At 44.3% G+C, this 109,692-nt stretch overlaps 5 protein-coding genes across 10 annotated transcripts; 2 read left to right on the top strand and 3 right to left on the bottom strand.

The window, feature by feature from the left end:
• Positions 1-10,336: 10,336 nt before the first annotated feature.
• SBNO1 (strawberry notch homolog 1) lies at positions 10,337-43,403 on the bottom strand. Of its 3 annotated transcripts, none has more exons than XM_054996352.1 (33): positions 43,312-43,403; positions 38,684-38,805; positions 37,807-37,911; positions 36,378-36,687; positions 35,448-35,492; positions 35,026-35,126; positions 34,498-34,594; positions 33,655-33,815; positions 33,366-33,499; positions 33,184-33,274; positions 32,158-32,319; positions 31,604-31,739; positions 31,415-31,520; positions 30,810-30,963; positions 29,461-29,643; positions 29,222-29,319; positions 26,901-27,052; positions 25,807-26,004; positions 25,440-25,607; positions 25,163-25,329; positions 24,315-24,446; positions 23,571-23,706; positions 19,902-20,014; positions 19,745-19,816; positions 19,338-19,437; positions 18,522-18,596; positions 16,708-16,854; positions 16,262-16,356; positions 16,077-16,169; positions 14,898-15,035; positions 13,493-13,569; positions 12,648-12,841; positions 10,337-11,842 (listed from the first exon to the last, which is right to left on the bottom strand). In XM_054996352.1, the coding sequence occupies exons 2-33, from the start codon at positions 38,801-38,803 to the stop codon at positions 11,700-11,702; spliced, it is 4,203 nt and encodes a 1,400-aa protein (XP_054852327.1). In that variant the 5' UTR covers positions 38,804-38,805; positions 43,312-43,403; the 3' UTR covers positions 10,337-11,699. The 3 variants fall into 3 exon arrangements, with proteins under 3 accessions (XP_054852327.1, XP_054852326.1, XP_054852328.1); XM_054996351.1 differs by lacking the exon at positions 43,312-43,403 and adding an exon at positions 42,870-42,988; XM_054996353.1 differs by lacking the exons at positions 35,448-35,492; positions 43,312-43,403 and adding an exon at positions 42,870-42,988.
• Positions 43,404-46,458: 3,055 nt separating this feature from the next.
• Positions 46,459-61,470, top strand: KMT5A (lysine methyltransferase 5A). 3 transcript variants are annotated; one of them, XM_054996838.1, is made up of 8 exons: positions 46,459-46,531; positions 51,023-51,135; positions 53,246-53,402; positions 55,528-55,741; positions 56,960-57,047; positions 58,805-58,864; positions 59,563-59,753; positions 60,455-61,470. In XM_054996838.1, the coding sequence occupies exons 1-8, from the start codon at positions 46,522-46,524 to the stop codon at positions 60,663-60,665; spliced, it is 1,044 nt and encodes a 347-aa protein (XP_054852813.1). In that variant the 5' UTR covers positions 46,459-46,521; the 3' UTR covers positions 60,666-61,470. The 3 variants fall into 3 exon arrangements, with proteins under 3 accessions (XP_054852813.1, XP_054852812.1, XP_054852815.1); XM_054996837.1 differs by having other exon boundaries at positions 55,525-55,741; XM_054996840.1 differs by lacking the exon at positions 46,459-46,531 and having other exon boundaries at positions 50,844-51,135; positions 55,525-55,741.
• A 2,475-nt stretch (positions 61,471-63,945) lies between these two features.
• Positions 63,946-71,789, bottom strand: RILPL2 (Rab interacting lysosomal protein like 2). The gene is made up of 4 exons (XM_054996689.1): positions 71,294-71,789; positions 67,840-67,991; positions 66,112-66,225; positions 63,946-64,982 (listed from the first exon to the last, which is right to left on the bottom strand). The coding sequence occupies exons 1-4, from the start codon at positions 71,777-71,779 to the stop codon at positions 64,958-64,960; spliced, it is 777 nt and encodes a 258-aa protein (XP_054852664.1). The 5' UTR covers positions 71,780-71,789; the 3' UTR covers positions 63,946-64,957.
• Positions 71,790-72,837: 1,048 nt separating this feature from the next.
• SNRNP35 (small nuclear ribonucleoprotein U11/U12 subunit 35) lies at positions 72,838-77,611 on the top strand. Its single transcript, XM_054996660.1, has 2 exons — positions 72,838-72,873; positions 75,999-77,611. Exon 2 carries the CDS (start codon positions 76,002-76,004, stop codon positions 76,770-76,772), a length of 771 nt encoding a protein of 256 aa, XP_054852635.1. The 5' UTR covers positions 72,838-72,873; positions 75,999-76,001; the 3' UTR covers positions 76,773-77,611.
• Positions 77,612-81,402: 3,791 nt separating this feature from the next.
• Positions 81,403-109,208, bottom strand: RILPL1 (Rab interacting lysosomal protein like 1). Of its 2 annotated transcripts, XM_054996272.1 has the most exons (8): positions 108,736-109,208; positions 104,207-104,357; positions 99,303-99,421; positions 96,845-97,063; positions 89,276-89,451; positions 88,622-88,714; positions 85,349-85,436; positions 83,469-83,558 (listed from the first exon to the last, which is right to left on the bottom strand). In XM_054996272.1, exons 1-8 carry the CDS (start codon positions 109,096-109,098, stop codon positions 83,553-83,555), a joined length of 1,215 nt encoding a protein of 404 aa, XP_054852247.1. In that variant the 5' UTR covers positions 109,099-109,208; the 3' UTR covers positions 83,469-83,552. The 2 variants fall into 2 exon arrangements, with proteins under 2 accessions (XP_054852246.1, XP_054852247.1); XM_054996271.1 differs by lacking the exon at positions 85,349-85,436 and having other exon boundaries at positions 81,403-83,558.
• Positions 109,209-109,692: the final 484 nt, after the last annotated feature.

Here is a 109,692-nt window from a genome sequence, read left to right as displayed (position 1 = left end):
TTTAAGACTAACCAACTTTATTGTAGCATAAGCTTTCGAGAATCACAGCTCTCTTCGTCAGATGCAGGATTGCATCTGACGAAGAAAACTGTGATTCTCGAAAGCTTATGCTACAATAAAGTTGGTTAGTCTTAAAGGTGCTACTGGACTCTTTGATTTTGCTGGTACAGACTAACAGGGCTAACTCCTCTGGATCTATGACCATGGAAAGTTTGGGGAAGAGCTTTTCCTATGAGAGAATTAAAGACATGCTACCGATCCCCCATCTCACGTTTGGAAAAAGTGATGGGGTTGAGAGATGGGGAAAGCACAATTTCTACTGGATTCCACGCACCCCCTAAGTGACGCTCGAGGAGGTTGCCAAGATTAAAAATGAAACCAAGATAGCGAAAGATTTTAGTTTCCAAAAGAGTGTTTAAATAATATCGATAAAGCAGAAATTGGCGGGGTAAATCTGTCACTGTCCCGCTTGATACTAAATACTTTCCTTTTTAACATCATTTTTCTCAACCTTCACTACATTTCAAATTTTTATATTTATATTTGTATATTTGATATTTATATTTTAATGCCTTTCGGTATTGCTGAGAGAAATTTGGAAATATAGAAAGTAATTATAATTTTAAAAATTAAGTCTTTTTTGCAGTTTACTTGCTATCAAATCTAGCAGTAAGGTGCAATTACTTGCAATTAAGCTTTCTTGAACTCAGTGGGATTTACTTCTGAGTAAACATGCAACGGGCTGAGCTGCACCCCAGTTTCCAAATCAATTTCCATATTCAGGCTATAAAAGTCCGAACAGATTTCAAAAAGTAAACTTTTACCAAAAAAAGTCCTCTGCCTGCTGCACCTAACTTTTCTTGGCTTTTATCTTTTATAACTCCTAGACTAAAAGCTACATTTTATTTATATATCCCTTGCTTTTCTCCTGAAAGGGGATGCAAAGTGACTGACAGCATTATCCCCTCTGCCTCCATGTTATCCTAACAAACAATAACCCTGTGAGGTTTGTTGGGCTGAGAGTGCATGACTGGCCCAAGGTCACCCCACAAGCTTCCTTGGTTTGGTGGGGATTCAAACCTGAGCCTCCCAGAGCCTAGTCTGACACTAACCACTACACAGCACTGCCTCTATACATTTCATATGACATTTTTAGCATGTAAGAGCTAGTAGAGAATCAACATGCCTACAGCTGTTCAAAGCCTCAAGAGAATCCATGCATGATCTTTTGTCATGCTTTGCCTAACGTAACACCAGAAGTTCCTTGTTGGATTCGAAACAAGGTCCCTGAAGGCTAGTATCCTGTTTCTTCTTGTGGTCAGACAGTTTTAGTATTTGTTCATTAAAATATTTATATCCCCCCTTCCTCATGGCACAAGGTAGCTTAAATAGGATGAGAAGGGGATTAAACACGTTAATGGAAAAGAGGTCCATCAATGGCTAAATGGAACTTCCATGTACTGGGGCAGCATACCTCTTCCAACAGATTCTGGGGTAACACCAGAGGGAGCTTTTGGGCTCTGTGCCCTGCTTATGGGCCTTCTAGCCAGGACATCAGTTAATTTGTGATTTGTAAGCCATTGATGGACCTCTTTTCCATTAACGTGTTTAATCCCCTTCTCATCCTATTTAAGCCACTCGGCATCGTTTCATTCTGTGACAATGAATTCTGTAAGGTGCTTTTGCATTGTATGAAATACTTTTTGTTAATCAACTGCCCATCAGATTTAGTAGGTGCCCTTAAGATCTAGTGTTTGTTCATTCGTTCGTTCATTTGTTCGCTCGTTCATTCGTTCATTCATTCATTCCTATCATTTATAGTCCACATTTCTCCCTGAGACTCGAGGTGGATTACATAATGTGAAATAGTACTATCAGTATTAAGAACATTTCCATAAACAATGCTATAGGGTAAATAAATGTTTACGAAGACATAGCATTAGCAAAAATCAAGACTTGAAGAAATGCTGAAACAGAGCATAAGCAATTCTACGACTGACGTTAGACAACATAGAACTACCCAGTAGGATCATACTTATAAACCCCCATAGTGTCTTCCTGTAATATACCTTTCTTTCTAAACTGAAAAGTCACATTTGTTTATTCTTTCCCCATAGAGACTTCCAACCCCTTAATTATTTGGGGTGCTGTTTTCTGTACCTTTTCCAGCCCTGTGCTGTTCTTTTTGAGATGAGAATAGCAAAACTGCACTGTTCCAAAGGTTGGTGCACCATACATCTACACAAGGGCATACTTGGCCTTTCTTTTCACAATCTTCCTTAAGAACCCATTCCCTAGCATGGGATTTGCCTGTTCAACAGCTGAGTCAGAGTCAACATTTTAACTCAGTTATCTACCTTGACCCTAAGATCTCTGTCCTGGGCAGCACTGATGCCTCACACCCCATTAGGGTACGTATACATGAAGTTTGGGTTTATATCAAGCAATTAAAACAGTTTAATGACTGTATTGTCAAAGGCTTTCACGGCCGGACAACCCGGAAAACCCACAACAACCATAGTTTAAAGACTGTCTTCCTTTTCACAAATTAAATTGATACCACTGCATTTTTGTAGATGTAGAAGGCAGTGTGAATTTCTCAATTGTCAGTAACCCTTCATCGCTCGAAATAAAAGCAATTTTTAATATTTTCTCATTACTTATTTCAATAAATGTATTCAATGTAACACAGGACAAAGACACCTGACTCAAAATAGCTTCGAAAAATGAACAATTGTTCTCTTAGATAACATGCAGCCCCATTAATAAAGTGCTGTTGTTCATTAATGATCAAAAACTTGAATTGATTAATCTGCTTCGTGAAACTTTGCAGTGGTAATACCAATATTCAGTAACGTTATCTCATGCTGACCAGTAAAGAGTCCAGTAGCACCTTCATCAGATGCATCTGACAAAGAGAGCTGTGGTTCTCGAAAGCTTATGCTACAATAAAATTGGTTAGTCTTAAAAGTGCTACTGGAATCTTGCATCTGATGCATCTGACGAAGAGAGCTGTGGTTCTTGAAAGCTTATGCTACAATAAAATTGGTTATCTTTAAAGGTGCTACTGGAATCTTGCATCTGATGCATCTGACGAAGAGAGCTGTGGTTCTCGAAAGCTTATGCTACAATAAAATTGGTTAGTCTTAAAGGTGCTACTGGAATCTTGCATCTGATGCATCTGACGAAGAGAGCTGTGGTTCTCGAAAGCTTATGCTACAATAAAGTTGGTTAGTCTTAAAGGTGCTACTGGACTCTTTACTATTTTGTGACTGCAGACTAACACGGCTAACTCCTCTGGATGCTGACCTCTGCAACTGATTCATGCCCAGGACTTATTTTGTAAGGACAATTTAAGTTCAAATTTGGCCAGGATTTTCTTTCGGTCAAAGGAGCCTTTTAGTTGCACAAATGGCTCTGGGCAATCCCTGTTTCTTGCATCCCCCACTAACTGCCCTACTCGTACATCTGCTGATTAAAGGTTACATTGTGCAATGTCTGCTGGGTGTCTGTCAACTAAGAACCCAGCTGGAAAAGAGGGTGGCTTGTTAAAATCACAGCTCTTTGCTCAAATATATTTTGTGCAAATGAACAAATGTTTAAATGGTTGCATTTAACATCCAACCTATGCTTGTTCTTGGAATGTTTTTTTGGGGGGGGGGGGTTAGATGGGAATGCTCTGGGGAAGGAATTTATATCCTAACATTGATTTCACCATAATGTAAATCTGTGTTTCCCAAATCGATAACTGGAGACCCCCCAAAAGTGGAGGTACACGTAATTCTTACTAATGTTATATGAAGTATTGGTGCACCTTTCTCTTTAACATAGGAACCCAAGGTGAGTAACAGATAAAACACAATCTAAAAGAGTCCAGTAGCACCTTTAAGGCTAACCAATTTTATTGTAGCATAAGCTTTCGAGAATCAAGAGAACTTGATTCTCGAAAGCTTATGCTACAATAAATTTGGTTAGTCTTAAAGGTGCTACTGGACTCTTTTTGATTTTGCTACCACAGACTAACACGGCTAACTCCTCTGCATCTATGACCATAGATAAAACACAAAAGTCACATGGTTCAGGGGGAGGGGTGTTCCTTGCCAGGGCTGGATTGCTGGCTTCAGGGAGGAGGGCGCTGGTGTCTGGCAGGGGCTTGGCTTGCACCTTGCCATACATGGCATTGTGGGAAGTAGATTTAATGACCATATATGCTTATATACCGCCCTTCTGGACAGATTAGTGCCACATTCAGAGCAATGAACAAAGTCAGCGTTCTTCTTACCCTCCAATACAGAGGGAGAGCTGGACCAAGAAGAGGGGCTTACCCAAGGCCACCTTCAGAGCTCATGGCAGTAGCGGGAGTCAAACCAGCAGAGTGCTGATGAGCAACCCAACCACTTAACCACTAGGCTGCACGAGCATGGGAGATTACTGGCATCCATTCCCACCAGGGGCTCAGCTTGGACCCAGCTTCCAGCAGCGCGGGTTCAGAATTGGGTGGCAGTACCTTGTATGGGGCAACGAACTGCCTCATGCAGGTCCCGTTCTTTGCATGTTTAGGAAGGTGGCACCGTCCATCCACTCTCAGTACTTGCGGACAGATGAGATCAAAAGCAAAAATGGTCTGAGGAATGGAGAAAAACTGTACTTTGAATTGCCCACCCTTTCTGTTCCTTTAGGAGTCATTATTCGGGGGGGGGGGTCCTCTGACTGGAAGACAGCAAGCTCAGAGCATTGACTCATGCAGAAATGCAACAGACAGCCCTGCCCCGGGTAACTCTCCTAGACTGTGCATACTGCATCCAATGCAGAGATGGAAAAGCAGAGGTAGATGAAAAGCAAGAAAGACCAGCGCTGTTAAGCCTCAGGGACAGTCTTCGCCATGGGACATCCAGGGCAGCCACTGACCCCCCACACTGCCTGAGACTCCCCCAAGGGGAGGGGCAGCTATAAGTCAGTCAAGTCTGGCAGCGCTGGAGGAGGGTGATTAGCTGAGTGATTCTGGGGCCCCATTCTTGAGTTTTGTCCAGCGTCCCAGAATCAAGACTGCCTGTTAAGTGTGCATAGAGAGGCAGCAGCCACCTTCTTCTACGAAAAGATACTTTTGAGTTTATTTCACACGGCACTGTTTTTTGGCAAATTACTCCTGGTTGTGACGATGCATCTGCCGAAGAGAGCTGTGGTTCTCGAAAGCTTATGCTACAATAAAGTTGGTTAGTCTTAAAGACGCTACTGGACCCTTTACCATTTTGCAACTACAGACTAACATAGCTAACTCCTCTGGATCTTCCACTACCCTTTGTCCCTACCTGAAATGGCTATTCTGAACTGCTTTTTGTCCGGTTTGGTCAAAAATACCTAAGTATCTGTTGGCCCTAATGGGGCAACTCTAGGCTTTCTGCATCCTGGATAAATTACGCCCTGCGAACCATGTTCCTGATTGGAATCAGTGTCCTGCTTGTGATTTGTAAAGCAAAAAGATGCATTTGAAGCCTCTGGCTCAGACCAGATCAGTGGAGAAGGAGAGATTCATCCACCTTCCCTCCTCCATTAAATTCCCTGGCTGGCAGCAAAACCATAAACTCTTCCAGGTTAAAATGGAAGATCTCATCATGTTATCCATCTCTTCTTCCTTATCCCCTTGTCTTTTCTTGCTCTCTCTGTCTCACACATAACATCTTGAGATATTTTTAAATGCTAGTAGCTCCAAATACAAATTTGAAATTATGTGGGCACTTTCTATAGACTAACCCTCTTCTGTACTTTTTCCAGCTCTGCAATATCCTTTCAGAGATATGGCAACCAGAACTGTACACAGTATTCCAAATTAGGCTGCAAGGGTTTATTAATTTATTTCTCCAGTGCCTTTTTATCCCGCCCTTCCTCCCAAGTGCTCAGAGCAGCGCACATAGTTTTCCACTTCTAAATATTATCTTTGCAAAAACTCCTGTGAAGTAGGTAAGATTGAGAGAGTGTGACTTTCTCAAGGAGAGGTGGTGAGTGCCAAGTGACAAATGGGGATAGTCTCTCTGGTCCTTATCCAAGAATCCAACACACACCAGCTCTCCATCCAGAAAGTTAAGATCTTTTGTTTGAAACTGTTGCATTGCTGAGTGTAATGCCAAGACATATCCCTTTTGGCATTGCTTTAAAACTTTGTGCTTTCAATGGTGGCTGTCAGTGAGTGACCCACCTGGTTAGTTGTATCCTCCCATGTGGCCTGAGTGTCACCTGCATTCTAGGGGAAGAAGGAAGTGGTGGTGTTAAGTCTTAGTGGACTGTGAAGCCAAAGGCCGTGGTTGACCACCCCTTCCTAGGTATTGGGTACCAACCCATCCCACCAAATTGAACCAGTGCCTTGTTATCCACCGATCCTTCCTTGTGCAGAGCTCCCTAAGATACCATAGGGGCAGTGATTATGGTAAATCATAGCTCCAGAGGAGTTAGCTGTGTTAGTCTGTAATTGCAAAATAGTAGAGTCCAGTAGCATATTTAAGACTAACCAACTTTATTGTAGCATAAACTTTCGAGAACCACAGCTCTCTTCGTCAGCTTTCAAGAACCACAGCTCTCTTCATCAGATGCATCGTCAGCTTTCGAGAACCACAGCTCTCTTCGTCAGATGCATGTCACCTGCATTCTAGAGGAAGAAGGAAGTGGTGGTGTTAAGTCTTAGTGGACTGTGAAGCCAGAGGCCATGGTTGACCACCCCTTCCTAGGTACTGTTAAATCATAATCAGGCCTGCATTTGATTAAGTGCATCTACAGGTTCCCCAGGAAAACCTGCTGCCACTCTTCTTGCTTGCCTCCCCCAAGCCCAGCTTTTCTTACTCTCTACGATCCTCTCCTATCAACTCACACTGCCTTTTTATCGGCTCTCCTTCCTTGCTTTTTCCTTCTGATTATGTTCAGTAACAGTCAAACCTAGTTCAATCAAATGTATGCTGTAAATTGCCTCGAGCACCAAACCTGGTGGAGAGACAGTATGCAAGACGGATAAAAAAAGCGACCTTCATTGTCCCCTTAATGATTCTGCTCAAAATATAGCCAAGATTGTGCCTGTCTATATCCAAATACCTTGCCTGGAGCCAGGGTCTGGGACTTGCACATGAGTAGACCCTTACATGTGTCACGCTTGGGTGTTAACAGCTCACAGAAAGCAACACTACGAAACTTAATAAAGAGGCAATGTTTAGTTGCCACCAACTTTTGCTAATACCAGAGTAGCAGCTAGGGCTTGAAACAAAAACTAACAGGAGCTCCTGTGGCACTTTCAAGACTAACAGACTTTGTCAGCAATGAACAGCGGCTGCCACCAGGCTTCTGTACGTTTTACCTTTTCTAGGACAGTGTCCAGCGATAGCCCCATCGGGATCAGTGGTTGGGCACGAGCCCATTCCAAGAGCTCTCCAGCCATTTGAAACGCCAGTCACAGGGTAAAATCGCCTGACTATGGATTCTGCAGTTTCACTGCGCTAACTGCAGTGCATTTTCCTGGCACGAGGAGCCTTCCACGGTTGCAAGAGGCTCAGGCCAGGGAAAGATCCTTGCACTGGAGAAAAGTATAATTGCTAGCAAAATGGATTAACAGGATCCAACCCTGGTACACCATTATGAAATGTTAATCCCATCTTCTAACCCAAGCCAGTCTAGAACAAATGGAAAACATCAAATCCCAGTTGAACACACGTATCTATAATTCAAGGTTGCAGATGCAATAAAATTCAGCTACAAGTTGTACAGTTCAACTTAGAATGACTTGGGGATGACATGTGAGAACGGACCTCACTGCTTCAGATGGCAGGTTACGGATTCGAGCTTTAAATGTTCCTTCACCTAAAAAAACATCCATGCAAACTAAAAACTAGCACAGTGTATCTTATTGTCTGCTTTGCTGGCTTTCCATTTGCAGGGAACTTTGAAGACTCGTAGCATTTAAAAATGTGATCCTTCACCCACAGTTTAAATTGGGGTAAGTCCATTCTACCTTCTTCCTTGTGAGTAAACCAGGCATAAAAATCTGTCATTTAACAGCATCCTGAAGGAGCAGTGAGCCTAGCAGGCTTTTTGAAGACGTTCCACAGTGAGGGAGCCACAATTAAACAAGCCCCATCTTTGAGCATGTTATGTTATAGGAAGATCAGCCTTTTATGAGCCCTGTTTCTAAGCCATTAAGACATCTCACTATAACCTACTAGCTACCGATAATAATCAAAATGCAAATACAACATATATTTGATCACCTTGGAAGAATCCCTGTCCCAGGGTGTTACCTGTTAAGCATGTACCTGGTTTGAGCTTGCCTGACTTCACCTTCATTACTGATCCTAAAAACACCTTGGATCTGTTCTTTCTACTGCATCAAATGTTTCTTGATGTATTCCATATCTGTGCAAGTGGACTTATGCCGGGGTTAGTCAGGTGTTGCAACCACCCACCTGGTTTTCCCAGCCTCCATGCACTTCAGTTAGCTGAGAGTGCAGTGTTATTGGGTACCCCCCTTTCAATCCTCCCCCCACCCCCATTATTTTCAGCTCATCCCTTTCTGACAAGCCAGGGAATCTACATGTAGCTTTACATGCCCCAACTTCTCACTACCTTCCCTTCTGGGACCATAGCCTAGTCAACACACGCAGCAGACTGAAGCAGTAGAATGGATTTTACTTTTTTCAGGATGAAGATGGGGGATCACATTGCTGAATGCTTCGAGACACACACCTTGCAAATAGAAAGCTGGCACATCAGGGAATTGGGCTGTGCCAAACTACCATGGTAGTTTATCTGGAGTTTCCTTGAATAAGATGTTTAAAAATGCCACTTGTTACCTGCAACCTGCAGGCCCAGCTTAATTCTTCTACAGCCTATTGCATGCAAAAACAAGATCTACAAATCACTTGGGGAGGAGCTTGCTATCGAGGTCTAGATAGTGGCTTGCTAGGCCACAGCCACACTTTTAGTGTTATACTACCCCAGCTCCAAGTTTGGGAAGCAAAAGTAAAGTTAGAAGATCTTTGGGTATGTAAAGCTACATTGTAGCATTTGCTTTACGTCACCAGGTACTACTGTAGTGTTTTGTTTGATTTACAAGTCCTTAAGCAGCCACAAGACACGAACTTCATGATCTATGAATATGCATCAATGGCCAAATTAACTACTTATCCACATAATAGACCAATAGCCAAATTCTGGGGGAAATGGAAGGATTTCTTTGACTAAGGCAGAAATTAACATGAATTAAGGTAACTTAATATAAAGATAAGATGATAAAACATAACAACTGATTTATATACCACCCTTCAGGACAACTTAATGCCCACTCAGAGCAGTTTACAAAGTATATTATTATCCCCACAACAAACATCCTGTGAGGTGGGTGGGTCTGAGAGAGCTCCAGAGAGCTGTGACTAGCCTAAGGTCACCCAGCTGGCTTCAGGTGGAGGAGTGGGGAATGAAACCTGGCTCTTCTGATTAGGGTCCTGCCACTCTTAACCACTACACCAAACTGGTGGAGGAGTGGGGAATATAAACATTACATTTATAGTTTGTATAAAGAAGGGGAAGGAGAGCCATTATACAATTACATTTAGTTATGGCAAATTTTGAATGTATTTTTCTATTAGTTCTGCTGTAATTTTAAATGTCGTGCTTGTATAAGCCTTAAACTAATTCCAAATGTACAGTTTATGTTTGGATACATCTCAATTCAGTTTCAAATGTAGTGTCTGTATAATCTTTTATTATGCACTTTCTATTTTCATACCTTTTAAAAAACTGTATAGAAATTTTATTTAAAAGAAAAAAGACACAAACCTCGTGAAAAGGAGATTTCCTTCTCACTGAGCAGGAGATGAAAACTTCTACGGAACTGGGTTGCATTTAGGCAGGTGAGCAGCCAGCCAGCCACGGAGAAAAGCCACTTGGTTTTCTGTTCCTCAAAGTCAACATTTCTTTAATTCTAAAGAGTATACTTTCTGAATACTAGAGACACCCACTCATCCCCAGACTAATTTCAGGCAGAGATGCAACTGGCTGCCTGTTCTAGGAAGGAATGGCTGCATCATCTGCATCGTGAGCTGCTGAAGGGGGTCCTATCCAACCTACAGACATGGCAGAATTACCAGAACCTAGCAGAGACTGAACAGAAGGAAGCAAAGCCAGAGCAGTTATGCATGCAAAGATGCATGGGCCATGTCCCAAGCAGGTGATTTAAATAATTAAAACGTAATTTTTTGGTGGCAATTTCAGAATTTTTGGTATTAACATGCCTCATGATTCAAACGTGGAAATGTAACTACACATTAGTTTCAGTAAGTGACAAAACAGGACTCTATTTCTTGTTAGAACAATAGGATTTTTTAATTTGACACCTACAAGATTTTTGGTATCTTGCAGTTTCGTGGACAGGTTTATACAATCTCAAATTTTCAATAGTGCAACCTGTGCAAGCAAGAAATGACAAACATTGTCCTTCACTTTCTTATAAACATCTACTATTATAGGCAAAACAAAACTTACCCATATTATAGATAAGTGACTATTCACATTTTGTACATTTACAATTTTAACAGCTCCAGGATAAACTCTACAATGTCTTACAACATAAACAGTATTCAAGTTACAGGGGCAACAGAAAAAAACAGCACATACATCGGAACCCTTGCGTGCCCCATCCCCCCACCCATGTCTAATTTACAGCTCAAGTAAAGTACTCAGTAACAAAAAAAACCAACATAAAAATAGGACTCGTCATGTGAAATGGAAGTGAATTTGCACTTGAGTTACCAGAAACCTGGCTGGATGAAAGGAAACGTTTTAGGAGGGGGGGGGGAACCACAAAAAGAAAGAAATTAGGCTTTTTAAAAGCCATCCTTGCAGCACACATTAGGAACACCATTAATACATTAAAAAATGAACTTTTAAAAATTTAAGATGTTTGTTCACACACAAAAAAACAAGCTGCAGATTCAAATATATAACCTCAAGGAGAAAAGCATAAAAATCCAATAGCTGGGCAGACACTATTTGAATCGAAAAGCAACTCTTCAATGCCACTGCGAGATTGTCTCTCTCTCCCAGCTGACATCTGGTGCAAGACGCTGCTCATGCCCAATCAGAAGACATGCACAGCCGAAACAGAAACGGGGAACAAATCTGAACATGTGGTTTGCAAAACTTCTCGATTTCCATGCTTATTTTTTAAAAATAAATGTATTATTTTTGTAATTAGAGACCTCTGCGCGCGCACATACTTCCCCTGCCATTGTATATTCATTGTCTATACACGAACTGAAAATACATGCATCCGAGGACCTTTCCCGCAGCAATGGCACCGATGTACTTGCATTAAACCCTGAGCGCTGGATGACGAGGAGAATGGTGGACAGCTTGGCTGGGAACTTTCAAGCCTCTTCAAAAATAAAAGCTGTGATTTGTAGCTTGAGTGGGACAAAAACAATGTAAAAAACCAGGAAGCACTACAGAGAGCACAGAGAATAATAATTAAAAAAAAAGACACATGGACCTCTGTAAAGCAATGGTTGGCTTTCAGTTTGATCACCCTTCAAGGTGCCTCTTCACTTCTGCACAGTTCTAAGAGAATGATGGAACTGAAAGTTATTTCTTTGGAATCTGTCCCTGATATTTTTTAAAATGTGAATATGCCTTTACAAACGTTTTTCAAATACCAAAGACTCTTTTCCTCATGCGTTGTTGAAGTTGGTTATGCTCTGTGGGTGATGCTGCTGCCAGATCTGCTGCTGCTGCACCGCAAGCTGCTGAGACTGGTCGGAGGTCGACAGGAGATTTACAAGGGGAGACACGCAATTGGCAGGAATGATCAAGCCTGCAGTGAACGGGAGGGCAGGGTTTTATTTCACAGCATAAGAACGACAGCACCCCCCCCCCAACTCCGGGGCGTGGCAGGAGGAGGGCAAGCCCCTACACTGTACTGGAAGGAGGGGGGTGACAGTCTGGACAGTAAAGCCTGCTCTCACATGGCCCATTTGTGGTCTTCAGAAACAACAAAACACGCTTTCATGCAGGAGTCTCACAAGTTTGTACTGGGTCTCAAGAAATACTTGACTCTGCTTGACCCTTAAAGCCAGCATTTTCTCAATTATGCTCGCCAGAAATCTTTTGCCGTCAGGCCACTGTAATCTGTAATGGATAATGGTGGCACTCTGCATCAGATTCTACAACATACTTAAAAGCTGCCTCCAACAAACATCAAGAAGAGAAGTTCTTCTCGGATTTTTACCTGGCCTACCTGGAAGAACCATGCCTAGCTCATACTGAAATTCCAGAAGAGGTTTTGTTGTGAACTAGTTGCGGAGTTTTTCTGGACCTTTCCCAGAGAGACTCTAGGAGTTAATAAGCTTAGTCCCATCTGGAAAGGAAACACCTATTAACTGACCACTTGGTTTGGGTGTCATTCCACCAGCCTCCCTCCTCGGAGCTCCTCTTCCCTGAGCACCTTGTAGGTCTGCAGGAAGGGATTGTGTCTCATTTTCATTTAAGTACTATGCTTGCCACCAGCACTATGAACTGATTTCAGATGGATTCAGGCGGCTTTGGGAGATGAATTTATCTTGCTTTTCAGACAAAAAAATTAAGTAATTGCTTGTTGTATGATACGTGACAACACTCACCTACAATCCTCTGTCCATCCTCTGTCCTTAGGCGAACAATCTGCATTTTGACATTAGTGCCACTCACAGAGGCTAGAACTCCTTCCACCTTTGTCCAGACACTTAGGACTGAACCACAGAGGACATAATACGTCCGACAGCGCAAGCCCACTTCGCAAACCAGGCCTAGTCCTGCTTTCTTGCAGTTGCCTCTCCTGGAAGAAAGAGATTCAAGACAAAGCCCTTTAAGATTCTGTAAACTGCTACACCAATACCATACCCCATAAATCATATTTTTTGTTATCCTTTACAAAGAGGATGTGATTTTATGTAAATGTAAAAAAAACACACACACACAATTCTCTCTTCATATTAAAAAAAACCCAGTCTGGTTCCACATCTCAATCATTACATATAAACTTTAATACTGCTAATAGAAACGGCTTTTTTGAACATGAATAGCTGCTAACAGAAAACATGAATCTCTAGTGACTGATTCCTGCATGATTCTCTGGCAAGAGGAGAAAAAGTACTAGAATTTTCATTCAAGATGTTCTCTACACTGGAAAACGCAGTTCCATATGCCTCTATCTATACCTCACTCTACATCAAGATCATGCAACTGCCCCCAAAAGAAATCTGGGGTGGTTGCGTGTTTAAAGGAAGACGACAGAAAATCCTCCTCCAAAGTCTAGATAAAACTAGAACAATTCTCATGATACCTGTGCTGTGGTAAAAACCATCAAGGAAACATTTCTACCACTCTGCCCTCTAAAGAAACTCTTCAGAATATGCTATCATACAGGAAACTATGGACAGCCTCATTGGGGGACGGACGGAGTGTATTACAATATTTAAGAACTCACCAATAAGCATGGGTGCAAGTGTCTGCTGACGACGTGTACTGCTCTAGCCAGTGGGCCAAGGCATCTTCAGAAGGTACCTAGATAACAAATGAACAACCCAATTTATTAGAGCCAGGCTGTTTCTTGAGTTCTAAGACCAAAAATATACAGGAGCTGATACACAGGAGCAGCTTGCTGTGAATTAAACCAGAGGCAAACACATTTTAGTCTGCACATTGGAGATGACTATGTGTTAATTTTTGAATTGCTGCAACAGTTATTTGGACTCCTGAGAATTTACAAGTTACTTGCAGTGAGATTAACTGGCTATAGCTATAATCCTACGCACACTTTCTTGGGAGTTGCCTGGTTTCAACAGGATTTGCTTCCGGGTAAATATGGACAGAAGCAGGCAATTAAAACGCACACATTTTATAAAGTTATAGACCAAGACATGTTGGAGCAGACAGCTATGTTAATTTTTTTACTTTGTGCCCTTCTTCAGATGCTAATCCTCAGTATTTTTTAAAAGTGTGGACGGGCCACCCCTCCCCCAGAAGATGCATACAGAACACCACAGGTCACACAGCTCACTTAAGAAGTTGGGAAATTACACTGTTACAATTTTTGGCTACTATTTCTTGAACGAAAGAGATTACAATGAGTGCAACCATCAGGGTATACTCTGAAAAAACTAAGCCACCAGAATCAAACAGTTGTGCAGCAATTTGCCATTTAGAGTAATTCTTTCCTGAGATAAACTATTAAGCAAAAAAATACTTTAGAACAGCCACAGTGAATATGCAGCTTCAGTCTGTGTAGTTCCAGGCAAACCTTTCCGAATGGGGGAAAGAACCCATGCAAATAGAGGATGGGGAGCTCGCTCCATGGCCTGGGCTCACTGGAAGGTGACAAGAAGGGAGAGAGACTGCTATGGTTGCCCCTAACACACTCCGCAATCACACTCGGGTGTTCTCATCAATGCTGCTGGGTAAGATCAGTGCGTGGAACGGTCCTCTGCCTTGCATCTCACATGGCACAGAAATAGCCCGGCTGTGCAGAGGAGCCAGACAGGCTTCCCTGATCAAGCGCCCTTTGTCACATTCACACTTCACAGTTTTAAGGGAATACACTCAATATTCACACCTAGAAAAGGGTTATAAAGTCGCCTTTGGTCAAGAAAATTGGCTAGAGAATAGTCCAGATTAGAAGCCGAGGAGAGGGAAAGACTGGAAGAACCGTATGCACACACAATGCATAATAGTAAATATTCTGGCGCAATGATCGTTCAGTAGAATTCATGCACATCAACAGTATCTTAGAAACAAAATGCACAGGCGTAACATAAGCTAGTACTTTCAAGCCCCCTCGCGCTATAAATCACCACACATGCACATGAAGCTGAAACTGAATATAGAAAACTAACCTTTTTGTATTTTTTCTTTATTTCTGCATAGGTTTCCAATTTGAGCTGTTTCCCAGTATTTGGTCTGTGTATTAGAAAAAGCTTCTTTTTGGGATTCACCTCCTTCACAAGGATGGCCGTTTTCTTATTATTTCGTATCTGGAAAAAGGGAGAGACCCTTGTGTTTGCACCACTTGACAAGTTATAATGAATGGACCTGTTCTGCGAACATCACTTTCCCTGGAGGAAGACACAGGGGATGGCTCCTTGCACCAAAGGACAGCACCACCACCGCCACTAGCAGAATGGACCCAAGGGATTCAACTTAATATGCTGACAGGTTTGAGTAAGTTTTTTTTTAAAAAAAGAAAACAGACATGTTGATTCTGAGTTATGATCAGTGGGGAAGAAGCTAAGCAAGGAAAGCCTCTGGGACCATTTGCTGGGCCTAGAATTACTGGACTACCTTCTCCACTCGACAGCACCCAACTGTCAAAGAGACATGTAGAAGTAGGACACCCCAGGCTTGAATGTGCATCTGAAGGCAACTGTCTGAAAATGTTTCAGGTTCTCCCAGTTCAACCAACTTGAAGTGTGAAATTGTCTTGCTAATGTTTGTTATGCAACAAGCCTCCAAGGCCGTTCCATTCACACTCCAGCCTTCTAGTCTCCTTCAGTATCTTTTCTGGACAACCCCCACCCCCCCACCCCCCACGTGTGTTTCTAACTGCCAGGAAATTCATCATCTCTCCATATGTAATCTATCCCCATTAGCTCACTACGCAATCCCTTTCTACTCAATACTTACCACACTGCTGTTTTTAAAGAGGAACTACTTTACAAACCCTCAACCATAACTCAAATCAGCTTGGAATGTGAACTGGAAAGTGGCCTTAACCACAGATTCACTGGGCAGCATTAGGCAAGCCACCTTCTCTCACTTCAGTCACCTACCTACACAACATGGAAATAATCGTGCTGTGTAGCTGCAAGGATGATTTCAGATTATCTAAGTGGCATTCTTTTAATACTTGTAGTATGCTTAATTGTTTGACTAAGTTAGGACACAAAAGAAAATTTTAGGTTTGCGCTGAACTTAATATATTTAATGGCCAACAAAAAGGGACTTTCAAATAGCCACAATTCTGCTATAGAAAAAAAACAATTATCTGGAAGTTGACGCAGGAGACACCACCTCACCTGTAATGATAAATAGAACCCATCTTCTGGTCCAGTCTGCTCAGCCCAAATCTTAGTCGCTTCTTCCCAAGACATCCCCCTCTCCACGCTTATCTAGGATACACAAAAAATATTTAGTCATTTAAGAGCTTCTAGCACAGGCATGAATCACTTACTATTTTAATCAAGAAAACTGACAGACTTACAGTATACAATTCTACGTGTCCCGAGGTAGAATAGCCTGGTGTTAGAAACTTTTTAGCATCTGCTTTCCTCACTTTTTCATCTCCTGAACCTAGATCTGAAGTGGAGGGGAAAGAAGAGAGTCACAAGAGAAACAGCTTTACAGCAGCAGCCTCACATATCGCCATTTCAGCTATCAAGCCATCAGTATCAAATGGGAGAAGAAAGCAGCAATGAATAACCTACAGAGTAATTAGACCCTTAACAGTCAACAGAACTTTAACCGCTCAGCTCTTTTAAAACACAACACACCGGCAGCAGTATCCCAACAGTTCAGCTTTGTTTTGTTACTGGCTGAATCAGAAACACGAGGTACGTTGGTATTTATGCTCCTGTATTACTGGCAGCATAAGGAACTGAACTCCAAATGGGAGATGGCATACCAGACTACGGGAACTCCAGCACTCACCTAAAATGCCCATGTCGTATCTTCCGTTCTTTTTAGCATTCTGTATTACTCCATTAAGTGTGTCTGAGAAGTACTGAAACAGCGCATTCTGCTGATGCACTTCCATACCCAGAATCCGGTTTAGGAATTTCCCTATATTGTTGTAATCTTTAAAAAGAAAAGGAAAAGGAAATGTTAAGCTAGTAATGATAATGTTAGATTTATATACTGACTTTCAGGACAACTTAACGCCCACTCAGAGTGGTTTACAAAGTATGCTAGACCGAGGAAACATTATACTGAACAAAACACATTTTAATGTAAATGTAAATGCAGACTCAGAGGATATTCTTTAAGTACCACATTCTGGCCATGCACAGTGGTCTATTACCTGCAAATTACTTCAAGTTCAGAAGTTGTCTGTATCAGTGGGATGCCACCACCCTGACAACCTATACAGACCAAGAGCAGTAAGAAACCAGCCTACTCGGCACAGGTCTATCCCTGAGAGCACTTAGGCTGCAGCTCTGCTAGAGCACAGATACCCTCAGGGTATGGCAACGGGTACTGAACTCCCCTTTCCAAGAGTCTCAATTTCGTTTTAAAATAAAGAGCAAGTTCCTAAGGCAGTGGGAGCACAACAGCTGCTGACATAGAGGGTTGGTGAAACTGCAGTTCAACAACTTACAGAATACTTTGCACCCTCCCCCCAAAAGCCAAAATTATGAAAAAGTATATAAAAGAATATCACAAATTTGCTTGATTTACATAACTTATACACCACAGAAGTAGCTTTGTGAAGAATTACGTTCGCTTTGTTTGTTTTTTATTCGTTCTAGCCATTTCATGGCAATGAAGGCATGAATATATGGCTCTACCGAAACAGTGGCTGAGGGCTGCCCTTAATGCGCAGGGTGATGTGGAACACTGTTGCAGATGCTCTCCACTTCTTAAATATGTAAAACTTCTCTTACAGCAACGAGACAGCTCCACAGCACACTGCATTGTATCAGTCACACTACAGAGGCACAGATATGAGGATGGGGAAACTGATGGTGCTGTGCAGGCGGCAGCAGTCGACCCTTCATAGCACAGTTAGTTATTTTTAGTGTGTATTTCTTGTGTGCCATACTGTTCATTCTAAATCCAGAGTTCTTTCAGTTTCTCTCTCGAACAGGCATCTTGGCTACTTGTTACAGACAGCACAAGGTCTTCCTTATTGGTCACTATAAACCAATAGCTTGCCTGTTTCCTAATTGCACCAGGATATGCACACAACATCCCCTGCTTTTTCCAGCTATAAAAGCAATTGTACTCCACACACCCCTTCACTGAGTTAACATTCTCCAGGCTGTTTTATCTCAGCAGACTTCCCTCAAAGACCAGCAAGGACACACTGAACATCGGCATGTTTCAGACTTCTCTCCTATTTAGGTAGAAAGCTGGAAGGGGAAGCAAAACTGAGTATGCTCTCCCAGGGCCCCACTCAAAGAACAAGCACATTCGTATGGCAGGGTCTGTTTATGTTACAAACCCCCCAATTGGTTGTATTCTACTGCTCTCCTCAGCTTAGTAAGGTGTCGCCCTCTACTGGAGAAGGGTCTACAACAGAGCAGAAGAGCAGGATACAACCCATTATTTCTTTTGTAGTTTATGAGATGGTACATATGGAATAGGGAAAGGCCCTGGGTCCAGAGAAATGATTTGGACCCTGTTCCTATGCCCTGCAATCCCATCTTTGCTTTAATCTGCTTATATCTGGAGGCTTACAGAGTTTCCCTGTTGATAAAACATTAAACAAATCACATTCTAAGTTATAAATTAAAAGACAATACCTTTATCAAGTGTTAGAATCCCCGACCTATCTTCTACATTTATTAGACCGACACCTATTAATCCTTGTCGAACATCTAGAAGAATAAGAGAGATTATGAAGGATGTTGTACATTACATCCTTGTCCTTACAAGCTTACTCACCCAATTCAAGTAACAACTTAACGTGTAAGCTAAGTTTTACTAATGATTTATGACAATTTTATACAAAATTTCATTTTAGCATCTTTTAATTTTTTTATCTCGCTTCTACGTGCAGTGTTTAGGACTTCCATGATCATCCTGCAGATCTGTTCTGCTAACAGTAGTTCTTTCCAAGGGAAGGAATCATCATCTATGGAAATGTTCTAAAATTCAGCAGCTATATCTACCACCAAAAGGCCTGATGTTGCAGAATTCTTAATTGGGCAGCCTGAACAAAAACTATGGAGTTCACCTATTGAAAGAGAGCAAAGCAGATCATCTCAGATGCAACCACAGCCAAGATTTACTGCTTTGAGACCGGGAGGATCCTTGGCCAGTAACCTGGCATTTTGCCATGATGGTCAAAATTCACAAGGTAGGATTCAAAACTTTGGTTTAATCCCGACTTTTAAGGCAAGTGCTTTTCTGTGAAAGCAAAAGTATCTAAACTAGCTAGACACAAAAGAAAATGGAGTGGTATTTACGTAAGCTTGAGGATCAACCAGGTTTGTTCATACAGTAGCAAACCATACCTGAACCAAGCCAGAGTCAAGTAGGCAACTTATGTTCATTCTGTACTCCCGTTTATCAAAAATAATTCCCAATTAAGTGCTAATAAATGAATGTCTATTTACCTTTAAAAAATTCTCCTGGATAATCAGGAGGTGGAGACACTAACGGAGAATCCAAGTTTACAATGGACTTCATTACTATTTCCAATGCATTTCGTCCATACTGTTTCAAAAGAGGAAGAAAAAGCAATTGTGACAAATGAAATGCTTATGTCAACATAGTATCAACTTTTTCTTTCCTTCGAAGGCTGCGACAGTTGCCACTCTTTCAAACCCAGACTTTCTTCTACTGATAAAAATTTGAGTACAGGTAACTAGTTAAAGCCCTAGAGTCCACATCCCAACGGGCAGGGAAAAGCAAGCGTAATGAGGCAACTCTGCAAGGTAGGATGATGTAACAAGCTATTAATTCTCCAAAAACTAGTGGCAGAAGGGCAACATTTTAGTCAAAAGGACACTAAAACGCTTACCTTGTTGTCAAAGTTGAACCTGCTGAGGTCTCTTGTTTCTGTTGCTCGCCTATCTCCGTGAGTGAGAGCTCCCTATTAAGAAACAGCAGTTCAGTGACTAAGGCAGACAAGGCCCCAGTGCTTTCAAACACAAAGCTACATATCATGATCTTCTTACCAAGCTTTCCAGTCGTTTGGCCACAATAGAGGCAAACCTTTGCTCTCCTGCTAGCTCAGAAATTAGGAAGACGTACTCTGGGGCAGTAACTTGATTTGACCTGTGGGTTCGACCTGTGTTAAGCAGAAAATGTATTTTGGTCATTTAAGCAGATTCTAGCAGCTCTCCTAAGTCCAGGAGGACAGCAAAAATAGCTTAGGAGAGAGAAAGCATACACAACTTAGAAAACAAACATGTACGCATTAAACACTACATTTCTCTAGGCATCAGAAAACATGCATTTAAACTTTACATTTTAAGATTCAACCATGAGTTGCCCACCACTTAACAAAAATATTCCCAGTTTTTCTTTCTGGCGGTGGTCAAAGATATAATTTAGCCTGAGCTGCAGAGATGAGCTCAAGTTCTCCGAGACAAGCTTGCCAGACCTGTTCTTTGACCCTGTGAGAAAGTGGGCACTGGTGGAATCACACAGTACGCTGCACTGGACACAATTCAGGAGCTACACTGGACTGAAATTACTGTTCTATGTTGCGGCTTCATTTGGAATGTTGAGTGCAGTTCTGGTCACCGTAGCTCAAAAGGAGATAGATCAAGATGGGCAGCCATGTTAGTCTGTATCAATGGAAAAGATCGGTAGCAGCTAAAATTAGTGGTAGGGTATGTGCTTTCATGAGCCACAGTTCATGGTATCAGTATCTGAAGAAGTGAGCTGTGGCTCACGAAAGCTCATATCCTACCACTAATTTTGTTCGTCTTATAGGTGCTACTGGACTCTTGCTCTTTTCCATTGTATCTCAAAAGACACTGCAGAGCTGGAAAAAGTACAGAAAAGAGCATCTCAGATGATTAGGGGAGGTTGGAGTGGCTTTCTGATGAGAATCTCATCAGAAGCAGAATCTCAGCCGTGCAAAAAGAGATGCCATAAACAGCCTCCAAAATAATTCTGGCATCGTAACCAAGGAAGCTGACAAAGGTGGCGCAGTTGTCATCGTGGACAAACATAACTACATAAAAGAAGCAGAGAGACAACTCTCCAACACAACATTCTGTAAAACACTACCTTCTGACCCTACGGAGCAATACAGAAGAGAACTCAATAAAATATTAAAGACGCTCCCCAAGGACATACAAGAACGTATATATACGGACACACCCCAGGAACCACGACCAGGAACATTCTACCTACTACCCAAAATCCACAAACCAGGTGTCCCGGGACGCCCAATTGTTTCAGGAATTGGCACTATCACAGTAGGAGTCTCAGGATATATGGACTCTATCCTCAGGCCCTATGCCACCAGCACACCCAGCTATTTACAGGACACCACTGACTTCCTCAGGAAAATACAGTCCACTGACAACCTACCAGATGACACCATCCTAGCAACCATGGATGTGGAGGCTCTGTACACCATTATCCCACATGCAGATGGACTGCAAGCCATCAGGAATATTATCCCGGACAAAACCACAGCACACCTTGCCACTGAACTCTGCCACTTCGTACTCACTCACAATTACTTTGAATTTGGTGACAACTTATATCTACAGGTTAATGGCACAGCCATGGGCACATGCATAGCACCACAATGTGCTAACATATTCATGGCAGACTTGGAGCAACGCTTCCTCAGCTCCCATCCACTGAAATCACTCCTGTACTTAAGATTCTTGAATGACATCTTCATCATTTGGACCCATGGGAAGGAAGCCCTTGAGAGATTTCATCAGGACTTCAACAACTTTCACCCTATCAACCTGAGCCTGGACCACTCTACACAACAGGTACACTTCCTGGACACCACTGTACAACTACATAATGGACAGATAAATACCACCTTATACTGGAAACCCACTGACCGATACTCATATCTACATGCCTCCAACCACCACCCTAAACATACCACTCGGTTGATTGTCTACAGCCAAGCCTTACATTACAATCATATCTGCTCTAATGCTCTTGATCGGGACTCTCACTTAAGAGATTTACAACAAGCATTTTTGGGGCTACAGTACCCACCAAATGAAGTGAGGAAACAAATTGACAGGGCCAGACTAGTACCCAGAAACAGCCTGCTCCAGGACAAACCTAAAGGAACTAACAACAGAACACCACTGGTTGTCACCTATAGTTCCCAGCTCAAACCCATCCAATGTATCATCAGTGATCTACAACCAAACCTGGGAAATGATGCCTCTCTCTGACAAGCCCTGGGTGGAAGACGTCTCCTTACTTACAGACAGCCACCCAACTTCAAACAACTTCTCACTTACAACCATGAATTGGCTAGCAGAGTCACCAGCACAGGTACCAAACCCTGCAACAGACCCAGATGCCAGCTCTGCCCTCATATCTACCCAGGAAATACAATTACAGGACCCAATGGCGTCAACTACACTATCTCTGGCTCTTACAACTGCTCATCCTCCAATGTGATATATGCCCTCATGTGCCAACAATGTCCATCTGCTCTGTACATTGGACAAACCAGCCAACCTCTGCGCAAAAGAATAAATGGACACAAATCTGACATTAAAAATGGCAACATCCAGAAAACAGTGGGAGAACACTTCAGTCTACCAGGACATTCCATCAAGGACTTAAAAGTCACTAGTTCAACAGAAGCCTTTCAAAAACAAAATCCAACAGGAAGCTGCTGAATTGGAATTCATATGCAAATTTGATTCAGTCAGGCTTGGATTGAATAGGGACTATGAATGGTTATCTCATCAGAAGTAACTGATTTCATTATCAGAAGCCAACTGATCCCATTATCAGAAGCTACTGATTGCATCTACTCCCTCCTCCCCTCTCCACCAATATATCTGACCTGTTTCTTCTTACCCTCCACGCATCTGACAAAGAGAACTGTGATTCTCGAAAGCTTATGCTACAGTAAAGTTGGTTAGTCTTAAAGGTGCTATTGGACTCTTTTTGATTTTGCTACTACAGACTAACACGGTTAACTCCTCTGGATCTCTTTCTGATGAGGAAAGCCTAGGAAGTCTGGGACTCTCCAGTTTAGAAACAGACGGGGGGGGGGGGCGCGGGGGCGGGGAGGAGGACATGACAGAGGTTGATAAAATTATGTATGGAGAAGAAGAAAACTTTTTTCTCCTTCTCCCACAATACTAGAACTTGGAGGAATACAGTGAAGTGGATGAGCAGTAGATTCAGGGTTTAAAAAAAAGACAGACTGCTTTATTCCAAGTTATTAAAAAGTGGAATTAACTGCCAGAGGATGTAGAGATGACCACAGGCTTTAAAGGGAGATGAGACAGATTTGTGGAGGATAAGTCTATCACTGGCTGCTAAACATGGTGACTAAAGGGAACTTCCAAATTCAGAGGCAGTGAACGTGTGATGTGAATACTAGTGCCAGGAGGCAACATCAGGAGGCGGCTTTGGCCTCTATGCTCTATTGCTTGCACTCCAGAAAAACTGGCTGACCATAGTGTGAGACAAGACGCTGGACTAATGAACCACTGGTCTGATCCAGTGGGGCTTCTCTTACGGTTTTAAGAAACAGGGTACTTAGGACTGTTTTGTTAAAGCTATCTTTTACTGCCAATACTAGAAACCAGCTGTCTTCTACTGCCAATATTGGAGACCAACAAATGCCCAGCCTAATTTCCAAACTGAATTAAGTTCAAACTGCTCACCAAATTGCTGAATTGCCCTATCTGCACTCCATGGCAACTCCAAGGTCATGTGCACCCTTCGCCTCTGGTTTTTGGCTCGGCGATCTGCTTGTAATGAAATGCCCGAGCTGGCTGCTTCTGAGATGATGGCAATATTCTTTTTAGGACAAGAGAAGGAAGAAAAATACAGGGAGCATTTAGCAATACTTGTAAACTTGGATTTCCAAAGGACATTGTCCTGGGCATCCGTAAGAGAGTTTTTGGGTTGACAAAAACAAACACTTATACACAGAGTCACTTGGCAAGCAAGGAACAACTGCCAAGCATAAGCCACCTTTTCCTTGACAACTCAGGCATGAAGCAGCTTGAGATTCCTTTTTACGTTATCCCACAAATTCCTCCTGCAAATGCAGACATTTTGCATTCAGCCCCACTGCAAGGAGAATAAAAGTGGCCATGGCATGGGATGTTCAGAAGGCCCTGTCTTGCAAATGCAGTTTCTTTACTACAAAATAAGGAGAACAAGCTTGCTACAGAGGAAGCACACTCACTTGTCCTTCAGTATTTATCAGAGTCTTAGCAGACATTTACATATGAGGTTTCTAAGCAAGAGCTACATCACACTACTCCAATTTTGGCTTTTTAAAAAACAACGCATTGAGCAACTATGTCCTCTTTTTGAAATGAAGTATTTAAGGATACCACGTCCTGCAGATCTACTTTAGAAGAACATTTACATAGACTCAAAGCACTGGAAATTGTCACCTTATCTCCATCCATGAATCTCTGCTTCTCTGTAATATTCAGGATTTCCACAGGCACATCAAGCTCAGACCGTGATTCGTAAGAGATGCTGCCATCATCGTTGCTCACAACTCTCCCTTTGCGACCTGTCATCTTTGGAGACATAGCATATTTTGGTTTGCCAGATAATAGCCTGGGGCTCCCATGAAGAAGAACCAAATATGGTGTATTCTTATGAGTGCTTAGGAGCAAACTTCATCCTCTTATCCCTCATCTTATGCAAGACAATAGTAGCAGATAGACAAGTCTGTGCATTTGTCAACTGCTCACTGAGGCAGTCCCCTCTCATCCCCCAAGAGCAATCAGATAGCAAACTGTAAGATCGCATATAAGATTTAAAATTTAATCACGGCATTTTAACCCCCTTTTTCAGCCCTAAAAAGTTTGTACGTGGGGGTGGGGTTGCTATCCACAGCTGACTTGCATGTTCTATGGCCTCTGGTTTCCTAAGGCAAGGATGACCAAAGCACCATTTGTGTGATGGATCCAGATTAGATACTTGTATCAGGCCCTCTAGCAACCCTTCCAAATCAGTGGGCTATAAAGTGGTTGTTAGCAGTTGGAAGAAACTCGGAAGTGGTAGGTGCCCCTTAACACAGAGGCCCTCACTTCTAGGCAGTGCAACAGCCCAGTCACTCCTGAAAAGGACGGTCATCAAGCAAAGGGTATTGTTAGCCCCAGAATACGGTGTGGATGACAGAGTGGTCCCTGAGCTCTGAAGATGGCCACTCCCGTGCAAAGGGATTTGTCCATGTTTGACTGCAGCGGCAAGACGAATATACACTCTAGTTGATGATTTCAGCACCCACCTCTGCCACATTTTCAGGACCACCCAATTCATCTATAAGCTCATCCAGCGTGTTAGGAGGAAGGTCTTCGGATAGTTTTTCCAGTTTATCAAGCAGTTCTTTTTTCATCTGCTGAGCTCTTTCAACAGCATCCTGACTGGTGATGTAGCTGTTTGAATTACTATTGGCTGGAGATGACAAAAAAAAAAAAGTTAGCTCAAAAGCCTGAAAGTATTATTTTCACTGACAAAGAACATTCTGTGTATAAAACCCAATTTACGAGTTCCATTAACCGTACCAGATGTATTAGTAGTTGATGAGGTAACAACCGTGGAAGAGAGAGAACTTGGTCGTTTGGATCCCAGACCTGACGCTAGTAAGGCACTCTGAATAGAATCTGGGTCTATGCTTTTCTTTTTCTTCTTCTCCTTGTTTTTCTTGTGCTCTTTTCTAATTAACCAGGGGTCTGCAGACAAAAGAAAATACTGAAGCACCGAGCTAAATTTGGCAAAACTTCTCATGCACCTGCACTGTTACGCAGGTAAAACTTGCACAGAACTGATCAAGAAAGGAGGGCTGCGACACGCAGCATCAATAGGCACGTTTAAAGCAACTTAAAAGAAAACACAGGGCTCGTTACAAGCAGGGGCCCCACGTTGCCTCACCATCTTCATCATCCTCGCTAGACTCATCCCTAAATGGATTGAAGTCGTCGTCATCCCCAGAGCTTAAAAACTTGGAGCTCTCGTTGTCGCTTTCATCGTTGTCCGAGATGTCTGACTCGCTGTAACTTTCATCAGAACTGCTCCCTGCCAATCCGCCAGTTTTACGGGCTTTCTTGGCTTCCCTGGTTATTTCTTCACCTGTTTCATGAAAAGAAAATGTACATTATCGCCACAGCCTCTTTATGGTTTATTAGCAAAGTCCTTTGTAGCTGTTTAAACATTAGCAAATGATAGGACGTGGTAGCCCCTCAATGTTGTAACTGAGGAAATATTGATTCCTTACCGCCACAGTGCAAAACTTTGCAAATGTGGATTGCAATACCATTGTGGAAAGGTTAAAGGAACTTAAGGCCATAATCCCAAGTCTTGCTGAACTCAGGAATTTACTATTGAGTAGACCTGCTTAGAATTGCATACAGCTTAATTACCTCAGGTTGGTAGCACTGCACTGTTTAGAGATTTTTCAATTTTGGGAAGTGGAACAAGGTCTGCAGTGCATGCCCAAAGAAGCTCAATCTAAAAGTGGATATAATTCTATGAAGACTGAGCAACACTGTTGTCACATGGAATAATAACCAATAGTCTGTACCTGAAAAAGGAACCAGCCCTATATTGTGGAAATGAGTAGCACACAGTCTTATTACCTTCCCCCTGCAGGCTGAAAACTGTCATACCATGCAATAAGGGTGCCCTAATGCATTGGCCTATTGCTTGAATTTCACCTCCTCTGATGTGTAAGCCCATTTTGGGGACACAGAACCATCAAGCAGGTTAGCAGTTCCACAGTATGGATAAATGCAAGATAGGAATTGACCCTGTGTATAAAATCAGTATTATTCAGGATAAGTTTCTTGAGTGGCTCTCAATGCCAAGAATTCCTGCTCTGAACAACTGCTTACCATTCTTACCATGCATACTTAACTCAGCTTATTAGTCAACTGCTTTTCCTAAGAATTTCTTCTAAGTGCTATAAAGGAAACAGTTGCATCAGGACAGCTCTGTGCTTTCAGAACACAACTTCGAAGTCTTCTTACCTTTGCGTTTCTTTACTTTGTCCTCCTTGCAAGGACTGTCCCTAGGCGAGTTGTTATTACTTTGAGCAGACAAATCTATTCCCAGTAAACTGAACAGCTTCTTTCGGTCAGGTGCTGGGAAATGCTTCTCAATGAGAGACTGAAACACCCCTCTGCAAAATGAAAAGGGAGAGTTTTGTTTTTGACGAAGTGGCAGTCAAGAAACAACCCACAAGACCTTTTCCCCAAGCATTTCTAAGGAGCACCATCACTCAAGTTCTAGCTTCAGAAAGATCTGAATTACTTCTGAATCTTGACATCCTTTAGATTTTTAACAGTTTGCTGCCTTGTATCTGATCCAACAAACTGTGGTTTGAGTTTGCTCTACAATACAGAATTCTTAACAGTGCTGGCTGAAGTTCTAGCTCACGAGGCAAGTGCAAACTGTAGGTTTCCCAGCTCAAATGTAATGCTAATTTGTAATGTGCCGTAAGAGTGGAAGCAACTAATTAGCTCACTGTGTTGGGGGGGGGGCAGGGGGCAGTGAGATCATGCAAGTGTCCCACAAGTTCCTTCAAGGCTCATGAACACAACAGCAAAACATGGTCATATTTGAACCATAAGTGCAAATAACTGAGAAGCAAAGATTGTTGTCCCTACTTTCATCAGAAATTTTAAAAGGCACAGGACCGGCCTATGCCATGAGAAATGGAGTACTGTATTATGGTGAAAAACACAACAGGCCAATACCTAACAGATGATGGTCCCTAGAAGTTCATGACAAAGATGTTCCACAAACTGCACTCACCATCCTTCCATGCTTCTAAGCTGATGTCAAACTACTGCTTTTGATCTCTTCATCTCTTAGAGAGATGAAGAAAGACCTCAGTAACAAACTTCATTTCTTATGCGGTATGCAATTTCTATTGATCGCGGTAAGACCAGTGACAGATATTATGGAGGTGTTACGCAAAAGCGGGGGTTATAGAAAAACCCTTTCCCCTAGTAACGTGTCTCTAAAATATCACCCTGAGTAATGCATTTCAAGGGGAAAAATGCTTAATAAATATTTATCATGTATCTTTGTGGGTGCAGGCAGGAGGAACTGATAAAAAATAACCTCTGGTATACCGTTTGTCACGTGCCTTGAGAACTCTATGGGGTTGCCATAAATTGGCAGGACTTGTGATGACAATTTATACACAATAAAGTCAGAGAGGTTTCTTGTGGCTGCCATACAGAATTATAGAGCTGCAGAAACACGAAGACAAACTCAGGAAATATTCCTCCCAATTTGTTCCACCAAGCAGGGATTTGAACAATATTTTATCCTTTTATAGATTTGAAAATGTTTGTCAGTCTGACTAAATATATGAGCCTGGTACGGAACTCAGCATGGTATATGAACTGTCATTTGACTGTGGAAATTACTCTATTAACTGACACAGAACCGAAGTGGATGGGGCTGCAGCTCAGTATTAAAACATCTTTGCCTGCAGAAGGGTTCCAGGTTCAATCCCCTGCATCTCCAGTTAAAGGGAACAGGAAATAAGTGACAGACCTGAAACCCTGGAGAGCTTTTGCCAGTCAAAGCAGACACTACTAACCTTGACAGACCAATAGTTCAACTTAATATATGGCAGCTTCATTGTCCATGGGACAACAGGGCTTAAGTATGCTGTTCTCCTGAACCGTCTTGGTGATAATTTTGGCTGAAGGATACTATGGAAGACCCAATGGACTACCCAATGGACCACCCATGCTTTGACTTCTTTGACATACAACTTCAAGGAAGGGCTTCTGATCACTTGCACTGAATATTCATGTATGAACCCCAACGTAAGACATGCAGGTCTTACAGCTGAACAGCCCATCACTGTGTCCTACTAATGCATTATTCAATGAACAAATGCAACATGGCCTCTGCAGAGAAGTTACCCAGCATTTGAGTGCTCACACCAACACCGGTTTCAAGCTCTTTTTAAAGGCTTCTTTACACGAAGCTCAGTTTGGAGGCATTAACCACCTCCACACTCACTTAAGATCCAGAAATGCTACAGCTCCTAGCCCCCAAAGCACGGAAAGTCTTAAATGAAGCCTTCATGCAGTGAGGTCTCACAGATCTATCTCATTAATGGTGGTGCTTGCCCAGGTTCCTCGTGCCAGGGGAAGTGCCGTCATAAGGGACCCAGCACATTAACTCTCCCTTCCTGGTGTGCTCTTTTGCCATTTTTAGGTCTGAAGCCAGAGGGCAGGACCTGCCTTGATTTTTTTTTTTACTGAACCATACAGTGCTATAGCAATTGCTACCCCACAATTTGTGCAATGCCGAGTCATCTTACTTAGCTGTGGACACAAAGTCATTCAGTTCACCGCCGCCTTCCTCCAGGGCTTCCAATGTTCTTGCTTCCCCAGTGGACTGCAGCCCAATAACAACACACTGGGGAGATAAATGGATTTACAATATTGAGTATTTTCCTAATATACAGATCATGCATTTTACCCACACTTAAACATCATTCCTACCCTCCTGTTTTTCTATGGCAATTCTAAGGAGAAGATGCTTTTGAGTGAAACTTACCTTGCCGTTCTTTATCTCTTCCCGAGCCAGCTGCACCACCCTTTTAACTTTTGATGCTATGCAGAGATATTTGAAGAATCTCTGATGAGCCGACCAAAACTGACCCCACATTGATTTCTTCATTCGCTGTTCAGCATCAATGAGGTCAGCAGCTTGCTGGAATTTCTCTCTGGCGCTAACCCACTGGAAACAAACAAGCACTTCTCTGTAAGCTCTCAGAGCATTACTAAATGAGACAAACTCACCTAAAGCAACATTACTACCACTGCTAGAATTTAAAAAATAGAAACAAGCCTCAGATATTTGGATGTTAGGTGTATGGTTTATTCCAGGGGCTTTCTATCTTCAGGGAACTCTGGAACATGCCCTGAAGGGCAGTGGCTCTCAAACTTTTCAAGAGGAAGCCACTTCTGAAGCAATGTCACGCTTCCTTTGCTCCAAAGGAGCACACCACAAACTCATGTTAGTTAACAATGAACAAGTTTATTTTTCAAGTTCAAAATTTTATTAAAATAGCACCACAGAGCAACAAGCCGCATTTTACAGCCGCTCTGCACATTATGCAGAGGCAAACTCAGGCGTGCCATCAAGTGCCTCAAAGTCTTCCTTCAGCATGCGACCCACTGTTTGAGAACCACTGCCATGGGTCACACATGCAGGCTGGGCCTACTGGGGGGCCCTGAACTGGGAGTTCACTTTACAACACTGCACGATGAGTCGGATCCCATGAATCCATTCCACTAACTGTGTCACTCCCACCAGTCACCCCATAGCAAGAAGCCTTCCCGATTCAAGAGGCTTGTGAAGATAAACGTGTCTTATACAGCACTGGAGTAGCTTTAATACTTTTAAACTCAATTTGAAGACTCCATCATGGTGTTCTAGACGTTCATATGAGGATTAATACTCAGGACGCTATAAGTCAAACCACAGCTACCTCTTACGGGCAATTTGGACAGGATACTGAATTTGTCGTTGAAGGCAATTTTGTAGTAACCGATTTACATCCCACCTCAGAAGTGCTCAAATAAATTCTTTCAGGCTGTGTTCTGATTTATATTTTTTGTCCTACGCTTGATTTGTTTAACTTCTTATTTTTGCAACTGTTTTGATATTGTTATTTTACTGGTTATTAGAGTATTCATTGTTAGACACTGCCTTGAGAGCACTTTGCTAAGAGTTAGGTATAAATATTTTAGACAAGACGACAAAAATTGGTTTTACAAAGAAATAGCTGTATATCTGCATTACCAGCAGGCTAAAAAACTTCATGCATGCAAACTACAAATTGGACACTGCGGAGATTAAATGCCTTGCCACATGAAATGCCATGTATTAAGTATACTTACCAATTTCACAGATTTGTTATACATTTTTACATAGTGCTGAGAAAGGTGAACTTCATCGATTTTGAAGGTCACACCTGAAAAGCTCAGCTGCCTTGCTATGTACATTCCTCTTAGCTTCATATCCATAGCAACTATTTCCATGGCACCCACACCTCTGAAGACAAAAACAGGATAAATCAAGGTAATTTTTTAACCATGAAGGCTGTTTTAATACAAGCAGATCTTGGCACATTAGGAACACTTCACATAAGCTTTAAGTTTTTGCAAATAATTTATGTATGCTTGTAGCCATCACCCTAAAGCTGCACAGCGATATGATCACAGACCAAATCTGAAACATCTTGTTTTTGAAACCTGAGGTGGAAATCTTTTCAAAAGTCATTTAATAAATTAAGAGAAGCGGCTTTTTTCTGAGCCAGACAACTGGTCCACCTTGCCCAAGTCTGTCTACTTTAAGGTCTCAGGCAGCCTTCCCAGGCTTGCTGCCCATGATCCTTTCGTCCAAAGATGCCAATGACTGAATCTAACACCACCTGTATGTGTAATGTGTTCTCTATCATAGTGCTGTGAAAATTACTGAACTAGCAGGAGATTCAAGATCGTACCTTCTTTCAACAGCTTGAATAAAGTCACTGAACTCCCGAAATGGGGTTCCTTCACCCCATATCCCAAGACGGTTCATATATGCCATATTGCGAGGCTCAGATGCACCTAAAACCAAACAGTCACAATAATTATAAATACCAGCAAAAAAAGCTAAATATCTAGTAGTGCAAATATCTAGTAGTACGTACCTGTGGCACTAGCATAAACAACTCTGGCCTTTGGAAGTTTATTCTGCAGCTCTAAAACAGCCAAGCCTGTCTTGGTTGGTTTTGAAGAGCCAACAGGACAAAGATTTTTAGCTTTGTGACATTCATCAAATACAATCTGAATATACTGTTAAAGAAAAGGCATCCCATCCCAACATTCATAGTTCTATGTTGTTTATGCTGGCAGCTAACATGTATAACCGTTCATGATTTAGTAAGGCTTGTTTATGTCAGGTGCTATTCTTATAAATACATAGTTTTGCTATATTTAAAAGCATTACAGAGAGGCACCCATTCCAAGATTCTGATAAGCAAGGGATCTGTGTATTTAATACAGCTACGTTCTGCTATTTCCACCTAATGTTTCCAAATGACATAATACTATAAAGAGAAGCAAAGGTCTAAGAACATTTGGCCTCATTTAAAAATTAGTAAAGCATGAACTCTTAAGTGAGGCTCAGCACCCAATTTAACACAGCACACAACTTGTGAGAAGAGTTCATTACTGCACCAAGCTAGGCTTAATGAAAAGATACAACTCCATCGAAGTCATCTCCACACCAGTGAAGTAGCTGCTTAAGTCTAGTTTTATATTTGCCACCAGACTGACTTTCTCCAATAAGAGAAGAGTACGTTGCAAATATGACACCTTTCTTCACACTTCCATTATGTTTTGAAGAAATTTTTCCATATTTGAACTAAAATAAAAACAAGAATAATTAGTGCAAAGGACATCCTGATAACTGGCACAACTTAATAGGTATTAGAATTAAACCGTTTCTGAACTTGTAAACCCAAAGCTCCATTCCCAATAGACTAAAATAGACCAAGATTCCCTCAGTGGAATATGCATGGCAATAAAAAGTCAATGAAAGCCATGGCTGCCGTGTCCTTTGGCTTGCATGCCCCTAAATGAACACACTCTAAATTGGGAGAGGAAGGAGTCCGACTAGCTCCCAGGCCTCAGCACACTTAACTAAAAAGTGCGCAAATGCACTTCCTGCTTCAGTTTACCCCAATTCTAGTCACATTAAACAGAAGTCCTACCAGAATTAATGACACCGGCGCGTTTGTAGGAAGCTTCATGTCCGGTTGCTATACACAGCCGTTACAAGAACTGCGCTAAGCTCCTACTGCAATATTAGCAATGGATTTGGCAAGTGTGAATACTCCAACTAACAAGATGCCAAAATCCACAGAATGTCTGGAAACAGACTTCAAAGATTTGTGCCCTTAATTTATTGAGAACGTTACATTTCAATGGGAGAGTTCAGACGTAGACTAGGACTATCTCCAAGAAGCAGAGTGATTCTATTAGTGCTTCTGCAACTTGGGTTTAACAACCCATCTTAAATAGTAGGTAAAAAGAACGCAACGTCTGTATAGTAATTTACAAGGCTGCACCGGCATTGCTGTTGTTCAGACTGTGCATGTCCTCAAGCTGGAAGGCAGAAAACAGCACAGCCAGTTTCCTTCTAACATCTGAGGTTTATGGCGTGCACTGAACACACATCTCACGGGGCTGTCTAATCTTTTTGCCTTGATGGTAAAAATCTCCATACCTTGTTTAGTGAATGAACCAAAATATTTTTTGCTCCAATGTCTCGCAAGTCTCTTTCTGCATCATATTTCAGATCATTTGAAACACTAAACCTAGAAGACAAAACGATACATCTATGAAGATATGGTAAAGACTTTGCTTGTAAGATTTTATGATGATCATGTCTGACACTCTCCTACTTACCATACTGCCCTCTTTCTACCCAAGAGGTAGTTTTCATATATGATTCCAGCTATGGTCCTTCCTTTCCCTACGCCAGCACCATCACCTATCAAGAAGCCAGCCCTGTCTCCATTAGGCAGGAATGTTTCATGTTGCTGTAACAGAGTTAGACAGGATTTGACAAGTTTGGTATAGGATGTATCACCCACTACCCCCACACTCTTAACGAAAAAAGGCCCAAGAGGTTTAGTTACCAAGTAAACCTTTGTTTTCAATAAAGCATTTAAGTAAATCTTGACCTGCAACATACCTGGGCTGCATATGTGATAGCTTCCAGTTGCAATGCTGACAACCAGCCACTGTCAATACTCTCTTCAGGAATTGAGGACTTATACCAAACTTCTGGAGGGGTAACACTGGAAAGTGAGCTGGTTTCTACCACTGGATCAGGATGGCGTAGACCAATTTTTACTGTTTAGGAGAGAAATGTGGGTTATGCCATTAAGATTCTATGCCATATCCTAGTACAGGTTATTTCACCGACTGACAAAACCTGTAATGTCTCCCAAAGCAAGTGCAAGAGAACTATAATTAAAGACAGTTAAAATTCCCTACTTGAGCAATCAATTTAATTTCCTCTTGTTATGAAAAGCAATTTTTAAAACCCACACTACAGACATGCAAGCCTCACTTCAGCAAAAAGCACAACAGCAGCCAAGCCAATAAGCTTGTCCAGAAGTTCCAAAAATCACTCCACTGCAGCACCAATGTTAAAATTGACAGAACTATCTAGGTGGCGGCAGCAGCAGCTTGAGATCCACATTTGTAGTGCCGAAACGGAATATCCACCTGCCACCCTCTTCTCTGCTTACTAAGAATATACATAGATAATTCCTGATAATTCCCTAACTGCATCCCTAGACAAAAGAATTTCTGCCTATGGAGCATGCTTTCCTCTTCCTTCCCTCTAGCCCCAAATCCCTACCCCCTCCCTGGCCACAAAACACTGCTCTTGGGGGACAAAGAACCCACAAGAACATTTCATGGGGCAGCAGCAGGATGAGGAGGCAAAAAAGGCATGCTCTGTGAGAAGAAATCCTTCTCTCCATAGAAACTCTTGGCATCTATGTAACAATTAAAGAAACACACATACATTTTATTGGCATGTATTCTGCATATGTCTCTGCATGGCCCATTTCTTCTTCATCTTCCTCTTCAGGTTCGTCATCTTCTTTTGTTACTGGCACTTTCTGCAGCATATATCAGTATTTGTGAAAATGTGTATATTGAATCAAATGTTCAGATTAACCATGCAAACAGTATAGGTATGTAGTGTAATAAATACAGCATCTTGCGTGAGCCAGAATTACAATGAAAGGAAGTCCTCTTAAACACTCTCCCACCCATGCACATATGTCACTCTCTTAAGACACTCCTTCACAAAGTCACGTGACTAAACGTATGCATCTTTTGTCCAAAAGGCTCAGATACAGTCTTGCAGTCTAGTTGCTGCAGTTAAACATTAAGCACCCATAAAAATGTATCTGTCTGAACCAGGATGACAAGCGCATGAAAGGACCTCCACTTGTCTTCTAGAACTGGAAGATCAGGAAGCAAATGCACACGTACCATTTAGTACTAATCAATATTCCGTTACATAATGGCAGAAAGATGCACCTACCGACGTAGGAGAAAAGCTCCTCATTTTTAGATCATTTATCCATATTCTTGCTACTTCTTTCGTTGGGGCCTCCTTTTTCACAGCTCCATTGCTGAGATCAGCTGCAAGAAGAATTCCATGTTAATAACATCTGCCAAACAAAGCTTTCCCTAGTTTGCAGTTAAATCTCTGCATCGGTGGAGCTGAAGGCTGAGTTTTACACATCTAGCCCAGGACTTCTCATCACTCCTTTACAAAGATGCCAAAGCTGTCAGGAAGTTTTATCATGGCCACATTAAACGACTTCTTGACCAGTACACCAAGGCTTACTGTTTCAGAAGTTACCCTTCACCAGAGTTACACACAAGTCACCTTAAATTCATCATATATGTGTTAAGGACAGGAAACCACAATCCCAGTTTTAGCAGCAGAAGTAATCTTACCTGGTTTGGTGGTGTTTACCACCTTTGGAGACACTACAATTATTTCTGTAAGAAAGTCAACATTTGGGGTCTCAATTGTTTTAATCGTCTTCAGGTTAATACAAAATGTACTGCTCTCCCCCTCCCCACAACAATAGGACTGAACATTAATAATGGACCTGGTACCTGAACACATGTGACTTGCATTCCAAGGCTCGTGAGAATTAAATGAATGCCTGGCCTATACCACCCAGGGACTGGGCCACAAAGATGAAATGTAGTCTGACAGAGCTCACTAAAGTAAAATAATGCCTATGGAGGGTTTATAACACTGACACTGAAAAGCAACATGTCCTAGACAATTTGTTTGGGAAGACACTTTCTATATGGATTTCGTGACAGCAGATGGCCATTAATGTTAATCATAGATAGCCATTCCCTGTATAAATTAAGTTCTCAAGGGACTGTAACCTATCAAATTTGTGTTCATATGACATTCAGGTGGACAGTAATGTTGGTCTGCAGCAGATTCGAGTCCCGTAGTACCCTAAAGACCAACAAGGAGTTTTGAGAACCAAGAATGGCCCCTTAGTATCTGACCATTCTGAAAAATTGTGTGCTTTGCACATTTAGAAGTCTCCCTCACTCCAAACAGCATTTAAAATAAATAAAATAGTTTCAGGTGGATAGCCATGTTCATCTATAGCAGATGAGCAAGGTCCAGGTCCAGTGGTGCCTTAAAGACCAACAAAGAGTCTCCAGGGTATACACTTTCGAGAACCAGCTCCCTTGGTATCCCCAACTTTGTTGGTTTTTAAGGCGCCAGTAGACTCAAACCTTGCTCATTAACAAAATGGATGCACGCATTATGCAGATGCAATTCTGTAAAAGTCTCCGTCCCGCCCGAAGAAACTGATCAGCGCATCCCTATCAGCTTTGCAAGCAACTTACTTGCAGCCGTTGCAACTGGCTGAGCAATGTTTGGAGGCGGCTTCAGCTTCATCAATTCATTAAGACTATTATTTTTTAGTAGATCTTTCAGTTGGATCTGGTCCTTGGAGGTTGCAGTAGTCAGAGCATTCCGTACTGTTGGTGCAGCAACTGACGGCCGGGTGGTGGTGCTACTCTGTATAATCTTGGCTACGGTGATCGTCTGCCTAGTAGTGGTGACGGGTGTGGTCTTTGTCATTACTATTGTCGTCCCCAAAGTTGGGAGCTGGTTTATCTGATTTAATACAAAGGTGGTGGTAGACGGTGGTTGCTGTACCAACAGAAAACACAGTGCTTATTGTTTGCAGAGAAATCACATACAGTACTTGTTTTCAGTATACAATAGTTTCCTTTGAACATTTGGGAATTTACAAATCTTTGGTGAATTTTACAAAGATAGATGAATTGTTTGTGAACTTCCCTTCAAAACTTCCTCCTTTAATCTGTTAATTTAGGATATGATTTCCCTAAGTAGGTTTTTTTAGAAAAAGAAATGAGAACTCTGCTGTATCTATTGTGAAGAAGCACACAGCTGTACAAAATGCAGTGGTGGTGCACCTGGCAACCCAGCACAATTAAAAATGAGGAGCTATTTAGTTTTGGGGTGACTTGGTACAGGCATATGACCTGTATACATTTTCTACAAGCTGACACAAACATCCTGCTGTTCTATTTAATTCCTGCATTTTTATTTTAAGCTATACCTTTCAATTAGCTAATGAAAGTTATGGGTACTAGAACAAGCAAAGGAGACTTGTGGCACCTTAAAAACTAACATGTTTAAGGTACCACAAGACTTCTGTCTGTGCTGCAACAGACTAAAATGGTTACTGAGCTGTTTTAATTTTATTTAATTTTTTAAAAATATTGTATGCCATCTGGGATATTTTAGTAGAAAAAACTGAGGAGGCACAATGAATAATGTTAAGTCTTCAAAATACATTTTAGATCCCACCACATTTCTAACACATGCACATGACTGGCATGTAAAGAAGTGAATAACTAAATCTGCTTTGCCTTGCTGTTTAGCCACATGCCCAGAGACAAAAAATTCCAGAGCAATTCACGAGACTGTGAAAGCCACCCTGAAATATGCAGGTATGTGCAAGTAAGATTCTTGCTAACCTGAGGGAATATCCCCCAAAGTAGATCTAGCACGTGTCTAAAATTGGCATGCTATGTACCTCTCTGCTTAGCCTTGCATTTTAGCACAGGGGAAGAAAACTCCCTGCGCCAGATTGGGCAAACCATCCTGCAGCATACAGGTAGGCTCAAGCAAATGTTGTGCATCTCTGAAGACCAAAAAGACACCTGGGTTTAAAATAGTTTTAAAAGTTACTGCTTCAGAGGCACAGGTCTAATCCATCTGCTTACAATTCAATTTGCTTACCCTGATGTTTAATACAGTTGGAGAAGACGTAGTCTGTGGTTCTGCTTTAACAGCAACTGCTGCTTCATTCTCCAAGCCCAGTTCTAATGCACTAAGTGGTACTGACTAAAACAAAGAAAATGAAGATCAAAGTTACATGGGTGATATATCTTGGAAACAAAGGTTCTGTTAATAACACAAGCTTACTTTCTGATCTTAGACATATTCCAGCAAAGATGCTTTGTACATTCACATGCAATTTCTACACAGAAAAAAATGCACAAAATGTTCCAGCCAAGGAGATTCATGCTTCTACAGGCTTCAGGCCAAATTAATGAAGTATACGCTAATAGCTAACTCTGTGACCTCAAGCAAAATATGGATAATAACAGGTGGGTGTGTGCAGATTTCAGGCCAAAATGAATGACCACAAAGTCACCCATTTTATATCACAAAGTTCTTAGATTTTTCCATTAACGGTAGTAATAGCACAGGCAAAAAGGCAAAAAATTACACATTTTTACAAGAGAAAATTGCCAGGAATATTATACCAAAATAATCCCTCTTGTGTTTTAAGCGTAAGAGTAGTACATAACTGGAAAGGGGCTGTTTCCTAGAGCCTGCCACACCACCAAATCTTTCCTCCCTGGAATTGGATACAAGGATGATGTATGACAGGATCTGACATTTGTGATCAAATCAGAATCAACCTCAACTCTATAGCAGCCATGTAGTTTTGAGGAACAAGGTACCACCTGGTGGCAATATGCGTTTGCATTAAGCAGTTGTTAAAATACTCAACTTTGCTTTGCTTAAGCGATCAACCAACAGTTTCAGAGATGAAAAGAAAGGCTACCCAATGTTATGACAGTTTAGCAAAAACTTATGATTTTTCAACCTGCTGAACAGCTGGAGTTGCAAGACCCACATCTGTAGAATCGATGTCAAACAGATCATTTGGACTGATTCCACTCTCACTCAAAGCAGCAAGCAACAGATCCTGTCCTGGTTCCACCATTTCTGAAACAAAGCAAGTTACAGACAAGACGTGTGAGACACTGGTTACAACCGCTTCTACTGAAAGACACTCAAAAGTTAACACTTCTCTTAATTGCCCTTTTTTCATAAATGTTACTGCAAGGAGTATTGATGGAAGACTTCATGACAGCTTTTCCTCTAACACTGGGAAAATACAGAGTATTATGCATAAAATACCCTCTGCATGGAGTATGACGGACGAAAAGTTCTAATCCATGACATTATGGGAAGAGCTGCACTCCCTGTTTGGTAAAAACCGTCAGTGTAAGTCACCCTTCTATCCAAGTACCAGCTCTGAAAAAACTGTCACTGGGATGTCCTTCAAACTTAATGTGTTTAAAAATCAGGGTATGAGATACCCAGGTGGGGGTAAACAGTATCTGACAGCCATCTACAGTCAGAATCCCTGCACATTCCTTCTCAGCACTCCAGCAATAGGTAACTTCCTTAGGCAGTGAAGCAGACCAGCATCTCCCTAATACATACTGTTTTTAAAACCTACCTTCATTTATACCCTGCCTTTCTCTGCACTGGGGACTCCAAAGTGGCTTACCTCATGCTCCTCCTCTCCATTTTTTCCTCACAATAAACCCTGTGAGGTAGGTTAGGCCGGGGGGGGGGGGGGGTTGTGACTGTCCAAGGTCACCCAGCAAGCTTCCATGGCAGAGTGGAAGAACTGGATGTGGCTCATCCATCAATCTAGCCAGTACACCACACTACACTCTATGGTAGCCGGCTGCCTGTGCTTTGGAGGAGCCTTCCCATTAGTCTTCTGAAGAGGGGAGATTGTGGCATATAGCCTGGTTACTGGAACCTCCTGCTCTTATCCAGGAGTGCTACAGTCTTCTGCTCTCTGTGCCACAAGTAGCACCAATGCCAGGCTGACCACTACACACACATACGCTTGATAGATTTCTAAAATTGCTGCAGACTGCTTAAAATTCACTACTAGTGCTTTACTGCTTCTTTAATTTACTGTTACAAAAGTCATGGGATTGCTATGCTTTACTGCAAACCCCACTGAATGTGTAAAATGTTAACTATGTAGGATGTGGCACAGGTGCTCTGATCTTGCTGATGACCGTCGCTAGCAAGATCAGAGAACCAACACTACATTCTATATACCTGCTACAGGCTGACCACATTCAATGCCATCTAGATGATGCTTGATGCCAGTTGCTCTTGTTTACTACACTAACTGCATCTGAATACCCCAACGGTTTGCTGCTAGTAGTCATGTAAAGATCATTAAACAGAAACCCCCAAGTAGGTGGTACATGTCTTTTCTGAAAACGTATTTCTTTGAGCTAATGAGACAACACTACCATGGGCAGAGTTTCCAAGCAGCAACACTGAAACATCCTATGAGTTTCAAAGGAACTTAACTGGGCTCCATGGTATTGGGTGCATGCAGAGCCCAGGTAAGGGCCCCAGAATCCCTCCATTTTTTTCAAGACATGCACATTCCAACTGAAAGCCAAGTTCAGGATGCTCTAACCTATCTACAGATCAGTTAAAAACATTCCTCAAAGGTACAGAAAAGTAATTCATTATGGGAGATAAGAATGTTACAATGGAGCAAAGCGTTTTTAATAGCTATATTTGGCAACTGTTAATGTTACATATCTAGCAAACTACATTTCAAAAAATTAGACAGTTTTCTCAACTGTTCACATTGGTTTAATCTAACACACGTGCAACCTCTTTATAAAACACAACTAGACTGAAAGTAGAACAGAAGTATTAAGGTGGTGCTTATATGATTCACCATCAACCTAACATTCATTTCTCACAGCCAGAGGAAAACATTTCTATTTACCAAAGGTGAGTTTGATCAGCATTTGCACACTAATTACTATTTCAATATGCAACCTACATTCACAGTACAGCAAGACACAGGTTAAGGATACACCACATACCCAATAAAATCACGATGTTTAAAGAATACCTTTTAAAAATTACATTGGTTATATTTAATAAGAATTTTAAGTTGAAATAGGTATTTTACCTATTTCAGGCAAAATTTGGTTGGTGGGGGTTCAGGAGAAACAAATTATCAAATCTCACAAAATAAAAGGTATGATTCTTTAAAATCTGTAACAAAAATTCTGGAGACATAGAGCTACGCCTATAAACATCCAACAAATCCCCTAGCAAACTGTTCACCAAGTGCACAATGATTTAAGACTATGCCTTGTCTTGCAGAGATTTATCCTGACAACCTTAAAACACTTTAATTCATAGCAGTAGTAAGTTACGAGAGGGATAATCAAATCTTAGCCTTCTTTGTAAACACGTGTGCAGGACATAAACTTCCGGGTTGGGTTAGAAGTGACTACGTAATCATCTCAGGCATTCTGTACTTACTCTCAACTCATCAGATACAAAAAATCCCTTTAAAACAGTAGGCAGGAGACTAACAAAGCACATAAGAACTAATAGGTCATACAAAGATTCTGGTTTCAGGGTTGTTTAAAACAGATACTTTATACTTTACAATAGAAGAACCAAGATTGCTTGCCAAAAAGATAAGGAAAAAATGGCTGGAAACATTAAGGGACAAAAGGCATTTCTGCTTAGTCAGCCAGGAGGAATAAACTGCAGCTTTCCCACCCTCCTCCCCTTATGTTTTAGGGGCTGCTGATTACCCTCAGTGTTCACCCACCCAACAAGACAGCCACAAAGCTTTCGGCAACCTTTGACAAACAGCTCTGCTAGCTCAAGCTTGCAATGTATTTCACATGCAGAAAGAAGAGCGTAACTGCCAGCTCATTGAAGTATCTCCATACGCAAGCATGCTACCACCGCTGGCAAGCCGCAGTGAAGTTTTCTGTGATCCTTCGTTGCTGAGGCACCGTGTGCAGAACACATCACACCAGCCCACAAACTGAACTCCGCAACAAAAGCAGTCTCTAGGCTGCCATCCCACAGCATGTTTACTTGGGAAACCCACTCATACCAGTGGGATTTACTCTTGCACAAACACACTTGGCAGCAGGTTTTAAGCATGGTCAGCCAATGGATTGTTCCAAGGGCACAAAAACGGAAAGACCTCTCCCACCTGATACTGACATTTAGATCGTTCTGAAAGCATACAAGGACCTTAAAAAGAAACTATTGCTGCAAAGCACCATATGCGCTAATGATGCTACATAAGCAAGCAGAGGCAGGCCATTTACACACTCTGCCACCACCCACTCGCTGCCTGCGTGGGGAATGGGATGCTAAGCAGGTATGGTCCAGTTAAGTTAAACATAGATCCTATCCTACGGATAAGGGGGTACAAAGAGCAACCCCTAAAGCTTCAATACTATGACACAGAACTGTGGGACAGATCGCACAGAAGATAAAAACCCATGGGTGGGAAATCCTCAGTACAGATAGGAAATGGGGGAAGTGGGAAGAGAAGTCAGGCGATATCCCACCCCCTAGGCGACTCACGAGGCAGAAACAGACCCCGCGCTTGGAGCAGGAGGAAGGTCCGGAAGCACAATACCTTCCCACACGTGTTTTACAACCAACACACCAAGCGGCGGCCTGAATGGAAAGACAGGCGTGGGGAGGGGGGTGGAGGGAAGAACGAGCCCCCCGGCCCTTCGCCCTCGCTCCGTCCCTCGCCAAGAAAAGGGAAATGATACCCCCCCCCCACACACACATATATATATGTATATATAAGGCAAGGCCTTCGCTCGGGGAGAGGTGCCCCGCTGCACTAGGCGAGGCTTACTTCAGCGTCCAGGGATGCGGCTGAGAGGCACCCCCGCCCCGAGAAAGAGTGGCGGCACAAGGCGAGCGCTCTGCCCCCTTCCTTGCGAGAGCGCAGGAGGCGCCGGGGGAGAGCCGCTCCGCTGAGGGGTCGGGAGAAGGGGCTCTCACGGAGGCGCCGGAGAGGGCTCGAGGTTCCCCGCACTCCGCCGCCCGCCAATCCAGCCGGGGAAGGAAAACGAAAGCTGCCTCACTCCCCCTCCCGCACTTCGTGAGGAGAATTTTTGTCTCCGCGGGGGACAGCGGGGTCTAACAGAACGGCGGTTGCCGGGCTGACTCACTCTGGCCGTCCCCCGGGCGCCCGCGACGCCGCTCGCCCTCCGCCGTCTCTCCCGCCGCTGCCGCTCCGTCCGCCGCTTTCTAACTCGCCGCCGCCATCTTTGCTCTCCCTCCCTCCCCTCTCGCGAGGGGAGGGGGAGGGGAGCTGGCGGCGGGCGACGCCGCGCCACGTGACCTCGGCGCCTCCGCCCTCCTCTGGCCGGGCGGCGCGCCCTCCTCCGCTGCGCACCACGTGACCGTCCAACGACCTGCAATTTCCACCCACCGAAGGGACGAGAGCGGCGTACGAGATCGCACGCATGCGCGCTCGGTCTCCCTGGCCTCTCTTCCTCGACCGCCGCCCGCCATAGGTTCCAATCTCGTCACGTGTTCGAAAACCTCCAGCGGATCGTTCGTCCGCCTCGCTGATCACGTGGCGTTCTGCTTCTTCCGGGCCTTGCTTACCTCAGACGAATCCAGAGGGGAGGGGGGAGCAAGAAAAGGCGACGGTGGAAAAAAAATGGAGACGACGATTCTCCAACGCCCGGCGAGGCACTGAGAGGATTCCGTCGCTCGATCAGGACCAGCTGGAATAACCCCATAACTGCTGCCTTAGGCTCCGACGCAGACATAGGCCCGGTTTTCCCGTTGGGAGGGGCAAAGAGAGGAGGCCGAGGAGACGACCGTTGGGAGTCACGTGATCCGACAATCTAAAATGGCGGCGCGCTACGTCGCAACGCAAGGAGGCTGTCCGTACGTACACTCTTCGTAAAAAGTGCATGATGGGAGAGAGGGGCCTGCTGAAAGAAGCCATGATGAAGAGGTCAATCGCGCTGCGCATGCGCAGACGCGGTTCCCTTTCTACGCGTAGAGCCTCCGCAGCAACTTAAACCACTCTTCGTGCTGCTTTATAAGCGTGTGTTAACGAGCATGCTCAGTGTTACAAAGGGAATATCCGACCCTTGCGCTCGATTTGACTTGGAATCGGATTTCCTTACTCGCCCCTGGAGCACAACATCGCCTCCCAGTGCGGTTCTTGTTATGTTCACATGTACATTTCCTTTGATTAAAGGATGCGGCTCTTTTGTTGTGTTGCCTTGTTTATCTTTATTTATTTACACTGTTTATAGATCCAGAGGAGTTAGCCGTGTTTGTAGTAGCAAAATCAAAAAGTCCAGTAGCACCTTTAAGACTAACCAATTTTATTGTAGCATAAGCTTTCGAGAATCAAGTTCTCTTCATCAGATGCATGATCCGAACATGCATCTGATGAAGAGAACTTGATTCTCGAAAGCTTATGCTACAATAAAATTGGTTAGTCTTAAAGGTGCTACTGGACACTGTTTATAGTCTCCCTTTCTCACTAAGACTCAAGGCAGGTAACACTGTGTGGGTCAGTACAGAAAAGTTCAATACAGGTGTAATAGGGTATTATACATGCAAATTTGCAAAGATTTAAAACCAGCAGGAATTTGATATAGAGTTGAAGAAATGCTGAAATAGAGCAAAAGCCATTCTAAGACTGACATAGTAAACAACATAGAATCTGCCCAGTAATATCATACTTACAACAATAGCAATAAGTAGTGGTATCCCTTTACTGATGCATCTCTTTAAGACAGCCTCCTCATTGCAGCTTCCTACCCCATGACGTTTATTTCAAATTGACATTAATTTGTTGCTTTGGGTTGTCTGTTGTGACAAATGTCAAATGTAAATACCGTAATAAATTAAAATCGTTCTAGTGAGAAAATATACATGCTGGGGACACAATGCTATTGAAGTTACACAGTATAATCGCAATGAGTTATACTGTAACCTCTCAAAAAGTTTCTTGCAAACAAAAGGAGAAGAATTGGGTAATACTTTCTCAAGGTTAGCCTTTGTGTTTTGCAGCCAAAAAATTACTTCTGCCAATGTAATCAGCTAGCAAAGAAGCCAGCAAAAAAGAGGAGAAAAAAGCATTAGTAGCTATTTCTGGCCAAATCCAGAGATCTCTCAGAGGGACCACCATTAAACAATCAAAAAGGCTGTGAGATAATGTTTCAATCATGCTGGATCCATGTATACATAAATATAATTCTCTACAGAATTCTTGGCCTCTGTAAACTGCCAAGGGCCCAAAACTTAGAGGTAATTGCTTATCCCAACATAAAGATTAAGGAAATTGACTCTACATGTTGAATTTCTGCCTGTCATGTTGCTGTTAAAAATTACACATGCATATTTCTGTGCCATTCAAATAAGTTGGCAAGAGGATAATAAAATTAACAATAACTGCATCTATATACAGAAAGAGTCCACTAGCACCTTTAAGACTAACCAACTTTATTGTAGCATAAGCTTTCGAGAATCACAGTTCTCTTCGTCAGATGCATGGAGGGCAAGAAGAAACTGGTCAGATATACAGGTGGAGAGGGGAGGGCGGAGTACATGCAAACAGAAGCTTCTGATATGGAGATCAGTTTGCTTCTGTTAAGGAAGTCAATTACTTCTGATAATGAGATAACCATTCATAGTCTCTATTCAATCCCTCTATTCAAGCTGCATCTGATGAAGAGAACTGTGATTCTAGAAATCTTATGCTACAATAAAGTTGGTTAGTCTTAAAGGTGCTACTGGACTCTTTTTGATTTTGCAACTACAGACTAACACGGGTAACTCCTCTGCATCTATATACCACTCTTCTATACAGGTAAGTGCCTCACCAGAACTGTAAACAAGTTAGTATTATTATCCCCACAATACAGCTGGGGCTGAAAGGAGTGGCTTCCCCAAGGTCACCTACTAAGCTCATAGCAGTAGTGGGATTCAAACCAGCAGAGTGCTGATTCACAACCCAACCATTGGATCTAGAATAACTTCTTCATTTTCTTAGCTAGAGCTTCCCTCCTCTTTGCCAATATGAATGAGAGATTCGAAATGCTATTTCAAGATAAGAAACAGGAGCATCCCAGATTAGTGCTTTCTTATATCAGGATCATACCTGAAATTTCAGCCCCAGAGTTTTTTTTCTCTCTCTCTCTCTCTCTCTCATACACACGCGCGCGCGAGCGCGCCTACGCCTTAAAAGCAAAACTCCCTGCGAACAGAAAAATGCCAGCAGAATGATTCAACCTCTTCTTTTTGCTTGAAGTGCTGATTGTCCCTTTGCAGGAAGTTTTTAATACAACGGAGTATTCTAAAATGCGATTCCCCCCTGCAGTCTCAAATGATTCCATCCATTCGTCATCTCACTTCCCCGCACGTGTGAACCGAGACCTGGGAAACTATTAGCAGCGTGGTCCGCCTCGTACACACGTGGTGCAGGCTGGGAGAGAGAAGAGTCCTCTCCTCCAATCAGCTTTCGCCGGTCCTCCCCACAGACCAATGAGCGGTCAGCGAACGCTTATTTTAAACACTCCTTCTGGGGAAGGTGCGCTAAGCTTCAAATGGAAAGAGTTGGGGGAGGGACGGTTTGGATACTCACCAATCAGAGGCCGGAAAGTTATGAATAGCAGCCAGACTACCCAATCAGGTATCCCGAAGAACTCAGTTGTATCTTTTTGGAAGCAGTTGGTTGCTCCCTGGAGGTGGGGAAAGGTTTTTGGGGGGGTTGTGAATTGTCAAACGGGGAGATCCCTTTGCTTCCTAAGTAGCTGGGTTTTAACGTGGAGGAATTTGCTTTACGGGATCATGGCTAAAGGTAATTTCATTTTCTTCTTGGCTGGAGGATTCTCCCAGGGGAAGGGGCTGGAAGAAGCTGGGGGAGAGGAAGGGAGAGGAGACGGGGGTGCTGTCGGGATGGACTTGTGCATTGTATGGGGAATTGGGTAGCACTGGGGGTTGCCTGAGAAGGTGCGGTGGGAAGGGGGGGCTGGAGGGGAGAGGGGAGGTGGCTTTGAAAAGGTACCCCAAGAACCGATTTTGTGGCATAAGGCTTTCAAAGAAGAGGTGCAATCTTAGTGGGCTCCATCCACTATTCATTAAAGTGTGAAAACTGGATTCCTCCCCCATGTCAGCAAATAAAGGGGGGGGGCTCATCTTACATTTGCATACAAGTTACAGTTATGTTCAGATCAAGATGGGTAGCTCTGTTAGTCTGTCTGTAGCAATGGAAAAGAGCAAGTAGCACCTATAAAAGGAACAAAATTTGTGGTTGGGTATGAGCTTTCATGAGTCACACCTGTATCTGAAGAAGTGAGCTGTGTGACTCGCAAAAGCTCATACCCTACCACAAATGTTAGTCTTATAGTTGCTACTGGACTCCTGCTCTTTTCTACTGCTACAGTTATGTCCAGTAATAATAGGGGGGATGTGTATAATATGCAGGGTCGTTTTCCTTTTGAGTAAATATGGCAGAAGTCTGGGCTGGGAACACATGTAAGGGGGTGCAGCAGTGAGATCCCTTGTTGTGGAGGGATTAGAGTGTCAGCCAAGGATCCGGGAGATCCAAGTTTGAATCCCCATCCTGCCATGGAAGATGGCTGCGCGGGTTTGGTTCAGTCTCTCTTTCAACTTGGCCTACTTCACAGGGTTGGTGAGACGTAAACGAGGATGGGAGAATCACAAACACTGCTCTGAGCTTCAGGGAGGAAAGGTGGGATAAAATAAAACTGATGGTTTCTGTTACCCGACTTTTAAAAAGTTGGTTAATTCTATGGCTTTTAATTGGAGCAATCTGCGCAAGCCTGTATACAAATAAATGTTCTGAAGTGCGTGCCACTGGACTGCAACCTAATAATATTCTCACATCTCCCTGGCAGCAGACACATCTCAGAAGAAGCATTCCTCCCTGGGTGTAAAAGGTTAGGAATGCCTCTCCTAAGATGATGTTCGGCTCTAAAACTAGTAGGCATTATATTAAAAAATGGCACTTTTATTTGGAAGAGTAGATTTGTTTTAAAAATCTAGAGTTTTAGTCAGTCATTGTAGTTGCACTTAGCTTTGGAATAGTGCGGTGTAAATCTTATAAAATAAACACAGCTTTTAAAAATCTACTTCCTGATGAATCACCTGATGGAGCACCTTTTAAGTTTTTAATTGATTTGCTGAGAAAAGCTAAAATGCCATGTAAAATTGTCAAACAGGAGATCTCTTTGCTTCCTAAGTAGCTAGGTTTTAACATGGTGGAATTTGCTTTACACTTCCAAAATGTATGTGAGAGAGAGGGTATCTTCATATATTCAGGAAGAATATGGGAAGGGGGAGAGCAGTCAGTGATGGGAGGGGAGGGTTGATTTGCATTGAGAAGTAGCATTTAGGGTTGGGGCATGCGGCTGATATTGGGAAGTGTTCACAGGGTCTGTGGAGGTCTGTCTATTATGTTAAACCCACCCTCTCTCTGTGGAGCACTGGGATGTATACCTAGATTGTAGCACAGTGGTTAAGTGGTTCGGCTGCGGATCAGCACTCTACTGGTTTGAATCCCACTGCTGCCATGAGCTCAGTAGGTGGCCTTGGGTCAGCCACTCCTCTCAGCCCCAACTCCCCAGCTGTATTGTGGGAATAATAATGACTTGTTCACTGCTCTGAGTGGGGCACTTATCTACCTAGAAGAGTGGCATATAATAATAACTGGGCTTATATACCATTCTTCTAGATAGATTAGTGCCTCACCCGAGCGGTGAACAAGTTAAGTGTTATTATTATCCCCACAATACAGCTGGGGAGCTGGGGCTGAGAGGAGTTGCTGACCCAAGGCCACCTACTGAGCTTATAGTAGTGCAGTTATTGTTGTTGTTCTGCTTTTCAAACAACAGGCCTGTGAAATACATGAGGCTGAGAGTAAGAGGGACTGACACAAAGGCATCTGAGAAGTGGGGGGATTTGAACCCAGCTCCTAGTTTGACATACTAACCACTACAAGTCCTTGTATGTGAGAGGTGTGTGTGGAGCATGGACTATGTGGAGAATCCCAGAGCTACTTGGAAGGGCATATGGGAGTAGAAAGAATCACCTGTGCTACAAAGAGCAATATGACAGGTTATGCTTTCCCAATGGGTATGTCTCCATATTGGAAAAACTGCCTTGAACCTTTAAAAAATATACATGTGCTGTGTCATAAGAAGGTGTAAATGTTAGGTTTGAAGAGGAGTAACTATGGAGTTCTTAATGGGAAGGCACACACAGGGGGGGGGAAGATATAGAAAGATGAGAGAATTTCACGTCTGAGAGGCTGTAGTTCCTCTAAGCATTACCGGACGGCCTTTTCCTCATGACCTGGCAAAAGCAACTTGACACAGACTTTCACGCAGAAGGTCCCGGGTTCAGTCCCCAACATCTCCAGTTAAAAGGACAGGCCAGAGGTGAAATGACAGATCTCCGGCTGAGACCCTGGAGCTGCTGCCAGTCGGAACAGACAATGATGGGCTGACTCCGTACAAGGCAGGTTCATGTGTTCAGGTGACACCCCAACTCCTGTATTGTCGAAGGCTTTCACAGCCGGAGAACGATGGTTGTTGTGGGTTTTCCGGGCTGTATTGCTGTGGTCTTGGCTGCCAAGACCACGGCAATACAGCCCGGAAAACCCACAACAACCACCCCAACTCCTGTTGAAAAAATAGGAGATGGGAAGTTCTGGAGTTTCGCTAGGAATGTAGAGTAAGGAGAGGAAATTTCTATAGAGGAAGGAAATTGACAGAGCACCTGGACAGATGCTGGCCCTCCGTTCTTGGAAGCTCCTTTCTTCCTATTAATCCCTACTGGGATGGGGGGCAGCGGTATTCTTTGTATAGCTGCTCAGCGATAAAGGAAATGTTTCTTCTCAGAAAGGCTTCTCCCACCAGGTCTTGTATGATCCACAAAGCCCTAGCACTGAAGAGCCAGGGTGCACAGCAGGGTCGGGCTAGGCCTAGAGTTGCTAACTCCAGGTTGGACATTTCCTGGAGATTTGGGGTAGAGCCTAGGGAGCACAGGGGGAGGTGAGGGACATCGGCAGGGCAGGATAGCATAATGCTCACCCTTCAAATTATTGTTCATTATTTGTGTCATTTATAGTCCACCTTTCTCGCTGAGGCGGATTACCCAATGTGCGATTAGTATAGTCAGTATCAAGGGCATTTCCATAAACGATGCCATAGCGTAAATAGATACAAGTTCAGAAAGACGTAGCTTTAGCAGGAATCCAATACGACATAGTGGTGAAGTCTACGGTTCCTAACTCACTAGTGGATCATCTGAGACCCCCTCCCTACAGTTCAGCCCTCCTATCTGAGTAAAAACCCTTTTTGAGTAATTCGGTTTTGCATCCTTTGAGGACAGCCAGGAGAGTGGGGGCTCTTCTCCTCAGGCAGGCCGTTCCACAGGGTAGGGGCCACAACAGAGCACAGGTAGCACATAGGGGCAGGTATTTAAAGTACGTGGGTAGTAGGTAAAGCAACAAAGTGGTGAAGTCCGTGGTCCTTAAGCTCCGGCTGAACTGAGCTCTGTGCTCTGGAGATCAGTTGTAATTCCAGGAGATCTCCAGGCTCCATCTGGAGGTTGGCAACCTTAGAGCGCCGGATTTCAATGTTTCCTTTGCCGTGGAGATAGTCCCAGTGGGTAGCCCTGCTGGACTGCAATAGAAGAGCAAGATTCGGGTCCAGTGATCCAGTTGGTCTGTCCAGCGCTCCTGACTGATTGGACTTATATTCCGCCCTCCCCGTGAATGGGCCCAGGGCGGATAACCACAGTATTTAAAGCCCGCCATAAAAGCCTAAATAACCGGCGGCTCCCTTCGGTCCTGGCCCCCCTCTTGCTCCTTCTAGCTCCCCGGGCGACTGGGGGCCATCCCTTCTCTCGCTCCGCCCCCCCTGCCCCCCAGGCTTGCCGTGGCGAGGGGCGACCCTGGCCCTCTGCCCCGATCTCCTCGCAGGAACCGGGGGATGGAGAGGCGCCGCGAGCCGAGGGGCGGGCGGCTGGGCTGGGCTGCGGCCAGGCGGCTTTTCCGGGGCCGGCGCCCGCCTTCTCCTCTAGAGGGCAGCGGCCGCCTTCTCCGGGGGATCGCCGCCCGGCTCAGCTCCGCCCTCCTGGCGGCCGGGAAGGGGCCGGGTGGCTGGCTTGGCCGCGGCGGCCCGAGCCCTGGAAGCGCTATGGCGCCGGGGACCGCAGCAGCGCCTGGGGCTGCCCCGGCGGTGGCGGCGGCCGGGGCATGAATCGGGGCCGCGCTGGAGGCCGCCGCCGCGCTCTGACCGCCGCGCTCCCTTGGCTCCCGCAGGCAGGAGGCACAAGATGTCCAAGCCCAAGGAAGGCAGAGGCGACGGCCAGGCGGAAGCGGCCGCCGCCGAGAGCAACGAGAAGCGGCCCGCGGGCCGGCCCAGGATGAACGGGGTAAGCTGCAGCGCCGCCCCTCCCTCCCTCCCTCGTACCCTCGATGGGAAGCCGCCAGCTGCCCGGCGCCCGCTCCGCTGGCTGCGCGCCGTGCGCCCTGGGCGCAGCGCAACGGAGGCCGCCTGTAGCGCAGCGTGCGCGGCTGTAGCCCTCCGAGGCGGCGGGTGATGGGCGCCTGGCTGGCTGGCGGGGAGTGCCGCCAGGCCCCGGAGCGGTCCCGCCCCGGAGGCTGCAGCTTTCCCTGCTGCATTTCCACTCCTGCCATTCCGGAAAAGGTTGGCGCTTCCCTTTCCGACCCTCTCTCTTCCTCGGGCTTTCCAAAAATCTCGATTTATGGCTAGGGTCGCCAGCCTCCAGGTAGTGGCTGGAGATCTCCCGGAATTACAACTGGTCTCCAGGCCACAGAGATCAGTTCACCTGGAGAAAATGGCCCCTTTTGGGGTGGACTCTATGGAATTATGCCATGCTGAGGTCCTTTCCCTCCCCACACCCCACTTTCTCCAGGTTTCACCCCCCAGATCTCCAGGAATTTCCCAACTTGGAGCTGGCAACCCTGATTTATGGGTGAGGCTAAAGACAAGAAATGTCCACTTCCAGACACATCCACTTCTTTTAAAAAAAAATTAATGGGATGTGAGCTCATTTCTCCCGCGGTTGGACCTGAAATGCTGCAACAACTTTTTTTTTTAATGTGCAGGATTTATTTTAATAAAGACTCTGCTTAATAATGATTGCATCGCAGCTGTTAATTGTGCAGCTGGGTTTTGGACCTCCCTAGCCTGGCTGTCCTGGTTTTTCTGCCCTTTGGGATGTCACTGAATCAGAATGAGCCTGAGATGGCAACCCATAATACTCCTTTCAATGGAATTTGGCTAGAATCTGGTGGCTTGGAGCATGAGTCAAAATAGCAAGCATACATCCCTTTTATTGGACAATGTGCTCTTTAGCCTCAATTGTGTTTTGTGTTCCGTGTAGGGACTCTGAATAAATAAGCTGTGGGTATCCCTATTTTACACATGGGAAATTGTTGGCTGAAAGGAAATGTCCTGGATAAAGCCTCCCAGTGAGGATTTGAACCCATGCCTCTGTGCTCCAGGCCTGGTGCTAGATCCATTGTGTAGTGCCAAGTCTTAAAATCTCCATGCTTTTTGCCATCTGACTCCCCCCCACCCCCGTCTGTTTATTTGCTCTCACAATAACAAGGATTATCCCTTTCCATTGGGATTGGATTGCTGACCCCTTTTATTACACTGGGTGTGGAGTGGAAAGTTTTCCTGTCGCTTGCTTTGACCCAAGAATCTGAATTCAGCCCTGCTGTGGTAGGGTAATATTTTGGCCTTTAAAAAAGTAGTTCCTCCTTTTAAGTCATTGCCTATTCAGAGCGCAACAGTTTACAGCAACATCCAGGTTGGCTCCGTACAGTAGACCCGATTCTCTAGGGGTTTGCAGCTTTGAAGGTCTTGATCCAATAATCTCCTAGTAATTTCATGATAAATACCCAGATGGTTTATCTAAATCATAAATGGCTTGTTTATCCAAATGTTTGAGCCATTTTTTTCTTTTAGAATTCGTAACTTTTGCACCTTTAATAATATTCATTATTTTTTTATTCCTTAACCAAAAAGCACCCCAAATGAGAATACATGCTGAGTCAATTCTACCCATGAAATCCATGGGTCTTGGAAATGACCGCTTGATGTTGCTGACATTTTCTTGACCATTGGCAATCCTGTGTGGTGTGCTAGAATGTTGGGCCAGGATCTGGGAGACCCAGGTTCGAATCCTCACTCTGCCATGGAAGCCTGCTGGGGGACCTTGGGTCAGTCAGCATGCACTCAGCCTAACCTACCTCACAGGGTTGCTGTGAGGAAGAAATGGAGGAGGGGAGAATGATGTGAACTGCTTGGGGTCCCCATTGAGAAAGGCAGGGTATAAATGATGCAAATATATTCTGAGACTTCCCTGGGAGTTGCTCATGCATACTTATTTTCATCTTTTTAAAAAATGGTTCAGAAGAACAACTTCCATGGTAAGCATATTAAATCGCGAGGCTATTAAAGGCTGAGTTCTTGAGAACAGGTATCAGCTTCTCTTGTCTCTCTCATTTTAGGAGAACATATTTTCTTGTCAATCCAAAATACATACCTTCATGAGTCCCAACAAGTCTCCCACTATTCGACCTCCGCTTCAAGAAGAAAACTCCACGACGCATCATGAGGCAAAATGCCCAGGCAAAACTGTGAATGAAAACTACGGAAAGGGAGAGGGTAAGAATCTGTTTCCATTAGCAACCCGGACCCAATGTATTTAAACAGGGCTTTTTTCTGGGAAAAGAGGTGGTGGAACTCACTGGTGGAACTCGGGACCGCACAATGACATCACTTTGAGTCAGCTGGAACAAGGGGGGAGTTTTTAAAAGTTTAAATAGCCCTCGGCAAAAATGGTCACATGGCCGGTGGCCCCACCCCCTGATCTCCAGACAGAAGGGAGTTTATATTGCCCATGGAGGGCAATCTAAACTTCCCTCTGTCTGGAGATCAGGGGGTGGGGCCACCGGCCATGTGACCATTTTCAAGAGGTGCTGGAACTCTGTTCCACTGCGTTCCAGCTGAAAAAAAGCCATGCATTTAAAGTTATTTTTCCAGTAAAGCCAGGAGGCCATGTCATATTCTTACAGGTTGCCCCTCCTAGCAGAGAGAGAGGCAGAACCAACTTGTGAAGGAAGACTCTCTCACTGCCGAGGGGCTGCTCCTCCCCAACCCTGCTGGCTTCATTACTCAGTTCACGCCCAGCTGTGGATGGTTTTGAGCGTGTTGCATTGTGTGGATCAAACATGTTCTGTTGTGTGGATAGAATAGGAATGCTGATAGCAAACAGTGGCGCTGGGCCGTGGCTTTGCGGTAGAACGCCTGCTTTGCTTGCAGAAGCCCTCTCCAAGGGTATGCTTTCAGAGAGCCAGCGTGGTGTGATGGTTAGAGTATCAGATTAGGATCTGGAAAACCCAGGTTTCAAATCTCTGCTGTGCCAGGAAAGCTTGCTGGGTGACCTTGGGCCAGTCATGTATTTTTAGCCTAACCCACCTCACAGGGGTGTTGTGAGGATAAAATTGAGGAGAGGAGAATGTCGGCTGCTTTGGATCCCCATTGGGGAAAATGGCAGGGTTTAAATGAAGTAAGTAAGTAAACAGCAGGTGCTGGGAGAGGCCCTTCTCCACCTAACAGTCCTCCACAGGATGGGAGCTGTGGCCTAACCCTGAACAAGGCAATGTGGTATGTTCAGGGCACCAAATAGTATCACTATTCCTGATTTGTACCACTGTAGAATTTTAAATGATTGTGCCGGGAGAGGGTGTTGCAAACGGAAAACAAGAAGGAGGGTAAGGCAAGAATTCTACTCCTTGACATCCTAGTTTTCAGTGAGCAGGGAGTACCTTTTATTCATTCATGAGTTCTGTCTTTCAGCCTGTGCTCACAAAGTGGCTAAAAAAAGAAGTGAAAGGGTTAAAAACCATTCACGTAATAAATTGATAATAACAAATAATAAAATAATAATAACAGAAAACATGGTGGGAAGAAACGTGTCCTTCATTAAAAGGGGGGGGGGAGAATACATTTTTCTTTACCTGGTATGTAAGGATAGTCAAAGTAAGTATTGGCCAGATATCCAGGGAGGGGGTGGTTTGAGCATTTCATAATCTAGGATCCACCTGTAGGAAGCCCTTATCCCTGGCTGCTCCTACCTTGCCTCTGAAATAGATCTTAAGTCATGGGGAATTGCAAACATTTACTTACGTGGTTCCCTATCCCCTACCCCAGTCTACAGTGGTGCATTTCAGTTATGGAGGTATCGCACGATCCTTTGGTTGTGTAAAAAGCCTTCTAACAAACGTGTAGGCGAAATAAGAATTGTAGTGCAGGTGCTCTTAGGAAGTGATTAAAAAGTCAAGCCCTGCAGACAGGCGTGCCTGTAACTACCTCATGGCACAGGCACGCTATCCTGATGATGATAACAACAACAACATTCGATTTATATACCGCCCTTCAGGACAACTTAATGCCCACTCAGAGCGGTTTACAAAATATGTTATTATCCCCGCAACAATCACCCTGGGAGGTGGGTAGGGCTGAGAGAGCTCTGAGAGAGCTGTGACTAGCCCAAGGTCACCCAGCTGGCTTCAAGTGGAGAAGCGGGGAATCAAACCCGGCTCTCCCGATTAGAGTCCCGCGCTCTTAACCATTACATCAAACTGGCTGGTTCTGCCCTCTTAGCAATACTGGATGAGAATCGCTTTCAACTGAAGCAGCATTTTGCAAGCGAGCAAATGAAAAGTGGGTCTCTTGATGCCCATTGGCATTTATTACCCCTCCTCCTCTTTCTTTCAATTATTAGCAGACAGAATCAGTATTGGCAATGCAGTAGAAGGGGCAGTGAAATCTGAAGTCCAGAATGACAAAGAAAGTGGGGGTGAATCTCCAGGGTCCTTCTCCAACCAAAAACCAGAAGCCACAGAAACCCCGAAGCACCTGCCGGCCGAGTCCACAGTCGCAGCGAATGCAAAACCAACACAGAAGAAGGGAACGAAAACAAAATCGGGTCCTAAGAGAAAGTAAGTGCCTACGAATCTTGCGGGGGATTGTAGGAGTGAAGCTCAGTGGCAGAGCTCCTGCTTTGCATGCAAAGGGTCCCAGGTTCAATCCCTGACATCGCCGTTTAAAAAATCCCAGGGAACAGGGGTCAGGAAGGGCTGTTTCCTGTCTGGAGAACTGCTGCTAATCAAAGCAGACTATGCTGAGCTAAGTAACCCGATCGTCTGACTTGGAATAGACAGCTACATAAATTCATAAATTACTTCCATGAAATTTGGAGCTGTTGCGTTGTGGAATCAACTGATTTTTCCCCTCTTTATTATGACCTTTGTAAAATCTAGTGTGATCCAACTGAGTTGGATCCTCCACTGCCATAAATCCTGGCTAAAGGAGCAGCTGTTTTGGAAGATTTTCTTCGCAAAACTAACCTGGCTTTCGTCTACAAGGGCTAATGTATTAATGTTGTCACCAGGCGCTGCTATAGTTCAAGTTCTTGTGGGTCCTTAGGTCAGCGGATAGGAAAGCCTACCCTGATCGAAAGGGCACTCTGCTCCCCTCTCCTCGTAAATGCTTAACAATGCAACGTGCAGTTCCAGCCGTCCAGGTCAGTAACTGGTTAACTGGATGCCAGCAAAGATAAACATTATTTCCTTGGTCATCAGTCCTTGTGTATGCATGCTGTGCTTAAATAAAGGAGCCACTACCTGGCTAGGAGAGACTAGCCTTCGCAGACTGATGCTCAGAATCACAACCCTGTGTCGTGTCATTCCTACAAGTTCTGTATATTAAAAACTGAAATTGATGCTAAAGGGCACTAAAGCGACACCTAGTGACCATAAGTAAGTATTACAACGTAATTGGTTGGGTGGGGTTGAAAAATATCGCTGACACGATCCCGTAATTGCACATCTTGATCATGTAAACTTGATGTTTGTGTAAGAAGGTTTCAGACTGAATAGCAGTGTTAGAGGAGTTTGCATTGTAACATTCAATAGGGGTTTTTTTTTGCTAAATTTTGATTCTGTAGTAAGAATTCTGACAGTGGTTTAATTGACATTATTTCAGTAGTCAAAATGTGTCCTGTTCAGAAATTGGTCCTGTACTGAACTCTGTTATCAAGCAGAATGGAAAAGTAATGAAATCTTCCTGACATTTGCAGCACAGAGAGTCTCTTTTGCAAATGCAAAGGTGCTAAAAGTCCTGCAGTGTTCACACAGCTTTCCTTGGTATTCTTTTAGAGTTCAAGGGAAGACACAACCCAATCGAAAGGTGACAGATTATTATCCTGTTAGAAGAAGTTCTCGGAAGAGCAAGAAAGAATTACAGGTACTGTTTTCTGTTGCCACCTTTACTAAACTTCCCAGTGACCTCTCCTCTCTGCTCCCCTGCTTTCAGGGTAAATAGTTCATCAAGGAATTGGGAACTCCGCTGCAAAGTGTTCCATCGGGGCAAGATTCAAGTCCAGCGGCATCATAAAGACCAACAATATTTTCAGAGAATAAGCTTTCAAGAGTCAAAGCTTATTTTTACCTTTATTTATTTATTTGTTTGTTTTGATTTCTATTCCGCCCTCCCTGCACCGGCAGGCTCAGGCATAAAAACATTACAAAAAAACATGCATTTATCAATTTAAAACAACAATATCAAATAGTACAATATAAATATTTTAAAAGGTACAAGAAGGCAGCACAGAAATAATCAATCTGCCATCACTTGAAAAGTTACTTAAAAATTTAGCTGGTGGATGCCTCTAGTAGGGAGGGACCCATTCTCCTCTATTCAGCCGGTGGGGGCCAGCTCAGCCTCCTCCATACGCCTGGCAGAACAGCTCCATCTTACAGGCCCGGCGGAAAGCTAACATCCTGCTGGGCCCTGGTCTCATTGGACAGAGCATTCTACCAGGTTGGAGCCAGGACTGAAAAGGCCCTGGCTTTGGTTGAGGCTAGGCGGGACTCCCTGGGGCCAGGGACCACTAATAGTTGTTTGTCACCTGATCAGAGCATCCTCTGGGGCACATATAGGGAGAGGCGGTCCCGCGGATACGCTCATCCCAGTCCACATAGGGCTTTATAGGTAAGTACCAAAACCTTGAATCTGATTCGGCACTCTACTGGCGACCAATGCAGCTGGTGCAATACCAGTGCTATATGTGCTCTACTTGGCGCTCCGGTGATGACATACGCTGCTACATTTTGGACCAGCTGCAACCGCCAGATCAGACATAAGGCTTTCAAAAGCTTATACCCTGAAAATTTTGTTGGCCTGTAAGTCGCCCCTGGATTCGAATCTTGCTGTTATAATACAATGCAGCTACTCACAGGAAACTAACCAGGACAGCGTTGGAGATCTAAGGCTTGGTTTGCACATCTAAGGAAATGAAGTAGCAAATATCTGAGGGGGCAGAATGGGCACTTCTGACTCCTGATGGATGTCCAAATTTTTGAATGCTCCTTTGTGAAAACCTTGCAAACAGATATCATCATCATCATCAACTTCATTTCTAGCTCACCTTTCTTTCTGAGACTCATGGTAAAGGTAAAGCTAGTCCCCTGTGCAAACACCAAGTCATTACTGACCCATGGGGGGGACGTCGCATCACGACGTTTTCTTGGCAGAGTTTTTGTTACGGCGTGGTTTGCCATTGCCTTCCCCAGTCATCTACACTTTACCCCCAGGAACCTGGGTACTCATTTGACCGACCTCGAAAGGATGGAAGGCTGAGTCAACCTTGAGCCGGCTACCTGAACCCGGCTTCCGCCAGGATCGAACTCAGGTTGTGAGCAGAGCTTGAGCTGCAGTACTGCAGCTTACCACTCTGCGCCACAGGACTCATGATGGATTACAAAATATGAAAAGCGATCCAATCAGACAACAGAGTCCTCCAGTAAAAAATGCAGTAAGACTAGGATTACAGCACAAATGAAAACCGATCTAAAGCCCACTGTACCATCATGAAGAAGAGGGGAAGGTGGGGCTAGTATATTTGTTATAAATAGATATAAGCTGCTGGGGGTAAAGCATGAAGAGCGTTCCTCCAACAATACTGCTCCTTCCGTCATGCTTTTTATCTTGTTTCTTTTTAGATAGAGGAGAAGAAACGAATTGATGAGTTAATAGAAAGTGGGAAAGAAGAAGGCATGAAGGTAACTAGCAACACTAGTGGAAATTGGTTGTGTTTTGATCCACTGTACATCTTTCAGTCCCCAGGAGCTACCGACCTGTTTGTTTATGCAGAAAGTATATATGTCACCTCTCCAGAGACACGAGGTTATCACCAGGGTGCTTCTCTACAAAGAATTATTATTTGCACACAGAACTTGCACATAGAAAGTTAGCGTGGTAGGACTAGATTTGACCCCTTCTCCCTGACAGCTCATTTTTTTACGTGCCGGAAACCTTTTTTTGTACGCAAGAGGATTCAGTCATGTAAGCTGTCATCAGCAGTCCTAAGTGCTACAGGTTACCTCCGCTTTGAGAACGAGACCCTTGTATATATGAATTTGTGTGTGTGACTGCATCAGCAGTTTGTTTAATGACCCCCAAGTAGAATGTTCAAGAGCGTACCGCCAACCGGTAGGACTGCAGCTTTGGATTTTCCAGTCTTCTAGGAGAGAATCAGAGATAAAATCCGATCCTTTTAAAAGCATTTTGCCAACATTTCTCCAAAGAGCTTTGGACTCTTTATGTCTCAAATCGCAGCCATACAGGCCCCACCAACGGTGTGATTCAGTAAAAGGCAACTTCAAATTCTGTGCGTAAAGTTAACAAATCGGCATGCTGCAAGTAGTTCTTCGGCTAAAATCTGGTGTGCCACTTTTGCACCTTCTCCCCACCTCCACAGATTGACTTCATTGACGGCAAAGGGCGAGGAGTCATTGCAACCAGACATTTTAACCGGGGAGAGTTTGTGGTTGAGTATCATGGGGATCTCATAGAGATCACAGATGCCAAGAAACGAGAAGCGCTGTACGCTCAAGACCCATCCACTGGCTGCTACATGTACTACTTTCAGTACCTAAGCAAAACATACTGGTAAGATCCACCCCCCCCGGCCCCCTTTGTTTCCACCAAGTTAGTTGTTGAAGGATGGAGTAAAATCACTTTCCCCGAAGTCTGATAACAGAGACCCAGAGCTCATTTTTTCTTGAATGGGATTGAGGAGGAACCTACAGTAATTTCCTTTTAGAATGACGGGTGTCACGAATTAGTGCCGGAATAATTGCTGTTCAGGAGCGGCCTTCTCATGAGAAAAAGAAGTTCTACTGTATGCACAAAAGTTTCTAGCCCTGATGAATTTCTAGCTTGCCTGCCCATGCATGCTGGGGTAATGCCCTGTGTAAGAAAGTGTAACCAAAGATTACTGTGCAGTTTGCGGTAATTTCCGTAACTGCTTGCTTGAAGGTGATTTTATTCGTGGTTAGGTACCTGTTTAGATACTGAGACAATGTATATGAATTATTTTAAACACTCTCTCTATGGATATTGCTTATTGGCACTTGTAGCTTCCTAAATCCACCAGCCTTAATAGAGAAGCCATCCGGCTGCACTCATGTGTTTTAAAGACACTGGACTGCAACTTCACAGGTTCCTGTTTTTTTGAATCAGACATGCCGCCTAAATTGTGACTGGAACCCTATTCTGCTAAAGCTTTCATGCATCTGTCTCTTCCCTGCCATGAAGAGCTCCAGCCAACCTCCTTGTGTGTTTTTCTTCTTTTTCGGACCCCTCTGCAGCGTCGATGCTACGAAAGAGACCAGTCGCCTCGGAAGGCTGATCAATCACAGCAAATGCGGGAACTGTCAGACCAAGCTCCATGACATCGACGGCGTCCCACACCTCATCCTGGTCGCTTTGCGCGACATCGAGGCTGGCGAAGAACTCTTGTACGATTATGGAGACAGAAGCCGAGCTTCCATTGAGGCTCACCCGTGGCTGAAACACTAGCGTATCTCACTCTGGAAGGAACCGTTTTTCCCCAAGGGGACTTGATCGGCTTTGTTTACAGCACTCATTGCAGAACCGCTTCCGAAGTCTACTCCATAATTATTTAAAATGACTCTCACAAGGTTTCTTCACCCACTGCTCCGCTCCCAGGCAGGGTTGAAATAGGCTTCCGGATGCTTCCCGGATTTCACTCCCCCTCCTCCCCCAATCTTTTTACATATAGATAGAAAATCACTGTTTACTGGTTGAGGCTGTTGGGATTAATATTGAATTTTGTAGCGGGAATGCAGCGTTTGGGGTTGGACCACACTTCTGCTTAGACGAGGAGAGAATGTCATTAAAATGAATGCACACCGTATGGCAAACAGGGACAATCCCCGCTGACTGCCTGAAAATGGGTTTCTGTTTCCTTCATGTCCAGGCATACAATACTTAGCTGGACTGACACCACCACAGAATTCTGCTGTCCTGTTTACAGCCTCTGAAAAGGTGCCCCTTTTTGGTATAGCAGGCCATGGAAAAAAGGGGTGAAATGTCCGTCCGGCTTGCTGCTGGTGGCGGTCGCTCTTTCCGTTGCTTCCCAGGTACCAGAGCAAGACCGTGTTGCCCTCACTCCATTTCCAACTCATAACAATGCCAATGGGATTCGGTGAACTTGACGGCCTCAAAGCCCAAATAGGATGAGACGAACGCTGGCCTTTTGGCTCAAGAGCTTGGCGGGAGGGAATGGCCACAAAAATGCTACCCGAAAGGAGAGGGCCACTTCTATGAAATCAGCCTAAAAAAGGACCCCCCCCCCCCCCCCCCCCGGCAAGCCTGGCTCCAAACTTTTCAGTCTTGCTGTAGACTGTCGTGGTCAGATGGCTCTCGTTTCCAAGAATTTTTCTGGCTTTTCAGACGTTTGTGAGGCTCACCTGGGATTGTCAGTGTTTGTGTGTATGTGTGTTGACACTCACTCTCTCGCTTCCCCGTAGGAAAGGGTTCCTGCCAGTGTGTACCTGTGTGCACCTGGGTAGGCAATTGGATAGGGGGAGATACGAGCCCCAGCGCAATGGCGGGCAAAGCAAGAGACTTGCACATAAATGCCCCCTCCTCCTGCCACTTCCTACTCTTCCCCTTTGCCGAAAATTTTTCAAGAGAGGCTGTTCAGCAAGGAGGGACGAAGTGCCTCCTAACTGGTGAAACCTGAGCTGGACATCCCTTGACTTACTGGCTGTCCACTGTTTGGTAAACCTGGCATGGAGAAAGCCCAGGGTTGACCAAGCTGTAGGACAATGAGAAAGCTTGCTGCGGGGAGGAGGGGGGGGGAAGATAAGTAATAAGATCAGCTGGAGCACTATTTTGGTAAAGGTGCTGTTTGGTTTTGGTTGTGGCCAGATGGTAGGAAGAGCCTGGCCAGTTTTTGATGTAAGCTTTCTTGCTGGCGCTTTCCAGTGCCGGAGTCTTGCCTGCATTACCGGGAGAAGGTGCCTGCTTGGCTGCTGTCTTTTAAAGAGATGTGAATTCCACTCCGGAGATCGCTGGATCTTTTTTTTTTTATATAATAAATGGCATTTGATACATGTAGAAATGTGAAGCTGAACTGCAGTAACAGAACTGAGACATTCTGCTCCTTTTTCACTCCTAAAGAGGAAGAAAAAAATCAATGTTTTCTGTAGGGTCAGTTGGCCGGCTTTGGCGAAAGCTTTGTAAGCAGCGAGATTGCCTTACAACACAAGAAGCTTTTGACAATCTGCCTGCCAACCTTAATCCATTCTGGTACAACTATGAAATCACTGCTGGAACCAGGAATCTGCCTCCCTCCCTCCGTGTGTGTGACTTTGGACCAAGGTACTGGAATTGATTCAGCACATCCGAGCAAACGAGTAGATTTGGTACGGTGCACCCCTTAAAACTGGCAGTCTTTAATCTTGGCCAAATCAAGGAATCGGGCACATTTTGAAGGAAAGGAGGGCCTTGCTTAAAGCACAGTTCTGGGGTCTACCGGTGGTGAAACGGGTCTGTGGTAACGGGTGGGAGGGGGAAAGCTCTCCGTCCTTGTTCAAGACGACCTTGACGATGGCCTAAAGCCACTTAGCCTGCTGTCCCCACAACATGCAAGCCAGTGAGGGCATGTGGTAGATTTGGCTCCATCTTTGGTGGCTGTGTGTTGCTCCAAGGTGGGATCTCCTCTTGTTTTGTATGACGCATTGCGGGGGGAGGGGGGTGCTTCGGCTATACTAAGGGAGATAGTGGGTGCTTGGTTCAGAAAACCTCTCTCTGACCTCCCCATTGTATGCTTTGAGCAATAGCTGGTAGTGGTGGAGGAAGCCAGGGTCTGGCTTCGTATTGTATTTTTTAAAAGCAAAAAAAAAAAAAAACTTGAAGAAAATATTTCTGTGTACAAAGATAAAATAAAATGAGATATTTATTAACAATAAAATGGCTGTTTCAGCTTCTGTGATTTTTCAATATGCTGTGCCACACTGTAAAAGTCAAGTGCAGTGACACATGCTAAGTCCTTGCTGCAACCGGAGGCGCTTGGGGGCCTTTCTCCTCCCCTTCTGTGTGGCAGACCGGGGTTCATGTCTTCGAGCCTGCAAAGACCTATGCATAATTAAAGTTTGGAATTTACTGCCCTGAGACAAGATAGCCACTAGCTTAGAAATGAAAGATTGTGCAGATTCATGGAGAACACGCAATTAATCATGACAGTGATTGGAACCTGTTCAGAGGTAATACATCTTTGGATGCTGGAAGGAGCGGGTTAGGACATAAGAAGAGCCTACCTGGACCAGACCAGCACCCCGTTTCCAAAAGTGGCTTGTCACAAAGATGTTGGATAAAAATACACGAAGAGAGGCAGAAGATTTTCAAGCTTAGGTTTGAGTTGAATCCGAAACATAGGCAATTAAATATTCGACCAAGTAATATTACAAGAAAACATGGAGGGCTTTTCAAGTATATAGTGACAACTGCAAAAGCAGATCTTGAGGATTTAGCCGTGTTAGTCTGTAGTAGCAAAATAGTAAAGAGTCCAGTAGCACCTTTAAGACTAACCAACTTTACTGTAGCATAAGCTTTCGAGAACCACAGTTCTCTTCGTCAGATGCATCTGACGAGAACTGTGGTTCTCGAAAGCTTATGCTACAGTAAAGTTGGTTAGTCTTAAAGGTGCTACTGGACTCTTTTCTAACTGCAAAAGTACTATATGTAGCTAAATGGAAAACAGAATCTTGCCCTGATATGTCTGAGTGGATGGATAAGGTGTATGAATATGCATTGATGGCTAAATTAACTTATGTCCATAATAGACCAATACCGGAATTCCAGGAAAAGTGGAACTATTTCTTCGATTACATAGCTCTAAAAATGAAGAGTAGCCAATATGGAAAGATGCTGAATATAAAATATGAAAGATGACTGATTAAAAACTATTGATATTAAATTTTAGGTATAAGGAATTAAGGAGAGGGAGAGGAGAGCCATCCCATAAGCTACTGTGTTGCCACATATTTTGAATATACTTTTCTGTTATAGTTTAAATTTAGTATTTTGTATAAGTCTCTGTGCTCTTTCTACTGTTATTTCTATTTTTCTTTTCAAATAAAACTTTTTTTAAAAAGTGGCCCGTCAAATGCTTCCAGCGAGCCAAGCAGGAGACAATGAATACCCTTCCCTTTCTGAGACGGAGAGACAAGAAGTGTACGAGATATTGAGAACGTGAGAACTGTGGTTCTCGAAAGCTTATGCTACAGTAAAGTTGGTTAGTTTTAAAGGTGCTACTGGACTCTTTTCTATTTTGCTACTACAGACTAACGGCTAAAATAGAGAAGATGCCCTGTTGGTCAGATTCAGCAAGGCTCCTCTTGCTTCACTCCCACTGTTGCCCTATAAATTTTGTCTGGTTTTTTAAATCAAGTGACTCCATGACTAAAGCCTCTTCAAATCAGCATAAATATTCAGATAGTCCTGCAGCTGCCCAGAACAGTAGCATGTCGCAATGGAAGTATGAAATAAAACCAGTGAACCTCTTTCAAAAGATACAAAAACCAAAAGTGCGTGAATTTATTTTTGCCCCCTCTAGACCAAAAAAAATTCCAGTATGAGGCTGACATCTGTAACAGATAGGAAATGGTTTCGGTCTTTAGAAACTGGTACAAACATGGGGAATTTAAGACAGTGGAAAAATCGACACAACTGAAACTTCTGCGATCACAGTAAGAAATAGACACACTTTAGCTGTTGCGCTTCTTGGTTTTCTGCTTCCTGTACAGTCAGATTTTTTTGAGTCATGGTGACAAAGCAGCTCTTCATCGTGGCCTTTTAAAAGCAAACCTGCAATCAAAGGGGAAGAAAGCGTGAAACATCCAAGAGCAAAGAGGCCCCCGAAAGCAAGCCCCCTGCCTTCCTGCTCTTGCTGAAAACACAGGCCTTGAGACTGAGTCTCTCTACACGAGATCTCTTGCATGAGGACGCTCAAGTATAGGGAGACGCAATGTTAGCTGGGAAGCGTAGCTTAAAAAGACAGAGCCGGCAGAGATCGCTCCTCAAAAGGTTTGTTAATTTCATCTTCACCTCCCCAAAGGCTCTGTCAATTTCACCTCACCAGTCTAAACCTGTGTGGGATGGCAACCAGAGGGCAGTGAGGAATGGAAATGGGCTGGAGCTGCCTTCCAAAGCCGGTCTTGAATCTGGAGAGGTTATAATGGGCTGAATTTCCCTTCTGGTATTTCACAGCCGCATCACACAGCACCAGTGTATAGCAAAGCCTTCGTCCTGCTGCCAGCTCTAGTCTTTTTAAACTACCCTCCTGTAGAGGTGAAATTGACAGAGCCTTTGGGGAGGCGAAGATAAAATTAGCAAACCCTCTGAGGAGTGATCTCTGCCAGCTCAGTCTTTTGAAACTACGCTTCCTGGCTAACATTGAATCTCTCTACACTTGAGCGTCCCCATGTAAGATGTCATGTGCAGAGAGACTCTGTGCTGCCAATGCAAAAACGGGTCCTTGTGTTCTTTACAAAACTTGGAGCTTGACTGGGAGGGGGAAGTTAAAGCTGAACATAAACTTCTTAATATCTCATAGGAAATAAAAAATTATTAAAAAGTTGTAGTCAATGGAACAAAGCAGAGAGTGGCAAAGCAAACGAAAAAGAAAGAAGCCCGCGGGGAAATGCTAATGCCCAAGGGCCATCTGAATAGAAGAGCAGCCGTGCTGGTTCAGAACAGTGGGATTTCTGGACCCAGTCTGTGTCCCTTTACATGTGCATAGAATCTCATTGGCCAGGTTGTTTTTCACTCGCCCAGTTTAGAGAAAAGCTGTGGTTCTCCCTACCCCCAACAAAGATAAAAGTACAATTAGCAAAGAAAGCCAGCATTCATTCCACATGCGCACATTTTACAACTACACTTTTTGCATTTGATTAAACCTCTCCTACATCTCCAAAGATGCTGCTGCATTACTTACAGTCTTTTTACGATGGTTTTCTCTTCGCTTCCTGTACTTGAACCAGAAGCGCTGCCTACAGCGGGTTCCTTGTGTGTTGGCTCAATCGGATGCTGCTTCTGTGACATGAGGCCACTGGGAGGGGGGGAGAGAAGATTCCACCCTTCAGTATCAAAGCTATGCAAAAAACTCAGGGCTTTTTTTAAGCGGGAATGCAGTGGAACGGAGTTCCAGCACCTCTTGAAAATGGTCACATGGCCAGTGGCCCCGCCCCCTGATCTCCAGACAGAGGGGAGTTTAGATTGCCTTCGGAGCCACTGCAGCGCGGAGGGTGATCTAAACTCCCCTCTGTCTGGAAATCGGGGGACGGGGCCACCAGCCATGTGACCATTTCAGCCGAAGGTGATTTAAACTTTAAAAAACTCCCCCCTTGTTCCAGCTGAACCGAAGTGACATCGTGCGGTCCTGAGTTCCACCACCTCTTTTCCCAGAAAAAAGCCCTGAAAAAACTGATGTGCTTATGTCAAAGATATCTGTTCATTGCCAGCTGTATATACTATACACACATACCTCTGCTAACTGGACACATTTAATGCATTTTATGACATGGGCTCTAGTCAAAAAACGCTTCTGCTGCTGTCCACAGCCAGGCTAGGTTTTGATCTCATGTGAAGGTAAACAAGGTGGCAAAGAGACCCAAGGTAGTAGACTGGACTGCACCAATTTATGCTGCAGGTGGAGGATCACTTTTCAGAATACTCCCCTACATTACAGACCCCTGCAAAAAAGGAAACCAGAACAGCAAGCAAATATAAGAGGTACAATCTTTCTCCCTGCTGTGCTAGTCTTCCATTTGCAGACAGCATCTCGTGAGAAGGAACAGTCGAAGCTGCGATCCACTCCCTGAGAGCCTCTCTATATGAGACACTTTAAACGGGGATGCTCAAATGAAGGGAGACACAATGTTAGCTGGGAAGGATAGTTTAAAAAGACAGAGCCAGCGGAGATCTTTCATCTTCACCTCCCCAAAGGCTCTGTCAATTTTACCTCCCCTTTGAGGAGGCGAAGATAAAATTAACAAACCTCTGAGGAGTGATCTCCATCAGCTCTGTCTTTTTAAACTGCCCTCCTGTAGAGAGTTGAAACTGACAAAGCCGAAGATGAAATTAAAAAAAAACCCTCTGAGGAGCAATCTCAGCAGGCTCTGTCTTTTTAAACTACCTTCCTGTAGAGAGGTGAAACTGACAAGAGCTTTGGGGGAGGTGAAGATGAAATACAACCTCGGAGGAGTGATTTCCCCCAGCTCTTGTCTTTTAAAACTATTTTTCGCAGCTAACTTTGCGTCTCCCTACACTTAAGGGTCCTGTGTAGGATGTCTCGTATAGATAGTCTCAGACAGCTCCGCCACCTCATTTGCCTACATGGGTAAATGTAGCCTTAATCTTCACAACGTTACACTCTCATTTTAAAATGCGAAATTTCTGTCCCTCAATGAATCCCCTTATTTGGACCTGCTTTTGGTACAGAAAGCAGAATTTTCCGTGGGGCTGGATCCCTCTGTGGACATGCAAATAGTTAACAGCAAGGGTAGCTCAGTCTCGTCTCCCAGCCCTCTTCCTTTCTGTGTCTAATGAAGGACACACAGCAGAACTCCTGATCCTGTTGGCAAACCACACATTTTGTACAGCCTGTTCAGAACCCCTCCTGCATTATCCTCTCTGAGCAGGCGTGAAATCCAGCTCTCCTTACCTCTTGTAGCACTGTAGCTCTTCTTGCACCACCATTAGCTGGGCCTTCAAGTGGTTGCGTTCCTGGAGCACCTCCCTTAGCTCCTGCAGCGTGAAGCGGGGGCGGTTGGCATCCGTGAGGTCTACGACCATCTTGTTGGGGCCAAGGCTGACCTATAAGGCCACAAACAAGATGTTAGGGTTTTTTTAAAATCCAGATAAATCCACTGCCCATTCCAGTGACTTTGGGAAGGACAGCCAGATTTACAATATAGCCAACGGGATAAAATGTATACGGGAAAATAAAAATGCCAGTCGGGAGGCTGGAAAGGGGAGGGCGTATCAAATGCTTTTCTCTTCAGGAATCATTGTAAAGAATATATAAGGCAATGGATAATATTAGTCTTTTGATTTCGGTAGTGCATTACAAATAGTCAAAACACTCCACCATAAGAGTATTTCAATAATTCCTAAGTTGTTGGCACTGGTAAAAAAAAAATGGTTGTGGCTTTCAAAAAGTGAGCCTGCAGGCAAGGAGAAGGAAGTGTGAAGATGTGTACGAGCACAAAGAGGCCCCAGAAAAGCAGTCAGCCTGCTAAACATTTCCGTATATATTCCTTCAATAATTCTTAAGTTTTCAGCACAGGCAAAATCTTTTCTCTCATATATCTAGTGGGGGTGTGTGTGTTCCCTTAATGTTTCTCTCTCTCACCCTCCTTTTCTCCTCAGAATGGCTTTATTGATTTTCTATGGATGCTGCAGCTAGATTTTAAATTATTTTAAAGGGTGCTTCGATTATTGATTGTTGCGTTGGCTTCCATTGAGTTTGTGACGTTATGATGGTGTGGTGTTACCATTTTCATTATAGCCACAAATCTACCTTTAAGCTGGAAGCTACCTCAGGAACTGTAGTGCAGAGAATGCAGGGTGTAAAGATTGTAAATACATAAACAAATCCTTACAACAGCCCTGTAAGGTTGGCCAGCAGCAAAGATTGGGAGCTAACGCAGAGAGAGTAAGAGCTGGCGAAGGCTGTATAGGCTAAATGAAAAGTCCAAGAACAGGAGCAGTATGTGTCTGGTGTATATATGCTAGATGCTGGGGACAGCGGAGGGCTATAACTCCAAAGGGGTCACTGTGTGAATTCGTTGCTGCAAAGAACAAACAGGAGCCTGGCAGCATCTTAAAGACTAACAAGTTTTTCTTCCAGCATAAACATCACAGAGAGGGCTGCTGGCTGCAGCTGGACTTGATTTAGCGTCAAAGTGGACTAGCAGAATAGTTCCTTTTGCTGCTCAGTCCTAGAACATTTGGAAAAAACAGTGGCTCTGTTCAGACTTCATGTGAAACCTGGGTTTAATTAACCTCAAGATGGTTAGCATGATTATCCAACCATAGTCCCCTCCACTGATGCCAGTTTGGTGTAGTGGTTAAGAGCGGCAGGACTGTAATCTGGAGAGCCAGGTTTGATTCCCCACTCCTCCACTTGAAGCCAGCTGGAGGATCTGTCACAGCTTTCTCAGAGCTCTCTCAGCCCCACCCACCTCACAGGGTGATTGTCATGAGGATAATAATAACACACTTTGTAAACCGCATCGAGTGGGCATTAAGTTCTCCTGAAGGGCGGTGTATAAATTGAATGTTGTTGTTATGTCAGGATGTCTGCATTTGTGGGAACCCAATCTTCGTTGGTTCCCTGCCAATATCTTTGTCCAGTCCCCAACTACAGAGATGCCTGCCCAGAGCAAATGTGAAGGAATTCACATTTATGAAGGCAAACCAGACTTTGAATGACTGTCTAAAAGCTGAATCCTGGTAAACATAGTTAAAATAGTAGGATTGAAGTCCGGCAGCCCCTTAGAGACCAACAAGATTTTCAGGGATAAACTGCCGAGAGTCAGAGCTCCCTTCTGATAAGAATAAGTATCTGAAGAAGCGAGCTCTGAACTCTGGGACTTGAGCCTGCAATAAACCAAGATGTCAGCTCCGTCTGTATATTCATTCCAACAACACAATCCCTCGACTTAACCTATATCATCTCAGGCTCATTTGCTTGTTCATCTTCCAACATTATATATGCCATCAAGTGTCAGCAATGCCCTTCAACTCTCTTTATTGGACAAACAGATCAGCCTCTTTGCAAAATAACGAAAGGACATAAATCTGATATCAAAACCCACACATTCAAAAACCAGTGGGAGAACATTTCAATCTGCCAGGATATTCCATTGCTGACCTCCGAGTAGCAGATCTCAAGCAGAGAGACTTCAAAGGAAAATTACAGCTCAAGTTTATTTGCAAATTTGGAACAATGGATCCCCCAGAGTGAAATCGGGACACAAGATTTTTGTCACACTACAGATGCTAATTATACACAATTCACACCTATGCTCTATCAAGCTAATTACAACATGTATTATAGCTAGCGTCCTGACAATCTAATTTGCAACACCCCTTCCACCCTCTACCTGGATTCATTGAGTACAAAGATGAACGGTCCCTGTTGAAAGCTCACAGACTTGTATCTTTTCCTACTCCAGGCGTCTTGACAAAGGAAGTTTTGACTTTCAAAAGCTCACACCCTGGAAATCTAGTTAGTCTCTAAGGTGCTACTGGACCCGATTCTTACCCTGAAAATCTTGGTCTCTAAGGCGCCACCGGACTCAAATCCTGCTTCTACTACAGACCAACACCTAAAACTATAGTTAAACACTGGTTTTGTGTGACGTCTGAATGGAGCCTTCCTTTGAGTCCTTGAGTGCACCTGCCCTTTGCTAGTGAGTGCCTCAACAACAAAACCAAAAAAGCACGCCCAAGACGGAAAGAATTTCAACCATGAACAGTAGTGAAAATGTGAATACAATATTTCATCAAGGTTATACGTTACTATACAAAAGTTAAGCGTTTCAATACAACATCCTGAGGACACACAAAAATAAGGCAGTATACATATATGTCAAATGAATGCCAACACAGTCCAGAGGAAAACAAGGCAGTATTGCCGAGAGGATAGTTCGTCCAAATGCAATCAATAAGCTTCCCAAATCACGCGTATTTGGGAAGCTTATTGATTGCATTTGGACGAACTATCCTCTCGGCAATACTGCCTTGTTTTCCTCTGGACTGTGTTGGCATTCATTTGACATATATGTATACTGCCTTATTTTTGTGTGTCCTCAGGATGTTGTATTGAAACGCTTAACTTTTGTATAGTAACGTATAACCTTGATGAAATATTGTATTCACATTTTCACTACTGTTCATGGTTGAAATTCTTTCCGTCTTGGGCGTGCTTTTTTGGTTTTGTTGTTGTACTCGTTGGAAGCTTAATACCCCCCTTCTGTGTTAGTGAGTGCCTCAAAGCAGCCACCTTCTAAGCAAGTTGACAGTGGACAGTCCTCTGACATTCGGGTGAGGCCGGTTGCCAACCCTTCCTTTAAAAAATATTAGGAATCCAAAGCCAGCCTTGGGCCTACCTCTTCTGCAGCGCTGTGGGACCCCTGTTTCCGGAGCTCCTCCACCTCCCGCTTCAGGCTGTCCCTCTCCATCTTCAGGGCTTCCACCGTCAGGTTGCTTTCGTTCACCAGGGCTTCCAACATCTCCAGGACACTGACCACCTTGAACTGCAGGTGGGCCACCTTGGCTGCCATCTCCCCCCGCGGCTCACTGCTGATTTTGTGCAGTTCCCTTCCTAAGACATAAGAGATGTCATAGACGTCCTCCACCGTCAGCTGGAAGGGGTTCTTCCTAAAAGCACCTTCAGGCTCACAGCCACCACCGCTGCCCTCTTTTTCTTCTTCCCCCTCCTCCTCTTCCTCCTGGTGCTGTTCAGCCTGCATGCCAAGCAATGGGATGCCTAGAGAATAAAAGCAGAGAAGAGAGAGGGAGACAAGAGGCTCCAGCAGTCCTTCGCCGGCTGGGGTCTGCACTTCTGCCCATGCAGCCAGGCGAAGTTGCACCATCCAGCGACTTCCTTCCTCCTTTGAAAGTTTCATCTGTGACTAAATCCCTCCAATCTGCCTTGGGGGAAGTGACAGAGGGCCCAATCAGGGCTAAGAGGGAAGGTTGCCATGGTGCCGGAGGGAAGTTGACAGGCTGGGACGCCTGAGTGACAGGCTGCCATGGCAGAAGGAGGGCTGCATGGGCCACATCTGCAAATGTACAGCTGCTCCGTCCTGCTGAGATCAGGGAGCTGCCAGCTAGGGTCAGCTGCTTGCAACATGACTATATAAGTGGAATTCAAGTGTGTGTACTTTATTCATTCAAATAATTTTTTTTAATACTGGGGTATGGCTTCAAAATCATCTGTAGCCAGGATCAGTTGTCATTTTGGCAGCCATCACCTGGAAATTGGCAACCGGAGTTATCCCCCCCCCCCAAAAGCATCAGGAAAGAATTCTCTGCTGGTTGTGTAAAAGAACTACGATGGCTTTCAACTCTTCAGGGCTAATTTAAAATAAAGAGAAGAAAAAATAATTGCAAGACACTCTCTTCACTAGATGTGTTCACTTGGCTGTAAAATCCAGGACACTCCCTGGCCCTAGGGTTGCCAGCTCCAGGTTGGAAAATTCCTAGAGATTTTGGGGTAGAGCCTTGGGAAGACATTTTGGGGTTTTTTGGGGGGGGGGAGGGTAATGCCATTTTCTGCAGGAAAACTGATCTTCGTCGGCTGGACATCTGTTATGAAAAGCAGAAGATCTCCAGGTAACACCTGGAGCTTGGCAACCCAACGGCCTCCAGTTTAACCGCCGCAGCCCTAAACCCGGTGGCATACCGTCTTCCGCCATCAGGGGGCGTCCGCTGGGAAGCGCAAAAGCAAACGCGCCTTTGTTTTCGGAGCTGCGGATTCGCGCTGCGCGACAGTCGGAGTTGGAACCCCGGGGGGAGGGAGGGGGGAGGATTCTGCCTTTCCCCAAACTGCTGCTTTTTAATATCTAATCTTTCCAGGTCTAAGGGATCAATTTCTGCGGAAAAGAGTTTTTGGGATCTGATGAATCATCTGTTGCAGATGGGAGAGTAGGTGCTTTTTTGAGGACCTGGGGTCTCCTAGCGCGCGGTGAGTGCTTGCCTGCCTTTTGCAAACTGTTGTAAATCGGGGAGGGGGAGGAATAGGCGTTGGTGGATGCAGTGGCCGCGTGGTGACTGCATAGCCTCTTCTGGGCTGGAAGGAGCTGCTGGCTTGGAGTGGGAGGAAGTCCAAGTGCAATAAGTTTGCAGCTGACCAGGGCAAAAGCCCCAGCCTGCTCCTTAAAATTAGGGTTGCCGGCTCTGGGTTGGAAAATTCCTGGAGATTTGGGGGATGGAGCCTGCATAGAGCAAGGGTTTGCAGTGGGGAGGGACCTCAGCAGGGTTTAATGCCATACAGCCCACCTTCCAAAGCAGCCATTTTCTCCAGGGAACTGATCTATGTCGCATGGTGATCAGTTGTGATTCCAGGAGATTTCCAGGCCTCGGCTGGAGGTTGGCAGCCCTGTCTTTGTTAATACTAATAATGCCGTTTTTTAAAAAAAAGTTTTGGTATTCATGAAGTTCTCCTCTCTTGGCCCAAATCCTTAATGCCCAAGAGGCAACGAATCAAGATGGGTAGCCATGTTAATCTGTCTGTAGCAGTGGAAAAAAGCAAGAGTCCAGTAGCACCTATAAGACTAATAAAATTTGTGGTAGGGTAGGAGCTTTCGTGAATCACAGTTTCTTCGCAGAGAAAAGAGCAAGAGTCCAATAGCGTATATAAAAAAGGTAAAGGTAGTCCCCAGTGCAAGCACCGAGTCATTACTGACCCATGGGGGGATGTCACATCACGATGTTTTCTTGGCAGACTTTTTACAGGGTGGTTTGCCATTGCCTTCCCCAGTCATCTACACTTTACCTCCAGGAAACTGGGTACTCAATAGCATACATAAGACTAACAAAATTTGTGGTAGGGTAGGCGCGTTCGTGAGTCACAGCTCACTTCTTCAGATACAGAAAAGAGCAAGAATCCAGTAGCACCTATAAGACTTAACAAAATTTGTGGTAGGGTATGAGCTTTTGTGAGTCACAGCTCACTTCTTCAGATATAGCTAGAATGTGAGTCCATCTGTCCTTATATCTTGGGAAAGTGGAGTGATTTCAGATGCTGAATGACAATAGCCGGTGAATGACAATAGCAGGCATGATATAACCCCGTGAAGGGGGGGTTAAACCATCACCCCTATGCAAACACAGAAGCATATATGAACCACTATGCAGCATGAATTGTTATATTTAATGTTTTTAAATGTTTTTTAAATGTATTATTTAATGTTTTAAAATGTTTTTAAACATGTTTGTATTTGTTATCCGCCCTGAGCCTGCGAAAGCGGGGAGGGCGGAATATAAATATAATAAATTAAATTAAATTAAATTAAATGATAGTATAGGGTGGGGTATGCAGAGTGCTGGTGGGTGTGGAGAAACCAGCACTGATATTTGAAATCACTCCACTCACCAAGTTATGACTCACAAAAGTTCCTACCCTACCTCAAAGTTTGTTAGTCTTATAGGTGCTACTAGACTCTTGCTCTTTTCCACTACAAGAGGCAACAGTACTCCGTAAAGAGGTGCCTGTTCTCCATACCCCCGAGAAAAGGACTTGCTAATAATAGTTGGCATTAATGGCAAAGTGAACATTTGAATGCTCCAAGAATTTCACATATATTATCTTGGCGTCATCCGTACAACAACCCTGTGAGTTTATTAGCCCTAAGTGTTTAGCGTTGGCGTGTTCAAGAACTCCAAAATAAGATCTGATTTGAACGTGACTCTCAAGTGAAAGCACCCCTCCTGTTCCTACCCACGCCAAGCACCTAAGTGAGAGGAAAAGGGTGCATTGAAGTTGGTTTTTTGTGTTAGCTGCCTTAGGTTTCTAGGAGGAAATCTGGGATAAAAATCTGATACATTAAAAAGCAGTCCCCAGTGTATTGAAACATTAACTAACATTAATTAATAAATTATATTTATTAGAATATAATTGCCTTTGCAGTTTATTAAAGTTGCTTTTATCTTTGAACATTACATTTTAATAATAAATAAGATGTAAAGGCAACAATATACGGGCTGCAAGCATGTTCCTAATTGCAGACTGGGAGGGCAGCTGAGATTGTGAGTAGTTAATAATAGCCAATAGATTGTGAGAGTAGTTCTATATTCAGGCTTGGTGTACTAGTTACATAAACAGGATTATAATCCATAGCTACTGAATAACTGAAATGGGTGTTCCTCTTTGAAATCTATTCACCACCATCCCTGCTCAGGGCTCTATGCTTGTGCTGAAAAGAGAATAATTCTTGGGTATTTTTCTTCCTTCAGTTCTAGTTACATAGCAGTCTAGTGGTAGCAGTTGGCCTGCCTTACAACATTGGTTTACAGGCCTTGAGTCTGCAAAAGCTTATGCTGCAATTCATGTCTTTTAGGTGTCTGTAGGATTCTTTTTTTGTTCACACGAACTTAACGTGGCTATCCCACTGGAACTCATTAGTTTAGGCTCTGTTTACATTCAGCCGAATCAAATGGTGAGACTTTTATTACACAGAAGAGTCAATGTACGTTATGCTTTACAGAGCACAGGAAGACAAAGCTCTGCCCCAAGGAGCTTACAATCCAAAATTTGAGAGAAACACGATGACAAGAGAGGGGAGAAAAGATGGAAGTGGGGCAAAACTGGGGAAGAATGTGTGTTCATTTCCAATTATATGTATCATGGCCTTAGTTCCCGTAGAGGAGGAGAACTAAGAGGTTGTGCGCAAGTTTTTCCTGGGCTGCACCTCTTCAACAAAACATCCTGACATGCACAAAAATATTTTGCACCCTGTCTGAAAAAAAGATGAGGAAGAAACAACCCTGCACTTTATTCAGGAAGGTATTCTCGATATTTGGGCCAGCTGCTGGAAAGACCTTTTAGTGTAGCCACTCCTCTAACTGAAGCCAGCTGGGTAGCCTTGATTCAGTCACTTAAGAACGGCAGGACTCTAATCTGGAGAGCAGAGTTTGATTCCCCACTCCTCCACTTGAAGCCAGCTGGGGGACCTTGGGTCAGTCAGAGCTCTCTCACAGGGTGATTGTTGTGATTCTCTGAGTGGGCGTTAAGTTGTCCTGAAGGGCAGTATATAAATCAAATGTTATTATTATTGTTGTTATTATTATTATTGGTGCTGTTTTCTCCAGACAATGAATGAGTGGGCACCCATTGCAAAAGAATATGATCCGCTCAAAGCAGGAAGCATTGATGGTACCGATGAAGAACCGCATGACCGAGCCATTTGGAGGGCTATGGTGGCCCGCTATGTCCCCAACCAAGGCGTTGTGGGAGATCCACACCTCACGCTCTTTGTTGCTAGACTCAGTCTCCAAACCACTGAGGACAAGTTGAAGGAAGTCTTTTCCAGATACGGAGACATCCGAAGGTTGCGTCTGGTGAGGGACTTGGTCACGGGTTTTTCTAAGGGCTATGCGTTCATTGAGTACAAAGACGAAAGGTCCCTGTTGAAAGCTCACAGAGATGCCAACAAGCTCATTATTGACCAGCGTGAGATATATGTAGATTTTGAGCTGGAAAGGACCCTGAAAGGATGGATCCCGCGGCGGCTTGGGGGCGGCTTTGGGGGCAAAAAGGAGTCTGGGCAGCTGCGGTTTGGGGGCAGGGACAGACCTTTCCGGAAGCCCATCAACTTGCCCGCTATGAAAAGTGATTTTTATGGAGAAGGACTGGCAGAGAAAAGGGAGAGACCCTGGTCCAGGGATTGGAAAACAAGGGATCGAGGTCAGGAGAGGAATAGAGAGCAGAGGTGGCCCGAAAGGGAGCGGAGTGAAAGCAAGAGGGACCGCGAGCGGCACTCCAGAGAGGAAAGAAGCTCTGGAAGAGAGGGAAGGGATAGAGAGCGGAAAGACTGGAGCAGAGACCACACCTCCAAGAAACCAAGGGATGAAGACCGACACTGATGGAAAACTCCCATCTTGTGCCGTGTGACTGCCGGACAACAGGTCATGACAGGAAATCCAGTTCCTGAACATTTTGAACCAACACGTTCGTATCCCAGCCACATGGACTCTGCGAAAGCGCCTTGGTTTAGGACTGGGCTGTAGAACGTTCTCTTTCCTTGCTCAGCCACACTTCACCATTTTTTGCATAGTTGTCACATTGTTTGGTGCCTGTGTGCTCACAATGAAAAACAATTCCGGTATCCTAAAAGTGTGGTTCTTCTAGTGGTAGAAGGCGGCCCCAAAAGAGGCAGGCCCAAGCAGGCTGGCTGCTACTGTCTCTTCCCAGTGCTGTTACTCTTCAGGCAATCTAGGGTAAGACCGCTGCAAGAAAAGGGAGGTTTTTTGGTATTTTTGGTATTTTTTAATACCAAAAAGGGCGAGGGGCACAAAACTGTCCATATTTTCACCATAGTAGCTGATCAGGAGAATTCTCCGCCCATGTGAAGATTTCACCATTCATCTTGTCTTGACCTGTGGCTTTGTTCACAGTGACCGTGTCAGAAATGCCACCGCTAGTTATTTTTGAACACATTACTGGCCTTCAGCTAGGGTTTAAATGTATGTATACAGCCTTTGTAGGTTGTGTGCACATTATTACAGAATGGCTGTAACACAGTGATGAGCTCACCGTACCATTTTCAGGATGGCGCATTTTGTGGGATGCTTCCTGGCTGTCGCAAGATTGAATGAGAGCAGATATTGGAGGCAAACCCCCCCAGTTCTTGGCTTTTTCTTATTGGGCCAGGCTTACAGGCATTCTGGGAACAAAGTTTTTGTGTTGCAAACATACCTTTGTAAATAAATGGCTGAAAAATGATTTTGTAGCTAGTCAGTTTAAAAAAAAAAAACAAAGGGAGGGGCATTAGGTGTATAATATGTAGTAACTTACCCTTTAAGTAAGAGCCCCGTGGCGCAGAGTGGTAAGCTGCAGTACTGCAGCCCAAGCTCTGCTCATGACCCGAGTTCGATAACAAAAAGTCTGCCAAGAAAACATTGTGATGCAACGTCCCTACATGGGTCAGTTAAAAAAAAAAAGTATATGTAACAGTAGTAATCTGAGCTTTAAACCTAGATCAGCGATGTAGGATACAAATCACAAAGGCTTCTCCCTACAGTCTTGTTTGAAGTTATTACACGAGTTTCTGCTTGCAGCAAACTATGCGGTAGCTCTTCTGTTACAATGCTATGTTTAGCATCCCTCTCCTGGGATTATGGGTTTGGGAATTGTGGGTAGAGTGTTATTTTTCCTGGCTCAGCCACACTGCACCATTCTGCCCCGTTGTCACATTGTTTGGTGCCTATGTGTTCACGCACATTCTGTCCATGCTTTTTAATGCATGCTGTGAAATAATGCATGCTATGAAATATTCACAAACATTCTAACTGCCCACGTGAAATCCATGAGCAATAGAATGCTAATAAACAGGGTGGATTCTGTGTGGGGAAAGAGATCTGGGAAAATGGAAAACAATAGGAAGAGAAACCAGATGCAGGAAGTGGTTAAAGGAAGAGAGATAAAATAGGAGGTAGAGTCCTGAGGGAAAGAGGAGTACATGGTTAATTAGGCTGAGAAAAGAAGATGCCAAGGAGAAAGGGCTGGGGAAATCTTATTAATTGCCTAGGTGTAGGAAATGCTGTGGACAGAAAAGAGAATTTTACTGTTTGGTGTCTTCTGAGAATGGACAGTGAGTCCAAGGCTTATTTTATTTAAGCTGCCAATTATTGGCAAGAGGTATATATATACTAACAGCATGTAAACACCATTGACAACTTCTCATTTAATTCAGAAATAGTTTATTTAGATTGTTAAAAAGATCTACAGTTGACCCAACCCTCTTCCCACCCGCCCTGAAAACAAACCGTTTATTGCCTTTTTAATCTTACAGTATCCTGAATCCTTAAGCACATTCACTGTTTTGCATATCTCACAGTGGCATTAATTCCCTTTCCAGTATGTGAGAGCTCTCCAGGAAAATTGCGTTAAGAGGGAGAGCCCTTCCAAGCGTATGACAACTGGTTAAATGCTGACAGTGCAGAGGAAACGACTACATAGAGCGTTAACCCCCCATAGAAGGACTGGTGACAAGATTGGCATATTTTTGTTTTAGATGGGACTGCAGTTTGGCGAAAACTTCAGGCAAATGACAACAGCTTGTGGGTTATCCTCAGCGCTGCCTATGCATTTAAACACACACAGCTGGGGCAGAATTTTGTAGCTGGCAGGGAATGTAGCCTCCTGAGAATCTCCGCTATCTATTTCTAAGAGTTTTCTAGTCCTCATGGAAATAATAGCAAATACCTCCTTTGTAGAAGACTGGAGGATTTTCTAATAGACTGGAGGTGGGACTGCAGTATCCCACCTAGCCCTTCTCTGCTGCGGGCAAGATGAATACATTACGCCAAGTAAGAATCTACATAATTTATTCTAAAACGTGGCGCAACCTGGAGCAGCCATAGAGCTGAGTGGAACTTGAATTTCATCAGCATTTGAAGGTTGGTGAAGTCCTGTTAGCACTTCCTTATATTTACCCTGTGTCCAAGCATCCACACATGTCTCTGATGATAATGGTTGCCCTATTCACAAGTTACAGTGAACACACACACAATCCATGTACACGGAACACTTGATTTTGGTTATACATGCGCTGCGTAATTCTCACTTTATATTCATGTACAGATTGAACTCGCACAGGTACTGTTTTCTGGTTTCGTTTGTCAAGTGACTGCACGTGGACTCTTAAAGATGTACGCATGGACATGCAGAATGTACATGCATTCACTGTAATGTGTGAACAGGGCTATTCTTTGTCCTCATTGGGGTATGGCAGCCGCTTTGAAACATGCTTGTCTTCTGAGATACCCAAGAATTCAGCAAACGTTTTCCCCATAGAAGAAAATTGCAGCAGTGACAAGTTTTGCACAGCTGTGTCTCTTTTTCTATGATCTCCTGGAGTATCAAAATGACAAATGAGGTGAAAACCTCGACTAACATTGATGCCAAAAGCCCCTAGATACAACCTGAAGTCAAAACAATGGTATCAAATGGTAGTGAGTGGTCGATGGGGAAAAGGACCAGTGCTCCTTAGGAGATGTGCAGAAAGGACTGCCGCACACTGGCCAGACTTTAGTGTCTTTAACTCAATTTTTCTCTATCCAGCATCTGCCAGGAAAAGCTTCAACTGCACAGGAGCCCTGCCAGGATAAAACCTGCTTATTTGGAAGCAATTCCCCCCGAGGATAAGTGGGATGTACAGCATTATACTGTGAGAGTCAAACCAGCACATTCCCTTGAGCTGGATGGAAACGTCTTCCTCTTAGACATGATTGGGATTAGTTATATTCAGGAAGCCTTGTCGGTCTTCCACTTTAAAAAAAAAAAATGAAGCGGCTTTCTGCCAAACCAGAGTGTTGGTCTCTGGAGTGGAATACTGTATACTCTGACGGACATCAGCTCTCAAAGGTCTTGAGCAGACAGACATTGTTCCCAGCCAGGCCACTGAAGCGCCTTCTCACCAGAGAGGCCGGTTTTGTTAAGGAAATGTGCTGCTGTCAATGTGCCCCTCTTAAAGTTTGAAAATCACAGGCTGTAGTAGTCCTTTACACCAAATCAAACCAGTGGCCCATCTTGCCTGCTATTGTGGCAACAGCTTTCTTTTTCAGCACCTGCTACCAGCTTGTACCAGCTACCAAGAGACCCCAGGGATTGAGAGCTAAACTACCTGAGACAAATTACACAAGGATGCTCAAGTGATGGGAGACACAATGTTAGCCAGGAAGCGTAGTTTAAATTTCACCTCTCTCTACAGAGCCTACAAAGATCTCTCCTCGGGGTCTGTTAATTTCCTCTTTGCCTCCTGAAAGGCTCTGTCAATTTCTCCTTAGAGGAGGTGAAGAGGAAATTAAACCCTGTGAGGAGCCGTCTTTGCTAGCTCTGTGGAGAGGTGTGAAATTTAAAAACTCTGAGGAGTGATCTTTGCCTGCTCTGTAGAGAGAGGTGATGTTTAAACTATGCTTCCTGGATAACATGGCATCTCCCATCACTTGAGTGTCCTCATGTAATTCGTCTCGTGTAGTTTAGCTCTAAGCCTGGGACTTTTGGCATGCTCTTCCCCAGACTACTGCCCCCTCCCCAAATCATTCCTCCTTTGTACAGCTTTAACCTCTCAAAAAAAAAATCTTACGACATCAGTTATTCACTCGCACATTAAAGCCTCCGTTTCCAACTAGGACAAAGAGGAGTAAAAACCTGCAGTCCTTAAAAGTGACAGGTCTGCTGCACCAAGCCAAACTCAAGACGGCAAGCAAGATTGGAAACGGGCTCAGCACTGTTAATCACCGCTGGGCACCTAACAAGGTCCAAGACAGAGTGTGAGAATTCTCTGTCTGCGTGCCCTTCTTGTTTCCATATAGAAGAAAATTGCAGCAGTGAAGGTGGCAAATGCAAGGTCCCCCTAAAATCCTCTGTTGCATAAGGAACTTTCCGAAGGGAATTCTGCATTTCTTGTAAAAGTCTGTGCTTTACTAGATAAGCATGAAGAGGTAAGAAGGAATACTGCCCTTTAAACCAATTTAGGCTTTGTGAAGTCCGTGGAACTTAAATCTAGGTTTATTCCAAGTACTCGGGAATTGCTGAAACCTCAAAGTGTTTTACAAACAGGCCACTACAATGTAGAGAGGATTCATTAGCTTTAAAAACAAACAAACCTCGTGTTGTTAGCGTAAGGTTCACACCCAAACCCACCAGATTTAAGTAGCATTGTTCCTAAATCTGAGAAGTGCTTCACAGATATCCATAACCTTTGTAACAACTTCCTAAAAAGTTCGTAACCTAGTTTTTCTCTCTCTTGCATACTGGGAATCACGGCTGCGCCTGGTTCACCTTTGCGGGGGAACGAAGTGGCAGAGACCCCGGGGTGGTAATCTGGACTCCCTAATTCAGACTGTGGGTAGAGGATCACATTTTTAAATGCCCAATGTTAAAAACTCCCTGCAAATGGAAAACCATCTCATCCAGCAAACAAAATGAATAGAACCCATCTCCATGTTGTGGTTTTCTATCAGCATGTTTGTTTTTATACAAAAGGATATTCAGAGCTGGAATCCAGTGCCTGCTCACCATTCTCTCCCTTGATTCTCCTGCATTTGTGCACCTGAGAGAGGAATGGCTCGCTGAAGGCCACAAAGCATGGTTGCAAAGAGACCTGAATGCAGGGCTCTGTGGGTCGGACCCTCAGGTATTGCAACTCCCAAGTCTTATCTCTTTTCCTTGCCAAACTGCATAAGCAACTTGGAAGCAGAGAAGCTGGAGTGATATGGGTGTTAGTGTGTGTGTGGGGTACCCTCAAGTCATAGCTGACTTAATGGCAACCCCTGGAGGGTTTTCATGGCAAGAGACTATCAGAGGTGGTTTGCCATTGCCTGCCTCTGCAACCCTTCGTCTTCGTTGGAGATCTTCCATCCAATTACTAACCAAGGCCGACCTGGCTTAGCTTCTGAGATCTGATGAGATCAGGCTCACCTGGGCTATCCAGGTCAGGGCACAGGTGTTAGCATAGCATTTTTAAAAAGAATCTCAGATGAGGTTGCATCAGGACAGGCCAACTGCAACGTAATGTAAAAGGGACAAGAACCAGGTAGCAACTCCCCAGCATCCAGGAACCCCAGCTGAGATTTCCATAACAAATAGGCATGCAAAACGTAGCTCTTCGGATCCTGACCATATATCTGGAGGAACCAGGTGTAAAAGTTGGCTGACTTTGTTCCCAAGGTCCTTGCGGAAAAGAAACACTGTGCCCTTTGAACAAGAGAGTGGCAACTGGGGTATGAGGATAATTTTTAAAAAAGGTTAGCATGAATTTCTACAGTTTAGTTTCCATTAATACATCAGAGAATTCATAGCAAAACTGCAAGGCACCCTTCCCTCCTACACCATCATTCTTTAGGCACTATAAATAACAAACCAAAATACACAGTTCCAAGCTATTTGGATCCAGTTCCAAGATTTGCCTTGGCCAGCTTTCCAAAATGGAAGGTGCCACTCGAGGAGGAGGAAAGAGCCCAGGCTACAAACTCGATGGATCTTCTACTGTGACGGAGAAGACCAGTGGATGCAAATTCCCTAAAACTGTCATTAGCAGAAGAAGAAAAATGATCAGAAATCGCCATTGCCTTTCTTTTCCCACCAGGCAGAGAGTTTCAACAGGACTGCCAATGGCCGATGCAGGTTTTTAGTAACAGTCCGTATCCTTTTTGGGTTTAAGAAAAGTGTTAAGTGCAGTGACTGGGGAAACAAACAAACAAAGCAATACCCCAAAACACCCACAGGCTTGTTAAATTAATACACAGCCAGTGATCTAGAAGTGTTGCTACACCAGAGTATACGAGGCCCATCATTACAGATGCCTGAATCTTGCTTTTGGCAGCCAAAAGTAAACATTAAAGGATCTCTTTTGGAAATCGGTCCGGAAATAAGCTTTTTCGCCAATCACGTTGTGTAAGGCAAGGGAGTTGGGGGAAGAAACGCATCCTGGTGCCGCTGTCTGCTATGCGAGTTCCTCCACATTTGTTACCAAAGCAGCCAAACCGTTCCCCTTGTGCTGTCACAGATGCTGCAAGGCTTCAAGCCCTTGTTCGGTGTACACATCGTCTTTGTTTGAGTCGGCCCATTCGCCAAAGGAATTCTGGAAGGGGGCACTTCTCTGGCTGGCTTGCATCCGTCTCTTATCACGGGAGAAGAAGCTAAACCTTCCAAAAGGAAAGAATCACACGAGAAATTAAAACTTTGCAGCACCAGAGCTGGAAGCATCTGGAAGCTTTACAGCAAAATCGCAGAATGGCCAAACTCTGTCGAGGTGGAAGTAAAAGGAACCTCCCCGATGGCTTGGCCTGAAGCAGCTTTTGTGATGTGTACAGGGCTTGTTCCGGCCATCAGAAAGCTCTTGGCTTAGCTTTTGACCATCAAACACCCAAGTTCAAATGTCTCACAGTCCAAATAAATAGCCTTGGGGAAGTGATTTCTTTCTCACCTTCCCACTGGTAAAATGGGTTGTTGTGAAGGTGGGCATCTTGACACGTTCAGACTGAGAGCCCACCCTGCTCCAATCGTTTTCTCTCAATATTTAGGGTTTGGGATGCAACCTTAATCCTCTACATTTCAAAAATGATTTTTTTTATGTAGGTTGGTGTGAGGTGTGGCTTATTGTTCAAGAAAAAATGCACCCAGAGCCCTCTGAGGCAAGTTATTCAGCCGTTCTCAGGAACCTGACCAGAGTTTGGGCAGCGAAGGCCTTAGAGTTAGTCTTAATTGCCTTTGTGCATTAAGGCAACAAAACGCACCAGAGTCATCAGCCGGCCACCTTCTTTGAAACAGGAGCAATTAAATATATCTCAAGTTAGAACAGCAAAAGCAGGGCTGGATTTCCCAGGTGCCCGAGAGCCCAAGCAACTAACACAAAAAAATGCTGCTGCCAGCTAGGAATTTGAAATATTTTTCAAGCCCTGACACAAGAGAGATAAGGGAATTGTTTCCCCAAGTCCTTAGCAGTGACCAGACTTCTGTCACACTCCATTTTTAGAAGCAATCTGATAAAATAAATCCATTTCTTGCCCACAGGATTGTTTTGAGGCGCTTTAAGCAGGCACAGAACCTAGTTTACTCGCAGGTTCCAAAAACTGTGTTGTTCACTGCTCTTGAGATCTGGCCTCAATTTTAAGTCTCATTGCAAACTGACCTATAAGGTGACAGACTCTGCCCATGCCTGGGGTTTGTCTGTTATTTCATGCTGCATTGTTTATTTTGCCAGTAGCAAATCATAATTTTCAATCTGTCAGTATGCGGCCTTCAAAAGCAGAATTAAACTTGATTAGTGATTAATATGCTCATAGATAATAAGGTTATTTTATTTATTTATTACATTTCTAGACCGCCCTCCCCGTCAGACGGTCTCATATAGATATACTTATATAAACTTATACATAAAAGTTTTTCTGAGAGGGGGCCTCCCACTGCTTATCATTGGCTGAGCACCATGATATCATAGAATGTTCAAAAACATCCCAACTTCTAAGGAGAAAGGCTCACGGACAGAATGTAGACAAATGTTTCAAGCTCTGCAAAGTCAACAAAAGCCTGTAGGAAAGTCTGTAGGCTGTTGGAACTTTCATTGGATGGCTATGAGCTAAAGAACCAAAAGAGAAAGGCAAGGTGAAGGAAAGAGTGGGAAAACAACCAATTATTTAGCTGCATGACTAGCTGAAATCGATAAGGAATGAAAGGACTGATTAAACATTAGACGAAAGTGCAATGGAACACAGACTTCCTGAGAAATTAGTGGGTACACCATGCAGCAAAGGGACATTCTGATTGGCTAGCTTTTTAAAAAAGACACATGATCCCATAATCAACCAATGAGAATGTAACTAGCAGCAAAGGTTAAAATGTGCACCTATAACACATCATGCACAAAATTCGGGGTGGGGATGGAGGACTACAGTAGCACCAGAAAAAGGAAAACAGAATTTTAAAAAAATCCTACAAGGGACACAAGTCTTCTTATGGGCTGCAAAGTGGGATCGTCGGGGATCAATCCGGCAGCTACCATGGGCATTATAGCAGTAAAGATCCTAGTTGAGAAAGTCAGACAAAAAGATATGAGAGACCTCCACAGGAAATGAAAGGTATTCCAACACACCAAACAAAACCAGAAGAAAATTAAAATAATGGAAGCCAAACAAACAAGAGACAAGGGCGTTAACTCAGGGTTATTATACGTGAGACTCGTTACAAAGGTGAGTGCTGATGGCCCCAAGAGAGTCTTTCTAGGTCTGAGATTTAGAAACAGCAGCAGTATCTTTGTTCACTCCTTAGTTCAAATCTTACTTCAATCTAGAACTGTCAAGCTTCAGTTTTTAAGAGTACCCTGATTTTCTGGGGCAGAGCCAGGAGACAGAGGCTCACTAAAACCTGGCATCTATGCAGGCACATTGACAGGCAGAGCCTGGTGAATTCTGGGCACAGCTTGGTCGATCCTAGGCATTTTCAGACCTCAAAACGGGTTGTTTGGTAGAACACAGTTCCACTGATCAGACTGGTGAAAATGCTGACTGACTGGCAGACCTACTTCAGTCATTAATTAATTCAGTGGCATTGCCCTCCATATAATACGGGAATCATGACTCTAAACTTCCTTTGCAGGGCCATTGGGATAAAGTAAATGGTGAGCTTTGAATGCTCCAAGGCTCCATCTAAACCCACCATCTGACACCCTGGCTCCTCGGAGAAGACAAACTGGGAGAGCCCCAGGAACGCTGATGGTGGCCACCAATTTAGACGGCCTTAAAAAGAGAGAGAGAAATTTGTGGATGATAATGGGACAATCAACAGCTATTCACTGCATCAGCAAACCGGGACCTCAACTACATGGAACCTCAATGTTCAGGAGCAGTGTATCTCAGGTGCCAAAGACAAAGGATGGTTATCTCCACATGCCATGCTTGGGAGCTTCCAAGAGCATCCAGCTGGTCCACTGATGGATGCAAATGTTGGTCTAGACAGACCTTTGGCCTCTTCCAGGAAGCTTACTCTCATGTTCTTAAAGACAGGTGGGTCCTACAGGTGGCCTTAGCCAGCCTCTGCCACTCTCCTGGGCTCTATATATCCTGGTGAGGCTTCAAAAAAACGAATGTAAAGATCACTGATTTCCTTGTAACCGATAGGCATTTCAATCTAACCCTCTATCTACCTCTCTTTGCCCCTCCCCTTTCCTCCCTCCCTTTCTGTAATTTTCTGGATAAATATGAGGAAGATGATTTCTTTCTTTCCATTGCATCTGAAGAAGTGAGCTCTCAGTCACTTGTTAGTAAAGATAAATAAACATAACTTCTTAAGTCTAGAGGCTTTTACTTATGAACACCTTCCTTAAGTAAAGAGCATCCTTATCCTTTCAAGTATCCCTTCTCCTTTCAAGTATTGTGGTATGCTCAGAGTCCTGTACCTAAAAAGGGATTTCATTTTTCAGACCGTTTATGCACAATAAGGATGATAATCAAAAATCCATTTTTACAATCCTAAGAATACTTTCCTGGGAGGAAGCCCCACTGAATAGACCTGCGTGGGATTCTGAACAGACCTCCTGAGGATTGCAGTGTTAAGAGTAAAATAGCAAAGAGTCCAGTAGCACCTTTAAGACTATAAACACAACCGGAGCGGAACACCGCAAGAAGACCATAAACACTACCAGGTGTTCTCCAAAGTTAATTATATTAATTTACAAGTGCCAGTGCTCAATTGTGAATGATTTTTCAAATATTTGTAAATTCCTTAAGTCCTTATTCCATATTAATAAGGTAAGTCCGTAAATAGATGCAATTCCGTTATGATTCTTATTTCTTTCAGGCGGATGTTAACGCTGATGTCTTCGTGGAACAAGGCCACTTCCGATTCTGAAACACGGCAGCCACAAGGCTCCCGCCCAATAGTTTATTTTTCTTCAAAGCTGTACATTTCACACCGCATGATAGCCATCCAATTTCCTGTCGCATCACCAAGAGGTTTACAAGCTGGCAGGCTCGTCGCCAACTGCCGGGAGTCCTGTGGCTGCCACGTTTCAGAATCGGAAGTGGCCTTGTTCCACGAAGACACCAGCATTAACATCCGCCTGAAAGAAATAAGAATCATAATGGAATTGCATCTATTTATGGACTTACCTTATTAATATGGAATAAGGACTTAAGGAATTTACAAATATTTGAAAAATTATTCACAATTGAGCACTGGCACTTGTAAATTAATATGATTAACTTTGGAGAACACCTGGTAATGTTTATGGTCTTCTTGCGGAGTTCTGCTCCGGTTGTGTTTATGATATTGGAGACCTCCCTTCTTTTGCGTTTAGAGCACCTTTAAGACTAACCAACTTTATTGTAGCATGAGCTTTCGAGAGCCACAGCTCTCTTCTTCAGATGCATCTGACTGATACAAACAGCATCTGATGAAGAGAGCTGTGGCTCTCGAAAGCTTATGCTATAATAAAGTTGGTTAGTCTTAAAGGTGTTACTGGACTCTTTGCTATTTTGTTACTCCAGACTAACATGGCTAACTCCTCTAGAGTTAAGAGTGAAAACCTTGGGGAAGGCAGTTCAGATGAGTTGATTTTAGACTGGCACTCCATTTGGGAGGCACCAGAAGTTTCTGGAAATGAAAAAAGCGTATTTTAATGGAAGCCTCATACCATAAACTGATAAACCAACTTTTTCTAAGCACTGCTGAATGGGGTAAATCAGCGCTCCAGGCGACGCAATGCACTCTGGCTATGACCGTGCTCCCATAGCATTGTTGTTAAACAAGGACACAGATGAGATTACTCAAGAGGTTTTTTTTACTGGTGACCTAACACAACTCGGAGATGTTCCCAACAGAGCTACTTTGGGGGCAGCTATTCTTAGTGTCAAAAACAACACACACAGTCATTATTATGCTCAACTGAGACTCAGGCTTTCTAGAGTTATGCATGAAACAGGCTTTTGTTTCTCTTCTTTTTAAAAAGCCAACACTGGTCTTCGTGTTACTTGCAAACAAGAGAGGAGGAAACAAAAGGAGAGTTTCTGCTTGGTATATGAACGGCAAGAGCTGGTCTTTTTCTTTAAAGAAAGAAAACCACTTCCCAGTGGCTAACTTTAAAAAATAGGTATATATTTTCCCTTGCTGTACAGCTCTGCAGTTTCTTTGGCAGCTCTGCAGTCTAGCCTTGCTAGTCTCAGGGGGAGAGGAGGGGGGAAAAAAAAGAATTTATAGCAAGGATATTACTTACAGCCGTTTGATACCAGACTCTGGCTGAGCGGATGGTTTTGAATGAATGACGGGTGTAGGTTGAGGGGATCTTGTTTCTTCATCAGCCTCATCGCTTTACAAAACAAAAAGGAACAGAAAAGGAAAATATAAGATATGCAGGTATATATCTTTAGGTGGGCAGGAGGAAAGAAAGATTCAAGTCCAGCAGCCCCTTAAAATGGACCAACAAGATTTCCAGGGTATAGCTTTTGATTCTTGAAAGCTTATACCCTGGAAATCTTTTTGGTCTTTAAGGGGCTACTCGACTCGAATCTTGCTCACTTACAGGGCTTTTTTCTGGGGAAAAAGGTGGTGGAACTTAGTGCATTGCCCTCGGAGAAAATGGAAAGTGGAAAGAGAGAATATTTATGCTGAAACTTGCACCAGAGGTCTCTAAACACAGAAACGTCCCCTACTCCAGACACAGAAACGTCCCCTACTCCAGTCCCATTTACTTTGCCAGCCAGTTCAATGGGATGTGCTGTCCAGTAACTGACACAGGCTTGTAGGATAACAGCTGGATCCTGAACAGCCTTAGGCACACCTGCACTCGCTGGAAATAAATGGCTTAATTGCATCTAACGCTACACAGGATTCTGTTGGAAGGACGAAAAGCTCCAAGGCATCACCACACCTCTTATAATACAAAAGTTCTTCTTGCAGCAGGAAGACTTTAGACTTCAGTTCGTTCCTCTCATGTAAAACATCTCTCAGCTCCTGCAAAGTAAACCTGGGGCGATTTGGGTCTTTCAAATCCATGGCCATCTTTTCCGATTCCGAGATGTATTCTTCGTGGTTTGGTTCTTCCACCTGGAGGAACAAATAGGAATTGGAATTAATCTTTCACCGGGTCTGGCTTCAAGGTAGCTGTAGTTAATCCATTTGTCTTTAAAAAAAAAATCACTGCCATATGCCTTCAAGATTGGCCAGACTTTAAATCATTAAAAAGGTTTTTTTTAATTTTTTTTTTTAAAAAAACCTTTCAACATTACTACAAATGGAAGCTCTGGCAGGATCAAGGCAGGATCAAACTATTCCATTGGCAAGTTAGATTATAAGATTCTATACACTGGACAAGAGCTCACAACAAGTTTTAGATAGGCAAGGACCAATCTGAAGGTTGCAAGGAGTCACCCAACCATGCCATTGTGTCTTGGAATAAAGTCACTCCGCATGAGGTAAACTAAAGGCATTTGCATTGTAACCACTGCCTTGGCTGAAGAGTTTTGGCCCAGTGTGCAGACAGACTGCCTGGTTAGCTTGTAGTGTGGATCTAGCAGCACCTGAAAGCAAAATACCAACCCTGGATGGGAGAACTCCAGCATCCAAAGTTCCGTTCTTTGGACCTCACCACCTTATTGTAACATTTCTCTTGAATCTTGACAAGAGCTGGTTTTTCCAGTTTTGAGTTAGCCAAGGCTAACTTACACCAGTTCACCAGTACTGGCTGTCAGGAATGTGTGGTTATACCTATAATTACTGTCTGACCTCCTTTTTGGCAGAGAAAGCTGGGAACGGATCTAGAGAAAAGACACCATTTGCCTGAAAAACCAACAAGATACAAAAAAACTGCAGAAGAAAGTGGCCCATTCTCGCCAGAGACTGTAGACACTTTGACACTCTTTGGCTATGGGCCAAGGCACTGCAGAGCGCCATTCATAGAAGCCAGGCCTTCCCCGTTGGCTGTGTGAACAACAAGTCAGTCAGTCAAGTCGGCATTTAATTTATCAGGGAAACAGGAACTGGGTTTTTTTCTTGGGACTGAATGAAAACAGTAACACCTGTGAGGTCGGGGCATCTAGGGGCCAGGGTTGACCCTCTCAAAAAGTTCCCAATGACTTTTCCCCACATAAGCACACTGTTCTGTACCTCACCTTATTTCTCCAAAGTTTAGCTAGAGCTTTTTAAGGAGCGGAGAAAGGGATATTTTATGTAACTGACCCCCACAAATGCATTCATCAGTTGCTGGGTGAAGAGAAACCCTGACATAGGATTACCAGCCTCCAGGTAGTGGCTGGAGATCTCCCGGAATTACAACTTGTCTCCAGGGCACAGAGATCAGTTCACCTGGAGAAAATGGCTACTTTGGGGGTGGACTCTATGGAATTATGCCATGCCAAGGTCCTTTCCCTCCCCAAACCCCACTTTCTCCAGGTTTCACCCCCCCCCCAGAGCTCCAGGAATTTCCCAACTTGAAGCTGGCAACCCTACCCTGACAGGAAGTATTCCTATAATTAATTTGTGGAGTTTACTGCCGCAGGATATGGCAATGGCTGATAGTTTAGAAAGGGCTTAGCCAAATTCATGGAAGAGAGCTTATAAATAGCTATGCCGGCTAAATGTTCAGACCCAGTGTACCTCTGAGTACCAACTGTTTTGCCCAAATGGGGAGGGATTTGGCCTACTTATTGGACAAGATGGACCTCGGATCTGATCCAACAAGTTTTTTCTCATGTTCTAGGAACAAAAGCCTCCTGGTTATAGCTGGCACACTTACAGGATATTTGCTATTTCCCTGTGGCTGTCATGTTATATTTAAAACACAGCAATATTGTTTGAAAATTTGGGAGGGGATATGTAACATTACTACCCCTTTCTCCATTAATGTCTTCGTCAAACACCACTGCTTTATTTTTCAGCATGGTGGCTAGAGGTAGGAATCTGCCAAATTAAAGAGCTCAGAATTCACATATTTTGGGTTTCAAAATGTGGCGTATCGAGGAGAGTTGGGTGGGGAAGGAGATGGTTAAAGAATCTGCAAAGTCAAGGGTATTTGGGGATAAAATTCAATGGCACAATCACCAAACAAGTACATATTTCGGCGTTATCTGTGTTCATATGGCTTTATTGAATATTGAATAATTGTACATACACCTTCTTTTATATGTTTTTCATGTTGAAATGTTTTAATGTTTGATGTTCACCAGCTTGAGAGACTCTATTTGGATGGAAAAGCAGCACAGAAATGTTTTAAATGAATAAGTTAGTTAATTGTCTAGATAAAGAATTTTTCTCGCATACATAAAACAAGCTGGTGAATTTTGTCAACCATCTAGGCAAAAAAAATTAGTTCAATTTTTAAAGACAAAAGTAGCATTAATTTTTGAACATTCTAATTTTGGGGCAGTATTGTAGATTTAACACTGACACACACACACACAAACCCAAGAACAAAAGCAGATGGGACGACATGGCTAATTCTTTCCAATGTCCACTGGAAAAATGGCAGATAATTCAGTCCCTAGAATGCAAGCATTCTCCACAGTACAATAGAAGAGGCAGAGTGGGAAGAGGGTAAAGATTAAAAAACAACAACGTGGATTCAGTCACAGAGCTGTGTGTACTCTGGGCTTAAAATGGTATGTGATTGAAATTCATTACAGAGAACCCACTGTCTTCCACATAAATTATGCAGATGTGCTTTTATTCCTTTTTTGCCCACTTTTCATAATACTCTTTGGTATAGAAAAAGAGAAGAAGTCAACTAGGGAATTTAAATCCTATCTCTTGACTAACGGAAATTCTGCCTGTCCTCCACCTCCCTCAATTCCTGGCTTCTTGAGATGACATTGGAAATTGCCAGAATTTTCAAACCAATCTGCTATGCGGCCTTGAGAACTAGAATCTTGCTTTAAAAAATTCCAAGATTTAATTCATACTACATTTTGGGAACCATGCAACCAAAACAACCTGGTTATCTGCATCATATTTTCTTCTAAAACTATATAATCACTTAACTTTTATTACATATTTTTAAAGTCCCTTAACCATGTTTTATGTAGTTTTATGCTCTGCTGACTTTTGATTGGCCAGTTTTAATAAATTTTAAGATGTTTTACGTTATGTTTTGTAAGCTACCTTAGGCATAGGGTTGCCAGCCTCAAGGTGGTGGCTGGAGATCTTCTGGAATTACAAGTGATCTCCAGGTGACAGAGATCAGTAACTCTGGAGAAAATTGCTGCTTTGGAGGGTGGGCTCCACTGAGGCTCCTCCCCTCCCCAAACTCCGCCTTCTCCAGGCTCTACCCCGAAAATTGTCAGGAATTTCCCAATCCACACCTGTTCAGCAGGTTCCCAGAAGAGGTGCCATAAAATTTTTTCCAAGAATATTAATAATAAAGTGACCAACTCAAGATTATAAGGAAGAGATCATAGGCAAAGAGTCATTCAGGTATTACAGAGGCCAGTATCAGGTACAGAATTCAGAAACGAGGAATCTGGGCTCATTCATTTTTGTTTTTTTAAGTTCCTAGTTCTCATGGCTGTGCCAAAACTGCACCATCATCTGCTTCCTTGTAAAACAAATCATATGAATATATGGAACATGAAAGAAGAATTGTAAATAATATTTCTGTAATTTATTCTATAATTTCAACTGTATAATATCTCAACTCTGAATTTGTTCTATGCAGATTCATTCATGGGGCAACGTCAATTCACTTTCTCAGTGGTTTTAACTGCTAACAGCATCTATTCAGCGATGCAGATCCGAGTTCTCGGCCAACTTTCAAGTCTCAGATGTAAACATGAGAGGTAGACAAGTTTCTCAACCTTCCTAAGCTCTCCAAGGGCACATAAGGTCAAATAGATCAAATGATCATTTAAAAACTAAAATTGGGGAGCTCTCCCCTGCTAAGAACTTCAGCCCCAGCGACAAGCTTGCTGAAGAGGAGCCAAGTAGAATCCTAAAATAAGATCTAGTATTGTTTATAATCACTTATTTCAGTTGGAAAAAACTGTAGATACTACATTTAAAATTCAAATTATCTTCAGTTGCTTTTGCAACTTAAGTATATACCTTTTATCTCTGCTACATCAAACAGACAGTTATGTATGATGTTTAAAATCAAACGAAACAAACTACTAATTTAAAAACCAAAAATACTATAGAGGAGGCAGAAAGAGGAGGAGGAGAGATGGCATATAAATTTTCCAAATTGGAGATCACCCAAATTTGGCTTCCTGAGGCGGTACTTCGAAAGAAATTTGCAGCCCACTCCTATGTTTACCCAGAAGAAAGCCGCAATGAGTTCTTACTTTTAACTGAGAGTGGAACTACAAGTGACAAAAGGCACAGGTTGGACACTTGTCAGCTTCCCTCAAGTTTTGATGGGAAATGTAGGCAGCTTGGCGGAATGTTGGACAAGTGACAGTTGAAAAGTCCATTGGACAGCAGTCGGAGAGCGAAGCTGCGAGACCAGGATGCCTACATTTCCCATCAGAACTTGAGGGAAGCTGACAAGTGTCCAACCTGTGCCTTTTGTCACTTGTAGTTCCGCTATGAGTATGCTTAGGATTGCCCCTTAAAGTGATCTTTCATTTATTTAAATGGAAAGGGCTTAAAATTTGTCAACAAGTGCCTGGAAGAGAATGACAGCTTTTTAAAAGGCAAAAATAATGAAGGAGAAAGAAAAATGCACATTTGGCAAGGAGCTTTCTTCTGATTTTTTTTTTACATCGCAGTCATTGGCTCCTTAACTACCTCAGAACTAGGCCGATATCAAAGTGCTATTAAGATAAAATAGCTTTATCACTGTTCCTGTTAGTTAACGTACTGGGCCCCCATTATGACGGTGAAAGCAGCATAAAAAAGCCATCCACTGGCAAAGGTGAGGGGTTTCAACACAGGGTACTCCCCAGGTTGTACAGAAAAATACGACACTGTACATTAGCCAAAAAGGGACAAAAATTAAGCCTCCAAAAGCCAGCATGATGAAAACTGAACATGAATGGGAGGGCTAGAATGACAAGAGCAGTTGAGTTTGGGAAGACCAGATGAGGTGGGAGGGAAGAGAAATTGTCATCTAAATTGCCCTTTAGAATCCAGTAAAGGGAGATTTTGTAAGGGGGTGTGTCGTGTGTGTAATTTCAAAAACGTCCCCTCCTCCCACAATTCCTGGTGGGCTTTTAACAACTGAAGAAGAGGGGCTGCACCAAGGCAAAATGAAGATGAGGAGACAAATGGTGCAGAAGAAAAAGAATCTTTAATAATTGTACAACCCCAACATGTTTTGCGTGCAGCTTCATCAGGGGGAATCTTCCAGATTCTTTTTAGTTCTGTTCAGGGGTCATTTCATAGAAAAAGAGCTGGAGGAACTCATGAGCACAGCTCATTAGCATATGCCACGCCCCTTGCCATCATCGGAAATGTGTCATTAGCATAACTGATTTGCATATGCCACACCGCCTGACATCACCTATCCTGGCTGCTTTGGACCCAATCCTGCCCATTCAGGGCCAAAATTGGGCCCCAAATGGCAAAAAGGGGCTGAAAATGGCCAAGGGGCACAAAATGGTCAAGATCGGGCCGCTGCTGAACAGGAGAGTGATCCACCACCCATCAGAGGCCCGATCCGGGTCGTTTCAGCCCCAATCCAGGACGAAACGGGCCCAAAATGGCCGAGAGTCAGGTGGATGAGGCCACCTGACATGTGACCTCTTTGGGGAACTGCCAGAACTGCTTTCCTGCATGTTCCCCCTCGAAATGAGCCCTGGTTCCGTTCCCATATATACACTTCAGTTCTCTTCTCATGTATACTTTAGCCTAGTCTAAAGTGTATATACGGGAACGGAACTAAAAAGAACCTGGAAGATTCCCCCTGACGAAGCAGCACGCGAAACACGTAGGGGTTGTATAATTATTAGTTGCTTTTATCTAATGTGCACCAATTGTTTCCTCATCTTCCCTTTTAACAATGGAGACAGGAATCCCGTCAATTCTGCCTGAACTGATACCTTCACACAGCAACCCAGTTCACCTTTTACGGCATCCATCAGGAGAGGCAGCGGCAAATTAATTTGTACCTGACTAATTTAATCTCCCCTCTTTCTCCCCACCAACAGCACAGCATGATTTGGCAGCACCAGCGAGTTCGTTTTCTTCTGCTACCACCCACAGGGTCTTGATGTGACATGACCCCGTTCTTTGGTTCAACAGATCAATGGTGAATTAGCCGTTAAAGATTCAAAGTAGCTTGAACAGTCCTTCCCTTTCCGCCAAGAACCCAGGGAATGAAGGTTCTGCCCAAGGGGCTAAGCAAACAGTCCCTAAATCCAATTCCATGTACACCTCCCAGAATTCTTTACGGGAAACCATGCCAGTTCGAGAGCAATGCCAGGTTACTCATGCAGATCTACTTGACTCAGGGTGGATAAAAAACAGTAATTTTAAAAAAATAAAAAATAAGATTTTTTTCCTACTTAAGTCAGACATTTTTATTTAATAATTTTTAAAAAAATTTTAAATAAAATGTTTTTGAGGAAAATCGATTTTTTTAAATAAAATGTTTTTTGATGAAAAATCTATCTAAAGATAATTTTCTATTTAAGATACATTATAGTCCAAAGGTTAGTTCATGAAATAAGGATTAGTTTTTTAATGATGTAGCAAGAGGCTGTATATTCATGAAATGTTTTAAATTTTTTGGTAAATGAATTCCATTTTTCTCTCTCGAAGATATTATCACAGATGCTTGGTTTTACAGTTCTCAAAACGGTGAATTTGGGTCTGCAGAGATCACATGCCTCTTCTTCACAGCAAAAATGTTATAAAATAAACATCCACAGTTGAGAAAAAGACCTTAATCCCATTGTTCCTTTGCAAATCTTTGTGCACAGAACCTTACCTCTTAACTGCAAATTTTCAAAAAAAATTCAATGAACAGAAGATTGTTGGGAGAAGAACAGATCTGCACAAGAAGCTAAGTGTGAGGAGTCTTTATGTAGAAAATCATCATGTGAATCTAGTCTTACTGACTAGTGATTTAAATCATAAAGAGTCCAGTAGCACTTTTAAGACTAACCAACTTTATTGTGGCATAAGCTTTCGAGAACCACAGCTCTCTTCATCAGATGTATGGAGGGTATGAAGAAACTGGCCAGAGATATATAGGTGGTGAGCAGGGGGAGGGGGGAGAGAGAGAGCCAATTTCTTCATACTCTCCATGCATCTGACGAAGAGAGCTGTGGTTCTTGAAAGCTGATGATGCATCTGACGAAGAGAGGTGTGGTTCTCGAAAGCTTATGCTACAATAAAGTTGGTTAGTCTTAAAGGTGCTACTGGGCTCTTTATTAATTTGCGACTACAGACTAACACAGCTAACTCCTCTGGATCTAGTGATTTAAATCAAATCCACCCTGCCCTGATTCTATTTGTCGAGGCAGATCCCGCTGACCGGTTTGTAGCAAAATGGTGTGGCACCTACCAGAGCACCTTCTCCGTTTTGGCTGTGCTCTCCCTGAAGCTTCTCTCTGAGCTTTCCCAGCTCAGCCCGCAGTGCTCCCATTTCCTGCTCCTTGGTTTGCAGATACGCCTCCAGCTCCACTTTCTGCTCTATGAGTCCTTTTCCTTGAGCCTCCACCACGGTGATTCTGTGGCGAAGGTCATGATTGATTTTCATTAGCCTATTTTGCTGCTGCTGCAGCTGCAGGAGAAAGAAAAGAAACCGCTGATAAGGCTCGACAATTAAGTAGCAAACATTTAGTTTATTTAATAAAGAAGGGAGGGGGGGGAACAGGAAGAGACAAGATGCTGGGTCAGGCTATGTGGGAAGATCTCTAAATTTCAGAGTTATTTTTAAATTATTTGCTGCTGCAGAAGCCCTAGGGAGACTCCAGAAACTAATTAGCCAACGTATTTCTCATTAAGATTAGTTCTGCCAGATCAAACAAAATATTCATCTAGTCCAGCATTTTCAGCACAAACCTAGGCATGTCTCCCCAGAAATAAGTCCCACTATGTTCAATGGCGCTTACTCCCAGGTAAATGTGCGCAAGATTGCAGATGTAGTCGCCAGCAGTGGACAGCTAGATACTGGGCAGTAACCAGGAACAATGACATAGTGGCAAGAATGCTGGAGCCAGACACAAGAAGGGAGCGGGGAGGCTGGGTCTGGGTTCAGATTCCTGATCAGACAAGAAGCCCCGCAGGATGGCTTTGGATCAGTCCCTGTTAGGGTTGCCAGGTCCAGGTTGGGAAATTCCTGGAGATCTGGGGGGTGAAACCTGGAGAAAGTGGAGTTTGTGGAGGAAAAAGGCCTTGGCATGGCATAATTCCATAGAGTCCACCCCGCAAAGTAGCCATTTTCTCCAGATGATCTCTGTGGCATGGAGACCAGTTGTAATTCTGGGAGATCTCCAGCCACTACCTGGAGCCTGGCAACCCTAAGAAGAACTGATCTCTATGGCCTAGAGACCAGTTGTAATTCTGGGAGATCTCCAGCCACCACCTGGAGGCTGGCAACCCTAGTCCCTGTCTTTCAGCCTCGCCTCCCTCGCAGGGTTGCTGCAAGGGCAAAATGGCAGGAGAGAACCCTACAAACGCTACTCTGAGCTCCTTGAAAGAAGGGTGGTATAGAAATTGTGATGGGCTAATAGTCACCCCATTGGCTGGCCCCAGCACTGGCTCATCTGAGGTATACTATGCCTGAATATGGAAGTTCCATTCTCTATTGTTATGTATTGATAGCCCTAGTTTCCATGAGTCTGTTGTATACTACAAGGATCAGACTTTAACATTAAAAAATACTTGGCAGAGATCAGTTATGGTACAGAAATAGAAAACATCCACCCTCTCAACTGGACTGAATGCACATGATTTGGTATCTTAAATAAATTGTTACCAAAAAAATCAGAACTTGATGGGGTCAGAGAATACAGACCATTTTATGAATGAAAAGTATTCAGTAGTTACTCTTCTAGAACAAAAACAGTTGAGCTGATATAAATCGAACAAATACAAAAACCAGACAGGATATACAGAGTCTACACACTTTCTCTTTTAAAAAAAGCACAGCCAGAATTCCAAGTTAGGTCAGAGCTGCAGTGTGGATAGAAAGGGGTCCTAAATCTCCTTCCTTGTGTTGCTTTGTGGATTGAAACTAACCCCAGGTAGATGTGGTAATTTCTCCAGGAACGAAAAAGAAATCAGGGAGATGACAGCTTCCTCTGATAGCATCACAGAGTAGGCGAGAGAGTCAGTCCATTTTGATAGTTAAAGCAGCAGGAAAGAGTGCTCTCTCCACTGCGATCCTTTTTTAAAAATTAAAACTTTCATACATACAAACTTAGCACTCTCAAAAGTCAATACAGATATAATAATAACTTCCAATAGGTGATAAGAAAAAGGTACCTTACATACCAGTCAGCTTAACAAAATTTCACTCCACGATGCTAAACAAAGAGAACAATTAACAAGCAAAGTAGAAATTTAGTAATATAATATCTCGTGGAGAGTGTAGTTTTTGCAATAAATGATTTCAATTGCATTGTTTCACCTTTTTTCAATTCAAGGAAGCCGCGTTTTGAGAAAATCTGAACAAGGTTTGTGGTTCTCTACCCCTGCCAAGGTATTCGAGATTTTCTCCTCCACTGCAGCCCTGACCCAAATTTAGGACCCATGTGACTGTTATAACTTGATTCCTTTTTTAAAAATGAGGCAGATATATATATATATAAGCATCTCTGAGCATCACGTCTGTTTACATTTGTGTTACAGTTTTATTACTGAGTACAGCTTCCATTGCAGAACAAAACCACGGGATCGGGGTTGGTGGTGATGCTGTTACTATATTTTTTCCTATAACGCAAAACAAAAACAAAAAGTCATCGAAAGATGACTTCAGGACTATTCCTCAATGGAAAGAGGAAGCTGAGACCACTTACCGCTTCTACATCCTCATTCTTCAGCCCCAGCTCTCTGTCCTTGGCTCGGATTTCATCCCTCTGTTTATCTACCACTTCCTTCAGCTTTTTCATTACTTGCCTCTCCCTTTCCGACATTCCTGGTTTAAAAGAGAAAGAGGGACCAGTCAGTAGCAGGAAGCACCAAATGCTTCCATCAGCGACAAAACACAGCCACCCTTTCCTTGCTAGCTGTCTGTCTGTTTGCAGCAATCCGATGGGCTGAAATTCGGCCAGTTAAGTTGGTTCTAACCTGGAGAGGAATTATGGTTGTTGTGGGTTTTCCGGGCTGTATTGCCGTGGTCTTGGCATTGTAGTTCCTGACATTTTGCCAGCAGCTGTGGCTGGCATCTTCAGAGGTGTAGCACCAAAAGACAGAGATCTCTCACTGAGAGATCTCTGTCTTTTGGTGCTACACCTCTGAAGATGCCAGCCACAGCTGCTGGCGAAACGTCAGGAACTACAATGCCAAGACCACGGCAATACAGCCTGGAAAACCCACAACAACCATCGTTCTCCGGCCGTGAAAGCCTTCGACAATACTGGAGAGGAATTGATTAGGAAAGCTGCTCCTGAGGGACTTCAGCCTGTTATGCAGCTGTTGAAGGCCTAGCAGTTCTGCCCCCACCCCAAATGTGGCAACCTTCTACACAGCAAAATAATGTGTGCACACTTTAGGCAACGCCCCCCTGTAGAAAACACAGACAACAGTCTTCAAATTGTTGTTATTTATTTAGTGTATTTTTATCCCGCAGCTCTTCCACAGAGTTCAGAGCAGCATACATGGTTCTCCCCTCCTGCAGTTTATTCTCTCAACAACCCTGTGAGGTAGGTTAGGCTGCAAGACAGTGGCTGGACCAAGGCCATCCAATAAGCTTCATGGCTGAGTAAGAATTTGAACTCAGGACTCACCTAATCCCAATGCAACATCCTAACCACCACACCTACCACACTGTCCCCTGGCTAAAGCTACGTGGGGGGAGAGGAACTGCACAGAGCCTGAAGGAAGATCACCTGAAAGATTCTTCTGCACTGCCCCAAGATCCCTAAATAAAAGAGGAGAGGGAAATAATATGTAAAGCTCTTTCTTTTTGCTTAACTAGTTTGCCTTTTTTCTTTCTAGCCAATTGGATTTTTTTTTTAACATGGGGGGGGGGGATGTATGAAGACAAGCCACCTCCCTAACTTTTGACAAATAGCATATATTTAAAAAACATATCCCCAAAGGCAAAGTGGAAAATGCTTCTTTATTTTTCCCCAGCATAAAGAAGCAGCCATCTCTGTTTTAAATACAGCAACATCTGCTTTGGGTTTCTGGTTTTGGAATATGGCTACACGGGCTCCCAATTCCTTTCCCAGGCTTTTAAAAGAACAGCCTATGTTATTTCCCCCCAAATAGTAATTATCCCTGAAAAGCTCTGGCGTTAGCAGTAATATATGTAATAAAATTAAGAACTGGACAGACCTGAAGTAACAAAGTGGGTCAAGGAACTAGTATGCATCAAAAAATGTTCTTCTCTTGCAGTTAGTTACTAGCCTGCAGGGTGGGGAAAGAACTCTCTCGCCAGGTGTGCAGAAACACGTGACTCCGCCCCCTCCTCCTCCCCCACATCAAAAGGATGCTCCAGCTGCACCTGGGCTGGTACTAGACCACAGCTGGAATGCAGCTTCTGTGGCTTTGGAAGGCATGTTGCTGCAAACCCTCTGTTATGCTTCTGGTTCAAGTCCTGAGGGTTAACCTTGCCAAAGTCTTTGGCTTTTCTGAAAAAAGCACTGCCTGCTCCAGTGCTGTTCATCCAGATACTTATTTCTGCTAAGGGCCTAACCCCTACCTATGCTCCATAGAGTTCGAAAATAGCTTTCTTTACTTCGTGTGTCACAGGAATGTAGAGCCTCAATGAAAGGACAATCAACAGGTCTCGGCCGTGCCTGCCATCTAAAAAGAGGCAATGCTGTTTTTCCTCGAGAAAGGTTTGATTTGCAGCTCAATCCTGTGTTTACTCAGAAGTAAATCCCTCAGAATGACTACCAGGGCAACCGGCATAGAATTACAGCTGCAAAGCCTGATTCTACTTGTGTGTAAGTCCTGCTGAGTTTACTGGGTTAAGACTGGATGAGTTCTCTAGGGCTGATTCTTGGTTTTATCACGATTTAAAAAAAAAATCTTTACTATAAGACAGTTTAAAGCAAATGATGCTATTTCCAGGTTAAAGCTTACTGGATCTCAGTCTAGTTAGCCCCAATGTGGTGTAGTGGTTAGAGTGTCAAACAAGGATCTGGGAGACCCAGGTTCGAATTCCCCATTTTGCCATGGAAGCTCACTGGTTGACCGTGGTCTTGTCCCACACTCTCTGCCTAACCTCACAGGGTTGTTGTAAGGATAAAACAGAGGCGAGGAGGAGAAGGTCAGATGCTTCGTGTCCCCATCGGAGAGAAAGCCAGAGAGCCAGTTTGGTGTAGTGGTTAAGAGTGGTGGGACTGTAATCTGGAGATCCGGGTTTGATTCCCCACTCCTCCACTTGAAGCCAGCTGGGTGACCTTGGGTCAGTCACTTAAGAGTGGCAGGACTCTAATCTGGAGAGGCAGGTTGATTCCCCACACCACTTTTAGCCAGCTGGGTGATCTTGGGTCAGTCACAGCTTCTCGGAGCTCTCTCAGCCCCACCCACCTCACAGGGTGTTTGTTGTTGTGGGGATAATAATGACATACTTTGTAAACCGCTCTGAGTGAGCATTAAGTTGTCCTGAAGGGCAGTATATAAATCAAATATTATTATTATTATACATTAAGTAAATAAAAACAAATAAAAGTTACATCTTAGGAGAAAGCCTAAGCTGTATGCAGCTCTCCAAAGGAAGAATGGATGTCTGTATCACAAATCTATAGAGGCTACTCTGCTCACCACTACAAAGATGGACAAGGACACTTGGGCCTGGTCCACTTGCGTAGAAAGTGGGAACTATGCAGAAAAATTGCTTGTTCTCTCCATGAGGACAAAGGAAAGACAATCGTGGGAGGGGAATGGTTAACTCAGCCGCAGATGTTCCGCTCTGCTCCCCTGCAGCTCCAGGGCAGAATTAATTCCCACCAAAGCAGGTGTTACTCCCACAGATTCCGAAGGAGGTGATGCCAAGCAGAAATAGTGATCTGTGAAATATGAAGACGTTTGCTCGGTCCTGCGGGAGCTTGCTGCCTGGGCCAATGCCAGCTCCAGCGGGGCAAGCTGGTCGGCCACATGGTCTGTTTTGGTGAGGAGTCTGGATGTTTGCCATTTAGGGAAGCCAGGAAACTCCCTGCCCCCCTTCTGACCTGGTTTGGGTTTGTATGTAATTCCTTCTCAGAAGCATCTAGATTTCTGGCTAACTCATTGCTTCGATCCACAAGACAAGGATGGAGAGAAAGAACTCCACGGGCCTACATCCTTGGCCAGCACGTCAAAAACACAAAGCCCTCTGCTTTAAAAATTGATCTGTGGTGGGTATCATTGCTGTAAAGAAATACTACTAAATACTACTAAAATACTAAATACAAAATACTACTAAAATGCATTGAGCAGCTACAGACTATTACCATACAAATAGGATTAAAGAACAGGCTTCCACACAAGCAATCCTTGCACCGTTCAGATTTTAATGCCCCCCCATCATTATTATGTGGAATCCAATTAATTTACTTAAAACTTTAGATCACTGCAAAATATTACAGACCCATGATGGTGTATTGGTTGGACTAAGAATGGGGAGTTTTGGGGTTCATATTCCCACTCAGAAATGAAGTTCACTGATTTCCCACCTTCAGCCTAACCTAATAATAATAATAATAACAACCAGGGCTTTTTTTTCAGCGGGAATGCGGTGGAACGGAGTTCCGGAACCTCTTGAAAATGGTCACATGGCTGGTGGCCCCGCCCCCTGATCTCCAGAAAGAGGGGAGTTTAGATTGCCCTCCACACTGCCAAGCGGTGCAGAGGGCAATCTAAACTCCCCTCTGTCTGGAGATCAGGGGGTGGGGCCACCAGCCATGTGACCATTTTCTCCGAGGGCAACCCACTGAGTCCCACCACCTCTTTTCCCAGAAAAAAAGCCCTGACAATAATATTTGATTTATATACCGCCCTTCAGGATGACTTAATACCCACTCAGAGCGGTTTACAAGTATGTTATTATTAGACCCACAACAACAAACACCCTATGAGATGGGTGGGACTTAGAGAGCTCTGAGAGAGCTGTGACTGACCCAAGGGGAAGTAGGCAGGGCTGAGAAAGCCCTGAGAGAGCTGTGACTGACCCAAGGTCACCCAGCTGGCTTGAACTGGAGGAGTGAGGAATCAAATCCGGCTCTCCAGATTAGAGTCATGCATTCTTAACCACTACACCAAACCTACCTTGCAGGGTCATTGAGAGGGAAAAATGGAGCTGGGGAGAACCACAAAAGTTGATCCTTTATGGAAAGGCAAGACAGTTCCTTTTGTGTGTGCGCGCATCAGTTAGTTGGTTTGGGGACCTGGCATACCCAAACAAACTAACTTCAAACATTACATTTACAGACTATGGCTGCTTTCACACATGCTGGATAATGCACTGAAGCAATTAGCTGCAACTGGATTTTCCGGTTTCACACTCCAAAATCCAGTTTGCAAACATCTGCTACAGTGCACTGAGGGTGCATTATCCGGCAGTGAGTGACAGCAGCCTATAACTGAGGTAGAGCTGCTCAAAAGAATACCTATCTAGCTTGCTATAGCGAACCAAGGTGACCGCCTCTGCAAGGAAAAGTGTGCACACCTTGATCTGAGTATTCTATCTGCTGCTGCAGAAATCACTGGGCAGCATGCTAGGAACACAAGCCGCTTTACGGGTCGGGGACAGGCAGAGGGATGTACTTGCCTTCATGCTTTTGGAACTCTTCTTCCGAGAAATTCACATCTTTGTGCGAGAGGTTGGTCAGCAGTTGCTTGTTCTCCTCCTGCAGCTGAGCAATCTGGGTGAGGAGATCTTGGGCTTCCCCTCGCCACACATCTTCCACCAGCTCCAGCTCCTAAAGGAAGAGCAGATCATGTGCCCTCAGCCTCGGGTGCCTCTGATTCAACAGGCAGCAGCTGCCCCCTCTCCTGCTCCTACAGGGGAAATCACTCCGCTGCACCGTTCAGAATAGAGCTTGTTTGGTGCCAACCAGAAGATTTCATTCCCCGTATCAGGGCTTTTTTTCAGCGGGAACATGGTGGAACAGCGTTCCGGCACCTCTTAAAAATGGTCACATGGCTGGTGGCCCCACCCCCTGATCTCCAGACAGAGGGGAGTTTAGATTGCCCTCCGCGCCGCTCAGCGGCATGGAGGGCAATCTAAACTCCCCTCTTTCTGGAGATCAGGGGGCAGGGCCACTGGCCATGTGACCATTTTCACCGAGGGCAATTTAAAAAACTCCCCCCTTGTTCCAGCTGACCCAAAGTGACGTCATTGTGCGGTCCTGAGTTCCACCACCTCTTTTCCCAGAAAAAAGCCCTGCCCCATATTAATGGGGGGGGGGATGCAGAACAGTATGGCCCTAGAGACTGCTAAGGGGAGCCACAGGAAGTCCAGAGAAAGCATTGGAGGGAGCAATTGGAAGGCCCACTGGAAATTCTTGGGGGAGAGTTTTAGGTGGGTTACAACGTTGGTCTGCAGTGGAATAGCAGAATAGCAGTCCAGTGGCACCTTAGAGAGTAGCGAGATTTTCAGCATATAGGCTTTCGATCTCCATTCCTACTCTTGTCTGAAGAAGGGCGCTCTGACTCTCGAAAGCTTACACCCTGAAAATCTCGTTGGTCTCTAAGGTGCCACTGGACTCAAATCCTGCTGTTCTTGTGGGAGAGGTTGCCAACTTTTCTTTACTGGGTCATGCTCCTGTGTCTTTAACAGCCACTTAAAATGCAAGGCTTTGTAAATGATGAGGCTCATGTTTAAGCTGTGGAAGTCTTCACCTTTTGACTTCTGAAGACCAGGCTGCTATTAATGAATGTGAAAAGAGACGGTGTGGTTGTAGTGGTTGGAGTATCAGACTACGATCTAGGGTAGAAATCCCTACTCAGCCATGGAGGTATGCCGGGTGACATTGGGCCAGTCATGCTCTCTTGGCATTGCCTACCTCACAGGGTTGTTGTTATGAGGATAAAACGGAGGAAATGAAAATGTGGTGAGTTGTGGGGGGGGGGAGATGGAGTATAAACATCTAATTTTTTTTTTAAAATGACGCAGGATCAATCCCGTCTGTAGTTTTATGCGACTTTATTTTACGTATTTATTTATATCCCATGCAATATACCTCTCCCCTCCTATTTTTTATCCTCACAACAAGGTAGGTTAGGCTGAGAGCGAGAGACAGGCCCAAGGTTGTGAGGTAAGTTTCCCTGACAGAGTGGAGAGTTGAACCTGCGTCTCCAAAATTAGGTTTATGGAGCACCGATTGAGAAAATAAAATAGGGACAGTACAGTATCTTGCCCATAATTTTAAAAAAGAACCCAAAGGAAGTTTGTAATGAGCCCAAATTACCACCAACAGAAGCTCCCTCATTCCCATCCCGTTCCTTCTGCTTTTGGAGGGTCTGGCTCTCCCTGCCCCCAAGCAAATCTCCTTCCTCCTCCTCCCTTCCCATCCCTCTCACAGTCTCTTTCCTCCCCTCCTGCCCTTGCTTTCAAAGTTGCTGAGCTGGAAACAATAAAAGAGTCATTTCTGCAGAGCCAGCAGGAAACGAACCTATGTGAAAATATGCCAGCCAAAGGACAGGGCAGGGCTGCCCTCTCCCCTCCCTGCACTGCTGTGACACTGAAAATAAAGCAGCTAATCTTGTAATGGCTCTGCCTGGATCTCGAATGTATTCCCAGATCTCATAGGGCTGGGAAAGGACGAGCAAAATGACTCAGGGATTGGAGCACATTCCCTTGGGCTGGGTGCTAAAGTCTGGGGTATTCTGTCTAGGAAAGAGACGACCAAGGCAGGACATGATAAAGACTTATAAAATAGAGCATGGTGTGACAGGAAGTGAATAAACAGACTCTTTTGGTCCTCCCAAATACTAGCGGACGCCTGGACAGTGACGAAGGCCGAAGAAATTATTTCTGCACACGTCGCGTAATTAATTTGTGGCACTCAGTACCACAGAACGAAGTGGTGGACTTTAGTTTAGATGGTTTTGCTTGAGTTTAGGTGGTTTTAAACAAATTCAGGGAGAAGAGATCCATCGAAGGCTCCAAGCCACGATGGTTAAATGGAACCTCCATTTCAGAGGCAATTCCTGGGGGACAATGAGAGGGGGGTGTTTTGGCCCCTGTGCCCCTGCTTGTGGGAACATCTTGACCACTACAGGATACAGGATGTTGAACTAAAAGGACCTTTGATCTATTTAAAGAGGACTCCTGTTATAGCATCCCCCTACGCTGCTCCATGCTAAGCATGGCAGCAATGAAAAGGGAACAGCATTCAGGAAAGACGTCTTTTCTCAAATGTGAGCAGAGCTCTGGCTAGACTAATGTAAAAGAAGAGGGGGAGTTTTCTCCTCCTCCAAACTCTCCTCTTTCATCCTTCCAGGATGCAAAAAAAATGGTAAAGGTAGTCCCCCTGTGCAAGCACCGAGTCATTACTGACCCATGGGGGGACGTCACATCACAACGTTTTCTTGGCAGACTTTTTAATGGGGTGTTTTGCCATTGCCTTCCCCAGTCATCTACACTTTATCCCCAGGAAACTGGGTACTCATTTTACCGACCTCGGAAGGATGGAAGGCTGAGTCAACCTTGAGCTGGCTACCTGAACCCGGCTCCCGCCGGGATCGAACTTAGGTCGTTCCAGGATGCAAAGTGGAGGTTAAATTTAGCCCAGCTAATTCTATTCATCTAGCAAGGATCTGAGGGCTTGTTTACAGACATTAAGATTCGGAGGTGGACCCAGGGTGGTTAGCCCAGAGCTAAATCCTCCTGTGTACTAAGAAGAAACTCCGAATTCGTCAGCATCTTCTACAGAGCAGTTAATAACACCATCTGCCAGAAATGATGTCTCCTATCATATGATCACTTGTTCTGGGCGGAGCAAGCTGCAGCCCTCTGTTCTTTGCAGAAGTTGTTGACTTTCCCTTTAACATGTAGCCAAATTAGAGGTAGACCTTGGTTCAAAGATTTTTTTTCCCTCCAAGGGAACTGGATACATAAAGAGGGATAAACAAATCCAGAGAAGTTACTGTAGCTCCCAGATCCTCTACTCTCTGGAGCCCTGTTCCAAACCCCTTCCTTCCTCATCTACTGTGGCTGTCTCAGATGAACAGAAACACTTTACACAATGTACCATTAACTTGTGGAATTCCTTGCCACAAGATGTAGGAATGACCACCAACTTAAACAAAAAGGGATTTGTCAACAAATGGAGGAGAAGTTCATCAATGGCTGTTAAGCCATGTGGGCTAAATGGAAACTCCACATACAGAGGCAGTATACCTCTGAACGGCAGCTGGCGGGGGGGATAACAGCGAAAGGCGTGAGTCCCCGTGCCCCTTATTGTGCGGCTCCTGGGGAATGTGAGCAGCTGCATCAGAAAACATGATGCTGGACTAGGTGGACATGTGAACGGATCCTGCTGGGCTGTTTTTCCATCCAGCCGTCTTAGTTCAGCATCCAGAATTTGTCTTTAAAACCACAGCTTGGATCCAGAGCATGTGAAGAGTGTCTTCGGTCATGTGCAGAGTACATTTTCCCCACTGCTTTTCTGGAATTGGGGTGGGGGAGCCTTCCAGCTCAGACGCAACCCTATGCATGCTAAGGACTGGAATCCCATTGAGATCCATGGGATTTGGTGGAGGTGGAAAGTGCCGTCCAGTCATAGCTGTCTTACGGTGACCCCTGCTGGGGTTTTCAAGGCAAGAGACTAACAGAGGTGGTTTGCCATTGCCTGCCTGGTCTTCCCTGGAGGTCTCACATCCAGTTACTAACGACCCAGGCCAACTTGGCTTAACTTCTGAGATCTGACGACATGAGGCTTGTCTGGGCTATCCACGGGATCTTACTTCTAAGTAAAGAGCATAGACCCATGCAGTGAAGAAAGAAAGACTAAGAGGTGCCAGGACACCTAAGGTGAGTGATGGCTGAATGGGTGCAGGTGAGGGGAGATGGCCAGCGATGATGGCGTTCAGTCCATGCTCAGAGACACCCCCTTCTTTGCTGAGGTTGTTACAAGAAGTTCCAGGCCGGGGCGGAAATACATCTGAACACCCCGAGTCTGACTCATGCCCTGCACTGGCGCCTGCGGTCTCTGGCGCGACTCAGCGAGCTAGGGAGGCCCTCTGCCCATGCCCAGAGGCCCTCTCCTCTCGGCAAGGCGCTGCGCATGGACCCAGCCCGGCGGACTCCGGCCGAGCGCCCACCCCGAGCAGCAACCGAGGCCCCCGGCTCACCTTCTGGTGCTTCCTCTCCTTCTCGATGCGATCCGCCCTCTCCAGCCGGAGGCGGTCGAGCTCCAGGCGCAGCTCCTCCAGCTCCGGGTTGAGGTGGTTGCGGCCGACCAGCACCTCCAGCACCTCCAGCACGCGCACCACCTTGGGCATCAGGCGGCCGACGGCCTCGCAGCCGTGCACCTCGATGAGCCGCTCGAACTCCTGGCCCACCGCCGAGGCCATGTCGTACACGTCCATCACCGTCAGGTCCGCCGCCTCCTTCTCCAGCGCCGCCGGCGCGCCGCCGCCGCCGTCCATGGCGCGCCTCGCCGCCGCCTCCTGCCCAGCGCTGGCGGCGGAGCCCGCGGAGAAGGAGTCCTTCATAGGCGGCCGCCGCCGAGCCGCGCGCCCCGGCCTGCTGCCGCGCCCTGCCGCAAAGCGGGACGTCGAGGGCAGGGCGGGCGAGGCGCCCACCCGCAACTCGCAAACTTGCCGCCGCCTCGCTCGCCCCCTTCCCTGCTCCGGAGACCCAACTTGGCCGCGGCTCAGCGGCGGCCTCCGGGCGCTCCGGCTGGCATCTCCGGCTGGAGGAGGAGGGCGTCCGGCCCGGCAGCGCAGCGCAGCCGCCCCCTGCGCCCGCCCCGCCGGTGCCCAACCCGGAGCGCTCCCTGCGTGGCCGCTCCTCCTTCCCTCCCTCCCTCCCTCTCCAAGCTGCAACTTGAGCCCGGCGCGCTCCAAAGCGCAGGAGCGGCGGAGAGGAAGGGAAGAGGAGGGGGAGCCGGGACGCGCCTCCGCTGCAGCTGCCGCGGCCCCAGCGCCTTCGCCCGAGTCCGAGGGCGCCAGGGAGGCCCGGCGGAGTGATGAGGAATCAGGGGGGGCGATGGGTAGCCGCGTTAGTCTGTCTGTAGCAGTAGAGAAGAGCAAGAGTTCAGTGGCCCCTCTAAGACTAGCAACATTTGGGTCTGAGCCTTTCACAGC

The sequence above is a fragment of the Eublepharis macularius genome, chromosome 13 (genome assembly GCF_028583425.1).
Source record: "Eublepharis macularius isolate TG4126 chromosome 13, MPM_Emac_v1.0, whole genome shotgun sequence".
In the NCBI taxonomy this organism is placed as follows: domain Eukaryota; kingdom Metazoa; phylum Chordata; class Lepidosauria; order Squamata; family Eublepharidae; genus Eublepharis; species Eublepharis macularius.
This window is presented reverse-complemented; position numbering and strand designations above follow the sequence as displayed.

Coding starts and splice junctions, on each gene's coding strand:
- SBNO1 (XM_054996352.1), bottom strand. CDS start 38,803: ATGGTGGAACCAGGACAGGATCTGTTGCTTGCTGCTTTGAGTGAGAGT. Junction 33,275..33,365: donor GGTAGAAAGAGGGCAGTATG/GTAAGTAGGAGA, acceptor TTTGTCTTCTAG/GTTTAGTGTTTCAAATGATC. Junction 30,964..31,414: donor ATTCAAGCTGTTGAAAGAAG/GTACGATCTTGA, acceptor TTTTGTCTTCAG/AGGTGTGGGTGCCATGGAAA.
- KMT5A (XM_054996837.1), top strand. Junction 57,048..58,804: donor AGAGCAAGAAAGAATTACAG/GTACTGTTTTCT, acceptor GTTTCTTTTTAG/ATAGAGGAGAAGAAACGAAT. Junction 59,754..60,454: donor TACCTAAGCAAAACATACTG/GTAAGATCCACC, acceptor ACCCCTCTGCAG/CGTCGATGCTACGAAAGAGA.
- RILPL2 (XM_054996689.1), bottom strand. CDS start 71,779: ATGGTGCAACTTCGCCTGGCTGCATGGGCAGAAGTGCAGACCCCAGCC. Junction 67,992..71,293: donor CCCACAGCGCTGCAGAAGAG/GTAGGCCCAAGG, acceptor GTGGCCTTATAG/GTCAGCCTTGGCCCCAACAA. Junction 64,983..66,111: donor AAAACCATCGTAAAAAGACT/GTAAGTAATGCA, acceptor CTTTGATTGCAG/GTTTGCTTTTAAAAGGCCAC.
- SNRNP35 (XM_054996660.1), top strand. CDS start 76,002: ATGAATGAGTGGGCACCCATTGCAAAAGAATATGATCCGCTCAAAGCA.
- RILPL1 (XM_054996271.1), bottom strand. CDS start 109,098: ATGAAGGACTCCTTCTCCGCGGGCTCCGCCGCCAGCGCTGGGCAGGAG. Junction 99,422..104,206: donor AGAGTTCCAAAAGCATGAAG/GCAAGTACATCC, acceptor CTTTTAAACCAG/GAATGTCGGAAAGGGAGAGG. Junction 88,715..89,275: donor GAACTTTTGTATTATAAGAG/GTGTGGTGATGC, acceptor TGTTTTGTAAAG/CGATGAGGCTGATGAAGAAA.